Source organism: Cavia porcellus, unplaced genomic scaffold, assembly GCF_034190915.1.
Source record: "Cavia porcellus strain 051 isolate PalLab524CR breed Dunkin Hartley unplaced genomic scaffold, mCavPor4.1 scaffold_23, whole genome shotgun sequence".
NCBI lineage: Eukaryota > Metazoa > Chordata > Mammalia > Rodentia > Caviidae > Cavia > Cavia porcellus.
In genome coordinates, this window is record NW_026947506.1 from 14,965,369 (window position 1) to 15,108,419 (window position 143,051).

At 36.7% G+C, this 143,051-nt stretch overlaps 1 protein-coding gene across 1 annotated transcript; it reads right to left on the bottom strand.

Moving 5' to 3' along the window:
• Positions 1–16,639: 16,639 nt before the first annotated feature.
• On the bottom strand, positions 16,640–77,237 carry LOC100731971 (zinc finger protein 14-like). Its single transcript, XM_063233838.1, has 4 exons — positions 77,095–77,237; positions 22,156–22,282; positions 21,900–21,960; positions 16,640–21,255 (listed from the first exon to the last, which is right to left on the bottom strand). The coding sequence occupies exons 1-4, from the start codon at positions 77,095–77,097 to the stop codon at positions 19,443–19,445; spliced, it is 2,004 nt and encodes a 667-aa protein (XP_063089908.1). The 5' UTR covers positions 77,098–77,237; the 3' UTR covers positions 16,640–19,442.
• Positions 77,238–143,051: the final 65,814 nt, after the last annotated feature.

Sequence of the window (143,051 nt, forward strand, 5' to 3'; positions counted from 1 at the left end):
TGATGTTAAAACTTTCTTTGAGTTTTCACGCCCCTTTTATATAGATAAAAATGTGAGGAAGTAGTGGAAATGTAACAATTCACCATGAATGTAAAAAGACAGAAGTCTGACATGAGTTTTCGATGGGAGACCCTGCTCTGCAGACATTTATGAATATCAGAGCCTCCATATCTGCTGCTGAAAGGAAGCAGACAAGGGATATGGTACACAACAAGTTCTTGCAGACACCTGAGTTAAGAGTCAGTACTGACACTCTGGATAGACTGGTTTAGATATGGCTGGGCCTGGCACCAACCAAGATAGCATGGTGGGTTTGTAGTGACACTGCTTGTGACAGGATGCAGGAAACTCTGAACTAACATTGACTCAGACATTGGAAAAGTGAAAAGAAACATGAAAGACAAGGAGATCCTCAGAGTGTGAACCTAGGAATGGAGGCTGAATTTCCCTGTGGCTACTTCTGGATGCTTCCTATCAGACCTCATCTCAATTCCATACAATCCTCTGTTTCTGTCCCACAACATCACTTCTGCATGACCATGGTGTCATAGGGTCCTTTCAAAGCAGACAGCAGTCAGCAGAAATCACAGAAAGCTATCGATGGGGATGTAGGTTGGGTCTGAGCAATGTGACTAAGATGCACTCTTTTGTGTGAAGATAGCAGGAAGAAACTTCCTACTTTGGCCCACATGATTGGACAGTTAATGCAGCCTGACAATTGCAGATTGATTTTTGCTCCATTGCTCTCCTTTAGAGAGAAGAGTGTCAGGAGGTACAAACCCCAAACTGAAAGACTGAGCCCCAAATATGATTGTATCTAAAAGATTTCTAGACCTGGTTCTTTTCTATGATGTGCACCTTGACTCCCCTGGGAGGTATCTTGGTGCTTTGATCCTGACTTTTCAGATCTGTCTGTTTTCTTAATGGGCTCTGTGGGTTCTTTATGCAAATAAGTTGCCCAAAGCTCGAAAATTCCAGGGTCAATGTCCTAGCAAACATTCAATCTTCTAATGTTAGAAACCCTGCTGAGTGCAGGCCAGGCCAGAACACAATGGAATACAGGGAGGGCAGGCTGTTTGAAAAGTCAATATTTAGGGAATAGGCACTCCACTGTCAAGCTTTTCCCAGTATCTCAAAATTTTCATTTTAAACCTGTAAGATGAATTAATGTCCCTCCAAAAGAAACACAACTATTTCATAAAGAATAAAGTGTAGTAGTACTCTGCAAAAATATAAAGAGGAAAGCAAGCCACACATTGCATCTCACTTAAGACAATTTTCTTACATCATTCAGAATCATGAAGTTGGAAACTAAATATATAGCCAGACACAGGAGCAGACTAGATGCTATAATGGAAGCTCATGCTTCATCAAATTGGTCACTATCCAGTGATGCAATTGGACACATAAGAACTTGAGACCATAAGCTCTGAATGTTAGTAGTTTCCTTCTCACAGGTTGACTTTCTCTGCTATTCAATACAAACATTCCTGATGGAAAAGTAATGTGCAGTTGTGTGATGCTCTCAGTTACAATTGATTGGGTCAAAAAATGAAGAGGATACTTGTAAAGCCCACTTCTAAACATCTGGTTGAGTCATGCTAGTGTGACCTCAAAAAGCAAATCTGTCCCCTGCCTTTGAAACTCCTTCTCTATACACTCCAATTCCTGCTTCTCATAAATCAGATATTCTTTTCCTTGTATTTACCATATTTCTGCATTAGAAAAAATGTATGTCAATGTTTTCTTGGAAAAAGTCCTCTATCATGCCTGAAAAGGCTAACATGATATAACATCATGACAGGTTTGTCTGCATGTACATAAAAATTCATACACAGTCTCTTCTATCTAGAAATTATTTTTCTAGGTCACTTCTTCATTTGCATCATGAACACACATTTCAAATCTCATATAAAAATTACCACTTCCAGACACCTTAAATGTTAGTGAAAATCTAAAGATACCTGGCTTAATTTATCATAAATTACTGCAACCTTTTATTTTCAATGTAAGAGAATTTCTCATTCTGAGCTCTGAGAAACTGAAGGCAGAGAAGAGCTTTATTCTTAGTCATTGTTCTCTCCAGGCAACACAATTATTTCCAAATCAAGTTAGCACATTCCCATGGTGATCAAAAAAGCTGATGAACTAGAAAAGGGAAAGTTGCTATGGATCATGAAAAAAAAGTAGTTAGAAATTAACTACTACCACAAAATAGTGGCATTTTTTTCATAGGTACTGAGGTACACAAAGGAATTCTCCCAGCGATCTTAAAAGCAACACTAATGGCAGCAAAATCTGCTTGATACAAAGGAATGTGGGAATCCTGAGCATGGAGAGAACCCATCATTAAATACTGTCTGAATGTAGACCATAATGGGCCAAAGTCTCTGTGAAGTTTATTCCAATTTTACCTATGGAAGCCCTGTAAAAGGTTTCAGAACCATGTAGCAGTTGATGGGAGATTTTTTTTATAGAATAAGTGGTGATTTTACTTCAAGTCTTGAAAATGTCAGATGCTTATGTACTGCTCTGCTAGTGAATTTTTGATGAAACAAACAGTGCCTCATGTATATATCCTTACAGAAGCAAAAATCTGTCAAAGACTCAAGACTGAGTCTCAAACTGTTGCTTAATAAAAACCAAGATTGCCTCTATGAGCTCACACTTTATTGATAATCCAGGTGCAGAGGCCAGACTGCAAAAGCATCAGTGTTTCAGTCTCTGGCATGGAGTTCAGGTGGTATTAGGTCATATCATTGTGGTTCCTGGTATACCTAACTGTTTTCCTCCATGAACCCAGAATATAATGATTTTATGAATTTCAACAATCTTGTAAATCAATTTCTTTTTGTTTTTCATAAGCGTCACACTGTGTGAAAAGTAAGTGATTACATTAGGCTGCAGAAAACTTGATCAGGTCTCAAAAGAGGCACAACATTTTTTTCCAAACAAAGTATAAGTTACAACGAAACTTACAAAGTTTCTTTGAAAACTTTGATCCAAAGAAGGCCTTAATACGATGTTGTATCAAACAGTAGTTATTTGGTCAACCTCACACAACTGTAGAAAAACTGAGGCTCATTAACAGGAAGTAATTAGACACAAGGTACCATACAATTCTCACATTGTCCTGAGAGCACCTCTGACAGGAGAGTTTTTTTCCCCCCCTTTGGTCTGCATGTCATAGTGTCCTAATCTAAGGGCATCAGCATCAATCAAGAGACACTCTTATGCATTTGGATACCAACATATATGCTATACATCACTTTTGACATAGTAAAATATTTAGAACATGAGCACATTAAGGAGGGATACATACAGGCCAAAGTATCTGTCAACAGAAACTATTTTTCTATCCATGTCTGTGCATATCCACTAATATTGATACAACACTCAAGCATTTATTTTACAACATTTACTGTGATACCACCTCAGAAATCTTTTATGAGTTACAGAAATAAGCTAGATAGTTTTCTTACTTTTAACATTTCAATACAAAGACACAAGGATATAGTCAAATGAACAGCATAAAATGGCTGCCAAAACAAAGGTATGAACAGACTGTAAATATAGTAAAATCAAAATATACATACAAATAGACCATAAGTGTAGGATATAGTATGGGTTTAAAACAACTATCTCAAATATATAAGCTTGAAAAAATATAAGAAGATATTTTGTCAAAAGAACTCGAACATTTAATAAAGTATATCAATGCATTGGAAAAGATAAAAACAGTAAAAACTAAAAAGAGGTAATAGGAAAACAAATTTAAAAAGAGGAACAGGAAAACAAATTTGAAAATGATGAAAGTATTGATAGATTAATACTGGTGAAGTGGGCTCATTATGTGATACATGCTGGCCCATCAGTATTTGATCATCAGGGCCCAGCTAAACAGTTCAGTGGCACAGTGCCTGCTAGCAAGTGCAGGATACTAAATTCCATTCCAGATACAAAAACAAGAACAGGAGGGAACTTTGTGGCCTCCTGCTGCACTGGACCAGCTCAGCGGCTCTTGATCTGCCTGCAACACCTGCCCCGCTTCCTGCCTTGCTTGGTGGACTCCAGGGCTTTGGGCCTCCAGGGTTTTGGGCCTTCCAGAGCCCTCAGTTCAGGAGGCTGGGTGGCCTGGGGTGAGTGTCTCTAAACCATCCCACAAGCCCAGGGAGATTGAGATCCTCACTCTTGTCCTGGCCAGAGATTTTTGCAGCCTCCTGTTGCAGTAGACCAGCTCAGTGGGTCTTGACCCTGCCTGCACCAAATGCCCCAACTCCTGCCTTACTTGGTGAACTCTGGAGATTTTGGCAAGTCAGCACCCTAAGCTCTAGAAATTGGGCAGCCTGAGGTGAGTGTCCCTGCACTATCCCAAACCAGGGAGTTTGGGATCATTGTTCCTAACAGAAGTGAACTGGAATACCAAGAGAGTTCTAAGCAGCAAAGGCAAGGCAGGAGGCATCACAATCCCTGACTTGAAGTAATACTACAAAGCAACTGTAGTAAAAGCAACATGGTACTAGAATCAAAACAGAGCTTAAGATTAATGAAATAAATTAGAAGATACAATCATAACTATAAACACACTCAACCATCTTATCCTTGATAAAGTGTCTAAATGCATTCACTGGAAGTATGACAGTCTCTTTAATAAATGGTGCTGGAAAAACTGGCTCTCCATATGCTGAAAACTAAACTAGACCCATGCCTATCATCATGTACTAAATTAAAATCTAAATGGATCAAAGATCTGAATATTAAAACAGAAACATTAAATCTATTTTAAAACAAATTGGGTAAAAACCTTGAAGACATAGGGATAGGTATGAAATTCATGAACATCAATCAAACCACAAGGGAAACACTTCCCAGAATCCAATAACTGGGACCACCTCTTATTAAAAAGTTTCTGTATGTCAAAAGAAATCTCCAGTATCGTGCAATGAAAACCCACAAACTGGGAAAAAATCTAGGTGAAGTGTCCCTCAGACAAAGGACTTCGGTCTAAAACATATAAAGAATTTAAAAAAAAATCAGACCCCAAAATTTAAGGATCCAATCCAAAAATGGCATCTGAGATGAATACACACACTTCTCAGATGAAGAAATACAAATGAGAAATAAAAACATGAAAAAATGTTCATCATCATTAGTCATTAGAGAAAAGCAAATTAAAACAACACTGATATTTCATCTCACTCCTGAAAGAGTGGCCAGGATCAAGAAAACTACCAACAACAAATTCTTTTTAAGCTGTGGGGAAAAAGGAACTGTTCTGCACTGTTGGTGGGAGTGTAGACTGGTGCAACCATTGTGGAGGTCAGTCTGGATATTTCTCATAAAGCTGGGATTGGAAGTCCCATTTGTTCCAGCTATTCCACTCCTAGGCATATTCCCAGGAGAACTGAAAACATTCCACAGTGATATATGGGCACCCATTTTTGTAGCAGCACAATTTGTAATAGCCAGATCTTGTAAACAATCTAAGTGTCCATCAACTGAGGTATGGATAAAAAAGTTGTGGTATTTTTATACAATTGAGTACTGCTTGGCTATAAAGAAGGATCACATTGAGATATTTATAAATAAATGGGTGCAGCTTGAGTCCATACTCATAAGTGAAATAAATCAAACTCACATGTATAAATAACCAAACAGTTTCCATAGTGTAAGAAATTGTAAGAATACACAAAACTATTGGGTAATCATAGTTCCCCTTTTTATTGCATTGAAGCTTTATAATGTTTTCATTCATTAATTGGAATGGTTTATCCTAGGTTGTTTGATTTTATTATCTGTGATGGTATGAACAGTTACTTTGAAGAAAATAAAACATTATAGTAGCTAGTGCTGATTTAATATCATCTTGTTTTTAAGTCCCATCAGACTTTTGTTCTTCTGTCTCCATCAGTTTTCTTATTGGATTTTATTATACGTGATAGTATAAACAAAATGTTTTATTCACGAGGAGATAATGTAGAAACCATTGTTCATTTTCTGTGAGTTGTTTCTAAGTACCCTGTAATACTTTTATTCTCTTGAATGGTTTTACAATGTCTTGTTATGTGTAATGCTATGGTATTAGAAGGTATACTCAATAATTTCAAGGAAAGAGACACTGTGGTAACTACATTGTCCTGGGTAATCTTGTGGTAAAACACTATGTTGCCTAAATTGTTCTGTTCTGACCTGTGTTGTTATGTCCTCTTTTATCTTAATCTCCTTTTTTTATAAATAAAAAAACAAGAACAGAAATAAATATTTCAATCTCTTGGATCAGCTACCTGAATTGTAGATACAGATTTCTAATACTGTAACTGGTTAATCTAGGTTATTTTAAAGAAAATAAGAATTAAATCAGAATTATAATCTCATAATTTTAGATAATAGATAAGTACTAATAAACAAAATTAAAAATACAAAAATACAATAGGCAGATGACAGGGTAAAAATAGTCTACTGAGCAACTCAAATGGCATTCAAAAATTTTTTCTTAAAAGTGAATCTCTCAGGTTTTTAAACGTTTAACTGAAACATTTGGGATACTCATGAAGATGCCATCTGTGCATATACTGATTGCCCAGGATGAATATTTTCATTATGTGTAGTAAAAGCATACAAAGAAGAACATTATGATGAAAAATTATAGACTCATCTGGCCATAATCTGAAATAGAGTCTTGGTAATACAAAAGTGAGTAAGAAATCTCTACAGTTTACATCACCAGGTTGATGCAATCTTTATCTAAATCCAGACAACCTGTTTATAACCAAAGTCAAATACAGAGCTATGGAGAGATTAAAAGCCAGGGTAGAACATTACTTAGCAAAATTTCATCCTTTGCATTTTCCTGGCTGGTAGTATGATTCCCTTACATGAAATCCCTGAGCTCAACCTAAGCACCACACACAAAACAAAATTGTGACTATATTATAATTAAGCTGTTTGTTCATATTTTACTTTTATCAAAGAACAGTTTGTTGAGTTTTTCAATTTATCAAAGCACTAATAATACCATATTGTGTTCTAACATAAAACAAAAATTCATCTGTCATGTTAAAAAGCAAGACAAAAAGTGGAAAGAAAATGAAAATGATAAAATTTCTCTGCCTAAATGATAAGAAACAAAATGTAAAAACTGAGAAAAAAGACAATGACACATAAGGTGCCAAAGACAAGATTAACTGAAAGTTGGGTTTCTCATAGCTTTATTGTTCATTAAAACTAATTCAATATTATAAAGTTATATCACACAAGAATAGAAACTATACGTAACTCTCAAGGTTGGCACACACAACATGTACAGAGAGTATGTATTATAAAGTAATTTTCAGAGGAAATGAAAAAAATGAATGCCTAAAACTGGAGACATAGACAAAAATATCAAGAAGCAATTAAATTTCATTATGAATCGATGAAACTGGTCAAATTAGAAAAGGTCCAGTGCTGACTGTGATAAGAAACAGAAACTAAAATCCACTGGCAGTAGTAGTGTGGATAGTGGATAGTAAGATTTTAAACAACACAATCTCTATGCATCAGCATGGGAGGTTTCTGAACATTCAAGGCATTATCTCAAATCTTGCTTCCAGAGAAGCAAGTCAGAGCATATCCTTTGTGGCATCTTTAAAAATGACAGTAGTGAAGAAGCCTCCTCTCCCATAAGTGTGCAAAGGAAAATAAAATGCTATGGAGACAAACAGTGGAGTCGCTCTGATGAAACACACCTACACACAGCAGTGAAAAAATGTAGAAGTAATATTGAAAGAATTAAAATACAGGATGAACAATCTAAAACATTCCCTCTTGAGCACTACAATAAACACTTGAGACTGGAGTGCAGCTCAGTGATAGAGCATATGTAGAGGGTTTATTCATATCTACAGCCAGCAGCCAGTGCAAAAATGTACATGAAGCCATGGGGTGTATGTAATCATGATGACAAGTTGTACAATATGGAAAGAAAATTCTTCTGCAGCAGTTTCCTCAAGAACAGCACTAGTGATATTTAGGCATAAGACTTCTTTCTAAAAAGTTGGGTTCCAATTCTTCTGTGACATTGTTGAACATATTTGACTGCCATTCCTAAGATGCATCTAAATCTTCCTCATGATCTATGTCATGATTACAAGAAAAAAATTGAGACATAATTATAGGTTTTCTCATGTGCAGATTTAGCATTGATGGAAATGACTGAGAGCAGATGCAGTGGACACAGATCCTGAATGACCAGTTACAAGAATGACCAAAGACACAAGAGCTGCCACATTTCTACCTCTGCACCTCAAACATAGGCTCAATGAGTCTGTCCAAAGTACTCTCTGCTTGTTCTTGCACACTCTCCTCTTGTCCTTATCACCCGCACTACATTTCAGAGATCACTAGTGGAAAAATCTACAACAGCCTCCATTGTTTGAGGCTTTAGGATGACACCCACAAGAAGCTGAACTGCCTTGAACTGAAGCCGGTGCTGTATCTCAGCGATGTGACACACCATTCCTATAACCATCTGCAGTATGTCCACATAGAGTGGGCAGGCCAAGCAAACTCAAGAAAATTTCAGAGACTGCAGCCTCTTTTGACATGTGGAACATGTAACTAATGTTCCTGGTCATCTCTTTTCCAGAGACATATATGTCACTGCTCAGGGGGAAAAGCCTTGGAGTCACAGGACTGGACAAACATGCCTTCAGCCCTTTAATATTATAGAAATGTATGTAGTCATACATGTGCAGGCAAACTGGCATGCCAGTTTGGGAGTTAAAGTTAAAACAGAAAGATTTCCAAAACCAGCATGAATTAGAATTACAAATGGAAGTGCTTTATCTTCAGCCAGGCACATATGTGATGGTCTGTGTTCAAACTGCTCAGGCAGAGATTGGGACATTTCATAAGGATCATCATCATGAAAACAACTCAAAGCAAAGAAAACAACCAAAATTTACAATTCTCCTTTTTCCAAATACTACTCAAGTTATTCTTTGGATTCAGGTGTTTTTGGAGAGCCCAATTAAAACAGTACTCAAAACAAGAAACCATAAGTATCATGTTCTATAGAGAACTTTAAGAGGATTTGAAGGTATGAATCTTGTGACACAACAGGAGTTAGAAAGAATATGATCAACCCAAATGATGTTGAAAATGAAATGTGTTGAATGTGCAAGAATATATCCAATTGAGCAAGTATCATTTCTACACATTGGATCCTTTAAACCTGATCAACACATTTGCTTAATCTGTGTTTGGGTATATAAAGATAACATAATGCAAATTTCCTATTAAAATACTAAAACCTCATGGACTTCACTAAATAGAGCCCCCTGCAATCACTAGTTGTTCTGCATCAGTGTCCTATTGCTGAAGAGCAGTGACTCATCATTGCTGTCCTCCATCATGAACAAGTATTGTACCATACATCACTAGTGCACAAAATCAACAAAATTGAAAAGTAAAGTAAAATTTCCATTAAATATTTTTTCTGTGTTTTTCAGATAATTTATTTTACTGGGCTTAGGGCATGCTAAACAAGTTACTATCCATTAGAGATAAATCCTAGAATTCATATTTTGTAATGAGAGAGGGTCACACTCAATTTTTCAGGCCAGTTGTTGTAACACTTGTCACAGTCCCCAAGTGTCTGAGAGTAAAGTTGGGAGCTATCATACATCACAGAGTTTACTTTACCCAAGCATTTAAATCTTGGTACATAATGGTATATAAAAGCATCCCAATCTTAAATTGATACAGTGATAACATTAAAATGTACACATTAAATGAGTTACAGCACTATCAAAAATACACAACACTTAGGGCAACTTAGTAAGATCAGTTCTCAAAACTTTTTAGAAAATTTCAAAACTTAGCTCAGAGCAAACTCCAGAGTTCAGTCCCTACAATAACAAAAAACAAACTACCAAATATGCTGAAAAGGGTGTTGTGCACCTGTAGTCCCAGCTGTAAGAGGCTGAGGCAGGAAGTTTTTATGAATCTGAAGCCAGCCTGCACTACAAAGTGAGAACCTGTCTCAATAAAATAAATTAACAAATTAATCATCAAGATCATCTGGAAATATCTGATACACCGGGGATATCCCTGCCATTCTACTTCGGCTGTGGTGCCCACAATAATTTAAAAGCAAAACAAAACCAGGCAGTTTCCTCATTTCAGATTTTGCCTCAAAAAATTCCATGGACTGATCAGTAGTAGCAGAAGGCAGTTACCTATTATTAAATTCCCTTCCTTTCTTCAAGGCAGTGACCTTTGACCATGTCACAGATCAAGCAAACACACAACTCTGCATACCTATCCATGGATATTCCACACTACTTTATTTCAGGATTCTCCCATACTCCAGTACTAATTTTAAAGTCTATCACAAGCAGCATTTTTAAAATTTTATTAGAAGTAACAATTAGGCCAAGAACTATAGCCCTTAATACAGAAATACACCCTAGTTCCTTTCCACTACTATACATATCACACATATATATCCATGTAAATGCCCCAATTCAAGGTCTCTCAATGTGGGTTTAATAGGCACCACTTCTGGAAGTTGTCTCTGGCAGGTACACCTTCTCCTTCCTTTGCTAAGATTTTGATCTCCAATAAATTTTCCTTGGTGTTGTAACTCTGTGTCAGGACTCACTTAATATAATTTTGAATGGAATTGTCAGCTAAATAATTAAAATTTAAAATTTCTTTGGCATTGCACTTTATAGAACTCAGACATTCAGAGTGTTAGGCAGGTGCTGCTCCACTGGAGCACATCACCACACGTTTTTGAATTCTCAGGACATTTCTTACTATCTAATGAAACCAGAGGTCCAGCTCACAACCACTGCTTGCAATCCTATTTTCTTCTGAGCCTGGTTCTCCCTAAAGCCCCTTCTCTTCCCAGAATTGTGCAGATGCAAAAGCTGGGATGGGTTTCTTAAAAGGGCACTTAGACTGGCAGTGTAATGTTGGTCAAAAGGTCCTGAGAACTGCAAACTGGTTTTTTTCTAGCAATGTTATAAGCAGTTGAATTAAATAGAAATAGCCAATCAGAGAGGACTAGAACTCAGTGGAACCAGTGCAAAAGCCCATATATCTTGCAACTATGGAAGCAACAAACACTTTTCCTTCTGTGGGCCATATCTCAAAACAAAAGACAAAACAATCAGAACTTTACACTAGTATAAATATCCAGGATTGACATTCTCAATAGGGATCCATCACTTTGAGGGAGCCAGAAGCCACTAACTCAACTCTATATAGTAGAGGAAAGAACAAAAAAGCAGAGAAAGAAAGAAGAAAGATAGGGAGAAGAAGCAACAAGAAAAAGTCCCCTGGTCCCAATCCTGAGAATATTGACCCAGGACACATAAAAACAAAGGTGAATGAGAACAGCAAAGATGCAATATCAGACACAGCACCAGTGGACATAGATATCTTCAGGACCTCATAGATGAGTTCAAAGGTGAAATATTTAGCCAAGTAAAGCAAGATATAAGAAGATTAATAAAAGAAATACTAAGCACCCCAGAAGAAGACACAGACAGAAGGGAGGAACTCAAACAAAGGAAAGAATCATTTGATGAAGAACATAAAGAAAATACAGAATACATAAAACAGATTCAAAGAGATTATCAGGAAATTAAAAACTCTATGGAAAGATGGAAAATCTGCTTGAAAGAAACTAAGGATAGATTATCCAAACTGAAGCACAGCTTTGCAGCATGGGCTCATGAAAGGAAAGACTTTTTATAAATAGCAAGGAAACAAGCAGTAACAATACAAAGGCTAGGAGACAACAAGAGGATCTATAACTTGAGAATAAAGAAAGTGAATGAAGAAGTAGGAGTACAAACAAAGGAACTACAAAGGCTCTTCACAGAAATAAGTAAGGAAAACTTCCCACAGATAGGAAAAGGAAATGGTATTCATATGTATAAGACATATGGAACTCCAGCCACCTGCAACCAAAACAGAGCTAGACCCAGGTATATAATAATCAATATCCCAGAAATTCAGTTTAAGGACAGAATATTAAAAGCTGTTGGAGATAAAAAACAGATAACCTATAAAGTAAGGCCCATCAGAATAACATCAGACTTCTCAACAAAAATCAGTAAGTCAAGAAGATCCTGGAGTGAAAAATTCCAAGCTCTGAAATCAAATAACCTCCATCCCAGATTGATATACCCAGATAACTGTCTCTAGAAATTAATGGAGAAACAAGATGCTTCCATGACAAAGAGGAACATGGGAAATTCACAATCACCAATCCAACTCTACAGGGAATACTACATGGCATTCTAGAGAGAGAGAAAAGTACTAGGATTCCAGGAACTGTGGCAGAGAGGCCTCAATGAATGGAGCAGATATCAGTATGCAAAAGATAAGCAGAAAACTGATGGAAAAAAAAGAGCATAACATAAATGAGGCAGAGAACCTTGGTTATAATCTCTAATATAGATGGCCTTGATACACTAAATTAGAAAAAAGAACCACACATAGAATAGATCATGAGCTAGGGTCCACTGAGATGCTATTTATAGGATATATAATTAACATGAAAAAGCATATATGGAGTGAAAATCAAATATGAGAAAAAAATGCTCTATGTGACAGAGAACCAGAGAGTAATAGGGGCAAATAGACCGATATTTGTTGATAGGTTGCAAAGACAGGCTTTAATAGGTAAAGGAATACAATTAGAAATCCAGAGGAGAGAAGGTTTGGAACCATTTAGGTAAATAGCAGGTTGCCCCCCTCCCCATTGTAAAATCAAGGGTCTTGGTCAGATGCAAAATGCACAGTGTACCCTGGGGAAGTAAAAGGGGAAGGAGAGTCTTAAAAAAGATATGAGAAGATATTATTAATAGTGTATCGGGATTTAAAACCCACATTACTCGCACCACTCTGCTTAGATAGATTTTATTCTGTCCCAGTTTCTTTAATTGCATTAGATTTGAGAGCACAGACAGCTATCCAGAAAACATCAGGGCACAGCACAGTAATCATTTTTAAATTCCTATAATCTTAATCTGGAGTCCTGTATGACTTATACTGTTTGTCATGAATGATCTTAGTTAAATCTGATTTGTTTGATTGCTGTTTGGTATCGACAGTTTTTTTCAAAATTGGTATGATTGATATTATCAATTCTGAGCGTATAGGCAACTACATCAAAGATGACAAGATTCTATGATTCTGGTTTGATAACTTCCTGTATTTGAAATTTTATACTATATACAAAATTGTGTTTTTAGTAATACTGTTATGTACTGGTATATTCAATTGTACTATGTCTGATGATATAGCCAGTTCTATTGAAGATAATAAGAGACAACACAGGAACTATGGTAGATCTCCTTGTACAATGGTCTTATATTTCTTTTTCATTCCATGTGTTAATAGCAATATGTTTTGTTTTGTCTTGCTTTCTTTTTTTCTCCCTCTAATATAAAGGATAGAAATAAATGTTAAGACTCATGCATGTGTAGAATCTATAAACAGTTTATGAGAACTGATTCTATGACACATGATGAAATGAACAAATAGTTTCAAGAAAAAGAGACACTAAAGTACCCAGTGCTGATCTTGCAGTGTCATAATGTGAAACCCAGCAATAGCATTATTCTTTGATTATAGTAGTATTAGCCTGCTTGGGTTTGTTCAATCTCCACATAATTGAAGATATGGATAACTGCATATATATTTAAGTGTATAAGAGTGTTAACCATATTTCTAAGTTTTTGTTGGGTAGTTGAACCGAACTGGTTGCACGCTCATTGTTTGAATCCCCACTTTATAATATGCTCCACTTTAGTATCTTGAATAACCTTTTGTAAGAGGACAAACTGTAATCATCAACTAATGATTTTTTACTACTTATTTTTTCTTTGAAATTATGTATTATTTCTACCTGCTTTCAATTTTCTTTAGTCTTTTATAAATAAAACTTAAAAAAAAAAACAATACTCCATTCAACAGGATCACCCCAGAAACAGGAGTAGCTGTTCTCTTCACACACAATGTGACCTTCTAACAAAGAATGATCCAAAGAGATAAAGAATCTCACTACATACTTGTTAGGGTAAAAAAGAGGAAGAGATAACAATCTTAAATATATATACACCAAACTTGTGAACACTCGGCTATACAAAAAAGATAAAAAGAGAAATGAAAAATCAAATAAGCAAAAGACAATTAAAACAGATTTTAACATGTCATTAACACAAAGGGACAGATCACCTAGACAGAAAATCAGCAAAGAAATAACGGAACTGAATCCCCCATGTGAAAAACTGTACTTTGTAGAGGTATATAAGCGTTTTACTCAACAACATCAGAACTAACATTCTTCTCAGTAGCACATGGAATGTTCTTTAAAATAGAACATTTATTATCCCACAAAACAAGCTTAAGTAAATGTAAATAAAGGAAATTATCTCCTGCATATTGTTGGATCACAGTAACATAAAACTAGAAATTAATGTCAAAAGAAACTGCATAAATCCTACAAATATATGGAAACTGAATAATAAACTCCTGATCAGATAGTGGGTTATAGGAGAAATTAAAGAAGAAATGAAACAATATTTGTAGGCAAACAAAAAGGCATTATTATTGGAATCTGTGAGATATAATGAAAGCAGTCCTCAGAAGAAATTTTATTGTGGTGAACTCCCACAACAGGAAAACAGCACAAATACAAATAAATGACCTAATATTATACCTCAAACATCTAGAAAAACAAGAGCAACTCCAGACCAAAACCAAAAGTATGGAGGAAATTGTAAAGGTCAGAGCAAAGGAGAATAAGAAAACAACACAAAGAATTGATGAAACAAAAAGTTGGTTCTTTGAAAGAATAAAAACGACAGACCTCTAGCCAACCTTATTAAAAGAAATAAAGAAAAATAACTCAAATTCATGCAATAAGTAATGAAAAGTGTGAAAGCACTACTGACCTTGTGGAAATAAAGATCTTAAATATCTCTTTTAAAAACTTCTACTGTCATAGACTTGTGAAATGGACACCTAAGAAATCAGCAGGTTTGTAGAAACACATGAATTCCCAAAGTAGAGTCAAGAAGATGTAAAACTGGTAAATAAACTTAATTCAATTAATGATATTGAAAACATAATTAAATCCCTACCAACAAAGAAAAGCCTAATCCAGAGACATTCACTATGGAATTCTACAAGAAATTTGAAGAATATTTAATGTGGACAGTCCTCAAACTCTCCAATGAAACTGAAAGGAAAGTAATTCTCCCTAACTCATTTCTGGGGGGGGGGGGAACATTACTCTAACACCAAAACCTGAAAAGATCCAAACAAAAAAGAGAACTACAGGCCAATCTCCCTCAGGAATATAGATGCAAAAATTCTCAATAAAATTTTGGCAAACAGAAGGCAGCAAATCATCAAGAAGATTATATACCATGACCATGTAAGATTCATCCCAGGAATGCAGGATTGGATCAACATATACAAATCCATAAATGTAATCCACCATATCAACAGAGCCTAACATAACAACTACATGATACTTTCTACAGATGCAGAAAAAGCTTTTGATATAGCCCAAAACTTATTCATGATAAAAACCTTACAAAAATATTGAATAGATGGTCTTACCTCAATATGATAAAAGTCATTTATGACAAACCAACAGTCAGCATATTAAATGGCCATAAACTGAAAGCCTTTACCTTAAAATCAGGAGCAAGGCAAAGATGTCCATTATTACCACTCCTATTCATTACAGTGCTGGAAATACTAGCCAGAGCAATTAGATAAGAGAGAGAAATAAAAGGATTAATGATGTTGAAACAAGAAGTTAAATTATCATTATTTGTAGATGACATGTTACTCTGCATAGAAGACTCCTGAGACTCCATTGAAAGACACTTAGGTATAAGTGAATTCAAGAATGTAGCTGGATGCAAAATCAACACTCAAAACTCAATAGCATTCCTGTACACTAATAACAGAATCACTGAGAGAGAAAACAGAGAAGCCAAACCTTTTACAATAGCATCCAACAAAATGAAATACTTAGGAGCTAATGTAACAAAAGAGTCAAAAATCTATTCAGGAAAATTATAATATCCTGGCAAAAGAAATCAAACAGTACCTCAGAAAATGGAATGACATCCCTTGTTCATGGATAGGAAAAACAAACATTGGGAAAAGGTCCATTCTCCAAAAATTATTATACAGATTTAATGCAATTCCAATCAAAATACAACTAGTACACCTGAGATCTACAGAGATCACTCCTAAAATTCATCTGGAATCAGAAGCGACGTAGATTAGCAATGGCAACTCTAAGCAACAAAGACAAGGCAAGAGGCATCACAATCGCTGACTAAAAGTTTACTACAAAGCTAGTGTAATAAAATCAGTATGGTACTAGAAAAGAAACAGACTTCAAGATCACTGGAGTAGACTGGAACATAGAACTACAATGATAAACACATTTAGCCACCTTATCTTCAATAAAGGGGCCAAACATGTCCACTGGAAGAAAGATAGTCTTTTCAATAAATGCTGCATGAAAAAATTGCTCTCCATATGCTGAAAACTAAAACTAGACCCATGACTATCACTGTGTACTAAATAAAGTCAAAATGGATCAAAGATGTAAATATTAAAACAGAAACACTATATTTATTGGAAGACAAATTAGGTAGAAATCTTGAGAACATAGGGGTATGTAGTCAATTCATGAACAAGAATCAAGTTGCATGCAAAATACTTTACAGCATCATTAATTCAGATTGCACACTAATAAGTTTGCCTGTTGAAAGAAATCTCCAGCATAGGCAAAAGAAAATTCACAATTTGGGAAAAAATCTTAGTGAATGATCCCTCAGACAAAGGACTTCTGTATAGAATAAAGAATTTAAAAAATCAGATCCTCCAAATTCAATAGCCCATTCCAAAAATGGGCATATGAGATGAATACACAGTTCTCAGATGAAGAAATACAAATGGCAGATAAATACATGAAAAAATGTTCAGCATTATGGTTCATCCATTCGCACTCCAGAAAGAATTGCCAGGATTAAGAAATCTATGCACAACAGTTTTGTTTTGGAATTGTGTCTCATACATTGTTACTCTGTGATCAGTTTTGTTCTGTTTAATTTTACCTTCTTTAAAAAAAAACATCAGAGGATCAAACTTAAGAACAATGAAAAATTGTCATCATAGAAATGTATCAAAAATAAGTGAAGAACACAATATAAATAACAATTTCAGACATTTCTATTTTTAATGAGTTGATTGATATATGTGAGGAGTTAGGTTTTTCTTCATGCCAGTATTTTAGTTTCCTATGAAAAACAATGATTACCAAAGGTATTTTGGCACCAAAGCATTAGGAAATAGAATAAATGCATTAATCTCATAACATTCATTAGCAACCATGCTCCTGAGAAAAGTTCCAGAGTTGATGAACATTCCATTCAAATTGTTGTTATGGGTATTATACTGTATTTTATATATCCTGGACAGATTACTGCAGGTAATGTATTCCCGTAAAGACAAGTTATGATCATGTGGTGAAATGGGACATAGACTGGTATCTCGCTAAATTCCCCTTCTTCTGCTATAGTATATGTTGTTGTTCTGCTAGAGGCAAGATTGACAACCATGTAATGTGAGATTTATGTCATCTTGTTCTTACAAAACTCCTAAGATCTGTCATCTTTTATGGCTGTTATAAATTGCTCTGATATTTTCCATGCCCTTGATTGCCCCCAGCAATTTTCTGAAGTCCAATCCCTTAGGTGTGATATGTTGAATTCTAAAACAGTGGGATTCTGGTGATGAAAAACACTGACCAATATGGTTTATGTTTGGTATCTGGGTTTAAAAATATGCCAGTGAAGCAAACTAAGGCATTGCAATGTAAACATAAAAAAAATTATGTCAAAAATAAAACTTTATGGAAATGAATGCATTGAAATAAAAGCATGTAATATACAAACATGACACAATATACAGTGCTGTTGGTATACAAGCAGGAATTCCGCCATGTTATATGAAAAACAAAATTTGCTAATCTACAAGTTGTATGAACACAATTCAACTTTGTCAAAAACTCATGTTGACAAGTCTTTGTAAATAGATATCAATAGAAAATATAGCATCAAATTAAAAATTTCCTTTGTTATAGAGTACAGAAAACCCACACAGAAATTGAAAAGCAAAACAGTGCAAAAATCTAATAGTGAAAATGACAATAATAAGACTTTTAATGGCCTATTCCTCCCAAAATTAAGCATAAAATAAAAACAGCACAAACCCTAATGGTACTTGAAAGTAAAAAATACACTTTGATCAAACATGCTTAATTACAATATTATGGACTAACCTCAGACACTCAGGTAAAAATACCTCTTTGTGGCTACTCAGTATTTTTAAACACTGCACATAAATAATCTACATATGTGATATTTAAAATCCACATAATATATGTAGTTTGTCATATATTTATCTGGGATTTGATTTATTTGGAACACATATGAGGAAACCTTGATATAAAATGCTTTGCATTATTTCTATAGAATTTCACTAAATGAAACGTCTTTATGGAGTTTTCAAAATAGGCTTACATATATAGTTTTCTCCCAGTGATATTTTTGATTTGACATAAAACATATATAGTCGTGTACTTAACATGTGTGCACTGAATTTTCTTTCACATTGTTTATGGACATAGGATTTGTTCCCAATGAGTTTCTTAATGTCTACTTAAGATTTAGAAAGTCTCTTTCTAGATTGCTTGCATATAAATGTTTTTTACACTGTGGCTACTTTCATGTATTCGACAATAATTATGTACACTGGAAGATTTACACAATTTCACACATGAGTAGATTCTTTTCATTGTGAGCCTTTTAAGGTCTTTCACAATGACTATTTCCCACATTTGTTATGTAATAGGGTTTCTCCCCAGTGTGAATTCTTTCATGATTTTGACAACTTTTATGTGGGCTGAAGGGTTTTCAATACCGCTTACATGCAAAAGATCTTTTTCCAGTGTGAATTCTTTCATGTATTTTCAAATATTCCTGTCTGATGAAAGCTTTCCCACACTACTTACATATGTAAGTTTTCTCATCAGTATGAGATCTTTCATGAAGTTTCCAATACCTCTGTATAATGAAACCTTTCCCACATTGCTTACATACATAAAGTTTCTCATCTGTGTGTGTTCTTTCATGGAGTTTACAATAACATTGTGTCCTGAAATGTTTCCCACACTGTTTACATACATAAGGTTTCTCAGCAGTGTGAGATCTCTCATGTAGTTTACAATTTACTTGTGTCCTGAAATCTTTCCCACATTATTTACATATATAAGGTTTCTCACCAGTGTGAAATCTTTCATGCAATTTGCAATAACTCTGTGTGTTAAAACATTTCCCACATTGCTTTCATACAAAAGGATTCTCACCACTGTGAGTTCTTTCATGTCTTTTACAATAACTCTGTGTGATGAAACCTTTCCCACATTGCTTACATACAAAAGGTTTCTCACCAGTGTGAGTTCTTTCATGGCTTTTGCAATAACTCTGTGTGCTGAAACCTTTCCCACATTGCGTACATACATAAGGTTTTTCACCAGTGTGAGATCTTTCATGTAGTTTACAATTCACATGTGTAATGAAAGCTTTTCCACAATACCTACATATATAATTATTCTCACCCGTGTGAAACTTTTCATGTAATTTACAATAACTCTGTGTGCGAAAACCTTTCCCACATTGCTTACATACAAAAGGTTTCTCACCAGTGTGAGTTCTTTCATGTTTTTTACAAGAACTCTGTGTGATGAAACCTTTCCCACATTGCTTACATACATAAGGTTTCTCTGCAGTGTGAGATCTTTCATGTAGTTTACAGTAACTCTGTGTGATGAAACCTTTCCCACACTGCTTACATACATAAGGTTTCTCACCAGTGTGAGATCTTTCATGTAATTTAAAATAACTCTGTGTGCTAAAACGTTTCCCACATTGCTTACATACAAAAGGTTTCTCACCAGTGTGAGTTCTTTCATGTCTTTTACAAGAACTCTGTGTGATGAAACCTTTCCCACATTGCTTACATACATAAGGTTTCTCTGCAGTGTGAGAACTTTCATGTAGTTTACAGTATCTCTGTGTGATGAAACCTTTCCCACACTGCTTACATACATAAGGTTTCTCACCAGTGTGAGATCTTTCATGTAGTTTACAATAAATCTGTGTGATGAAACCTTTTCCACATTGATTACATACATAACGTTTCTCTGCAGTATGAGTTCTTTCATGTCTTTTACAATGCCCCTTTGTAATGAAAGGTTTCCCACACTCCTTGCATATATAAGGTTTCTCGCCAGTGTGAGTTCTTACATGTAGTTTGCAAGCACTCGGTCTACTAAAAGCTTTTCCACACTGTTTACATACATAAGATTTGTGAGTGTGAGTTCTTTCATGTCTTTTACAGTACTCCGGTCTACTGAAACATTTCTCACATGGCTTACATACATAAGGTTTCTCAGCAGTGTGAATTCTTTCATGGCTTTCACAATGGCTCTGTGTGCTGAAACGTTTCCCATAGTGCTTACATACATAAGCTGTCTCACCAGTGTGAGAACTTTCATGTAGTTCACAGTAACTCTCTGTGATGAAACCTTTCCCACATTGCTTACATACATACTTTTTCTCCTCCATTTCAATTATTTTATGTTGTTGACAAATAGTATGTGTGCTGCAAACTTCCCCACATTGCTTACATGCAGAGTGTATACACCAACTGTGATTTGTCTGAGAGATCTGAACATCACTGTGTTTACTAGAGGCATTAAAATTTTTTGGACTTGCAAACATCTTATCTCTAAGTTGTATTCTTTCACTAAGACCAGACCAGGATTTTTCACACTGATTATGTTCCCATGGTTTCTTTCCAGCCTCTGTCCTTACACGATTCTCCATGGATTGCAAACCATCACAGTGATTTCTAGTATCATTACATTTAAACAAGTTCTCTTTAAGTTCAAAATACTCATCTGGCTTTCCTCCACTGTGAGCTCTGATGGGCATGTTTAGTGAAAAAGGCCCAATTGGAAGCTTTCTACGGGAAGTATTTTCAATTGATTTTAAATCACATGGTTTAATATGGACATTAGCATCTTGAGTGCAGAGGAAGCATTCTTTATGCTGATTCCAATATTTATATTGAGGGCATTTCTCCATGTCTTCATTTCTGTAAGAGATGAAGAAGATAAAATAAAATGGCTCTCCATATCGATGATTTAATAGTGCAAATTCTTTTTTGATGTCTGTTAAGAAATTTGATAATGAATTAAAAGAAGACAAATGAGGAATATTTCAAGAAAGCTTTTCCGTAAAGAGTTGTATGTTTTTGGAAACTTTTTAGGTGGTATATTTTATACTAGAGTAATTTAATTTTATTTTGAATTACATATATATGCATAACACATGTTGATTAATTTTAACACCATTTCCTATTTATACTTCATGTTCTACTCTTATCCCACTTGTCTTTCCCACCTCTAAAATATCACTTTATCTATCACCTCTCATCTACAGCTAAACAAAACACCTAACAGCAATGTCATACATATTCATGATGTTGTTGATAAAGGAACATTTTTGTAATAATACATTAGATAGTATCATTTGCATGATTTCACATGTAATTACATTTCTTACGTTGGAATATTTTCACACTTAGTTTTCAGACTGTACATACTCAAGTTGCACATAGTTTTGGAGAGTAACTGTAAATTTAAATTAATTTGAAAATGGTGTCAATTATTTAGTTTCTGTGTTTCTCCTTGTGTGATGTCTTAAGGAGTGTACATTTTTCTTGAAAGTGCAAATTACCTTAGATTTCTGAAGTAGTTATTGCACTCTTCTTCCACTATCTGGTTATCCAAGAGTCTTCCTGAATTATAGACACAGAAGTATAAGTAGTCACTACATTACTACATAAAAATTAACACATGCCAACTAGATTCATGATATAATGTAAGCAGGTCAGATTAATTTTTCTAATTGTTTTCATTTTGTTTAATGAAACATCACTGAAGAGCAAAAAGCAATCTCCTCTGAGTGTATAAATGGGAGATTTTATTCTTACCTATAGTCACAATGTTCTGAAAGGTTTCTCCCATCACATCTCTGTAGAGCTTCTTTTGGAATCCACTCAGCAAAGTCCACTCCTCACTGGTGAAGTTCACAGTCACATCCTCAAAGGTCACTGATTCCTAGAATTTCATAGATATATATATATATATATATATATGTATATATATATATATATATATATATATATATATATTAAAAGGAAAAAGAGAAAAACACAAAACAAAACAAAGCGGTGTAAGGGTACACATAATACAGAACTACAAAAAAAAATTAAGAAATCACCTGTTAATAGATTACGTATTATCATCTTAGAAATAGTTGCTCAAATCACAGTATCAAAGAATACAAAATGGACATTCAAACAGTGAGATTGCAAACAGCTCTGTTCAATGATACAAAAACATTAATATAGTCAGCTATTTAACACCCCTAAACACACTTGCTGTTATATCCATTAGAGCTCTTTTTTTCCCCTCTCCTTTTTACAACAAAATTTACACATTTTGGGTTTTATTACTCCTTAGTTCTTATTACTTTTTCTGGGGGTAGAGAATAAAGTCAAATATGGCAAAACAAAGCTGTCAGTCAAAACCAAGGATAGACATAGCACATGATGTATAACAAAGTACAAGGTTATCAACAATGGTTATCAATGATGTCTCTTGTTTCCTTAAAAAGAAGTGTCTATCTCATTAGATATTATAAAGTTGAACAAAACAGTAGAGAACAAGACCAATAAAACTTAGGCATTGTAAACATTACAGGATTTCCAAAGGAGACAATAGTCAAACCAGAATGGGCATCTTAGTGAATCTTATTGCCTTCAAAGTAGTTGCCTATACCCTCAGACTTGATACTATCATACAGAATGGAACAGAGTTTAATCAGTCAAAACAAGATCGTGGGAATATTACAGGACTTCAAAACAAGTTAATAGGAAATCAAAAAAAGTTACTATTATATATCCTGTTAATTTTATTAATTTTTCCCCTTAATTAAAACAAACATAAGAAATAACTAAATAATTTTTTTTAAAGAATAAGGGAGAGATTGAGATAAAACAGGACATAACAATATAACAATACAGGTCAAAGTATGACTGTTTCAGCAACCTAGTGCTTGCTGATACATATATTTTTTAAAGGAACATTGAGAATAACAGCCTGGACTATGTGAACTCATCACATAAAAATTCATAACTGACAGTGAAGTGTGGTGGCAAAAGTCTCTAATCCCAGCACTCAGGATGTAGGGGCAAAGAGATTATCATGACTTCAAGATCATTGTAAGCTACAGACTGAGTTCAAGGTCAGCATGATCTATACCATAAAACTCTGACTAAAAAATGAAACAGAACAACAAGCAAAGCTGCTTCATGGTGGCTTGTGATCAAAACAAATGAACATCACTGCTGCTTGGAAAAATTTTCAGTATTAGATTCTGCACTCCAATAAAAGTTATACAACACACAACTAATCTCTAATTCAGAAAATTATGGAGAGAAAGAGGCCACCAAGAATGCCTTTCAAAATGGTCACTGCATATTCCCAACAGTAAAAATTACAACATTTTGGACACAAAATGTATAATATATTGTGCTTGATTTAAATGAGCACGATTATAATGGTAAATTTTTATAAAACTGTGATCATATTATTGTGTGAGGCTATGACAGAAATATAAGGCCTTCAAGCTCAGCCTGGTCTATCTCAAAGAGTAGGCATCAAAATTCAATATAACAATAACTGGAAATGTACAAGGTGAGATTTTTCCCCAGGAGAAGATTTTCACTGAATTCCTACTGATGCAACAAATACCTTTTAATTTTTCCTATTTTTGTTAAAAACCAGCTCTGTTACACAGGGATAATGTTGCCTAAGGACTACTCAGCTTAAAAAAGAAAAAAAAATTACTACTAATTTAAAATTGATTAGGTGAATGTAGTAGTAACAAGAAAATCAAACATATAATGTTTTAAATTGCTTTCTTTCAGCCTATATGTCTGAATCACTTTCCAAGTTCACGAGCATAGAACTCATAGTTCAGTTTCACACTAGGCAGTATTCATAGGGAAATTCCTTGTTCAGGAGCTGATTTTGCCTGCCACAACCCTGCTCTGCTTTCCCATGTTGTATGTGCTCTCCTGTGGTCTTCCATAGACAGAACACCATTCTCCACTTAATTACTGACATGTCTCAGATGTACAATTGGCACTTTTCACCTGTTGTAATACTGCTTCTAGACATTGTCCTACCTCATTCAGTATGTGAGGTTTTTGATTTTGAGGCAGGTTATTTCCTTGTAGGTAAGACTGGCCTTGAAGTTATTCTGTAGCTGAAGGTGAAATTGAACATCCAGTAATATTCCTAAATCAGCCTCCTGGGTACTAGCATTGCATTCATGTAGCACCACACTGAGCTGGAATTTTCATTTTTTAAAATAATATCTACAAACTATACATTAACAATAGTAATTATGTGAAACAAGTTGGTTTTTCTATCTTTCCATGAACACACAAAGCATATGTAGATTCCCTAGCTCAAGGAGATTCAGTTTGTGTTTAATATTCAAACCCTTTTTAAAATTTTTATTTAAAAGGAAAAAGAGAAAAAACAAAACAAAACCCTTATGCGAGTTTTTCTTTAGACAATATTTTCATCCTTCTTTCTCCAGTGAAATCATTTTGTCCATAACTCACTACGATACGCATTCTGATTGGACGACTATCTGTTTTTCTAGCTCTACACTATCTAAAACATTGTATTTCTACTAATTCTGTAATGAACTGATATATTCAATTATAATTTATCTGATAATACAGCCAATTCTATTGATGATAACCAGAGATAGCACAGTGACCATGACAGAACTCCTTGTAAAGTAGTTTTATATGTGTTTTTAGTTTTATGTGTCTATAGGAATACGTTTGGTTCTGTTCTGTTCTGTTTCTCCTTCTAATATTGAGAGGATAGAAATACATGTTAAGACTCAAGCTTGTGCAAAACCTATAAACAGTTTATTAGAATTGATCTTACAACACATGATGAAATGAACAAATACTTTGAAGGAAAAAGGGGGCACAGCAGTACCATGTGATGATTCTGGAATGTCATGATGTGAAATCCAGCAATAGTATTAAGCTTTGTTCAGAATGATTTTAATCTGCTATGTTATCTTTGTTCTCTATATAAATGAAGGTATGAATAAATGCATACATGTCTAAATTGATAGCCATATTAGTTTTGTTGGATAGTTGAACAGAACTGTTTGCAGTTTCCTTGGTTGAATTCCCATTTATATGCTCTGCTTTTGTATCTTGAACAATTATTTGTGGGATGACAATATGTAAATATTTTTTTTACATTGAAATTATGTACTATTTCTGCACATTTTCTGTTTTCTTTTGCCTTTCTTTAAATAAAAAAACATTTTGTCCAAAATGATGTTAGCTACCAGGGTGAAAATATAAGATAAAAATTCAAAAAGAATTATTTCTTTGAGGCAGTAAAAGTGCCAGACTTTCCCACTTCAAGTTCCCTCTTGCATCACTAATTGTGGAGCCTCTGTGCCTGGTGCAAGACTGCTTTGTTTCTCTAATACAGTCAAAGCCTGTAAATATTTCCTCCCATGCACTCTGCTATAACTTGTGCCTACTCCCCAAATAGTACTGATAAAAGTGTGGGGTACTCTGATTCATGGCCCCTATTCCAGTAAGAAATATTGGTAACTCCATATCCCTGGAAATTACAGATCTTTGTTTGTTTCTTTCTTTCTTTTTGATCTCTGGGCTACACTGCTGGATGGGAGACAGAGCACTATTCACAGTTTTCATTAAGAGCTGTATCTAAACTTTTTTTTTATTTAAAGAGAAAAACAAAACTAAACAAAGCAAGACAGTAAAAGGCTAGAAGCAACACAGAGTTTCAAGAGAAAAAACATACAGTAAGAGTTCACCAGTTAGTAGATCACACATTGTCAACTTACAAACAGCTGTCCAGATTACAAAATTAAAGCATACAAAGTGGAGATTAATACAGTGAGATGGCAGTGAGTTCTGTTCAATGATCCAAGAAAAACTCAGCAATATGGTTCTCTTTCCTACACATTTAAATAAATTGCAGTTATATCCTTGAGATCTCTTTCCTTCCTCTCTTTTTTACACTAACAATTGCACATTTTAGTTTCCATTACTTCCACAGTTTTTTTTAACTTTTTCTTTGAAGATGAAAAGAAAAAAGTTTGAAAAAAAGGCCAAAAAACAAAAAAAGAAAACAAGAAGGACCAAAGAAAAACCCAATGTGACGAAGCAAAACAGAGTCAGTTAGATCAGGAGGATGGACATAGCATAAAATGAAAAAAAAAAAAAAAAAGAAAAGAAAAAAGAAAAAAAAGAAAAAGGGGGATTACTAGGTGATCAACAATGGTTACCATTATGCCTCTTGTTATCCTAAAAAGAGTAGCCTATATCAGCTAGTATAAAAGAATTGAACAAAACTGTACATAAGACCAATAAAACCACATTGGAGAGCTTACAGGATTCCAAAGAAGATAATAGTCAAATAATAATGGGCATCATAGAATATCTGGTTGCCTTCCAAATGGTTGCCTATACCCTCAAACTTGATACTATTAAGCGAAACAGAATATAATAAAATCAGTCAGAACAAGATATGGAGAACACTACAGGGGTTCAAATCAGGTTAATAAGGAAACAAAATATTACTATAATCTATTGCACTATTTTTAATTTAATTTTCCCTTAGTTAAAAGATACTAAGAATTAATTTTTTAAAGAAAAAGGTTGGGAGACTGAGATAAAAAAAAAAAAGAACGTATCAATATAACAACATCCATCAGAATCGAAAAATTTAACCATCATTGTGTTTCACCCCCACATAGCTTGACATTAATAGTAGTTACCATAGTGACTCTTTTCTTGAAATATTTGAGTCTAACTTCGTATACTATAGCATCAAATGTATCAAGACACTGTGAGACTGTTCAAGAGAATGAAATTGTTGCAGAGAATTTAGAACTAGCTACCAGAAATCAAATATCAATTTCTATATTATCTCTTTGTTTATGAAAAACTTGCTTATACTATCGCATACATTAAGATATAATAAGGTAACACATGTTAGAACCAATGGAAACAAATGAACAAAAATTTGATGGGGCTTCAAAACAGGATGATATTAAATCAGCACTAGCTATCACGCTCTTATTCTCTTCAAAATAGTCATTTGTAGTATCACAGACAATAAAATAAAAATACCCAAGTTAAAAACATTCCAAGGAATGAGTGAAAACAATATATGCTTTCAAACCAGTGTGACTGGGAATCATGATTACCACGGAATTTCATGTATTCTTATCGTTTCTTACACTAGGGAAACTATTCGGTATTTATACAGGTGAGTTTGATTTATTTCACCTATAAGTATGGTCTCGAGCTGCATCCATTTATTTATAAATGTCTCAATGTGATCATTCTTTATAGTTGAGTAGTACTCCATTGTATAAAAATACCAAAACTTTTTATCCATTCCTCAGTTGATGGACACTTAGGTTGTTTCCAAGATCTGGCTTTTAAAAATTGTGCTGCTACAAACATGTATGCACATATGTCACCATGGTATGATGCTTTCAGTTCTTCTGGGAATATGCCTAGGAGTGGAATAGGGGGTCAAAAGGTGCTTCCAGTCCCAGCTCTGAGAAATCTCCAGACTGACCTCCACAATGGTTGCACCAGTCTACACTCCCACCAACAGTGCAGGAGAGTTCCTTTTTCCCCACAGCCTCTCCAGCATTTGTTATTGGTGGTTTTCTTGATCTTGGCCAGTCTTTCAGGAGTGAGATGAAATCTCAGTGTGGTTTTAATTTGCATTTCTCTAATGACTAGTGATACTGAACATATTGTCATATATTTATTTGCTTTTTGTATTTCTTCATCTGAAAATTGTTTATTCATCTCCGATGCCCATTTTTGGATGGGGTCTTTGAATTTTGGGGGTCTGAATTTTTTTAATTCTTTTTATGTTTTAGACAGAAGTCCTTTGTCTGAGGGACAGTTCACTAGGATTTTTTCCCAGTTTGTGGGTTTTCTTTTCACTATGTTAAAGATTTCTTTTGATGTACAGAAACATTTTAATAAGATGTGATCCTAGTTATTGACTCTGGGAAGTATTTCCCGTGTGGTTTGAGTCTTGTTCCTGAATTCTTTACCTACCTCTAGGTCTTCAAGGTTTTTACCCAATTTGTCTTCCAATAGATTTAGTGTTTCTGTTTTAATATTTAGATCTTTGGTCCATTTAGATTTTATTTTAGTATATGGTGACAGGCATGGGTCTAGTTTTAGTTTTCGGCATATGGAGAGCCAGTTTTTCCAACACCATTTATTAAAGAGACTGTCATTCTTCCAGTGAACCTGTTTGGTCCCTTTATCAAAGATGAGGTGGTTGAGTGTGTTTGTAGTTGGTTGTATCTTCTAATGTATTCCATTGGTCTTCGGCTCTGTTTTGATTCCAGTACCATGTTGATTTTACTACAGTTGCTTTGTAGTATAACTTCAAGTCAGAGATTGTGATGCCTCCTGCTTTGTCTTTGCTGCTTAGAATTGCCTTTGCTATTCTAGGTCTATTCTGGTTCCAGATGAATTTTAGGAGTGATTTCTCTAGATTTATAAGGTATGTTGATGGTATTTTTATTGAGATTGTATTGAATCTGTATAACAGTTTTGGGAGAATGGCCATTTTCACAATGTTTGTTCTTCCTATCCATGAGCAAGGGATGCCTTTCCATTTCCTGAGATCATCTTCAATTTCATTTTTCAATGTATTATAATTTTCCCTGTACAGGTCTTTCAGTTCTTTCATGAGAGTAATTCCTAAATATTTCATTTTCTTGGTTGCTAGTGTGAAGGGTGTGGCTTCTCTTATTTCTCTCTCTGTGATTTTGTTGTTAGTATATAAGAATGCTATTGATTTTTGAGTATTGATTTTGTATCCAGCCACATTGCTGAATTTATTTATTATATCTCGGAGTCTTTCAATGGAGTTTTGGGGGGTCTTCTATGTAGAGTATCATATCATCTGCAAATAGTGATAATTTAACTTCTTCTTTTCCTATCTTTACACCTTTTATTTTTCTTTCATGTCTAATTGCTCTGGCTAGTATTTCCAGTACTATATTAAATAGGAGCGGTGACAGGGGACATCCTTGTCTTGTGCCTGATTTTAAAGTAAAGGCCTTCAATTTTTGGCCATTTAGTATCATACTGGCTGTTGGTTTGTCATAGATGGCCTTTATAAAGTTGAGGTAAAGACCATCTATTCCAATTTTCTGGAAGGTCCTTACCATAAATGAATGTTGTACCTTAACAAAAGCTTTTTCTGCATCTATAGAAATGATCATGTGATTCTTACTTTTGACTCTATTGATATGGTCATTTATGATTACATTTATTGATTTACATATATTGAACCATCCCTGCATACCTGGAATGAATCCCACTTGGTCATGGTGTATGATCTTCTTGATGACTTGCTACATCCTGTTTGCCAATATTTTGAGGATCTTTGCATCTGTGTTCATTAGGGAGGTTTGTCTGTAGTAATATTTCCTTTCAGGAATGACTTAGAAAGGATTGCTTCCCTTTCAATTTCATTGAAGAGTTTGAGGAGTGTCGGCATTAGGTCCTCTTTGTATTTCATGTAGAATTCTGCAGTGAATCCATCTGGGCCTGGGCTCTTCTTTGTAGGTAATGACTTAATTACATTTTCGAGTTCATGAATACAAATTGGGTTATTCAGCAGTTTTACTTCTTCTTGACCTAGCTTTGGTACTTCATATGCTTATAAAAAGCTGTCTGTTTCTTCCGTGTTATCTAACCTTTGAGAGTAGAGGTTTTTGATATAGGTGTGGATGATCTTCTGTATTTCTATTGGGTCTGTAGTGATTTTACCTTTTTCATTCCTTATTGCATGAACTTGAGCTTTTTCTTTCCTTTTTTAAAATAAGGTTGGCTAGGGGCTTATCAATTTTATTTATTCTTTCATAGAACCAACTCTTTGATTCATTGATTCTTTGTATTCTTTTCTTAGTCTCTATTGCATTGATTTCTGCTCTGATTTTTATAATTTCCTCTCTTCTTTTGGCTTTGGGCTTGACTTGCTGTTCTTTTTCTAGCTGTTTGAGTTGTAGCATCAAGTTATTTATTTGTATTTGTTCTGTTTTCCTGATGTGGGAACTCAGTGCAATAAATTTCCCTCTGAGGACAGCTTTCATTGCATCCCACAGATTCCGGTAAGTTGTATTTGTGTTTTCATTTGTTTGTAGGTATTATTTAATTTCCTCTGTGACCCACTGATTACTCAAGATTGTGTTATTCAGTTTCCATGTGTTTATGGGATTTTTGAAGCATCTTTTATCATTAATTACTAATTTCATAGTGCTATGATCTGATAACATGCAGGGGATAATTTCAACTCTTTTGCATTTCTTTAAATATGTTCTATGAGTTAATATATGGTCTATTTTAGAGAATCACCCATGTACTGCTGAGAAAAATGTGTATTCTGTTGTTGGACAGAATACTCTGTATATGTCCATCAATTCCATTTGTTCACAGGTGTGATTCAGTTCTTTTATCTCTTTGCTGATTTTCTGTCCTGTTCATCTGTCCATTGGTGTCAATGATGTGTTAAAATTTCCTGTTATAATTATATTACTCCTAATTTGGTTTTTCATTTCTGATATTACTTGTTTTATATAACTGGGTGCTTTGAAATTTCGTGCATATATATTTAAGATAGTTATCTCTTCCTCTTGAAGTTTTCCCGTAACCAGTATGTAGTGACCTGCTTTGTCTCTTCTGATCATTATTGCTTTGAAGTTCACATTGTCTGCAAACAGAATAGCTACCCCCACTTTTTTTTGGGATCCTGTTGCATTAAGTATTGTTTTCCATCCTTTGACTTTCAGTCTGTGAGTATCCTTTTGGGTTAGATGGGTTTCTTGTAGACAGCAAATGGTTGGATTTTGTTTCTTGACCCATTCTACCAGTCCATTTCTTTTCATTAGTGCATTGAGACCATTTACATTAATGGTGATAAGTGTTATATATTGGTTTATTAGTGACGTTATATTTCTGCTGTTGCGTCTTTATCTTTCTCTTCTATTTAATAGTCTGCTTTATTAAGTGGTTTTTTTCTTAAGTGTATCTAGACTGTCTTTCAGTATTCTTTGCAGTATTGGCTTGGTGATCGTGAATTTCTTCAGCTGTTCTTTGTCGTGGGAGTATCTTATTTCTCCATCAATTTTGAAGGACAGTTTTGCAGGGTACATCAGTCTAGGTTGGAAATCATTTTCCTTTAGGGTCTGAAATACCTCACTCCATGCTCTTCTTGCCTTTATTTTTTGTGTTGAGAAGTCTGCTGTGATTCTGATAGGTTTTCTTTTATAGGTGATCTGTCTTTTATCTCTGACAGCTTTTAATATTCTATTCTTTTGTTCAATTTCTGGAATGGTGATTATTATATGTCTGGGTGTAGTTTTATTTTGGTTATGGCTATTTGGAGTTCTATATGCCTCATTGATCCTGATATCAATTCCAAATTCATGTTTGGGACATTTTCAGCAATTACTTCTCTAAATATACTCTTGATATCCTTTGCATTGTCTCCTTCTTTTTCATTTATCCCTATCAACCTGATGTTGTTTTTCTTTGTGTCATCTTGCAGGTGTTGTATTGTTATTTCTTGATTTCTTGTTATTTTTAAAAGATCTTTCCTTTCCTGTTCACTGGCTGCAATCTTGTCTTCGAGGTCCGAATTTCTATCTTTGCATTCATTCAGGTGGTTTTTACAACTTTCAATGTTGCTTTGATTTCCTGTATATCTCTTTGTATCTGTTTTATATATTCTGTTTGTTTCTTATATTGTTCATCCAGAGATTCTATCCTTTTGTTTAGTTCCTCCAATTTTTTACCTGTGTCTTTAGATATGTTCAGCATCTACTTCATTTCTTTTATTGTTTCTTCTTTTACCTGATATATTATTTCTAGTTTGAATTCCTTCAAATCTTCCCAGAGCTGCTTCTTTATTTCTGTTACCATTGTTTCAGGTATTTCAGGTATATGCCATGTATTTTCTTCTATGTACATGGCTCCTAGGCTTTCTTGGGGGGATAGGTTGGGTGTTTGAGATTGCATTTTGGTCTTTCATTTTGTCATTTTCCTATATTACTGTTTTCAAGTGTTGATTCAGAGTTTCCCCTGTTTGTGTTGTAAATTGACTCTTATGTCCTGGGCTGTTGGGACTCCTCTTGTAGTAGCTCCCTCCTTGGGTAGCAGGATTAAAAGAGGATTAACAGGCCCCTGGATTAAAAGAAGCTTGCCAGGCTCCTCTCAGGTAAACCTAAAGCTTCCTCAATTTGCACAGTTTCAGGGCCTGACTAGAGTTGCCTCCGCGCAGCTGGATGCGCACCTTCCAGTCCCCATCGGTGGCAGTATGGGTCCTGGGTGGGAGAGGCAGCAGCAGGGCCAACCTCCGCTCAGCTGGATTTGCACCTTTGAGTCCCCAGCAGTCGTAGTATGGGCCCCGGGCAGGAGAGGCGGCAGCAGGCCTGTATCTAAGCTTTTAAGAAGATTAGCATACTATAATTTGGTGCCATAGTTTCTATTCTTATACTGAGTATAAAATACACTCAGCAGAACTTAGATTGCCCTATAAAATCAAAATCTTGTCCACTGCATCAAAGCACCAAAGGACTTGGCAAAATACAAAGGTGAAGACACGATATTTGTCATGGTTTGTGTTGGTGACCCCTAGGTCTCATGCATTCACATTGTGCATTTGTGATTTTTTTCATTGTCTAGTGCTTGGATTGCGGGTGTGAGTGCTACACTGGCCTAGGGGAGAGCCAGGATGTAAAGTAAAGAAGGTGTGTCTCACTCTCTTTTGCCTGTTTCCTCCTTGCTATTTGTAGCCACCATGAAGTGTGGCCCAGCCATGCCACCCTGCCTTAGAACCAACTGAGTATAGACTGAAACCTCCAAAATCTGTAAGAAATAAACCTTTCCTTTTCCAACTTTGGTCATCAGGTATTTTGACAAGTAAAAAGTAACTAAAACAGTATTTAAGTCATGGCAGTGTGGATGGAGGAAAAGATGGTAGGATCTACAAACAAGAACACACTTTTCCAGGTCCTGTGCTTAGTGATATGTATCCAAAAATTCCCCAACTTCTAACAATACATTTGGATACTGCAATCAACAGTGAATGAATTCAGTAAAAAGGACCGAGTGCATTCAAACCAATCAACGTGAAAGCTCATGTGATGTTGGGAGACAACTGCAGATATAATACATAATAGCTGGTCTACTGCAGGGAGAAAAATCAGGGCACACAGCATAGTAACCTCACCCACATTAAACCTCACACATATGTCATAAATCTCAACTCAACCTTCCCATTCACTGTATGGATATGAGTGGAAAACTTCCCACACATTCCATGTTCATTGGGCCCCATTTTTGCACTATCTGTCCATTGTAAAGCTATCACCTGCATCTACAGTGTGTTTGAGACTGAACTGTTATTTTGCTCTGCAGAAACAAAGGCTAAGAGGCTGACTGCCCCGGAGTGCACCAAGCTGCAAATGTTATTTTTAGAAATTAGATTGTCCAACTGAATATATCAGAAACCCATTTGGGAATGAGACAAAAATCCCTTGTCTTGCAGGCTAATCTGTGGCTAAGACAGCATTTCTCCTGCATTTGCCATACAATAAATAAACTTTGACACTCATTACTTCAACCCTAACTTTCTAATTTTCTACCAGATGCATTTGTTTTGAGACAAGGGCAGTGGCTTTAGCTCATTTCCTTATTTCTTCACTATAGAGTGAAAAAAGGACCCACATAAAGGCATGAAAACCAACAATAGTACAGCAAGATGAACTAGTTTGTCTCCCTTGTATTTCTACCTGAGTTAGAAGGAAAATTTCAATGGCCCCAATTCATGTATCATTATTTTTCCCTCTCTTACTGAACTATATTGGTGCTACATGGCCTGTATTCCAACACTTCAAGTTCATTATAGCTTTTTACCAGAAAAGTCTTTGTAATTCTTCTGTACTTGACCATTTAATTCCTCCTTAACCTTCATAATGAGAAAGCCCAGGAATGTTTTCCTTATCAGCACTGGTTTAAGCAGGTTATTCAGATGCATGTGAAAAATTATTCTCACACATGGCCACCTCTATGGGCATGATTTAGAATCTATGTCTAAACCTTCTGACTAGTTCCAGTTGTAGAGCTGTTTGGGTGAAGTCTCAGTTCAGGAGATAGGGGACATACATTATGGATGCTTTAACTTCTATTTATCAATGAAATGTCCAGAAAATCATTATTGGGTGTTTACGGGATTATCTATTAACTTCTGAATTTTGTACTGGCATTAGCTTTTGTCCTTACTTAGCCTCATGACACTCACTCTAAATACTGCCACCTTTATGGGAGTCTCAGAATACTCCTTAGAATACTTCTCTTAACCTATGGCCTGCTCTTTTATTGAAATACATTTCAGCCATACATTTCTTAGAATTCCTGAAACCCTAACTGCACTTTTGTTGAAACAATTCTTGTGCAAGCCCTGGAGAACTCTTATCTCACCAGGAGAGAGGCTATCTAAAGTTTACCCTTGCTAGGATTACAAGCGGACCCTTCCATGTGGAGAGACAGTGGGAACAGGACTCTCATACCGATCTGGATTTATTGAAAGATTCTTCATACTTCTCTTCCTCATCATCTAGAGGTTCAGGTTGGACTAAGAAATGTTATCCAGGGACCTGTAATACTGAGACCACTTAGACAAAAACATCAGCTTTTATAACAACCCTATTATTGGGGTAACAACAGGTCCAAACCAAAGGAGATTGGTATAGGACTTCCATCCCATTAATGTAATGTCATAACTTATTCATCCTAATCCATGCTTCATTTAAATGGCTCTCTGTCATAGACACTAAAGATTTCTTCTTTTATATATCTTTTTAGAGGACACAAAATTTATTTGCCTGTGAAAATTTTCTTACTGATTTTGGACAAAAAAATTTAGCAGTCCTTCTCCTCTGTTTTCATAACAGCTCATGTCATTTTGGGTTGAGTTACAAGTAAATATCATGAGCCAAAATGGTTTTAATTTCAAGGTAGGGTAAATTTTACTCTAGAAGGATATCTGCTGTTCTTCAGCAGTCAATTCTTTAGGTGGCAGCCAAAATAAAGACACAGGAAAACACAAAGACAACTAAACAGTGTGAAAATCTATACACAGTGTGGGACATTTCATTGCAATTCAAACTTAATTTCAAAATGTGGCAGAGACACAATTTTCAGCAGCATTTAGACTCACAAAATTCCAGATGAACAACTATTACTCTCATCAAGATGCTATAACTGAAAAAAATGTGTTTTCAACAATGATATCAACTTTTTTGGACAATTCACAATACCAAAAATTTAAAAGGGATTAACGTACTTCGCTTCAAAATTTGTAGAATTTTCAGCCAAAGGATATGGGAAGATGGAGGAACAGTAAGCAGTACCATAAACATCCTCTCTGAGAGGAGCATTTCAGATGCCAGAATGTAGCATCAATTGGGAAGACAAGAAGGAAGGAATTGGGTCCCCTTGACCCAGGATGATTGTCAAGTTAAAACTGAAGCCCACACAGAGAATTAAAAAAAAAAAAAAAAACTTAAAGAGAAAAAGGCCATAACTGGCACCACACTCACCTGGCACCAGAACCACCATGCTAGAAAAGCTGTTTAAATCAGGCCATACACAGTCACAGTGAATGTGATGTTTGGCAAGTCCAAATGCATCTACAGGGAGATGTGATTACAGAGGGGAGCAACAGGCTGCAGGACTGTATTGGCTGGCACTGAGAGGGGGAGAATAAATCCTCCCCAGGAGTAGACAATTGGCCAGGGGCCATTTTATAGCTGGGAAGGGAAAGCCTGGAGCCAGAACTGAATCTGACTTCATTCAGCCACTCCTTGCTCTGAGCAGGCTGATAGAAATTGCTTAGAATGTGTCCTGCCCCTGTACACATTCCAACAGCTATCACCAAGGTTTCCCTAAAACTATCCCCAACCATATCTGCCCCTTATGTATACTGTATGTAGTGAGGGCTTCCTGCTGTTAACCAGCCAGAGAGAGATGCAGCAGCCTGCCCAACCTTTTTGCACTCCACAGGTGAGCCACAGCATTCTGGGAAAATCAACAAACAGACCTACACCAGCACATCCAATGGTCATCATGAGATATCCCTAGCCAGCATGGGCTACAAAGAGAAAATACACTTGCTTCAGGGAAATGTAGCCAAACCAGAAAGAGGATGGATTCATAAGACAGGTTCAGGTAAAAGACAAGGATGTCCACTGTCTCCACAATTAATCCAAGATAGGTCTGGAAACTTTAGCCACAGAATTTATGCAAGAAAAGCAAATAAAGAGAGTAATAATAGAAAGGCAGAAGGTAAATATTATTTGTGGATTACAGGATCATTTATACAAAAGACCCAAATTTGCCACTAAAAGAATGTTGCATTTAATCAGCAAGTTTGGAAGTGTAGATGGATATAAAATCAACAGACAAAAGTCAATAGCCTTCCTGCACATGAACAAAAAACTCACTGTGAGAGAAATTAGGAAATAACACTTTCTATTATATGACTTAAATAAATGAAACACGTAGAAATAAATCCAATGATTTGACAAGGACAAAAAGACCTCTACTTTGTAAACTATTGTATGTTGTAAAAGCAGGTTGAAAAGGATATCAGAAAATGGAAAGATATCCATTGATCTTTGGTAGGAAGAACCAATATAGTGAAAGTGGAAAAAGGTCCAAAACTTAAACAGATGTAATGCAATTTTGATCAAAATTGCAACCACATAATTCAAAGAATTAGACAAAACTATTCTTAAATTTAATTGGAGCCAAAAGACACATGGAAAAGCAAATGCATTTCTGGGAAGCAAAGGCAAGGTAGGCTGCATCAAATTGAAATTTTATTATAAAGTTACTATGACTAACAACACCAGGCACTGACAAAAATAAGACACCTGAGAATCAATGGAACAGATGACAAGATGCTGAAACAACTGCCGGCATCCTCAGTCACCTTATTTTTTTTTTTTATTTTAACATGAGTATTTTATTGAATTTCATCATTTAACAGTGCTAGGAAGAAGTGATATTTGTACATATTGCACTTAAGAAAACATTCACTAGTTAACTTTCCATTTTTTCTTTCCAAATTATTTCCTCAGATTTCTAGAAAGTAGTATCATAAATCAAAGTCTAACCTCAAGAAAAAAAAACACACTTCCATGGCACATCTTTAATCATGGCCCACTTCTATTACATTTATCACTGTTGGTGGCACTGTTCAGTGCAATTTGACCTGGATTATATATTTTTATATATTTTATTGGTATGATTTATATATGGTATTTTTTAAATGATTTAGTTTTTTTTCATACAGGACAGGTTCAAGTTGCAATCATAAACTCATTAACATATAAGCAAAACAAATTCACAAATATATGCTTTCTAGTATCTTCGAAGCTAGCCCCATCCTCTCCCAAAAATACCATTCAACTTATGAAAACTAAGTTCTCAGACACTGTTTGGAGTCTATTTAAAGACAGTTTGAAATGGACAGAAAAATGTATCTGCTTTCCGGAAAAGCAGATGGTTTCATCTAAAAACACAAACAAAAAAACCTGCCCAAGAGCACATGCCTGTAATCCCAGAATTTGGAGGCCGAGGCAGGAGAATCACTGGGTTTGAGGCCAGCCTGAAACACACTGAGTTCAAAGGTAGCCTCAGTTATATGGCAAGACCTTGACTCAAAAAAAACAAAAACAAAAACAAAAAAAACTGCCCAAGATTCTTCTGATTATGTTGCACTTTACAACATCACACTTGAAGCAGAAGCAAGGAGGCTAAGGGAGTCCTCAATTTTCTGTCTCATGGAAAATGTTTCCATGTCCCTAAACTGCCAATTTTTAAATCACCAGGGTAATCTTGGGTTGACTAATCTTTTCAGTGTTCCGAGTGGCACTGTTTATAATGCAAAATGTTCTGGCACATTTAGTTATAAAATCTCTTTAACATTTGAAAAGTAAATTGGAAGACAGAAATCTTTACTGTCAGTTGTCTCCTTATCCCCACCCTTTGGAAAGTCACTCTTGTATGAAGTCAATATGAAAATAGACCACATCACTAAATCCAGCTGGAGGGAGCTCACTCGAGGTTTTCTCAATGCTGACCCAAACATCTGAACAAACACAACTTCTCAGTCACACTCAGTCACCTTGTGTGGAATTTGTGGCATAAAAAGCAGTCCTAAGTACCATTTTGAGATTTCCTGCTAGATACTAGCATGGTTTTCTTCTCTGCCTTGCCCTCTCTTTGACACTATTTAACTTTCCCCTATTTCCAATGGAAAATTATTATAGTCTAGCTGCAAATCTAGGAAAACATTTCAAATGCTCAGCTTCAAAAGGAAAAAAAACAATCATTGTACCACTTGTGGTTTTCTGCATCATAGCAGGTCTTTATGTAGCTCAAAGGTAATAGAGACTGTTTGATAGTGCATTATGTGGCTCTTGTTGAATATTTTGCCCCAAAAAGTAAGCCAGTTTATGGGCATAATGGCAAGGAGCAGGAACTCAAATGGCACCTGGGAAGTTAAAGTACATGTGGCATAGTTTGTAAGTTATGCTCTGTACTGTATCTGGGTCCAAGCAAACTGTGTCATAGATAACATTATAATGAGTAGGAGTTACAGTACCATATTTTGAGGTCTGACTCACAAAATAAAAGTCATACCATTCGTGCCTGGTTAATGCCACATCAACAACAGTTCCTGAAGGTGGATTTTTAAACATTTGTCCAGACTTTGTAAAAAACCTGGTGTTTATTCGTTTCTTCACCACAATGAAAGTTAGCTTGATTTGAAGCTTGTTTAATTGGCTCACAAGCTGTGGTATTTCATAGTCAAGTAAGTACTGAAGCTGACCATCTCCTACTCCATCCTGAAAAAACTGCGATGGAATTTGGCTGGTAGTGTAAATTTTTAAACCAGGAATTTAAGGCAACTTCCAAACAGCGATTCAACCCATTCACAATCTCCTGTCCAGGTTCCTGGAAGATACACTGGGAGTGCCACTTAGTGAATTCCTCATTGATGCTTGCCACAAATCTCGCAATGGAGTTCTGCCGATTTATAATATCATGGAAACAATCGATACCAATGAACACTGTTCTCCGTAAATTTGTTTGCATCTTCCAGAGGGCTCCTCCCATCTTGCAGTTCATCTGCTGGGCAATCTTTGTAATAATGGTCATATAAGTTTTGTTAAACTCTAAGGTCTCTGCTAGCACACACTGGCTTGGAGTTGGGCATTTGATACACAGATTTTTTTTTATTGCATCATATCTGCATTTCTCATTGTCAGGCAGTACACAAACTACCATGGTCATTTGTGATGTAACACGTCTTTGTAATGTAGATATATAAGAGTTAGGGTCATCTACTACTTGCAAATGTCCTTGGTCCCCAGTTACGCCCATGGGATCATTGACTCTTTTTAAATTGTCCTGTAAGGTTTCTGCTTGGTGTTTGTATTTCTTGGGGTAAAGTAGCACCCACTTATTTAGTGACTTCGCTGAAAGTAACCATGTACTTCTTGATTCTCTCATCCACTCTGCTAGCTCTTGGTTAAAGTCAACTGATTTCTTATGCTGGACTACTTACTTTTACACCTCCCAAAACTCTTCCCAAGACAGACAAACAGTATCAAAACTCAGACTCCAGCATTGAAGGTCACTTTGTTCTGTGAAATTTTTGTTTACATCTCTAACAAAGTTTTCTGATTCTGTCTTCCTAACCTCAGGAGGTTCATTAATTTACTTCATTAATTTACTCAAGTCACCCATCTCCTGAGGTTTTTGGTTCACATCATCTGGTAGCCCTGTCAGGTAGCAGAGCTCAGGAACCAGCAGTATAGGTTCAGGTGATATATTCCTCTGGCCCCTTCTCCACTTCCCTTGGCTGACCGAGAGTGGCTGATTTAAGTCAGTGATAATCTGATTATATTGCTGCATGTAGTAGTCTACAAAGGTGACTTCACTGCTATCTGATCTTTTAAATGTATCTCTAGGACCCAGATCCCAGTTAACAGCAGCCACCTTGTGGGTTTCATTGTTGTATCTTTAAAAACAACTAATCCAATTAATTCTTTAGATATTTTCTCTTGGTGATATCTATCTCAAGGGACTCTTGCAAATCTCTTTTGTATCACATCAAAAACAGTTCTTGATTGGAGCAGTTTAAAGCAAGTATCAGAACACAGGGTAAGACTCTGCTCATATGGAAGGATAGAAGTCATGTAAACAGGTATGGTTTCCAACCTGCTGAAGAAGAATTTCTGTGTGTTAGCGTCGTTATAATAGTTGCGACCAATTTGTTTCAAATTCATCAGCTTCAGAATTCTTCTAAGGAAAATATTGTAATAGCATATGCAATCTGGGTGTGTAGCCTCAAGCTCTCTGGAAAAACAGACTGTAATCTTCACAATGCCACCTTCTTTGGTTCGGCTGATGAGTTCCATATTAGAATGCTGAAGCTTTCTAGGTAACAATAAAGAGTTCCCATCAAATATATGATATTCTCCAAATACTGATGCAGGTTGAAAAAGTAACTTTTCATGGAGATCTCTGTCTTTTATGAATGGCTTATAGGCAATGTTGTACTTATATGCCATCCTCGAGGTATCACTAACTTGAAAATGGTTTGCAAGCAGTTCTATCATGCTACCTTCAGAACCTGTTTTTGAGTGCCTAACATGTCTCAGTTTCTCCCTCATATTCACAAGGTCCTGAAAAATTCCAGTTGGAGTCCCCAGCCTCACAGATAATGCCTGCAAATCAGCTGCAAGTGAAAGCCCTCCTGGAGGCTGGACTCCTCCCTCTGCTTCTCTAGGCTGTTCATGTGCAGCTACGCGGCCTTCCTCCTCTCATGGTGGCTGGCATCTAGGCTGCAGCGAAGCACCCTAGGCTGAGCAGGGCTCCCTGCTGCTGCTCCAGGCGCCTCAGCTTGGGCAATGTTCTAATGGCGTGCTCAGACCCGGGCTCGAGTCCTGGCTCTGCCAGACACTGCAGTGCTAAAAACGATGACCTCCTCAGCCAGGTGACTGCTTAGGTCTTTACTGATCTCACAGTCACAGAGCTGGAGGTGCAAAACTTCTTTGTAACAGCCAAACTCCTCCAGAAAACTTTGCCCTGTATCAAGAAACAGCCACAAAAGGGGTTGGGAAAACCGAAGAATCAGTCTGGCCTCTCAGCAAGCTGCACTGCACATTTAGTGGGCGGATGCCCCAGTCACATTATCTTTGACAGTTTCTAAATATATTCACTGAAAAGAAATGTTGTTTAGTAAAAGGTGCTGGAAACCCTGACTGGGCACTTGCCAATGACTAAAATTGGATTCATATCTCACATCACACACTAACCTAAATTTGAGGTGGATTAAAGATCCAAATATTGAAACAAACATTAAATCTGCTGCAATATACAATCTGCAAAATTTTTGAGACGATTGTGTAGACAAGACTTTAAGAATAAAGCTGATTGCACAAGAACTATCACAAAGATTCAACTGGGATTTTCCTTAATAACAAGATTTTCCACATTAAGAGAAACAATCAATCTAGGTTGTCAAAAGAAGGCCTAGAATCTGGGAAAAAGTGTTTTCCAGCTATTCCTTAGACTAGGATAACTATGAGAATATACAAAGAACTCAAAAGTCAGGCCTCTCAAATTTAGCAACCCAAACCATAAGAGAGAATCTGAGATGAATACACAATTCTCAGAAATAGAAATAAAAGAGCAAACAATTACACCTGCAAAGATCTAACCTTTCAAAATGTATGGATTAAAACAACCATGAGATTCCATCTCAGCCCAGAAAAATTGGTTATTATAAAGAAGACTGTTAAGAATAAAATTTGGAAGAGCTGTGGGGTAAAAGGAATCCTTTGCCATTGTTGGTAGAACTGTAGACTAGTGCAACCCTTGTGGAAATCAGAGTAGATATTTTTAAAAATAACTAGTATTGATGGTTCCATTTGACCCAGTTATTCCTCTTCTGGGTATATATCCAGAAGAATTAATAACGTCATACATAGTGAAAGATATGCACTATTACAGCTTAATCTGTTTTGTAAGATGAAGGAAGAGTGAACAAAAATACCATATGTCCAGATGTTTGTGGTCCTGGGTGAAGACAGTATTACATGGATCTTGCACAATAAGTTGTGCTCACCTACTGATGCTGTCACATAGTACAACCAGATCCTAATGGATTCATAGATCACTTTCACGCTTGTGTCCTGGCTTGAACAAATCTTCATGTACCATTTTCTAATTGCTGCAGCCTTAAAAAGGTGGAGCACATATGAGGCACAACACACACTATGATCGCCAAACTGCATGTGTGAAACAGTATCAGGGGCATGGGTAAAGTTGCAGTGCCTGATAGGAATTCTGACTGACTATGCCTGACCAGAAGTGATGGCCAAACAAAAACACAAGGAAACGATTATTCATTTGATTGATGGGAGCAGGAGGCATATGAGTATGTCAGTCAGTAATGGAAAGATAAGAGAAATTGCACAAGTAAGAAATGAATCTTTTAAATATGGGGTGCTTAACTGTGTCCCTCCACAGATATACTAACGTTAAGCCCAACTCACAACTAAAAGATGATTTATTAAGAACAAGCTATATTAGCCAGTATGCCTCAGATAGTCACAGACAACTTCAAAGTTTTGTCCCCTCTCAGGGTCCTCAGTCAGCAATACTCCATACTTTAAGGCCATTCTGCAGCCAGCTCTCTTGTCAACATGGGTGGCTGTGGTTTATTTGAAAGGACTCCAAGGACTTTCAGATCCCAAACACATTTGAAATTTTTTGCAGATAAAACCACCAAGGAGGGAGCTTATCTCTCTTACATACTGCAAAAGGCAAACACTTGGTCCTTCCCTGCTTAACTGTACCCTACTTGCCCTTTGATTATCAATAACAACAAAGCAACCTCATAAAGGACAAGTGATTCTTAGCTCAAAAATGATCTCTTTTCCCTGACTCACACACCTACTCTATCCCTTCATCTCTCCAGGATATTTTTCATTTTCATAGATTTAGGTTACCAACCTAGAATCTGTCTACTTGAGCCACTTATTTCCTTCCCTCCCCAGAAGGTATGCTTATGACTAGCACAGCACACTGCATTGTCTGCAAGGTAACTTTGACTGAAGAGTTCCCTGAGGACCTCTCCTTTTCCCACATATCAGACACAGGCTTCTCTGCAACCAAAGACTGGCAGATTGGTTTCTCCCACATGTCCTGGTGCCAAAATTGACATACATTTTGGTCTGGATTGACATCTTTACTGACTAGTTAGAAGCTTTCCTTACAGTTCAAAGAAATATTCAGCACCCACTGATTGTCTCATAACTGATATTCTCTCCTGACTTGCTCTGCTCACCTGCATTCAATCAGATGCTGATTGAATGTTCCTGTTTGCCTTGGTCAGATCACTCAGGTTGTGCCCAGGGGCATACAATGGTTACTTCACACTCTCTGTCTGCCTCAACAATCTGAAATTTAGAAAGAACACATTGCCTCCTTAAGTTTTCATAAGGATTTGTTCCCTCCACCAAATAAATTTCCTCAGAATTTAAGCCACTCCTGCAATACCTACTATGTACAGTCCATTTGAGTTTTTGTACTCTCAGGTCTTCTGACTGGTCTGGATCTGAGCTGACAGGATTACACTATTGGAGATTATCTCCCAGGTTTATAATAGGTCCAATACAAAATTCAATGTGCTGCTAACCTACTATCTTCTGACACTTGCCTTTTCAAGATAAATTGGCTAACAAATGGACTTTGATCAAACTCTAATCAATGCAGGCAAACTAGAAGGATTTTTTAGAATCTTCTATAGCACTCCAACTGTAGTCCATGGGCAACACTCCCTGCAGTGGATTCACCATTCCAGAATAAAACCAGGTCAAGGTGAAAATTCACCTGACCTCTCCCCTTCATGGAAGGTACAAATAATCTCTCCAACATCATTCAGACTTATCAAAATTCCAGAAAACTCCTTCTTGCCCTGTTCCTTTACATCATGCCACTTCTTCCATTTTTATTTGATGAGTTTATACTGGTTTGACATACATCATCAGTATCCTACTCTCCGATCTTTGTACACCTAGATAGATGATCATCTTTTCCAGGCTACAATGTGTGATTTCTCCTCACAGGATGTCACGTTATTTTTCTCTTTTCTTTCCCTTCTATTTGATACTCTATGAGGAGGCCCATGACAAATAAGACAGCTCAGACACTCTCTTCTTACTTGACCTCTTCCTGTGGGTTCCCTTTCCCATTCTGTTAGTACTGTAACTCAGTTGCTTCTTGCCTTCAGGATGGAATCACTCCCTATGTACACAATCACATTCAACAGTATAATACCCTTACTGCCCACAGATGGCCTCAGATCTGCCTCCCTGTTGATGTCCCATGGTTTGTACACAACAGAATAGCTTATCCATACCTTACTCAACTGGTCTAACCACATTCTGGCTAAGGATTGTTAGATATGGGTCACCACATGTACAGTCACTTGTGGGACCACATCTATTTTTACTCCAGGTTTGAGCTAACAGAAATGTCACCATCACCATATACAAGCAGGGTCTCCAATTACACAGATTAGCCTTTGGGAAATGTGGCTCTCTTTTTGTCCTTGTGATTTTCACTCACTGATGCTGTTCAAAGATATAGTGCACCAGCCTGAAAAGTCTAGTTTTACAAACTTAATTTTCATGTCTCACTCTTTATAAGGACTCAAATAAAACAACAAAGAACTCAATAACCAATAACTCTGATCTGACTTTCCAAGCCCCTCTTTTATTCAGTGCAATATGTCTTCCAGGTCCTTCCCTCCACCAGTGTAATTTTATGCTAATCTTGTTAGTCTCTACTGTTTATGGTAATCACTAAACAATGTAAGAACCCTCATTAAATCAGTTGCCTCATTAGAATCAGTGAGTGTCCAAAATCTTCTCAGCCCCTCCCCAGATTGTCACTGCTTCATTGCTTAACAAACACTCTTGTTTCTTCAATGGCTCTCATTGCCTGTATGCATCCAAGGCAGGTCTGCACTCAGACTCCTACCAACTATCACTGCCTCCTTGTGCTCACTTTCAATCATTTCTCTGAGTCGCCAGTAGGAATCAAGAGATTTTTCTACTACTGGAAAAACAAACCACAGCTGCTCCTCAGATTTCTCTGACCAGAATTTATTTTCAAACACCTACAGGTGATGTGCTGTCAGGCAAATAAAACATTTGGGATAACTAATAAAGTGGATGTAAATATATTTCTAGAATTAGTAATCAACTTTGTCTACACAGTCAAGGCATCTCCCACTGTAGGACCTTAACCTCTCTGTGCTTTCCTACAAACTGCACTTGGACAAATACAGCACATATAGGCATAGGTCTGGGAAACCAGAGCTGCCTGTTAAACTGAAAGCCCAAGTTCATCAGTGCAATGTGATTTAGTTAATCTGTTTTCTTCATGACCTGAAAATCACTGCTGCAATGGAAACAGGAAAAGCAGGACTGGCAACCTCTCTCTTACCTATCATTCCTTATATGAAGATTTCTCTCAGAAACTTAAAGAGATCCCCCAAACCACTGTGAATCTACAATCACAAAATGCCTCATTAGAATCAGTGAGTATCCAAAATCAAAAAGCTTAGAACTCTTAAAGGTGGAAAAAAGTGGCTTACGTATCATTCAAGAAAAAGATGTGTTTTCACACAAACCTAGTAGACACAGTACAAGATGCAGCCCAAAGGCTTTGTAGAAAGGCTGTAGAAATCTGACAATATATGCCTGCCACTTGCACTAATGTCTGGGAATGGACCTCATGGCTCCTTTCTCATCAGGACTGTTGGTCTGTATAATCATTTTTCTTTTCTTTGAATGCTGTGTTTAAAAACACTTGTCATAATACCTACAACTTTACAACAGATAGTCACTAGCCAGCAGCTGTTTGTCTTCCCCTCCATTCAGTATGAAATGATTCTCCAATGTTCTCCTTGCACTGGGATGCCTCAGGAAGTGGCCAAGAGAATCAGCATCCATCTCTTCTTTACCTGTTTTTCCTTTATGCTTCTAATAACAAAAGGAAGGAATATGGAGGCTCCAGTTACAAGTGACTGTCTTAGTAGCCAACCTATTTGCTAGCAGAGGCACTATTCTCTTCTCAGAATGTACCTTTTTGGGAAACACAGATGATGAAAACCATGAGATGGAATACAAGCACCTGGGTATTTGAAGATACCCAAGTATTCATACAAGATGCCCCAAGGACTTTGCCCAGTGGAGGATAAAATGTTTGGAGAATTGTCCCACTGACACTTACTAAGTTTTTTGCACCTAATGGCCTTTGCCTTCTCAGAAGACTTGTAAAAAAGATCCATTTATCTTTGTTCCCTACAGGTGAATTTTTTTACTCTCTGTCTGCCTGTGCCCAAGTGTCAAATCCTATGCTTCCTTACTTTCACCCATCTTGGTGAGTGGTCACTACTTAGTGATGATTCTTACACTTGAGTGTTATCTGGGAAAAAAATTGGTTTAAATGACTGAGTTCCAAATATTCATATTAAATACATTAAGGCACTTAGGGTATATGACATTAAATTCACTCATGATGGTTTCATGGAATTAGTAGCAGTATTCTTCTTTTCTCTAATAAAAACTTTCCTATGAGTCTCCTTTGCTTTGTGACTTAATCCCACAAAATGAAAACACGGTTTCTATTTTTATTACTGTCAATAGAAGTAGGACACAAATCGTTAAGGTGATAATGTTTTGGGTTGCTGAGTATGGAATGCAGGAGGACTTAAGGGCTCACTTGGAAAAAGCACCCCACTGAAGTCAGATCATCTGTGATGTTAAAACTTTCTTTGAACACTCATGTCCCTTTTATATGGATAACAATGTGTGGAAATATTGAAACCTAAGAATTCAACACGAGTGTAAAAAGACAGAGGTCTGACATGAGTTGTGAATGTTGTGGATTGGAGACCCCACACTCCAGACATTTATGAATGTCAGAACCTCCAGGTCTCCTGCTGCTGAAGGGAAGCAGACCAGGGATATGGCACAACATAAATACACCAAGATTCTACAGGCGCCTGCATTAGAGTCAGTACATCTACTCTCACTAGACTGATATACATATGGCTCTGCATGGTACCAGTCAAGAAAGCATGGTGGGTTAGTAGTGACACTGCTTGGGACAGAATGAAGTAAACTCTGAATTAACATTGCCTCAGAAATTGGAAAAGTGAACAGAACCTCAGAATCTGTACCAAGGAAGGAAGACTATATATCCCTGTAGCTACTTCTGGGTACTTCGTATCAGACATCATTTCAATTCCATACAATCCTCTACTTCTGTCACACAACATATCTCTGCATGAGAATAGTGTCACAGAGTCCTCTCCAAGCAGGCAACAGTCAGCAAAAGTCACAGAAAGCTGTAAGTGAGGATGCAGGATGACTCTCAGCAATGTCCTAATGATGTGATCAATTATGGCAAGATAGCAGAAAGACTCTTCCTATTTTGGCCCACAGGATTGGACAGTTAATGCAGCCTGACTATTGCTGATAGATGTTTGCTCCATTGCTGTCCCTCAGAAAGAAGAGTGACAGGAGGTAAAAACACCTAACTGAAAGACTGAGGCCCAAATCTATGAGTGTAGCCAAATGATTTCTGAACCAGGTTTTTTCCCACGATGTCCACCTTCCCTCCCCTGGAGGAAGGTATCTATGTGTTTTATCCTGACTTTTCAGATCTGCACCTTCTTTCTTAATGGACTCTGTGGATTCTTTGTGCAAATGAGTTGCACAAAGCTCAGAAAATTCCAGGGTCAATGTCCTAACAAATATCCACTCCTCTAATGTGAGAAACCATGCCGAATCCAGGCCAGGCCACAATAGAATACACTTAGTGCTGCTACTGATCAGTTCATGGAATCTTTTTGAGGCAAAATCTAAAATGAGGAAACTGCCTTATTTTTCCTTCAGGAATATTTGTGTTGAATAGCAGAGAAAGTCAGCCTGTGAGGAGGAAACTAGTAGCATTCAGAGCCTACAGCCTCAAGTTCAAATTGCCTCCCTGTACTGACTCTAATGCAGGGAGGGCAGGCAATTTGAAAAGTCAATATTTGGGAATTAGGAAAGCTCCACTGTCAAGATTTTCAGTGTCACAAACTCTTTATTTTAAACCAGGAAGATGAATTCATGTCCCTCCAAATGAAACACAAGTATTTCATAAAGAATAATTTAAAGTATAGTAGTATTCTGTAAAACTGTACATATAAAAGAAAGCCACACATTGCAACTCACTTAAGACAAGTTTTGTTTTTTCTACATCATTCAGAGTCACGAAGTGCCCTGAAATTGGAATCTAAACATATGGCCAGATATTGGGGCAGACTAGGTGCTACAACTAAACCACAAGCTTTATCAAATTTTTCACTATCCAGAGATGAATTGGGACACATAAGAACTTGAGGCTGTAGGCTCTGAATGCTACTAGTTTCCTCCTCACAGGCTGACTTTCTCTGCTATTCAACACAAGTATTCCTGAAGGAAAAATAAGGCAGTTTCCTCATTTCAGATTTTGCCTCAAATGATTCAATGAACTGATCAGTAGCAGCAGAAGGCACAGTTACCTATTATTAAATTGCCCCCTTTCTTCAAGCCTGTGACCTTTGCCCACCTCACAGAACACTCAAGCACACAAGTCTGCCTACCTAAAAAAAGATACACTGCCCTACTTCTATTTGTCAGGCTTCTCCCATTCTCCAGTACTCATTTTAAAGTCTATCACAAGCACAATTATTAATTTTAATAAAGGAACAATTAGGCCAAGAACTATAGCCCTTAATACAGAAATTATTCCTTGGCTCCTTTCCACTCCTACACATATCACACTTATATGTCCATGTAAATGCCCCAATTCAAGGTGTCTCTCAATATGGGTTTAATAGGCACCACTTCTGAAAGTTGTCTCTGGCAGGTACAACTTTCTCCTTACTTTGCTAAGACTTTGATCTCCACTAAACGCTCCTCATTGTTCTAACTCTGAGGCAGAAGTCACTTAAATTGTGACTGGAATTGTCAGTTAAATAAGTAAAATTTTAATTTTAAATTTCTTTGGCATTGCTCTGTACAGAGCTCAAGAATTCACTGGGTATTAGCACGTGTTCCTCCACTGGAACACATCACAAGTTTTTGAATTCTCAGGACATTTCTTAGTATATAATATGAATTTAAAAATGAAGGGAGGTAGGAAAAATTTAGAAGATTACCACAAAGGTTATAAAGCAAAAGTTTGATGTGGAATTGTGGGAATGAGAACCAGCATCAGAGATATTAATAACTTTCATATCCTCCAGCAGTGCTGCTAACTCAATGGAATGAAACCAGAACTCTAGCTCAACATCACTGCATCCAACCCAATTTTCATCTTAGCCTGCATCTCCCCAAGACTCCTTCTATTCTCATAATGGTGTAAATGCAAGTTAGCAATGGGTTTCTCAAGAGAGCACTCAGAATGGCACTCAGATGCAGTGTAAGGTTGGGCAAATGGTCCTGAGAACTCCAAACTGGTCTTGTTCTAGCAGTTTTAGAATCAGCTCAAATAAATAGAAATATAATAGGGAGTCAGAGAGGACTTAGCCCTCAATGGAGCCAGTGCAGAAGACTAGACCCCTTGCAACTATGGAAGTAACAAACACTTTTTCTGCTCTCTGCCAGATCTCAAAACAAAAGACAAAACAAACAGAACCGCACCTTACTATAAACACCAGAGATTGACATTCTCAATAGGTATCCATCACCCTGAGGGGACAGAAGCCACTAATCCAATTCCCTACAGCAAAGGTTCTCCTCCACCTTGCAATCTTCCCTAAGGGATCACAATTTCATCAATTTTACCTGAGCAATTAACTCATAATCTTATTGATTGCTGTAATTCTCTCTGCCCCATAGCAGGCTTTTCTGCATTGAATGTTCCCACCCCACCCCACCACCAGCCTCACCTTGTGGTATTGCTGTTCTAAAATCCCTACAAAAATCGCAGTTTTCAGCTGCGCATGGTGGCTCATGCCTGTAATCCCAGCACGTGGGAAATTGGGGCAGGAGGATCTTTGTGAGTTTGAGCTCAGCCCGGGCTAGAAAGTGAACCCAAGCCCAGTCTGAACTGCATAGAAACTCTGTCTCAAAAAAAGACCAAAAAATGTTGCAGTCCTTGGAATCCACACAGGTAAAAAGTCATGAGATTCTTTCCCTTCTATTAGTAAGGGGGAAAGGGGACAAAGATGGACTCAGTACCCATCTCCCTTTAAATCAAGGATCTGGAGCTAACGTAGTGGAACCCTGGAACCATAGTTAGGGATTTTTTTTTTCCTTTGGTACCAGTGTTCAAACTCACAATGTCACACTTTTCAGAAGGCGCTGTACCTCTGAGCTATATCACAGGCTCTAAGCCACCAAAGTTAATTTGGTCCAGTTCTGACTGGACCTCTTCCAGATTCCTCCCCACTTGAGTCTTCCCATCCCAAAATGTTACCATTGTGCAGCTTGAGCGTCTCCTAGGGTCTTTCTTATACAGGCTGTAGCTTGTAGAGTTCACAGAAAGCAGCACATCCAGCTATGGTACACTCTGCAATGCGCTAGGGGAAAGCACTTTGGCGCCATGACACCGGAAGAGCACTCCCCCTTTGCCATCTCTTATTGGACAGTTTATACAGTTTTCTCCTTTTTCTCTGATTGACTTCCTTCCTATTGCCCGCCCTTTGAGCCAAACAGGAAAAGAGAAACAAGTCTTTATCTGCAAGAGTGGGGCTCATCTGGGAGACAGTAATGCTCAGTCTTCTAAAGCAGGTTCTCTTGTAAAATGTTAAAGTCATCTCACCTGCTTAATAACACTTGTATTTAAAGGATTTACCCTGAGGTGTCAGAGTTGATGCTATTTTCTTATAGGAATCAGTGGAGACTCTTGAACATGGGCCACAATTGTGTTCATAAGGTTCTGAAATAGAAGAATGAAACTCCCAACCTTCTGTATGTCAAATATGAGTTTGTGTTCTCTAAAATTAAGTTTAGGAACAACTGAGGTTAATAGTGGAATATATTCATTGAGAGAAGGAAAGATTCTATCTGAAAGATAGAGAAGGAATCTTGAGCGAATTGCTAAACACTCTCTCTTTTTTAGGGGCTTATATAGAGAAAATCATGAGGTTAAATGAGTCCAACATGGTAGAAATGGTAACTCACTAGGCAGGACAAAACTGTGGTCAACTATTAAGATTAATGGCTCAGATATGAGTGATTAAATTTGGAACAAATGCAGTGACTCTCCTAGTAAGTGGGCACAATTAGCAGCACTGGCTGTTCTTGTAGGGGTTGGGATACTGACTTCTGACTTCCTCAGGGTGATACACAACTATTTGGGCTGTTGATGCTTAAGATGTGGTGGTTTTTGATCTACCTTTTGTCTTGAGATCTGTACCATAGCAAGAAGAGCTTGTCTCTTGCAAGGCAGCAAGATGTCCGAACTTCTGCTCTGGATACTTTGAGGGCTCAACCCTGTGTTACTGCCTATATTTCTAACTAACTCACCCCCCTTTAACAGTTTCAGGGCCAATGGTCTAAAATACATGCAATGTCCTTATGTCACAAAACAACCTGAATCCACACCAGCCAAGGACACAGAACAATTGAGGGACAACTGGTTCTTTGAAAGGTAATTATTCGGGAATGACATAACTGGCTTGATTCTGAAGATTTTTGCACTATCTCTTTCCATCTGTTAATTTTCAGCTAAGAAAATGAATATTTGCCCCATAAAAGGAAAACGTAACATTAGGATTAAGCCATAGCAATATTGTCTACAAGAGAAAAATTAAAAAAAAAAAAAAAGGCAAACATTTCATCTCTTCCACCCAAGATTGTTGTTTATCCAGAGTCAAATCCCACCACATTCATTACTCAAAACAAACATATTGGACACTTGAGGATCAGCAGTGCATCCCCACTCCTTATTCACTGAACCATTTCTTTGTGATGAGCAGGAAAACATAAGAACATCCAACTACAATTTTCTCATGCCCTGTATTGATCTCACAAATTAACATACGCCCCTTTGAGGACATTACTCTTCCTAAAAAGAACATATTGCCTGGAGCCATGTGACGCTTTTGTTAACTCATTTAGCTTAACTGACGTATAGGATATTAAAAGAGCACACTCCTAGGTGTGTCTGGTGAGTTAATGTAAGTTTGGGATGACCCACTAAATCTTGTCCCTGGCTCCTTTCTCTTTGCTTCATCTATACTTCAGCTCCTGAGGCTCATAAAGTAGCTATGGATTTTTTAAATTTCTATTTGCCAAGGTGTTTCTATATTAGAAAAAGCCTAAAGCAAATTGCATACTGAAACAAGGAGACAAAATGAACCTATCTTTCTTAAATTCTATGTCTCTGGTAGTTCATCCCTGTAAGTAAGTATATAAACACATACATAAAATAACAATAAAATTCAGTTATATGTCTTTCCTAAATAACCTTGCAAATATATCAATTACTTTGATCATTTAGTTGAGTGACTGATGCCTTCTAACATATCATCAATATGAAAAGGAAGTCATGGGAAGTATGCTCTAGCACAGTGGCTAACACTTACAACTCTGTGCTTTTCAGTGCTTCAAATTTGTCAGGAGGTGACCAGCTTGCTAATAGCACACCATTGTGTGATTTCAATTTTAGGTAACTCAATTTTAATTCAATCTTTCCTTTTTTTTTTCTTTCTTCTTTTTCATTTTGGGAACATGGTCTCAGATTCTGTTAGGTGTTCCTGTATCCTACTTTGTAGATTCTTCTATACAATATGCAGGAGTAGAAAAAAACTTTGCAAAAATTTGAATGTACAATAATACTAGCAAATAGAATTATAGATTATCTAAATACAGAATGAAGAATAACCCTTGTATGTGATGATATATGAAATGTGAATTCTTCAATTTATATTTCAGTATGTACAGTGATTTTGAAGAGAATAAGACATTATTATAGCCATTGTTGAATTTCCTATTGTCTAATTTTGATGGCTTGTAATGCTTTCATTCTTCTGGTTTGATCAGGTTTATACTATTTTGTTTTATTTGAATTCATTGTGTGTGAAGATATAGACAACTATTCAAAGTAAAGAAGAGACATTGTGGTAACTACTGCTGAGCACCTATTGTTTGGTTTGACATTCTGTGACACTTGCATTATTTTCTTTTGAACAGCTTTATTCTGTTATGTTTTGTTTTGCCCTCTTTAAAATATTATATCATCAATATAATTTTATTTCTAATAACAGTCAATCTATTGAAAATTGAACAAAAATTTTTCTAAGTTCTTAGTGATAAACAGAGAGTAGTACTATATTACAGAAATTTTGGATAAAAGAAGTAAAGAGAGGAGACGTTCCATCTGACTAATTCCTAGGTCCTATTAAGAAGCAGTAACTTAAATTGTAAACTAGAGCAGCAGTTACATACATTAAACTTAAAAGAAAAATAGAGAAATAATTTTGCTGTATTTAAAATCAAGCCTTGATAAGACTGCCAGCACAAATGCAAAGAAAGAAGCTATTAATTATTTCATTATGGGTAAAAAGACATACAGATTTTTATTTTTTTATTTTTTTAAAAGGAAAAAGAGAAAAACACAAAACAAAACAAAGCTGTGTAAGGGTACACGTAATACAGAACTACAAAAAAAAAAAACATAACAGTAAGAAATCACCTGTTAGTAGATTACATATTATCATCTTGAAAATAGTTGCTCAAATCACAGTATCAAAGAATACAAGGTGGACATTCAAACAGGGAGACTGCAAACAGCTGTGTTCAATGATCCAAAAACATTGATATAGTCAGCTATTTAACACCCCTAAACACACTTGCTGTTATATCCGTTAGAGCTCTTTTTCTTTTTTTTTTTTTTTTTTCTTTTTTTTTCCCTCTCTTTTTTACAACAAAATTTACACATTTTGGATTTTATTATTCCTTAGTGCTTATTACTTTTTTTTGGGGGGGGGGGAGAAAATACAGTCAAATATGGCAAAACAAAGCTGTCAGTGAAAACCAAGGATAGACATAGCACATGGTGTAGAACAGAGTACAAGGTTATCAACAATGGTTATCAACGTTGTCTCTTGTTTCCTTAAAAAGAATTGAAAAGACATACAGATTTTTAGGCCAAGTACATTTCATTTTTACTGAACATACAAGGAAATAAGCAAAGCAGGAAAAATATGCATTTAGGACAAAATATGAAATGCAAATCTGCTAACTATATAAAATGTATCAGGGAAACAATTTTCTTAAAATAATGTTAGAGACTGAGCTGCAAAAGTTACTCTTACAGTCTCACTTCTACCATGTCTTCATAAGACAGTGCTACTAAACTGACTAGATTCATGACATGGAGATGTCCTTGAAGTGCCTCCCAAGGTCCTGCTCACTGCCTGTGCTTTCCTAACTCTATCTGCCCTTTGTCCTTGGTCCTAATGTAAGAGGACTCGTCCAGAGAATGTTTTGTCTTAACCCTTGGAGTCTTAAACTTAGTTATAGTGTTTTGACCCTCCTGGAGCCCTAAAAATCATACAATTTCTCTCTCTCTCTTTCTTTAAACTCCACTATATACTCCTTTGGAAGATTGGGGATCTAGGTCAGGACCCAATAACTGGCATCTGAACAGGGAATTAAAATATTTGGACTGGGAATTTATAGCCTGAATGAGTATGTCCACCTAGAGTGGAAATGTTTGAATATGGAGGAGGCCTTCACAGCATGAAAACTTCATCAGGGATGCCTGGAGAGAAGAGAGGGAAGAAAAAGGATGAATCCTCCCACTGTGTAAAGCCATTTTGTCTGGGAGTAAAATATGGGGCAAAAGGTTTCAGCAGAGGACCAAAGATATTTACAACTACTCCAGAGCTTGCTTAAATGCTCAGGGGCTTGTGTGCCTAAGAAAGACTTAACAATGTTAAAAGAGGTAACTAAATATAACCCGCGGTTTCCTCAAACAGGCACTATTGAAATTGTTATTTGGGAAAGAATAGGAAAAAATATTGTAAAAGTCCATATGACAGGGCAAGTCATTTCCCCTGAGACATTCTCAACTTGGAATCAGGTCTGTTCAGTTTTAAGTCCATTAAAGAGCTCACAGTCCAGACACAAAAGGAAGAAACCTCCCTGCTGAGGCATCTGCCACCAAAACAAAATCCCTATTGGAATCACCTCTGCAAGAGCTGGAGACTTTACAAAAAATGTCTTAAATGGCTCTATCCAGAAACTGACAGTTTGTGTGGGAAGAGGCAGCGGCAAAGGGAGCAAATAATACCCACCCTGCTTGCTTCCCAATTGGAATTGAAACAGTTGCTAATGATCAGGAATATTTTTTTCATAAGCCTTTTAAAATACAACTGCAAAAACTTAACATACAGGATAAGACCTTCCTTCTCCTTGCAGAGTCACTGTAATTGGAAGTGACAAACCCAGCCCAATTCCCACAGGAATTTGGGGCACCCCACCTAAAGGAACAGTTGATCTTGTGCTAGGAAAAGCTGATCTAAATTTAAAAGGAATAAGTATTGTGCCTAGTGTAATTGATGGTGATTGTAGAGATGAAATACAGGTTCTTGCATGTGCCATGGACATCTGGGTTTTTGAACCTTTGTTTTGAACCTCTGTGGCACAGCTTATTTTGTTACCTAAAGAGAAGCTTTCTTTTGTTAAGTATAGACAGCACAGGAGGGGGCAAGACCTTCAGAGCAAAACTACATAAAGAGAAATTTATTTTCACAGGAAGTGCCTAAAAACAGGGTTATGTGTTTTATAAAAATTAGTGGGAAATACCTTGAGTCTGATAGACATTGGTGCAGATGGGTCTGTAATTGCATTAGAACAAAGGCCTGCCATGTGGCTGACACAAAGGGCCCCTATATCCCTCTTAGACTGGGGACCCCACAACACATTTTACAGAGTGCCTCACCTTTGCCTTATGAGGGAACAGACCAAAAAAAGGGTTTCTTTTTACCTTATATGGCACCTATTCCAGTTAACTTGTGGGGGAGTGATTTATTTCAAAAGCGGAAATCAGTGCTGACTAGTGATTCTGATTTTAAAGCTGAACAAACAAGTTCCAATTTGGATACTGAACAAATAGATTCCTATCCTAAAATTAAGAAAATGACGATTAAAGTGGGATATCAAAAAGTCAAAGGGCTAGGAATAAACCTACAGGGAAACAAAGAGCCTGTTAAGATTACACCTAAAGATGACAGGCAAGGTATTGGACATCAACAGATTTTTTTGACAGGGCCATTGTTGCTTCTCCTCCCAAAACAAGTCTGCCTATAACAATGGAAAACTAAGGAGACTGTTGGGTAAATCAATGGACCCTTAAAAAGGAGACCCTAACTCAATTACACAACTTATTTGAAGAGGAATTACAGCAAGTACATTTACAAAGCTCAGTTAGACCTTGGAGTATTCCTGTCTTTGTTATTCCAAAAAAGTCAGGCAAATAGAGGTTGTTACAAGATTTAAGAGCTATAAATGCCTGCTTATTTCCTATAAGGGTGCTTGATTTTCCTATCAAACTAGGTGTTTATTTCTTTGGGCAGTTAAAATCCAAAGAAAGAGCTAAAAAAGTCTCATATCTAATAGTAGTAATTCAGTCAACCTCACACAACTGTAGAAAAACCTGAGGCTGATCAGCAGGGAATGACCAGACACAAGAGACTCACTAGTTCTCACATTTTCCTGGACAGCACCTCTGACTGTGAAGAACTATGAGACCTCTTTTTCATCTACATGCCATAGTGTCCTCATCTATGGGCAATCAGCATGAATCCGGAGACAGATTTTTGGATTTTGACAGCAAGGTATACGTGCTGCATCAATTTTGACATTGCAAAGTATTCAGAACATGAATCCATCAACAGGGTTGTATACAGGCCAAATTGAATGCATCATATCACTGCACTCTCAAGAGAAACCATTTTTATCCCCAGTACTATGCATTCCTATTACCTTAGATACAAAACTCAAGCATTCATTCTATAATATGTGACCCTACCTCAGAGAGCTTTCATCAGTTACAGAAATAAGATAGATTTTTTCTCTTAATTTTCCAATGAAAAGACAGAAGACTCTAGGCAAAGCTTCCTCATAGTAGAGCCCATAATGAAGGTTTGAGTAGACTTTCAACATAATAAAATCAAATGATAAATGATTGTTCTCTAGGAAATAACTGGCACTATAGAGAAAGATCAAAACACAAAGGATTGATTCAAGTCATGGAATCCCAGCCTAAGAGAGGTTAAAAAGGAGCCAAATAGGATAGAATTATAGAAAAATGCTTCAGTAAAAAGAATATTGACAGACACATTAAGGCATACAACTGAATACAATGCACAGTATGCTTCCTGAAATATTATTCAGCAAAATATTTTATCCTACCAAATGCTTCAGAAAGATACAACAAAGAACAGAATTGATATTGAAATATATTCATGTTCTATGAGTGTGCACTTCAGATTGTTTAAAGCTCTATGGATTCACTCATTAAAGAAGACCTTTTAATAATGAGTAAAGCACTGTTACCTGGGGAATCCTGGCTTGAATGAAAATTCAAGCATTCCTAGGAGAAATACTCAGTAGTGACCTACTCTCAAGCCATCACTTTAAGTTTGACCTGCATCTTTTCCCAATTTTTCTCCTGAACACAAATCTGTGTTGTTTGCTGAACATTAAACATTTTTCAAATGGGAAATCATGGGCCTAAAATTCCATTTTTGCACTAATCTAAATCACAATTAGGTCAAATTTGGTGCCAAGTACAAAGAAACTAAGCAAAGTGTAGACTGCAGGTGATATCATGTGCTGTTGTGTTTGTCATGAGTCATCATCTTGAAGGAATCAAGAAATACCACACTGACACACTATTAAACAAAATGAAGATACAGGCCTGAACAGACTCGTGATTGACATTTAGTATTCAGAAAATTACAACAGTCTTACATCACTGGTACAGAATTTGCAGGAAAAAGGAATGTTTCAAAAATAAATAACATTATTCACAATAAATTTCAAATGTACATAATCATATGTATAGCAGAAAGATTCCAGGGACAGCTTTCATAATGGCCCTAATATATATGCAATAGAAACAAATTGAGGCTGGGGATTTAGCTCAGCAGCTTAAGCGCCTGCCTTGCAAGCAGGCACTTTTGAGTTCGATTCCTGGTACCAATAAAAAGGAAAAAAAAAAAAAAGAAAGAAACAAATTAAACCTTTCTTGATACAAAAACTAATAGTTGATTTTTAATTTAGTTAAAATATCCCCATTCTGTTGGATTTGGTGACCCATACCTGTAAAAACACCATTCTGAATGGCTGAGGCAAGCAGATTCCCAAGTTCTGTACCAGTCTGGGCATCCAAGTGAAACCAAGTCTCAACAAGTAATAAAATCATTACCATTTTCTAAAGATATCATAAAACTTTGAAAGGATATCTGGGTTTCAGTAACCAATACAACATGCAGACACAAACATATACACCTCAGATCTTTTCTGCATTTTAATCTGTATTTAAATCCTATTTTCCAAGGTGATAATCACTTGAAGTGATAGATCCATAAGGGACTAATGAGATCCTAAGGTCAGAACCATCAATAATGATAAAGTGGCACTTACAATAAATAAAAACCCTTCCTGCCTTGAGAGGACATAATGAGAATGCAACAAACTAAACCATGTCTTCCAGCAAATGAAGCTGTGTGTGCTTTGATCTTGAATTTACAAGTCTTCACAGCCATCAAAACTCATTGTTTATAAAAAGTAAATAAAACACTGATATTCAATTAAGGACACCAGAAATGCACAGAAAGAGTGGCTATAAATACTCGCTTACTTAGTCCATGACATATGGTACACTTTGTATGGCCAGAGAGTCAAAATAGCAATTCCACTTGCTGTTTCAACCTGAGTAATGTAAATAGCCTGGTGAAGATGTTTTCCAACTTTCTTTCTCTCCTTCACTAAATCATACAATTACTGGTAGGACTGACTAATCAGTTAGGTTTGAATAGATTTGTACTTTTCTCCACCAAGGTCAAAATAGTTAGATGAAAGCTGTCACAAAAATAAATGTAAATAGGCAATTCAAAATTAAGTACCAAGAAACACTCAGGTATCTCTATATAATGTTGTGAAAACTTCTGCATGAAAATCTTCAGTAAATTGCAAAGAGCTTGCAATATTTCCCAAAATAAAAATACTTAAATGTCAAAATTTGTAGAATATTTTATATACTGGCTGTCATATATGGAAAGACTTGGTGACATGTCACTTATTTCCCAAATTATACTCTGCAAGCAATTCTTTTACATTTCTAACAAATGAATTATAAATTTTAGTGCTATATCCTAATATTTTTCAAAAACTAAAGAAGGGCCAAACTATTCTCTCTGCAGTAAATTGTTCGATTAGTCAAATTATGTGGCTCTGGTCATTTTAACTTTAACTTGATAAATTTTATTTCACTTGATTGAAAAATAATGGTAAAAAATCTGCATATATTTCAAAATTACAATTAAATACTTCAATATATGTCTATATACACAATGATTCCGACAATCACTGTAGTGTGTATATCTTTCATATAACACAATTAATTACCTTTGAGGTTGTGAAAACTATCTATTATATTATCAATTCCAACCATATTTGTGATGCCATAACATTTAGCACAGTCATCAGGGTACTTGTAGTTTGTTTGCATCATACAGAGAAAAATCAATAGGATTCATTAACATCTCCCTATTCAGAACCCTAAATATCAACTATCATTCAGTTTTCTCCTTTATCACATTACTTCAGATGCTAAGTATGAATGTACTCATGCCATGTTTTTTTTCTGACAGAATATTCCTCTTTATGATCTTCAGATTAGTTAAAGCTGTAATGAATGGCAGGCATGGCATCCATTTTTGAGACTATACACAATTCCAGTGTATAATACATTATCTTCTTCTTGAGCATTTAAACACTGCTATGGAGGCAAAGGCCCTATAAATGCCATATTCTGGAAATTTTCTTTGAGGTGATTTGTTTTCTGGAAGATCATCATGCAGATTCTCTTAAGATCACCATTGATGTTTAAAAGAAAGCCCCTGGGACATGCAGAATGAAACATTCCATTATTCTTTCTCCTCTTTTGTTGTCTCTGTCTCTGTCTATCTCTCTCTCTCTCTATCTCTCTCTCTTTAATGGGTGAAATGAGAGTGACAAGAGTTCTTCATGATATGCATATGTAATATTTCTTCATTGCTACAAGCAGTCCTCTAAGACTGATCTAGGTTAAACTTTTTGCTTTTACATTCTTTCAGCTATTTTGTACTTCACTGAAAATCTCACTAACAGAGCCATTACAGGGGATTTATGTTGTTTCCACAAAATGCTTATCAAAATTTATTCTTCAGTGCAAATGTAAACACAGATATCTATCCTAGATTCTGAATTTATTCCAATATAGTTACAAAAATTTCTTTTTTCTATTTTATCTCAAAACTTTTGGGGTGATGAGGTTCAAATTGGATTACTATAATGCTAGACAAGTCCTCTCATTACTTTACCTGCCCTCAGATCACATTTTTGCATGTAAACCTATTAATATAAAACAGATGACACTCTATCTAAATTGAGACATTTGTTGACAAATGTTGATGTATTATTATATTTCTTTTCCTTAGCACATGTGTTCAAACTGAGGAAATGATAAAGAAAAGCAATTTATTGTGAAGCAGAGAATTATGGCAGCCAACTTCACTGGGGGTCTCAATTGTTTCACACTGGCATCTCCCTCTCATACTTGAAAAGAAAATATTAACTGTGTGGACTCAGGGTAATCATGCTCATCAAAATTTAATCTTGTTTATATTCATGATTTCCAACAGTTCAGGAAAACACTACCTTTTTCAATCTGTCACCTGCAGAAAACTATACTTCTTTCCACTCATGTTAGGTATCATAACAGTTGCTCATTTTTCTCTTTCATTCATTTTTTCATTCAAAAAAATAAATAAAAGCCAGAAAAGTGAATGTCACATCTGACAAATGCTTTGTTTTCTTCTTGAAAATGGAACATAGTTTTCCATTTTCCTCTAGATGAACTGATTCATGCATTTGTATTAAAACCACAATGTGGCAAATATTTTTATATTTTTATATCAAAATAAAATTCCACTAAGTAGACTATAGTCAAAAAATTACACAATAACAACTGTTGGTGAAGATATGAAGAAAACACCCAAATGATTATTGATGATGTCAAGTGGGCCCTCATGTTGAAAGACACCCCAACATTTCCTGAAATTATGAGAGTTACCGGTAAAGTCTCATTCCAGTTTTTGGTGTTTCTAAATGAAATAATTGGCACTAACTAAACAATGGAGAAGGGTTATTTTGGCTTACTGTTTTATACAAAGATGGGGAACTTATATCGATCTGGTCTTCTGTCACAGAGAACTAATTCCTATAGTATCGCACAATCTTAAGAGTTAAGGTGTCCCTGCCTTTCAGATTTTCTTTCTCTCTTCCTCTCCTTCTCTTTTCTAATATTGAATAATGACACCAAAACTAAAATGTTTTTTACTTTAATTTGGGTCCCTCTTGCAAATGTTATACAAAGGAAAGGCCTAAAGACAGTGCTGCATTACATTCTCACAAAATTGCCTTAAAGAAAACAAAAGTTTCTACTGTAAACTGTACATTAGCAGTTCATAGGTCTTGAAAAGGAAGAGATTCTTTACAAGATGTCATGGTTTATTTCTGTGGCCCCAGGACTTATGAGTTTGAATTGTGCATTTGTTATTCCTTCATTGTCTAGGGCTTGGATTGACGGTGTCAGTGCTCCACCCACAAAGGGGTGGAGCCAGGATGTGATGTAATGGCAGGAAGGTGTGTTTTGCTCTTTGCTGGTTCAAGCTTGCTGTTGGCGGCTGCCATGAAAGGCAGCCAGTCATGCCCACCTGCCTTAGAGCCAACTAAGTGTGGACTAAAACCTCCAAAAACTGTAAAAAATAAACCCTTCCTTTCCTAACTTGGGCATCAGGTATTTTGTACAGGCAAAAAAGAGACCTAAAGATGAATGGAACATATTACAAGATTCAAAAAGAACTGTCAGTGTACTCAGTCACTTAATTTTTGAAAAAGGTGCCAAACAAATTCACTGCAGAGAAAGCCTCTTTACTAAATGGCACTGGGTAACCAGTCATTGCACATGTCAATGACTAAAATTGGACCCATATCTCTCATCACAAAATAAAGAAATTTGAGATGGAATAAATATCTAAATATTAAAACAGAAACATTGAATCTGCTGGAAGATAAAATTGATAGAATTCCTGAAGACAATGGTGCAGGCAAGGGTTGAAGAATAAAACTGATTGTACTAGAACTTCACAAAGTATCAGCAACTGGGATTTTATTTTACTGAACAGTGTTTTCACAGAAAGAAAAACAAGCAACCTAAGTTCTCAAAAACAACCTACAGTCTGGGAAAAAATATTTGCCAGTTCTTCTCCAGACAAAGTATAAAACTGAGAATATGCAAAGAACTCAAATGTCAGATCTCTCAAATTTAACAATCTAATACATAAGTGGGCATGTGAGATAACCACTTCTCAGAAGAAGAAATATAAAGAGCAAACAATTACAAATGGCAAACAACCTCTGGCCATTTAAAGATGTGAAATAAAACATTTATACTCCATTTTAGGTCCCCAAACTGGTTGCTATAAATAAGTCAGTTAACTGTAATTGCTAGAAGGGCTGTGGAGGGAAAGGAAACCTTCCCTGTTGTTGGAACTGTAGACTAGTGCAACCATTGTGGAAAAGAGATAAGATTTTACAAAAAAATAATGTTCATGGTTATTTCTGTTGCCCCAGGACTTTTGAGTTTGAATTGTGCATTTGTTATTCCTTCACTGTCTAGGGCTCGGATTGATGGTTTCAGTGCTCCACCCACAAAGGTGGTGGCAGCTGCCATGAAAGGAAACTTCACAGTCCATTTGACCAGTCATTCCTCCTTTGGGTATTTTTCCAAAAGAATAACATCATCCCATAGTGAAATATGTGCACCCATGCATGCAGCAGCACAATTTGCAATAGTAAAATTTTGGATACAAGCCAAATGTCCATTAACTAAGCAATGAATAAAAAGGTTGCTTTTTAACAATGCAATATTATTCAGCCATAAAACAGTAAACTGCAAATAGTTATAAATAAATGGATAAACTTGCAGAGTTTTGTAAATAAATGGATGCACTTTTTTAAGGGCAATAAAGCTTTCTCTATCCCTTTTACTGATGTGTCCTGAATGTTCTTTTTCAATGATGGAATCTTCTTGAAGATGTGCTTTGAGTTGTGGTTTCATCCTTAGAAATGCAAAAATTGACCCATTATATGTTTCTTGGTGAGCCACAAGTACAAAGTAAAAAGGCCACATCACTTGAATTTCAAAGGGGAGGTCTTCATCGTGTGAAATGCAACTTTCTGCAGCATGGGTAGCTTGTGGCCTATTCCTCAAGCATAAATTTAGTATGAGTTGTAGGGAATTGGAATCATTTTAAAGAGGAAAGTTTGAGGATCAGAAATGAAAGACTGTTCTTTGCAGCTCACAGTCGGCTAAGTGTGAATTAAAAGGTGGGAACAAATGGGATCTGAATGGCACCGTGACTTTAGTTCAGTTTTCCAGGTTGATCTACTCTGTAAGATGAAGGGAGAGTGGACAGAAAAACCATATGTCCAGGTTTTGAAACCCTGTATCAAGCACAGAATTATGTGGATCCTGCACAATAAGCAATGCCATGGGCCTGTGATGTCAGATAATACAACCAGACTCTAATGGATTCATGGATGCATTTCAGGCCTTGGTTATAACATGTGTCCTTGCTTAAACAGATCTTCATGCACAATTTTCTAATTGTTGCAGGCTTAAAATGATGGGCCACATCTGAGACATAGCACTGACCATGGCCAGCAAAGTGCACGTGTTAAATATTGTACGGGATAAAAGTAAAGATGCAGTACCTGACAGGAATCTGGATTGAAATGTCAGACTAGAGATGGGGGTGAAACAAAACACAAGGAAGTGATTACTCATTTAATTGATGAAAGCAGAATGCATATGAATCCATCAATCATGAAAAGATTGTCCAGGATGAGGAAAAAAAAATCATCCTTTATTTCTGGGGTGCTTAACTGACACCTTCCACACATATAGCAAAGATAAGCTGAACCCACTGCCTAAAGATGTGTTATTAGGACAAGATTTTCTTGGCCACTATGGCTAAGGTATTCACAGAGAATTCAAGGGTTTGTCCCCTCTCAGGGGTCCTCAATCAGCAATGCTTCATACGTTAAGGGCATTCTCCAGACACCTCTGATGTCAACATAGGTGGCTGTGTTTCATTGTAGAGGACACCAAGTACTTTCAGATCCCAAATTTATTGGAAGTGTCTTTTCAGCTAAAACCATGAAGGAGGCAGCTAATCTCTCCTACAACACTGTGAAAGGCAAACACTTTGCCCTTCCTGACTTCACTCTAGCCTACTCATCCTCTGATCATCAACAATACCAAAAGAACCCCCCTACGGGACAGGTGGTTTCTAGCTTAAGAAAGGTCCCTCTCTACTGCTTCACAGGCCTACTCTATGCCATCATCTCTGCAAGATAATTTTTATTATCACAAAAACATGTTACAAACTTAGAGTCTGTCTAGGTGAGACACTTATTTCCTTCCCTTCCTGGAAGACCCCTTTATGACTGCTTTGTCTGCCAGGTAACTATGACTCAGAGTTTCCTGAGGCTACCTCGTTTTCCCACACACCAGCACAATGTTTCTCACTTAACCAGGACTGGTAGGTTGACTTCTTCCAAATGTCCCATTGCAAAAGTTAAGATAACTTTTGCTCAGTTTTGACATATTCACTGAGTGTTTAGAGGTGTTTCTATGAGTTCAAAGAAAGTTTCAGCACTCACTGATTATCTCCTAACTGATACTCACCAGACTTGGTCTCCCCACATTTATTCAATCAGATACTGTCCTTGCTTGCATTAATCAGATTACTCAGGAAGCATCAAGGCCATTTGGTATACAAAGGAAACTTCACAGTCCATATCTGCCCCAATCATCTGGAAAGTTAGAAAGAACTAATACCCTCCTTAAGGCTTCAAAAGAACTGGTCCCCTTTCCCCAACAGTCTTCCTTGGAATTCAAATCACTCCTATAAGACAACTGAGTACAACCCATTTGAACTTATGTACTCTGCAGCTTTAGGATTGTGCCAGATCTGAGCCCAGAAGTCCACGGCATTGGAGATTATCTTCCAGGTTTACAATAGGTCCAAAAAGAAATGCAATGTGATACTAACCTTCACCTGCCTTCTGACACTTGCCTAACCAGGATAACCTGGCTAATAAAATGATTTTTATTAAACTCTTAATCTCCACAGGCAAACTGGAAGGGACACTTCAGAGTCCTCTATAGCATTTCAATGGTGATCCATGTGCAATACTCCTTGTAGTGGATTCACTATTCCAGAATACAACTGCGTCCAGCTGAAAACTCACCTGACCTCTCCCCTCCATGGAAGATGCAAGTAATCTCCTCAACATCCTTCAGGCTGATCAAAATTCCAGAAAGCCGCCCAGTGCCCTGTGTCAGTACATCATGCCATTTTATCTATTTTTAATCAGTTTATGCTGATTTTTTAAAATTTCTTTTAGTTTTATATTTTATGCTGATTTGACCTTGTATCTCCATCAGTCTCCTAATCTCCACTCTTTGTATAACTAGATAGATGATCACCTTTTCCATATTACAATGTGTGATTTCTCTGCATAGAAAGTAACACTATTTGTCTGCTTTCTTTCCGTTGTCCTTTTTGATACTTTATGTGGAGGCCCATGACAAATAAGGCAGAGCAGACACTGTTCTTCCAAGACCTTTTCCTATGGGTTCTCCTTTACATTCTGTTAGCACAGTAACTGTTGCTTTTTGCCTGCAGGATGGAATGTACACAAACCCTATGTACACAATCACATTCACTAGTATCGTCTCCCTGTTGCCCACAAATGCCCTCAGACCAATCTCCCCACATATGTTCAAGTGTTTGTACACAACAGAACAGCTTTCCCACTGCTCACTCAACTGGTCAAATCATATTCTGAAGGAAGATTGTTGCCTCTGGGACTCCACATCAGCTAGCACTTGTGGCACCACATCCATTTTGCCCCAGGTCTAAGCCAGTAGAAATCTTACCATCACTGGGATCCCTATTTATACAAACTAGCCTTTGGGAGGCATGTCTCTCCTTTTTGCCTTGTAGTTTCTTCTCACTGATCATATTGAAAGGGGTAATGTACCAGCCTTAACATTTTGGCTTTTGCAAGCTGTTAGTCTCAATTGGTCAAGTTAATCACTAAATGATTTTAAAACTCTCAGTCAATTCCTTTTCTTCTCAGCCTCTCCACACAGTGACAGTGCTTCATATTTTAACCTAGTCTCTTGTTTCTGAAATTTCTGTCATTTCCCCTGTGCAGATATGAATCCAGAGAAGGCCTGCTCTCAGACTCCTATGCTCTCTCACTGCCTCCATGTGCTCACTTTCAATCATTTCACAGAGCAGCTAGTAGATATCAAGCAGTTTTTAACCCACTGGTAAAACCAAACCATAGCTGATCCTCAGATTCGGTTAAACAGAAGACATTTTCAACAAGTTAGAGGTGCTGTACTGTCAGGCAAATTAAATATTTAGCAGATTACATTTAAACAACATTTTGGAACTCATAATCAATTTTATCCCCCTAGTCAAGGGATCTTCTTCCTCTGTGGCATCTTTAGCTCTCTTTGCCTTCTCTTCAACTGGACTGTGATGGGAAAAGAGGCATAAGATACAACAAATATAGGCATAGGCCTGAGAAACCAGAGCTGTCTGTTATAGTGAAGTCCCAGATACAGCAGTGCAATGCGATTTAGTTGGTCTCTTTCCTTCTGGCTTGACAATCACTGTTACAATAAGAACAGGAATAGCCGGATTGGCAAACTCTCTCTCACCCACCATTCCTTATTTAAAGATTTATCTCAAAACCTTAAAGACATACCCAAAACCACTGTGAATGTACAATCCCAAATTGATTGTTGTGAATCAGTGACTCTTCACAACCAAAGCAGCTTAGACCTCTTAATGGCTGAAAAACATAACCTACATATCATCTAAGAAAAAGCTACTGCTTTTACATAAACCAATTAGGCATGACACAAGATGAAATCAAAAGGCTTAGTAAAGTGGCCTCAGAAAAAAGACAATATATGTCTGAATCTTGGACTAATGTCTGGGGATGGATCATGGCTTTTTCCTCAGGACTGTTTGGCTGTATAATCATCCTCTTCTCTGGCTGCTGTATTTTCAGAGGTCTCTCACAATTCATACACCACATCAGACAATCACTAACTGACTTATGTTTTCCTTCGCTCCCACCAGTATGAAACATTTCCTCAAGGTCCTGCTTCCCACTGGGATGCCCACTCAGCCCATTAGCCATGCAGGAAGCAGTCATGAGGAACAGCATCTGTCTCTCCTTTACTACTTCTTTCTTCATTTGTTTATAATAACAAAAAGACAGAAATATATACAAAATAACAAAAGGGTGCCATTTGGAAGTGACTATCTCAATAGCCAACCTATATGCCAGCATAGAGACTGCTCTCATTTCAGAACCAGTGCTCTCAGCAAACACAGAAGGATGAAAAACATGATATGGAAGGCAAGCAACTAGATATCTGAAGACACCAAAGCACTTATGCAAAATGCCTCAAGGATGTTGCCCACTGAGGGATGAAACATCCAGAGAACTTTGCCCACTAACATATACTGAGTGCTTTCCACCTAATGGCCCTTGCCTTCTTTGAAGCTCTGTAAAAAAGCTCATAAATCTTTGTTCCCTGCAGTTGGCAATTTTTACCCTCTGCCTATGTGAAGGAGTTAAATTATATGCTTCCTTGCTTTCACACAACCTGTTGAGTGGTCACTGATTTGTGTGGATTCTTACACTTTGAAGATTGTGTGATAAAAAAAAAATGGGTTTAAGTGCCTAAGTTACAAATGGTCATGTTAAATACACCACATTACATGGTGAACTTAGCCATTAAACAATGGAGCATGTACTGTGCTCTGGTTATCTGTAATCCACTCTGGTTTCAGTAGCCACATTGCCACTCACTCATGATGCTTCCAAAAAACTAGGGATCAATATTCTTGTTTTCTCTAACAAAAATGTTCCTAACATTCTCCTTTAATATTTGACCAAATCACACATTACTGTGAAAACACAAACTCTGCTTTTATTACTGGCAGTAGGAGTAGGACAGAAATAATGTGAAAATATTTTGGGTTGTTGAATATGTAATGCAAGAGGAGTTCACTGCACACTTGGCCAAAGCACCCTAGTCAAGATAGATCACCAATGATGTTAAAGCTTCCTTTGAATTCTCACATCACTTTCATGGCTTTTCAGATCTCCCCATGTTTTCTTAAAGACTCAGTGGGCTGTCACTGAAAATGGGTCACAGATATGTTCAAAAGATTACAGCGTTAATGTCCTAGCAAAGAATCAGTCTTCTAATGTTTGAAAATATCTTGAGTCATGGTCAGGCCAGGACACAATTTAATAGAAGGTGGGCCAACAGATTAAAGCATTAATATTTGGGAGTGAAGCAAGCTGTCAAGATTTTCACACTACCTGAAACTTCATTTTAAGCCAAGATGAATATGTTTCTCCTACAGAAACATAATTGTTTCATAAAGAAAAAGTTAGAATTCAAGTATAGTAGTATACTGTAAAAGAGAAATGATGGCAGGAATCAAATATTGAACCTCCCGTGAGAACAGTTTGCTACTTCATTCAGTCATAAAACGACCTGAAATCTGATGCTAAACACATAGCCAGGGATGTGGGCCAAACTACATGATAAAATGGAGCCCCATGCTTGATCTGCTTGCTTACTATCCAGCAATGCCACGGGGACACATAAAGACTTGAGACTATAAGCTCTGCATGCCTAGTAATTTCGTCCACACACATTGAAATTCTCTGCCATTAAACACAAATGTTTCTGAGAGAAAAATAATGTGGAGTCATGTGATACTCTAATTTACAACTGGTTGGGTCAAAAAGTATATAGGATTGTAGTGAGACCACAATGACTCCATTTTGTCCCAGACACAACTGGTCAACAATATTTTGGGGAAAAGTGCAGGCCCTGAAACATTGCCCCCACTCACAGGTAAAAACACCAGGTCCTGTAACATCAAGAAACAAATGAGTTTTATAATCTAAGAAAACACAATATAAGTTTTATTGTTCTTTATCTTAAAAGCTGTTTGCATAGGCTGGCTGGGCAGCAGCCACTTTGCTGAACCTTAGTGTGTGTGACCCTTTGTTTTCCCTTTTCTTGCAGAACCCCAATATCTGATGCCTGAAAGGGGACTCAACAGCAGAGATATCTGCTTACACTGTGTTCCTGGGGTGGGATCCAGCCCCTTACAAGTAACTTCATACTCTTCAGAAAATCCATTGGTAAGTCATGGGGAATCCCCTGTCTGAAGTGCAGCAGAAACATTAGGCAAAACTAATTTTTTGTCCTTAGAAGGTGAACTATGTGCTCCCTGAGTGTAATTTAGCACAACTTTTGTGAAAAATTCATGATTATTGTCCTTTATATTGTGAGGGAGGAACACTCATTGTGGAGGATTGGAAAAAGCTAGGCAAACTGTTGCATGTGGAGCCTGGAGTTCCCATCTCTGTCCTGCACACCTGGCATCTCTGCCAGGATGCTTCTGCCACCTTTGGCTAGGGAACAGAAGAACACCACATGGCTGACTTCCAGGTCCTCTCAGGTGTGTGCTTCTGCTGACTCTCCTTTAATTGGGTAAAACTCTAATTTCCTTTCCACCCTCAACAGCTAGCTCCTCTATTCAAAGCTTTAATGTGTCACACAGATCCCATGATGTGATCTCTGACTCTGCTTCTGGCAGGCCCTTCAGAGCACTGCTCACACACTTACCACAGTTTTGATGTATTGAGTCCCAAAGGACTGACCTCTTGCCTTACTTAGTTTTCATTTAGCCCCTTTGCCCACTAGGGTTCTTGTTGCCATTCAGAGCATCAAGGTATTTATTGGTGAATAGTTACTCTTGCCCCATTAATCTGGGAGTACTTTACTTCTCATTATCAATGCTACTACTTCTCTTATATCTTGAGGACTTACACATGCTCACACACATGCACTCCTTTGAACTGATCTCACTGATGTCATTTTACCACTTACTAAAGTGGACTTCTCATTTATGCTGAACCCTACTGTTTCTCTTTTAGTCTCCTTGACTATGTTGGTTCCATTTTGTTTTAAAACACCCCAAGATCCAGGCTTGCAGGGGCCAGTGACTTTGCTGATCTGGAGAAGTGGGGGTGCTTCTGTGTTATCGCCAACAGATCCTATGTGGATTCTTGTTGATTGCATTTGACCTGCAAGGAATGAGATGGCACATTTTGCCCATCCCCGAATCAAGCCTCACTGCCTTGAAAGCAACCTAGGATGACAAATGCTGACCCAGTGACCTGGGGTGACATTAAGGTGCTAATCCATTCTGTACAAGACTTGCTCCATGCACCTGAAAATGAGCCTAATACTGAAAAGCTTTTTATGGTGGTATTTGCCAAATTGACAATGAACTCTTTATTGCTTATTTTTATTTTATTGCTATGTGCTTTGCAACCCACCATGGGTAACCTAGAGTCCTATAACCTCCAGGAAAAATTGGAATACAATATTTGGATTGAATTGGCAAAAATAGCTAATGTTTCTCATTTCTGTCTTGCTCAAAAGACAGAAACAAAATACATTCTTGGGTCTTGTCTGATTCTGGTAGGCAAGGAACCTGCCTAAATATACCATTTTATCCACTATTCCATAAACAATTATAACATATGCTGACTATCCAAATCGGGGCACTCTCACCCTTCAAATCCCTGATAATACTGTTAAAATGTTCATTCCATATGTAGCAACTTCAAATGCTTTATGTGCTCATATTGAAAATTGTACTACTCAATGCCTTTGCCTTCCTAGCAGCACTTGTAATTGTTCCTGTTATGAGCCCATATTGTATGGACATGAGCATGTTCCTCTTCTTGCTGGATGTTTTATGCAATGAAATTGCTCAAACATGCTGTTTTAGTTTGTCTGATGAAAGAAAATCCTTCAGTGGGAAACTTCATGTTTTACAAGAACTTACCAAACAGATATATTTGTCCCAAGGGCTAAATACTGGATTGTGGAATTTCCTTAAGGGTGGTTACCAGATATCAATTGCTTAAAATAATGTTTCATTATGCTGTTACTGTCCTTATCTGAATAATTAGTATTGGGATGCCTACTACAATGCATGTCATCCCTAAGAAAAATATTTATACCTAAAATGCTGGCTTATAATGTGGTAAGAAAGCCTAAACTGAAAAAAGAAGAGAGAAGATGTAGAGAGTCTACACTGACTCCATTTTGTCACAGACATAAATGATTGGCAATGTTTTGGAAAGAGTACAGGCCTTGAAACATTTGCCCCCACCTCAAGATAAAAACATGAGGGCCTGTAAGAACAAGAAGCAAACAAGTTATAAAATGTAAGCATGTGCAATTTGAGTTTCTTTGTTAATTATCTCAAAATCTGCTTGTGAAGCAGCAAACAGGTTCTGGAATCCAGTCCTGGTCCTTGATTGCACACTGGCTTAATTCCAGTGCAAGAGGAATCCTTAAAGCTTAGCTCTCAGGCAGTAAGACCATGCCCTGTGTCTCAAACCACCAAAGAACACATGGAGTGCCTGTAGGCACAACTGACCCACACCCTGTGAGGGCCAAGTGGCAAGCAGTTGCCAGCAGTCTGCTCCATGAGCCAAAAGTGGGCCAGGTGATTCCCACTGCACTCTGGAAGCTTTGAAACATTACTCAAAACCCAGAAATAGGCACAACTCCAGCTGGAACTGAGGAATGCCATGTCCCACTGGAACCTTGGCCCAGGTCTCTGTGAGCTTCCTGCGTTACTCCCACCAGACATGCAGAACACATGCTGCCATCAGACCTTGGCCAGTCCAGTTGCCCACTTCCTACACAAGTCCTATAAGTAATGAGAAACACCACACTTCTCTTGGCCTGTACCAGCAGATACCACAACCGAAGACATCTACTGGCCCCTCAGGGACACACTCTACCTCCTGGACCTAATACTGCTCTTGATCTTTGGCTTCCACCATTTCCCCCAGAACATTGGACTACATCGGATTAACTGTGTTAGCTTGAAGAGATTCAGTAACTGCCTCAGGCAAACAGATCTCAGGGGGCTCTATTCAGTGTGGTGACTGTGCCCCTAAAATAAAGGTGTACAGTGGGTAAACAGGACACAGTGGGTAAACAGTGGGTAAAGCTCCCTCCAATGAAATGTAAGACCTTGGTTAGTCTGCATACATTTGAAAAGTATAATTAAATAAATAATTAAAATATAATATATGTCTACATAGGCATTTTCCCAAACTCTCTCATGTGCATATCTTTCACATAATAAAGATACCTTTGAGGATGTGAAAACACTTAAATCTATTATCTAACCAATTTCAATCCTATGTGCAGTGCTATAGCATTTAGCAGAGTTACCAGTGTATCTCCAGATACTCTTTAGTATGTATAAGAGAACAATCTTCAGTTTTCATTAACATCTCCCTTTTTGCACACCCCACAGATGCACTATCTTTAAATTTTCTATTTTACCAGATTTTTTGCAGGTGGTAAGTATGAATATGACCATGCAGTAATTTTTCTGCACAGAATATTTCAATTTATGATTTACAGGTTAGTTTAAACTGTAATGAATGGCATGCATGGTATCCATTTGTGAGACTATACATTATTCCAGTGCAATAAATGACCCTTTTTTTGTATACTGAAAAACTGTTATGGTACTAAACATCCTCTATATGCTGAATTTTGCACATTTTGTTACAAGGGAGATTGTTGTCTCAAAGAATATCATACAGATTCTGTTAAGGACATTAACATATTGATGTTTTAGAGGAAGGTCTCTGGAATAGACTCTATAATGATAAATTCGATTCTTGTTTTTCCCTTTCTTGTCTCTGTCTCTCTCTCTATTAGGTGAAATGAGGGTAACAAGAGTTCCTCATGTTGTGCATATGCAGTATTATTTCCTTTTAGCAGGACGTCCTCTGGAACTTATCTATATGAATATGTTCTTCCTTTTACATTCTAACAGCTATTTTGCATGGTAATTGAAAGCTCACTGACAGAAGTAGCATTACATGAGCAGGCAATCTGGCATGGCAAGGCAGTTTACCCAAACTCAAAAAGGTTTCCAAAACCAACATAAATTAGAACTACAAATGGAAGTGCTACATCTTCAGCCAGATTCATTGTTGGTGATTTGGGTTCAAACTGCTCAGGCTTATGTCTGGGCATTAAAGATGTCTACCCTATCCCCTTGTCGTGTCATGCAAGCCACACAGTGTGAACAGAGTGGAGGATCTCATAAGGATCATCAGCCTAAAAACAACTCAAAGCCAAAAATAAACCCAAATACATAAGTGTTCCTTTATCAAAATACTACATGTTATTGTCCTGATTCAGTTATTTTGGAGGAACTCATTAATAAAGCACTCAAAACAGAAACAGTAATTTAAGTATCATGTTCTATAGAGGATTTAAGAGGCCTTGAAGGTGTGGATCCAGTGACATTAGTGGAGTTAGAAAGAATATCATGATCAAATAAAAGGAAATTGAAAATGAAATGTGTTGACAGGGCACAGAATATATCTAATTGAGCAAATATTACTTGTACACATTAAATCCTTTGAACATGCTCAACACATTTGCTTAATCCATGTTTGGGGATCTATATCTATATCTATATCTATCTATCTACCTATCTATCTATCTATCTATATATATATATATGTATATATAAAACAATAAAAATTTCACATGAAATACTAAAATCTCATGAATTTCACTGAATATGTTCCACTGTAATCACCAGTTGTTCAGCACCAGTGTTCTGTTGCAGAAGAGCAGTGATTCATCATTGCTGTCCTCTGTCATGAGCAAGTACTTCACCCTACATCACTAGTGCACAAAAGCAATAAAATTTAAAAAGAAAGTAAGATTCCTATTAGATAATTTTTGTGTATTTTGCAGAAAATTTTTACTGCTGTTAAACAAGCTACTGTCTACTGGAAATAATCCCTAGAACTCATATTTTGTATTGAAAGATGGTCATTCTTAATTTTTCAGGTCAGTTGTAACTTTTATCAAAGTCCCGAAGTGCCTGAGAGTAAAGGTGTGAATTATTGTACATCAGTGATGTTTATTTTACCCAAGCATTCAAATCTTGGTACATCGTGGTTTAAAAAAATATTTCAAACTTAACTGGCTTAGTGACACCTATGTATTATGCTTGCATTAAAAGAGTTACAAATACTGGTAAAAATTCACACCACAGAGGGCAATGTAGTAAGACCTGATCTCAAAGAATTTTAGAGAATTAAAAACTTAGACAAAATTCCAGAGTTCAGTCCCCAAACAAAAAAATATATAAAAAACCAAATATGCTGAACACAGTGATGTATACATGTAGTCCCAGCTCTATGGAGGCTGAAGAAAAAGATGGTTATGAATTTGAAGCCAGCCTACACTCCAAAGGAGATCCAAACTCAAAAATGATTCCATAAACTGACCAGTGGTAGCAGAAGGCATAGTTCCTTATTATTAAATTTCCTTCCTTTCTTCAAGCCTGTGACATTTGCCTAGCTCACAGAACCAGCAAGCACACAAATGTGCCTTCATGCTTACCCTAAGAACAATCTGAGTTTCAGAACTCTTTTCTTGCTAAACAAAATCTCTTTATACGTAAACACTGATATGCAGCACCTGTTTCATTTCAGGCTTCTACCCTACTCCAGGACTCCTTTGAAAGAATAACTCAAGCACTGCTTTTGTATTTAAAGAAAAATAACAATCAGGTAAAGAATTATAGCCCTTAGTACAGAGAAGACACCAGGGCTCCATTCTGCTTGCAGATATATCACATATATATGTCCATGTAAATGTCCCAATACAAGAAGTCTCTCAATGAAGATTTAATAAGCCGCCTCTTTAGGAAGTTGTCTATGGCAGCTATACTATCCCTTTCTGTGTTAAGACTTTAACACCCACTACATTTTCCTTAGTGTTCTAACTTTGTGGCAGAACTCACTTAACCTAATTGTAAGTAGAATTGTCAGTTACAGAATAAAAATTTGAAATTACCATGGCATTGCTCTATATGGAACTCAGGAGTTTACTGAGTGTTTGGCCGGTGTCCCTCTGCAGTGGCACATCACCACATATTTTTTTAATCTCAGGTCCACTTTTAATACTTAACACGGCTTTAGAAATACAGGAAAATAGTAGAAATTTAGAAGATTATGACAAATATTAAAAAGCAAAATTTGAGGAAGAGTTGTGTGTATGAGACCCTGCATCACAGATATTTACAACCCTCAGACGCTCCGGCTGTGTGGGAGACTGGAATTAAACCAGAGATCTAGCTCACTACTACAGCATTCACCTGCAAATTGCATCTGAGCTTGGATCTCACCAAGACCCTTCCTATTCCCAGAATGCTGCAGATGCAAATGTAGCAGTGGTTTTCTCAAGGTGGCACTCGGGCAATGGGTGTCATCGTCGGTAAAAGGTCCTGAGAACTCAAAACTGGTCTTGCTCTAGTAATGGTATAGGCAGCTGAAAAAAAATACAAACATTATGCGCAGTCAGAGAGTCAGGCCCTCAATGGAACCAGTATAGAAGATCAGATATGCTGCCACTATGGAGGTAACAAAAATTTCCCACTGTGGACCAAATCTCAAAACAAAAGTTAAAACAAGCAGAACCTCACCCTGTATAAACACCAGGGATTGATATTCTCAATAGTTATCCATCACCTTGAGATAGACGAAAGCCACTAATCCATCTCCCTACAGCAAAGGGACTGCTCCCCCTTGCCACCTTCTCTAGTGGATCTCAATTTCATCAATTAATTGAGCAATTAACTCATAATCTTATTGACTGACTGTAATTCTGTCTCACCTGAGGCCTCTCTGTATTGCGAGTTCCCATTCCTCCCACTCCCACCTCACCTTGTGGTTTTGCTATTCTAAAATCCCTACAAAAGTCAAAGTACTCAGAATCAGGACATCTAGTAAGTCCTTCTACAGGCAAGGGGAAAAAGGAAAAGATACAGATTCAATACCCATCTTACATTTCATCAGGATCTGCAGTTAACAGCAGGAACCCCAGAAACCACAGTTACAGGTTTTTTTTCTCCTGTGCTACTGGGCTTCAAACTCAGGATTGTTTGCTTTTTCAGTCAGGCTTTGTGCTATATCCCAAGCTCTAACCTACCACAGTTAGTTTCGACCAATTCTAACTAGACCTTTTCCAGATTCTGCCCCACTTAGTCTTTCTGTCCCAAAATGTTACCATTGCGCAGCTTGAGTGTCTCCTAGGGTCTTTCTTATACAGGCAGTAGCTTGTAGAAGTCACAGAAAGCACGACATCCAATAAAGCTCCTCTCCACAGTGTGCTAGCGGTAAGCACTTTGGCGCCATGACACCGGAAGAGCCTTCCCCCCTTGCTGTCTCTGATTGGACCATTGAGACAGTTTCCTCCATTTTCATTGATTGACGCATACTCTGAGCGCTCTCTAAGCCAACCAGAAAACAGAAACAAATCTTTACCTTTAAGAGCGGAACCCGGGTGCAAGATTGTAAGGCAGGGACTTCTGGACCAGGTTCTCTTATAAAATGTTAATCTCATCTCACTTGCCTACTAACACTTGCATTTAAAGACTTTACCCTAAGGTCTCAGAGGTGACACTATTTTCTAAGAGGACTCAGTGGAGATTCTTTTTGAACATTTCTAAACACAAAAATGCGTTTAGAAGATTCTGATACCGGGGACTGAAACTCACAACTGATAGAGTTTTCGGAACGAGGAAACAGAAAAAAGAATATAAAGAAACAGTGGCCTTTAAGGACGAGGAGGTTCACCTCACAACCAAAGACAGCTGGGTCTCTTCTGATCGGGACGTGCGGTATAGGAAATATATATATATATATACACACACATATATATAAAACCTTTGACCCGGGTTTGCACTTAGGGTGGGCATTGGTGACATGTCAGCAGCTGATTGGAACTATTTTCCTGCTGCTGGTAGAAGGAAAAGGAGGTTGTCATAGGGGAAGAGGGAAGAGACCTCAAGGTAAACATCCCATGGTCCCAACCCCCACTGTGGTAATATTGAATCTAGGGCAAAATCCTTTCACTAATCTACCATATGTCAAATATGAGTTCATATTCTCTAAAATGGAAGAATAAATTTTAGGAACAATAGAGGTTAATAGTGATATATATTTATAGAGAAAAAGCAAGCCTCTGTATAAGAGATAGAGAAGGGGTCCTGAGCGGAATGCCAAAAACTGTCTTTTCTAGACACTTTTCTTTTTTGATACTGGTAATCAAACTCACAACCTCACACTTGTCAAATAAATGCTTATAACACTGAGCTAAATTCCCAGCACCTGTAGGGACTTTCATAGAATTAACTCATGAGATTAAATAGGTCCAAAGTAGTGAAAAATGAGAAATCACAAGTTGAGCATAAGGCAGAACAAAACTGTGGTCAAACAATAACATTAATGGCTCAGGTAAATGAGGAAAAATGGGGAAGTGTGTAACATAGTAAGTGGACATACTTAACAGCAGTGACTCTTCTGTATGGGTCAGGGTACTGACCCCTGTCTTCCCCAGAGTCACAGAGAGCTACTTACATTGTTGATCCTTAGGATGTGGTTGTGTTTTATTAGCGTTTTAACTTGAGGTCTGCCCCACAGTGGGAGGGGATTGTCTCTTCCAAGGCTGCAACTTATCTGAATTTCTGTTCTTTTTCCATTCAGGGATCATCTTGGTTTCACTACCTGTTATATTTCTAACTGACTCTGCTTCTTGTAAAAGTTCCAGAACCAATAGTCTAGTAAAGAAACAATTCCCTTACATCAGAAACAACCAGACTACAGGCCAGCCCAGGGACACCTGGTTGTTTGATAGGTCAGTATTTGGCAATGACATACCTGGATTTGATCTGAAGATTTTCACAGTATTTCTTCCGTCTATTAATTTTCAGCTAAGAAAATGAGTATCTGCCCTATAAAAGGAAAACAAAACATTAGGAATAAATCAAAAAAACATTCTGCAAAAGAGCAAAAATGGAAAAAGCCAACATTTCAACTCTTCCACACAAGTTTGCTGCTCATTCAAGGTCAAACCCCACCTGAAACATTTTGGAACATAAGCATACTGCCAAGCCTGAGGGTCAGAAGTGCAGCCCCACTACTCATCCACTGAACCATTTCCTTGTGGTGAGCAGGAAAACATAAGCACTTCCCACTGTAATTTTTCTGTCCTCACAAATTGAAATTTTGCCTCTTTCAAGACATTACTCTTCCTAGAAAGAACATATTGGCTGGAGCCATGTAATATATTTGTTAACTCAATTAGCTTATGAGATATTAAAAGAGCACAGCTCTAGGTGTGTCTGGTGAGTTACTGTGAGTTTGGTATAACACACTAAATCTGGTCTGTGGATCGTTTCTCTTTGGCTCCTTCTATAATTGTGCACCTGAGCGTCATAATTTGGTTACCAGTGTTGTGTTTTTACTTCTATTTGTCAAGATGTTTCTACACTGGAAATAGACAAAACCAAACTACAACCTCAAACAAGGAGACAAAAAGAACCTACATTTCTTAAATTCTGTGTCTCAAGTAGTTCATTCCTGTAGCTAATTAACTAAGTACATAAACAAATACATAAAAACCTAATAAAATTCAGTTAGGTGTCTCTCCTAAATAATCTTCCAAATGCATCAATTACTTTGATACTATATTTGAATGACTGATGCCTTTTAATGTATCACATATATAAGAAGGAAGGTGTGCTCTACCAAAGTGGTTACAATTCATAATTATGTGCTTGTTACTGCTGACAGGTTGTGATGATTTGACCAGGCTTCTTCTAGCATGCATTTCTGTAATTCCAGTTTTAGGCAACCTAACTTTATTTAAGTTCAAATATTTGTAATTATTTCAATCTTTCTTTTTTCTTATTTCTTTTGATATTTGGGACATGGACACAGACACCATTAGCTTTCCCTGTATTCCAATTTGTAGATTCTTCTGCACAATATTCAGGAATAGAAAATTATGTTAAAACATTCATATATACAATCATAGTTCTACATAGAGTTATAGAAGATGGTCTCTATACACAATGAATTAACCTTTGAATGTGAATATTTATGACATAATATCAATTCTTCATATTATCTTTAGTATGGACAGTGATTTTGAAGAAACAAGTCATTATGGTAGCTCCTGTTGATTTTCCTGTTGTGTAGCCTTGAAGGCCAGTAATGGCATGATTTTTCTGTTTTGATCAATTTTATACTATTTTGTTTTGGTTGTATTAATTTTCTGTGCAGATATACACAACAATTTCAAAAATGAGACATTATTATAGCCACGGTTTGTCTCCTGTTGTCTTGCTTTGAATTCCTGCATCATATGCATTGTTTTATTATGATCTGCTTTGTTCTCTTTTATTATGTTTTGTTTTGCTCTCTTTAAATCAAAAAATATCTTCAATATAATTGTATTTCTAATATCAGTGATTCCATTGGAGAAATGGACAAAAGTTCTTCTAAATTTCTAGTGATAAACAGAGGATAATACTGTATTACAGAAATTTTGGATAAAAGAAGCAAAGAGAGGAGTCATTCCTTCTGGCTACTTCCTTGGCCCCATTAAGAATTAACTATTTAAAATGTAACTTGGAGCAACAGGCACATACATCAAACTTACAAGAAGAATTGAGAAATACTTCTGCTGTATTCAAAACCAAGGCTTGATAAAACTGCCAGCATAAATGCAAAGAAAGTGGCCTTTGAGCCATTGTGAAAAAAGAACTACTTATTTTTAGGCCAAATACATCTCATTTCTAATGAGCACACAAGGAAATGTTCAGTTCAAGCAGATCCAGCACAAAATATGAAGTACATATATGCTAGCTTTACACAATGTATGGAAGAAACAACTTGCTTATCAAAGATTGAGAAAAATGTAAGATTGCAAATCTACAAAAGATAGAGATTTTAAATATATGTGTGTGTGTAGACACACATACACAGACACACACCCAGTCTTATACACACCAAAAATACAATGATTTAAACTTGCTTCAGTTGGAGAAGTATCATTGAGTAAGGATGGAATACCTAGAGCAAGCCAGAACAATCAGTTTTATCAAAAATAAAAACCTTCAGCACAAAAATGAACACAAAATATAAGCAAACTATTTAGGAATGCTCACACATGAAAATAACATGCAAGATTAAGGAAGACAGGCAAATGAAAAACAGCAATGAAATTTAACTTTCTATTTATAGAGTTGCAACTCAGATCATATGTTCATCAAATTAGAAAATGTCCAGTGTTTGTAGCCTATAAGTACATATTATCAAACACTCCTAACAGAGGTGAAAGGTGGGAATTAAGAATAGCATGGTGGGTGCAGTACCATACACCTGTAATATGAGCTGTTTAGAATGCTGGGGCATGAGGCTCACATGTCACAGTACAGTCTGAGCAAAATAGTAACACCTTGTTTTGAAAAAAAGATGGAAACATGTTTTTCAAGTCTTCAATAGCATACAAACTCTGTAGACCTGTAAAGTACCACAAGATGTGTATAATATTTTCTCAAATCCTCTACACCACCCAAAACAAGATTTCTGCAAACTTTACTTGAGTGTGAGAACTGGAAAAGGCTGCTTTCCCATTGCTGGGGAAAAAATATGTATTAGGTGTTTTGATGACAAGTAGTGATCCTGGTAAGAGTGAGGTGTGCACACAGTAGTGCACATACAGAGGTAAATGATACTATGTGAGCTGAGATGAGCTCATGAATACTTCAATTTGGGATTAATTTGAGATTCAATTTGAGATTCAATTAATTTGAGATTCAATTTGAGATTAAAAATTTGAAATGATTTCTGAGTAAAACTCATGTATAGTCCTCTCAATACTCTATGTTCAGTAGGGAACATGATAAAAATGTACATGAAGCAGTGTCCTATAATCTGACAATGAGGCAAGATATTCTAAGCACAATGAAAATTCACATGCAACACTGTTCCTAGTGACATGGAGAATATATTTTCTTTGGATAAAGGTATCTTATCTGTTGTGTGATACTGAGCACCATACATAACATAACCAGCACACAAGATGCGATAAAAAACCAGGTCAAGAGGCCCAATTGATAGTATCAAGAAGGTGATGAGGAAAATTTTTTTAAAAAGCTAAGTCTAATATTTCTACAATGGCTGGAAAGTGAGTATACCTGGATTCAAACTCCTCATTCCCACAGCAACCACTTTAGTTGGGGCATACATTGAAATTTGGGTTTCATAAAGGGTTGCAATTGAACCTAAATCTCAGACTCAAGAAAGTATAGGCAATCTTATACGTAAAAGTATCTTAACCTTAAGTGTAATCCAGAGATGACTCATGAAAGTGTAGATGATCTTATGCTCAGAAGATTCAAGGGGAAGGCTCAGATAGGAGGTACCATTAATCCCAATTCTTCTGTTTATCCCATCGAGCAACACGTAAAATTAGCTATCTTAAATTTGTGATCTCCAACAAGATGCCAGGAAAATTCACTCATAATCTGACACGACAGCAAAAAATGCTGAAACAATTCTTATGTTTTGTAAGACTATGACTAGACACTGAAGTCCACTGACTTAGCAAAGTTTTTTAGACATCTAAAATGTATGTATGAATAGGTTTTTGAAAGGAGACAACTAAGCAACTCATGATATGCTTATCAGCTGAATCATAAGGTGTGAGAATCTATCATCTTGTCTAGCACCTTCTCCTTTCTAGCTCCTCACAATCTAGGCTACCATACATTATCAAGGTAAAAGTGGTTCATGGAATAATGCTAAGAATGGACACAGGTTGCAAAGTGTGCAGAAATTTCAAAGCAGTTCCTTAAACTGAAGGCTCATTCTTTATTCTTTGTGCTTTTCGGTATAGGCCATTGGCATTGTTCTCACTGAAGATGCCAACAGGGATGGGTTCTCTTCAGTCTATGGTAAACCCAGGAAGTACATAAGGAGATTCCAGATACTACAGTCTATAAGCATCATATAACACATTGGAAAGCTTTGTGCACAACACTTTACTGTACTGTCTTGGATAGTAGGCTCTCATTGCTGGGACAAAACACATGATGTGCAAAATTAAAGATGGAGAGGGTCCTTTCGCTCAGAATTTGTGGAAATTTCAGTCCATAATCAATTGTCTCTAATGCAGGGTGGATTTGTACAGGAAAAACCACTCAAAGTGACAGAAGACAGCAAAACTAATAAGAGAAATCTGTGGGGTGGGGGATTCCAACTTGATTTCCTCCCTATATGATAATCATGCCAGCCCTTCAAAAGGCAAATGCAGCATTCACACAATGTCCATGCCCTCCTGTTGTGCAGGATAAGGATGCATACAAACTAAGGAACCCAGCTCCCTGAATCACTTAGTTAAATTTCTAAACTTCCCAAGTTGACACAATGTATCAACAATTAACAAAATTCTCCAGCAGAATATTGTAGGCCAGAATTTTAATACATACACATGAGTTATCACAGTGTTGACAATTTCAGCCCTCAGTCCTAGTACTGTACACTACTGCAAGAGCAAATGACTCTTCAAATCAGGGGCTGCTGTTTTTCAGCATGAGTCACCATCCTAATGTTCTTAAGGGTTGATGCACTAAGTCATCCGATTAAAATAATAAATGTGCTGCCTCCAATTAGCTTATGATGAGTAGGAATGGTTTTTCCTGTTACTGAGGAAATTAAGATCATCTGATAGTTCAACACTGGTCATCATCTGTTCAAAACAAAAGGGGAAGGAAATACATTTCAAAAACTGTAACCTACAAATTACTAATCACAAATTTATAAACACTTACCTAATACAGAAGAATACAACGGTGTCTTTCAGGCTTGCCTTCACGCATTCTCAATGAACATGAATTTACCAATTTCTTCACATGCAACTCAATAGGGAGATTGAATTTTTGCACTCTGAGTATAAGAGTGAGTATAAAACCCTCATCCTATCTTGGCTTGGTGATCAACAAATTTGGTCTCATCAGTCAGGCAGAGGTAAGAGCCTCTCAGTTTCAGTCTGAGCCTGGCAACATAGTGAGACCCAATGTTAAGGTTTAAAATACCAAAAGTGAATGTATCAGTTTCAGTCCACAGTACAACAAATACTCAGGTTTTCAAACAAAGAGAACAAGAAATCGACAGGGGCTTCCATAATGTCTCCCATTTTCTTCTAAATAGTTATGCATATCTTCACACACAATGAATTCAAATGAAGCAAAATGCTATAAAACTGATTAAAACAGAAGAATGAAATGATTATAGGACTTCAAAACCAGACAGTAGGAAAAAGTTAACAATGCATACTGTGATGTCTCTTGTTCTTTTTAAAATAACTGTCCATACCTTCAGACATATGAAAATCAAGGAATAGAAAACAGATTAAACAAATCACAAGAAAAAATAAAATGATTATAGGACTTCAAAACAAGATGACCACAATCAGCAATGGCTATCACAAGGCCTCATTTTCTTCAAAAAGGATATTCATACCATCACATATAATAAATTCAGTTCTTTCAAAGAATTTAGGAGAAATTCTGGGCACCAGTCAACCAATACATGTAGATTTATCTTTTCTGAATTAGATGGAAAAACAAAACAAATAGTAAACAGGGAAACATGAAGCAAAGGGAAAATTATAAAAAAAGAAAAAGAAAACACCAGAGAACCCAAAGCAATAACAATATAGGCTTTCAAAACAAGGTGGTAGGTACTTAACAAAGGTGGTTAAATTTACCAAGTTATCTTCAAAAGTGTTACTCAGATCACTAGAAATAGATGACAAATTTGGTCTATTCCTATGAATGACACCTGTTTAGTTCCAAGAATTGATAGATCTACTAGTACAAACATCTTAGCAATCTTATGTGCATGTTTTCAAATTTATATCTTCTTTGTTCCCCCTTCATTCATTTGCCTTTTCTCTGAATTACATTTCCCCCTTGAGCAGGTTCTTACACTTTTGCAAAATTTATTGAGATCTTTTTCTTTAGTGGGAAACGGAAAACAATGTTTAGAAATATTACAGAATTTCATACATACACAAATCACTAGTTGATGAACTACATATTGTTATTTTATAAGTAGAAGTTCAGTTTATGAAATCAAAGCATAAATGTGTACAGAACAACAAACAATGACAGTATAAGCTATTCTGTTAGAAGAATGAACAAAAACTGTTTATTATGGTTATCGATCTTTCATACTTAAACATACATACAGTTACATCCTTTAAAGTACTTTCTTCCCCTTTTATTATTACAGTATCTATTATATAATTTGTATCTTACTTCTCTATCAGCTTTTTGTTACTCTTTTTATACTAGACATACGATATATTTACAAATGTGAGTCTGATTTATTTCACTTATATGGGTACTCTCAAGTTGCCTCCATTTACATATAAAAGCCTCAAGATCATCCTTTTTATAGCTGAGTAACACTGCATTGTAGAAAAATAACAAATCCTTTTCATCCATTCTGCAGTGATGCCCATTTTGGGAGAGGATCTTTAAATCTTAGGACTGGATGTTTTTTAATTCTTTGTGTTCTGGATATAAGATGTTTGTCTGAGATAATGCTGGCTAAAATTCTTTCCCATTCTGTGTGATTTCTTTTCATTTTGTTTGTTTTTTTGTTTGTTTGTTTGTTTAAGGAGAAAAAGGAAAAAAAACAGAAAAAGGGTACAAGTAATACAAAATTTAAAAAATAAACAGTAAGAAATCACAAGTTACTAGATTACATATTCTCATCTTAGAAATAGTTGTTCAAGTTACAAAATTAAAGCATATAAAGTGGACTTTCATCAAAAAGCACTCAGTAATATGGTTATCTATCTTATACACTTAAACATATATGCAGTTATAACCTTTAGAGCATTTTCTTTTCTTCTGTACAATGACAATTACACATTTTGGGTTTTATTACTCCCACAGTTCTTTTCACTTTTTTTGAAGAGAGTAAAACCAAGTGTGACATATTAGAACAGAGTCAGTCAAGTCAAAAGAATGTACATAATAGATAATGTAAAAACAAAATATAAGGTGATCAACAATGGTTACTGTACTGCCTCTTGCTATTTTAAGAAAAATTGGCAGTTATAATAAAATTGAAGTGAACAGTAAAGAATAAAACCAAAGCATTGGAGACATTATAGGGTTTTAAAAGAAAATAATAGACAACCAGAATGGGCGTCATAATGATTCTTATTGCCTTCACAGTTAGGCCTGTACTTTCAAACTTGGTACTATCAAGCAAAGCAGAATAGAGGAAAATCAGTCAAAAAGAAATGGTGAGGGCAATACAGGATTTCAAATCAAGTTAATAGGAAATCAAAGTAGGTTACTATAATGTATACTGCTATTTTTAAATTTATTTTTCCCTTAATTAAAAAGATAAAAATAAAAAAAGTAAATAATTGAAAAAAGGAGATTGAGATAAAAGAGGGCATAACAACAGAACAGTGCAGGTCAAATCATAACAATTTAAGCAAAACAGTATTTCACCACAAGATATCCTGACATAAAAAGTGTTACCATAGTGTCTCTTTCCTTGAAATCTTGAGTATAACTTCTTATACTGTAGCACCAAACATGTCACGACACTATAAAACCATTCAAGAGAATGACATTATTACAGGGTATTTAGAACCAATTGACAGAAAATGAACAACGGTTTCTATATAAACTCCTTGTCTATAAAAGTTTTTGCTTATATTATCATATATAATAAAATTCAGTAAGATACAACATTTTAAGACCAATGGACACAGAAGAATACAAGTGTGATAGGACTTCAAAACAAGATGATACTAAATCAGCATTAGCTATTATGATGTCTTGTTTTCTGCAAAATTGCTGTTCCTACCTTCCAAGCTTCTCTGCCTCATTTCTGTTGAGCTCTTTTTCTGTCGTTTGTTGTCAGTTTGTCATTCTTCATTTCGTTTTCTGCTCCATTCATTGTGGCCTCTCTGCCACTATTTCTGGAATCTTGGTATTTTCTTTTTTTTGACTATCTTGCAGTATTCTTTGTAGAGTTGAACGAGTGGTTGCAAATTCCCCTATTCCTTTTTATCAATCTTGTGCAGGATATATCAATCTTGGCTGGAGGTTATTATCTTTCAAAGCTTGAATTCTTTCCCCCCACGCTCTTCATGATTTTATGGTTTGTGCTGAGAAATCTGCTGTAATTCTGATGGGTGTTCCCTTGTAAATGATCTGTTTCTTTTCTCTGATGGCTTTTAATATTCTATTCTTATGTTGTATTTCTGGAAATTTGATTATTATATGCCTGGGTGTAGCTCTGTTTGGGTTGTAGGTGGCTGGGATCCTGTATGCCTCATATATCTGAGTATCTTTACCATTTGCCAAATTAGGGAAATTCTCTTGGATTATTTCTGTGAATAGCTTTTGTAGTCCATTTGTTTGTGTCCCCACTTCTTATGTTCTTAATTCTTAAGTTATAGATCCTCTTATCATCTTCTAGTTTTTGTAATGTTGCTGTTTGTTTTTTTGTTATTTTTAAGAAGCTTTTCATTTCATGCTCCTATATTACAAATCTTCCCTCCAGTTCAGATAATCTGCCCTTAGTTTCTTTCAAGCTGTTATGCCAGTTTTCAATAGAGTTTTTAGTTTCCTGATAATCTCTTTGAACATGCTTCATGTATTTTGTTTTCTCTATCTTCTTTATCAAACAATTCTCCCCTTTTTTTCTGTTCTTCCATTCTACCATCTGTTTTTTCTTGGGCAGTGCTTAGCATTTCTCTAGCTATTCTGCTTATGCCTTGCTTCAGGTCATTAATAACTTCATTCCTGAACTCATCTATGAGGCTCTGAAGATAGCGCTTTATGTCTATTGGTGCAGGGTCTGCTATTGCATGTTTCTCAGGATTGGGGGCCGAGGAGCCTTTCTTGTTGCTCCCTCTTCCCATATTCTTTGTTCCTTATATTTAAGCTTGTATAGGAGGCCCAGCTTCCTGCCCTGTGGGTCACAGTCTGTTTGAATTGTGCTGGCTAGGTGTTCCCGCCCACTGCAGTGTACTAGGGAGACACAGACCTGGGCAGCCTCTCCTGGGCCTGCCCCTCCTGGTCAACCTACCCTAAGACTTCACCTCTAGGGTGCACCTTCAGGGGCTGGGGCCTGAGTTGGGCTAGCCTATTGGGTCTCTGCCATTGGCATCTCACCGGCCAGGCACTCCCTACCAATCCCTCTTGAGAGGAGGATATGTGACTGAAGTCACTGCAGCTTGTCATTCCAGGAAGTCTGCCCGGTCCGAGTATGTCCTCCGCTGAAGCCTCCTTCTCTGTGGAAGGGTCCAATTCGCTCACTCACTGCAGGTCGATGCAGGGTACCCGGCCAGTCCTCCTCCCAACTCCTTTCAATGCTTCCCACTCTCTGAGCTTTCGTGCCTCTCTCCGCAATTCAGAGAGGCATGAGTTTGGACAGAATTAAGGTCAATCAATACACTTATGAGGTAAATGCTCAGGTAAAATTGATTAAATTGGGACCCAATAGGGATGGTATAAAGGAGGAACAGGGCTTGGGTTGTAGGGAGTTAGAATAATGGCTTCTTCTGGCTTCCTCAAAGTGATAGATATCTATATAGGATATCCATCCCTGATGTTTATACTCAGGGTCTGATTCTGTGTGTTTTCTCTTTTGCCTTGAGACATGGCCCACAGAGGGAAGTGTTTGCTATCCCTATAGTTGCAAGGTATCTAGTCTTCTGCACTGGCTCCTTTAGGGCCTAACCCTCTTTGACTGTCTATAATATTTCTATTTAACTCAGCTCCCTTCAACATTGCTAGAGCAATGCCAGGTCTGAGTTCTCAGGTCATTTGACCAACTGTGACATGGCCAGCCTGAATGCCTTCTTGAGAAATCAACTGTTAGCTTTGAATCTGCATCATTCTGGGCAAAGCAAGGGCCTTGAATTATCCAGACTCAGATACAAACCGTAGTTAATGTAGTGGGGGTAATCTTGGTCCCTGGTTTCATTACTGTCAGCTGCACAGCAGGAGGATCTGAAGGTTATAAGTATCTGTGCATGTAGAGTCTCTTAACTACAGCTCTTCTCTTCACACTTTCATTTTTCAGTATTTGTAATGATCTTCTAAATTTTCACAACTTTCCCACATTTCAAAACCCATACTTGGTAATAAGAAAGCTCCTGAGAATTCAAAAACATGTGTTGATGTACCCCAATGGAAGAGCACCTGCCAAACATGCAGTGAAGTCCTGAGCTCCATGCAGACCAATGCCAAAAAAATTAAAAATTTATTTATATGATAGCTCCACTCACATTTTGGCAATTTCAGTGAGTTCTTCCACAGTTATAATGCCCAGGAAATGGTAGTGGGTGTTAACATCCTCACAAGTGAAGAAATTGTACCTGCCAAAGACAATTTCCAGATAGGGCTGCCTATTAAACCCACATTGAGAGACAGCTTGAATTGGGGAATTTACATGAACATATATGTGTGATATGTGTATAGGTGGAAAGGAGCCAGGGCATCCTGTCTGTAGTAAAGACTACAGTTCCTGGCCTAATTGTTCATATTTTTAAATACAAACAGCTTCTTGAGTTAGACTTTCAAAGGAGTATTGACAAAGAGAAGAAGCCTAAATTAGAAATTTTGCAGCACATTAATGTTTAGGAGTAAGGGTTTTTTTTTTAGCCAATAGTAGTGTCTAAACTATAGAAGATTCCTGAAACTGAGATTGTTCATCACATAAGCATGAAGGAAGACTTTGTGCTTGCTTGCTCTCTGAATTGGGAAAATGTCACAGGGTTGAATAAAAGATGGGAATTAAATAACAAGTAACTATGCCTTTTGCTACCACTCATCAGTTCATCTAATGATTTCAAAGATAAAATCTGAAATTAGGAAAAGTTCCGAATTTGTTTTAAGCTTAAAATTAGTGTGGACATCATAGTTGTAGTTGAATGATGGGGGCATCCCCAGTGTATCAAAGATTTCCAGATGTTCTTGTTGATTTTTAATTTATTTATTAATTTCTTGAAGCAGGTTCTCAAATTGTAGTGCAAGCTGGCCTTGAACTCATGGCAAAACTCTTGCTTTAGCCCCCTTAGTGCTGGGACCACAGGTGTCCATCACCACACTCAGCATGCTTAGATTGTGTGTCTGTTTTTATTTGTGTGCACGAGTGAGTGTGTGTGTGTTTGTGTGTGTGTGTGTGCATGTGTGTGTGTGTGTGTGTGTGTGTGTGTTTGTATAGGGACTGAAATATGTAATTTTGCTATCAGCTAAGTTTTAATTTTCTTAAAATTTTTGAGATCTAGTAAGTTTCCCTCCATGATGTGAATTTTGATAGTGTGTGATTCATTTTATGTGGAGATAATACACATGTGTCACTATGCCAATTTTAAATTGGCATGATTTTATACACATTTCAAAACTTGGGTATATTAGACACCAGTATAGATTGGAAGTACACTTTTTTACTCTCAGGCAATTTGAGAACTGTGACTGGAAGTATTACACTGTGCTAAAGAAATTAGTAAGAACTTGTTTAAAAACTAAATATGAATTCAGAGATTTATCTTGAATTGACAGTGATTTGTTTAACATCCCTTAGGCCCTGTAAAAATATTTTCTGAAAAATACAGAAAAAATTGTAAAGGATAGCTTCAATAATAAATGTTGCAATGGAAATCTTACTTTTCTATTGTATTGCTTTCATGCATTATAAATGCTTTGTACAGTACTTACACATGATGGAGGACAGCAGTCATGAATCACTGCTCTGTCAGCAGCAGGACATTGATGCTGAACAACTCGTGATTACAGTGGGCTATATTCAATGAAATCCATGGGATTTTAGTATTTTATTACGAAGTTTAGCTTATATTAGATATATTTCTCCAGATACAAATTAAACAAATTGTTGAGATGCTTAACATTCAAAGGTTTGCTTCACTAGGTATAAATCTATGCTCTTTTAACACATTCCATTTAAAACTACCTCTGGGTTTATCATGATTTTTTTCTAACTCCAGTAGTGCACTATATTCATATCTTAAAATCCTCTTAAAGTCTCTATTGGATATTATACCTGTGGTATAGCTTCTTGTTTTGAGTGTGGTATTAATCAGGTTCTCCAAAAACAACTGAAGCAAGAGAATAACATGAGTAGTCTTCGAAAAAGTGAACACTATGTGTCTTGCACTGTTTTCTTTGTTTTGAGTTGTTTTCACGATGATGATCCTTATGAGATGCCCCACTCTGTTGACACTCTCTGGCTTGCATGACCCTACCAAGGGGGTAGGGCAGAGATTTTCAATGATTGAACATGAGCACAACCAGTTTGAACACAAAGCACCAACCATGTGCCTGGCTGAAGATAAAGCACTTCCATTTGTAGTTCTAATTTATGCTGGTTTTTGAAAACTTTCTGTTTTAAATTTGGATAACCTGCCTTGCCATGCCAGTTTGCCTGCTCATGGATGCCCGCTTTTATTTTTATAACATTAATGGGCTGTAGGAATACCTGCAGTCCTGTGATTTCCAAGGCTCTTTCCCCTTGACAGTGACATACTCTCTCTGGGGAAAGAGATGAGCAGAAACCTACGTTTTCCATGAGTAAAAAAGACTCTAATCCCTGAAATTCTCCTGAGTTCTCTAGACCTTCCCATTCTATGTGGGTATACTGCAGATTGCCATGAGAATGACCTATGACACAACTGAGATTCAGCACCATATATTTTCCCAAACACAAATTAAGCAAATTGTTGAGCATGTTTTAAATGTGTTCAAGGCACATTTGAGCATATCTGTGGCTCCTGTGGGTGTCATTATAAAGCATATAACAGTGCAGATTGTTCTGGCTTTTCACACTAATGAATCTGAAATGTGTCACAGCTGTTAAGGACAAGGAGAGGGTGTGCAAGCACAAGTAGAGAGTACTTTTGACAGACTCATTGAGCCTGGGTTTGAGATTCGGAGGAAAAATTTGGCTGCTTTTGGGTTCTGTTTTAATTTGGCTGCTTTTGCAATCTTGTACAAGTCATTCAGGATCTATGTCCACAGCCTTTGCTGTCAGTCATTTTGAGCCATATTAATTCTGCACATGAGAAAACCTAAGAATGTGTCTAATCTTTTTTCTTGTAATCCTGGCATAGATCATGAGAAACATTTAGAAGCATCTTGCAAGTGCAGGTGAAAGATGTTGAGCAGTCACAAAACAAATGGGACAGACCTTTTTAGAAGGAAATCTTGACCTAAATATTAGTACTGTTGTGCTTGAGGATCCTGTGATGGAAGAATTTTCTTTCCATATTGTACCACTTATCATCATGATTAGAATATACCCCATGGCTTCATGTACATGTTGTATGCTGGTGGTAGACTATAAATATAAGTAACTCTGCATGTGCTCTATCACAGAACTATACTCCAAGTTCATACATGGATATTTTTCTGCTTAATTGGGAATGTTCTAGATTGTTCACCCTGTATTTTAATTCTTTCAATATTATTTTCTACATTTTTTTACACTGCTGCATGTAGGTGTAACTTCTGACAGGGACTCGACTGTTTGTTTCCATACCACTTTACTTGCCTTTGCAAAGTTTTGGGATAGTGGGCTTTTCCACGACTATGACTGTTATAGGTGCCATAAAGAACATGCTCCTACTTGCTTCTCTGGAAGCAAGATTTGAGAACATGCCATGACCACAGTAGCACCACCAATGGGCTCTAGTTCCTGGTTCTTATAATGATCAACACTATACCTTTTCAAATTTGACAAGTTTCATGGATTCATAATGAAATTTAATTGCTTCCTTTTAATTTTTCTCTATTTTATGCTTCCCCTTTTTATGCTTTCATTTTTTCCATTTCCTTTGCAAATTACTGTTTAATAGAAATTTAATTTTTCTGTATATTTTGTGTGTACTGACACTGGGTTAAAAATGTTTGAGAGGCATTTACCGTTTCCATGTTAGTTGGGCATAATGTAGCTTCATTATATTGACTTAGCTTCAACGCATAATAAAGGGTTAGTTTTTGTATTATTTTTCTCTCTCTCAAAGATGTCCCTCATGTCTGCTGCTTGTCACTCTCATTTCATCCATTAAAGAGAGAGACAGAGAGAGAGAGAGACAGAGAGAGAAAGAAAAAGAGAAGAGAAAGAAATATAGAATTTATCATTCAAGAGTGTGTCCCAGTAACCTTCTCCTAATCCTCAATGTTGATCTCCTTAAGAAAATATGCATGATGATCTTATAGAGAACAAATCACCTCACAAGAAAATGTGCAGAATATGGCATTTAGAGGGCCTTTTCCACCATAACATTGTTTAAGTGCTCAAGAAGATTATCATTTATTATATACTGGAATAGTGTATAGTCTCAAAAATGGATACCTTGCCTGCCATTCATTACAGCTTGAACTAATCTGAAGATCATAAAGAGGAATAGTCTGTCAGAAAAAAATACAGCATGAGTACATTCATACATAGTATCTGCAGTAATGTGATATAAGTAGAAAATTTCATGATAGTTGGTGTTGGGGGTTGTGAGTAGGGAAATGTTAAAAAAATTATTGATTTTTGTCTATACAGTGCAAACAGAATATAGAAATACATTGATGACTGTGCTAAATGTTATGGCATCACAAATAGGGTAGAAATTGACAAGATAATAGATAGTTTTCACATCCCCAAAGGTAATTAATTGTGTTATATGAAAGATATACACACTAGAGAGATTGTGGGAATCATTGCCCATGTAGATTTACATTCAAACATCTAATTGTACTTTGAAATATATGCAGTTTTATTTACCATTATTTTTCAATCAAGTGAAGTAAAATTTAGCAAGTTAAATTAAATGACCATAGCCAGATAATTTGACTAATTGAACACTTTACTGCAGAGAGAATAGTTTGGCCCTTCATCAGTTTCTGTAAAATATTAGGATATAGTACTAAAATTTACAATTTATTTATTAGAAATGTAGAAGAATTGCTTTCAGAGTATAATTTGAGAAATAAGTGCCGTGTCATCAGGGCTTTCCATACATGTCAGCCAGTATATAAAATATTCTACAAATTTTGAGGTTTAAGTATTTTCATTTGCGAAGTATTGCAAGCTCTTTTCAATTTACTGAACATCTTCATAGAGAAGTTTTCACAATATTATATAGAGATATCTGAGGGTCTCTTGGCACTTTACTTTTGAATTGCCTGTTTACATTTATTTTTGTGACAGCTTTCATCTAACTATTTTGACCATGGTGGAGAAAAGTAGCAAACCATTCAAACTTAACTGATTACTCCTAGCAATAATTATATGATTTAGTGAAGGAGAGAAATTTGATAAACATCTTCACCAGGCTATTTACATTACTCAGGTTGAAACAGCAAGTGGAACTGCTATTTTGACTCTCTCGCCATCCTGAGTGTACCAGTATGTCATGGACTAAGTAAGCAAATAATTATAGCCACTCTTTCTGTGCATTTCTGGTGTTCTTAATTGAATATCAGTGTTTTATTCACTTATTACAAACAGAGAGTTTTGAGGGTTGTGAAGACTTATAAATTCAAGGTCAAGACACACACAACTTCATTGGACTGGAAGACATGGTTTAGATTGGTGCATTCTCATTATGTCCTCTAAAGGCATGAAGGTTTTTATTTATTGTAAGTGCCATCATATCGTTATTGAGGATTTTGACCTTATGATCTCATTAGTCCTTTCTGTCTCTATTACTTCAGATGATTATCACCTTGGAACCTAGGGTTTAAATAGAGATTAAAATGCAGAAAAGATCCCAGGTGTATATTTTGTTTCTGTGTGTTGTATTGGTTACTGAAATCCAGATATCCTTTCAGAGTTTTATGATATCTTTACAAAATGGTAATGATTTTATTACATGTTGAGACTTAGTTTCACTCTGATGCACAGACTGTTACAGATCTTGGGAATCTGCTTGCCTCAGCCATTCAGAATGGTGTTATTACAGGTATGGGTCACCAAATTCAACAGAATGGGGATATTTTAACTAAATTAAAAATCAACTTTTAGTTTTCATATCAAGAAAGGTTTAATTTGTTTCTATTGCATATATGATAGGGCATTCTGAAAGCTGTCCCTGGAATCTTTCTGCTGTATATATGATTATGTACATTTGAAATTATTATGAATCATGTAATTTATTTTTGAAACATTCCTTTTTCCTGCAAATTCGGTATCAGTGATGTAAGACTGCTGTAATTTTCTGAATACTAACAATGTCAATCATGAGTCTGCTCAGGGCTGTATCTTCATTTTGATTAATAGTGTGTCAGTATGGTATTCCTTGATTCCTTCAAAATAATGACTCATGACAAACACAACAGCACATGATTTCACTTGCAGTCTACATTTTGCTTAGTTTATTTGTACTTGGTACCAAATTTGACCTACTTGTAATTAATTCTGATTGGTGCAAAAATGAAATTTTAGGCCCACAATTTCCCATTTGAACAATGTTTAATGCTCAGCAAACAACACAGATTTGTGTTCAGGAGAAAAATTGGGAAAATATGCAGGCCAACCTTAAGAGAGTAGGTCACTACCGGCTTGAAAGTAGGTCACTACTGAGAATTTCTCCTAGGAATGCTTGAATGAAACCTCCAGGATTCACCAGCTAACAACACTTTATTCATTATCAAAAGATCTTCTTTAATGAGTCAATCCATAGAGCTATAAACACTCTGAAGTGCACACTCATGGAACATGAATATACTGAAATATTAATTCTGTTCATTGCATCTTTCTTAAGCTTTTGGTAGAATAAAATATTTTGTAGAATAATATTTCAGGAAGCATACTGTGCATTGTATTCAGTTGTATGACTTAATGTGTCTCAATATTCTTTTCACTGAAGCATTTTCCTGTAATTCTACCCCCTGTGGCTCCTTTTTAAGCTTTCTTAGGCTGGGATTTCATGACTTGAATCAACCCTTTGGAGTTTGATCTTTCTCTATAGTGCCAGTTATTTCCTAGAGAACAATCATTTATCATTTGATTTTATTATGCGGACAGTCTATTCAAACCTTCATTATCGGCTCTACTACCAGGAAGCTTTGCCTATAGTCTTCTGTCTTTGCATTGAAAAATTAATAGTAAAAAAAATGTATCTTATTTCTGTAACTGATGAAAGCTTTCTGAAGTAGGGTCCCAGTAGATATTATAGAATGAGTGCTTGAGTGTTATATCAAAGGAAATAGGAATGTACAGGACTGGGGTGAAAAATGGTTTCTCTTGAAAGTGCAGTGATATAATACATTCTATTTGGCCTGTATAAAACCCTGCTTGATGTATTCATGTTCTGAATATTTTGCAATGTCAAAATTAATGCATCACATATACAGTGCTGTCCAAATCCAAAAAGCTGTCTTTTGATTCATGCTGATGTCCATAGATGAGGACATTATGGCATGTAGATGAAAAACAGTTCTCATAGTTCTTCATAGTCAAAGGTGCTATCCAGGATAATGTGAGGTATAGTAAGTCTCCTATGTCTGCCCATTCCCTGTGAATCAGCCTCAGGTTTTTTTACAGTTGTGTGAGGTTGACTGAATTACTACTCTTAGGTATGAGATATTTTTAGGTCTTTCTTTGGATTTTAACTGTCCAAAGAAATAAACACCTAGTTGGGAAAATCAATCACCCCTATAGGAACTAAGCGGGCATTTATAGCTCTTAAATCTTGTAAAAACCTCTATTTGCCTGACTTCTTTGAAATAACAAAGACAGGAATATTCAAGGGCTAACTGAGCTTTCTAAATGTATTTGCTGTAATGCCTCTTCAAATAATTTGTGTAACTGAGTTAGTGTCTCCTTTTTAAGGGTACATTGATCTACTCAACAGTCTCCTTAATTTTCCATTGTAAAGGTAGCCATGTTTTGGGGGGAGAAGCATCAATGGCCCTGTCAAAAAACCTGTTGATATCCAATACCTTGACTCTTATCTTTAGGTGTAATCTTAACAGGCTCTTTGTTTCCCTGTAGGGTTTTTATCCTAGCCCTTTGACTTTTTGATATCCCACTTTAATCATCATTTTCTTACTTTTAGGATACGAATCTATTTGTTCATTTTCCAAATTGGAACTTGTTTTTTCAGCTTTAAAATCAGAATCACTAGTCAGCACTGATTTCCACTTTTGTAATAAATCACTCCCTCACAAATTAACTGGAATAGGTGCCACATAAGGTAAAAAAACCCAAAAAAACAAAAAAAAAAACCACTTTTATTGGTCTGGTCCATCATAAGGCAACAGTGAGGCACTCTGTAAAACAATGTGTTGTGGGGTCCCCAGTCCGATGAAGGATGTAGGGGCCCATTGTGTCACATGGCAGGTCTCTGTTCTAATGCAATTACAGACACATCTGCATCAGTGTTTATCAGACTCGCAAGGTATTTCTCAATAATTTTTATAAAACACATAGGCATGTTTTTAGTCACTTCCGGTGTAAAATAAATTTCTCTTTTTGTAGTTTTGCTCTGAGGGTCTTGCTCCCTCCTGAGCTGTCTATACTTAACAAAAGAAAGCTTCTCTTTAGGTAACAAAATAAGCTGTGCCACAGTCTCTCTGTTCAAAACCCCAGATGTCCATGGCACATGCAAGAACCTGTATTTCATCACTACAATCACCATCAATTACACTAGGCACAATACTTACCCCTTTTAAATTTAGATCAGCCTTTCCTAGCACAAGACCAACTGTTCCTTTAGGTGGGGTGCCCCAAATTCCTGTGGGAATTGGGATGGGTTTGTCACTTCCAAATACAGTGACTCTGGAAGGAGGAGGAAGGTTTAATCCTGTATTTTAAGTTTTTAGCAGTTGTATTTTAAAAGGCTTATGAATAAAATATTCCTGATCGTTAGCAACTGTTTCAATTCCAATGGGGAAGCAAGCAGAGAGGGTATTATTTACTCCCTTTGCAGCTGCCTCTTTGCACACTACCTGTCAGTTTTGTAAGGGCTCCTGATCCTGCAGAGGTGAAACCTCTGGGATTTTGTTTTGGTGACAGATGACTCAGCATTGAGCTCTCTTCCTTCTGTGTCTGAATCAGGGTCTGTGAACTGTGAGCTCTTTAACCAGACTTAAAACTGAACACATCTGATTCCAAGTTGAGAATGTCTCAGGAGAAATGATTTGCCCTGCCATATGGACTTTTAAAATATTTTTTCCTACTCTTCCCCAAAAAACAATCTCTATAATGCCTGTTTGAGGAAACCATGGGTTATATTTAGTTAGCTCTTTTAAAATTGTTGTTAAGTCTTTCTTTGGCACACGAGCCCCTGAGCATTTAAGTAGGCTCTGGAGCAGTTGTAAATACCTTTGGTCCTCTGCTGAAATCTTTTGCCCCATATTTTACTCCCAGACAAAATGGCTTTTCACAGTGGGAGAACTCATCCTTTTTCTTCCCTCTCTTCTCTCTAGGCATCTCTGATGAACTTTTTGTCTTATGAAAGCCTCCTCCATATCCAAACATTTCCACTTTAGGTGTGCTTACTCATTCAGGCTATAAGTTCCCAGTCCAAAGATTTTAAGTCCCTGTTCAGGTGCCAGTAATTGGATCCTGAGCTAGATCCCCAATATCCCAAAAGAATATAGAGTGCAGTTAGAGAGAGAGAGAGAGAGAGAGAGAGAGAGAGAGAGAGAGAGAGAGAGAGAAATTGTATGAGTTTTAGGCTTCAGGAGGGTCAAAACTCTTTAATTAAGTTCGAGACTCCAAGGGTTAAGACAAAACATTCTCTGGATCAGTCCACTTAGGTTAGGACCAAGGACAAAGGGAAGATAGACTGAGGAAAGCACAGGCAATGAGCAGGACCTTGGGAGGCACTTCAAGGACATCTCTAAGTTATGAATCAAGTCAATTTAGAAGCACTGTCTTATCATGAAGACATGGTAGAAGTGAGACTGTAAGAATAACTTTTGCAGCTCAGTCTCTACCTTGTTATTTTAAGAAAGTTGTTTCCCTGGTACATTTTATATAGTTACAAGATTTGCATTTCATATTCTGTCCTACATTTTCCTGCATTGATTATTTCATGTATGTTCAGTAAATCTGAAATGTATTTGGTCTAAAAATCAGTAGTTCTTTTTACCCATAATGAAATTAATATCCTCTTTCTTTGCATTTGTACTGGCAGTCTTATCAAGGCTTGATTTTAAATACATCAAAAATATTTCTCAATTTTCCTTTTAAGTTTAATGTATGTGCCTGCTGCTCCAGTTTACAATTTTAATTACTGATTCTTAATAGGACCCAGGAATTAATCAGATGGAATGTCTCCTCTCTTTACTTCTTTTATCCAAAATTTCTGTAATATAGTATTACCCTCTGAATTTTTTGTCCAATTTTCAATGGACTTACTGTTATTAGAAATAAAATTATATTGATGATATAATATTTTAAAGAGGGTAAAACAAAACACAATAAAACAGAATAAAGCAGTTCAAAAGAAAACAATGCAAGTGCCACAGAATTTCAAACCAAACAACAGGTGCTCAGCAGTGGTTACCATAATATCTCTTTTTTACTTTGAATAGTTGTCTGTATCATCACACACAATGAATTCAAATAAAATAAAATAGTATAAACCTAATCAAACCAAAAGAATGAAAGCACTACAGGCCATCAAAATTAGACAATAGGAAATTCAACAATGGCTACCATAATGTCTTGTTCTCTTCAAAATCACTGTGCATATTGAAGGTATAAATTGAAGAATTCACATTATTTCATATATCATCACATGCAAGGGTAATTATTCATTCTATATTTAGATAATCTACAATTCTATTTGCTAGTATTATTGTACATTTCATATTTTTGCAAAAATTTTTCTACTCCTGCATATTTTGTAGAAGAATCTACAAAGTAGGATACAGGAACACCTAACAGTGTCTGAGTCCATGTTCCAAAAATAAAAAGGGATGTAAGAAAAAAAAAAAGGAAAGATTGAAATAATTAAAAATGTTTGAACTGAATTAAAATTGAGTTACCAAAAATTGAAATTACACAATGGTGTGCTGTTAGCAAGCTGGTCACCTCACGACAAATTTGAAGCAGTGACAAGCACAGAGTTATAAATGGTATGAACTGTGCTAGCGCATATGTCCCATGACTTCCTTTTCATATTGATGATATGGTAGAAGGCACCAGTCACTCAACTAAATGATCAAAGTAACTGATGTATTTGGAAGGTTATTTAGGAGAGACGCATAACTGAATTTTATTTGGTTTTTTTATGTATGTATTTATATACTTAGTTAAGTTAGAGGGATGAACTACCAGAGACATAGAATTTAAGAAAAATAGGTTCATTTTGTCTTCTTGTTTCAGGATGCAATTTGCTTTAAGCTTTTTCCAATATAGAAACACCTTGGCAAATAGAAATTTAAAAAATCAATAACTACTTTTTAAGCCTCAGGAGCTGAAGTATAAATGGAGCCAAAGAGAAAGGACCCAGGGAAAAGATTTAGTGGGTCATACCAAACTCACATTAACTCACCAGACATGTCTAGGAGTGTGCTCTTTTAATATCCTATACATCACTTAAGCTAAATGAGTTAACAAAAGCATCACATGGCTGCAGGCAATATGTTCTTTTTAGGAAGATTAATGTCCTGAAAGGGGCAAATTTTAATTTGTGAGGAGATCACTACAGGGCATGAGAAAATTATAGTATGAGGTCCTTATGTTTTCCTATTGATCACAAAGAAATGGTTTAGTTGACGAGCAGTGGGGCTGCACTGCTGATCATCAAATGTCCCATATGCTTTTTTTCAGTAATGAATGCAGTGAGCTTTCACCACAGATAAACAGCAATCTTGTGTGGAAGAGGTGAAATGTTTGCCTTTTTTTTTTTTCATTGTTTCTGCTGTAGACAATACTGCTATGGTTTTATCCTAATGTTATGTTTTCCTTTTATGGGCCAAATATTCACTTTCTTAGCTGAAAATTAACAGATGGAAAGAGATAGTGCAAAAATCCTCAGAATCAACCCAGTTATGTCTTTACCAAATAATTACCTTTCAAAGAACCAGTAGTTCCTCTGTTGTACTGTGTCCTGGGCTGGTCTGGATTCAGGTTGTTTTTGACATAAGGAGATTGCATCTTTACTAGACTATTGGCCCTGAAACTGTTAAGGGGGCTGAGTTAGTTAGAAATATAGACAGTAACACAGGGCTGAGCCCTCAAAGTATTCAGAGCAGAAGTACGGACATCTTGCTGCCTTGCAAGAGACAAGCTCTTCTTGCTATGGTCTAGATATCAAGACAAAAGGCAGAGCAAATACCATCACATCCTAAGCATCAACAGCACAAATAGTTGTCTATCACCCGAGGAAGTCAGAAGTCAGTATCCCAATCCCTACAAGAAGAGCCAGTGCTGCTAAGTGTGCCCACTTACTAGGAGAGTTACTCCATTTGTTCCAAATTTAATCATTCGTATCTGAGCCATTATTCTTACTAGTTGACCACAATTTTGTCCTGCTTAGTGAATATCCATTTACATCACCTTGGACCCATTTAACCTCATGGTTTTTCTCTATATAAGCCCCTAAAAAAGAGTGTTTAGCAATCCACTCAAGATTCCTTCTCTATCTTTCAGATAGAATTTTTCTTTCTCTTAGTGAATATATTCCACTATTAACCTCTATTGTTCCTAAACTTAATTTTAGAGAACACAAAATCATACTTGACATACGAAAGGTTGGGAGTTTCATTCCCCTATTTCAGAACCTTATGAGCACAATTGTGGCCCATGTTCAAAAAGAGTCTCCACTGATTCCTATAAAAAAAATAGCATCAACTCTGAGACTTCAGTGTAAAGCCTTTAAATGCAAGTGTTATTAGGCAGGTGAGATGACTTTAACATTTTACAAGAGAGCCTGGTTTAGAAGCCTCAGCATTACAGCCTCAGAGCTGAGCCCCACTCTTGCAGGTAAAGATTTGTTTCTTTTTTCCTGTTTGGCTCAAAGGGCGGGCAATCGGAAGGAAGTCAATCAATGAAAAAGGAGGAAACTGTATAAACTGTCCAATCAGAGGTGGCAAAGGGGGAGTGCTCTTCTGGTGTCATGGCGCCAAAGTGCTTTCCCCTAGCACCTTGCAGAGTGTACCCTAGCTGGATGCGCCACTTTCTGTGAACTCTACAAGGCCCTAGGAGACCCTCAAGCTTCACAATGGTAACGTTTTGGGATGGGAAGACTCAAGTGGGGAGGAATCTGGAAGAGATCCAGTCAGAACTGGATCAAATTAACTTTGTGGCTTAGAGCCTGTGATATAGCTCAGAGGCACAGCGCCCTCCTGAAAAGTGTGACATTCTGAGTTTTAACTCTGGTACCAAAGGGAAAAAAATCCCTAACTGTGGTTCCTCCATGTTAGCTCCAAATCCTTGATGTACAGTGAGATGTGTATTGAGTACATCTTTGTACCCTTTTCCCCTTGCTCATAGAAGGGAAAAAAACTCATGACTTACTACCTGTCTGGATTCCAAGAACTGCGACTTTTTTGGTCTTTTTTTTTTTTTTTTTTTTGAGACAGGGTTTCTGTGCAGTTTAGGCTGGGCTTGGATTCACTTTGTAGCCCAGGCTGGTCTCAAACTCACAAAGATCCTCCTGCCTCAGCTTCCCAAGGGTTACAGGCATGAGCCACCATGCGCAGCTGAGAACTGCGATTTTTGTAGGGATTTTAGAACAGCAAAACCACAAGATGAGGCTGGTGGTGGATGGGGTGGGAACATTCAATGCAGAGAAGCCTGATGTGGGACAGACAGAATTACAGCAATCAATAAGATTATGAGTTAATTGCTCAGGTAAAATTGATGAAATTGAGATCCCATAGGGAAGGTTGCAAGGTAGAAGAGAGCCTTTGCTGTAGGGTATTGGATTAGTGGCTTCTGTGTACGTCAGGGTGATGGATACCTATTGAAAATATCAATCTTGTTCTTTATAGTAGGGTGTGGTTCTGTTTGTTTTGTCTTTTGTTTTGAGATTTGGCAGAGAGCAGAAAAAGTGTTACTTCTACAGTTGCAAGGTATCTGGTCTTCTGCACTAGCTCAATTGAGGACTTAGTCCTCTCTGACTCCCTATAATATCACTGTTTAATTCAGCTGATTGTAACATGGCTAGAACACGGTAAGTTTGGAGTTCTCAGGACAATTTGCCCTACTTTACACTACATCTGAGTGCCAGTCTGATTGCCCTCTTGAGAAACCCATTGCTGCCTTTGCATTTGCACCATTATGGGAATAGAAGGAGTCTTGGGGAGATGCAAGCTAAAATGAAATTTGAGTTGGATGCAGTGATGTTGAGGTAGATCTCTGGTTTCATTCCAGTTAGCAGCACTGCTGGAGGATATGAAGGTTATTAATATCTCTGATGCAGATTCTCATTTCCACAATCCCACATGAAACTTTTGCTTTATAACCTTTGTGGTAATCTAAATTTCCACTGACCTCCCTTCATTTCTGAACTCATACTATATACTAAGAAATGTCCTGAGAATTTAAAAATGTGGTGATATGCTCCAGTAGAAGAACATGTGCTAATACCCAGTGAATTCCTGAGCTCTGTGCAGAGCAACGCCAAAGAAATTTAAAATTTTAATTATTTTAACTGACATTTCCATTCACAATTAAAGTGACTTCTGAAACAGAGTTAGAACATTGAGGAGCATTTAGTAGAGATCAAAGTCTTAGCAAAGAAATGAGAAAGTTGTACCTGCCAGGGACAACTTTCAGAGGCAGTGCCTATTGAACCCACATTTAGAGACACCTTGAACTGGGGCATTTACGTGGACATATGTGTGTGACATGTGTAGGAGTAGAAAGAACCAGGGCATAATTTCTGTATTAAGAGCTATAGTTCTTGGCCTAATTGTTACTTTTATTAAAATTAAAAATGCTGCTTGTGATAGACTTTAAAATTAGTACTGAAGTAAGAGAGAAGCCTGAAATAGAAGTAGTACAGTGTATCCATTGTTAGGTAGGCAGACTTCTGTGCGTGAGTGTTCTGTGACATGGGCAAAGGTCACAGACTTGAAGAAATGAGGGGAATTTAATAATAGGTACCTCTGCCTTCTGCTTCACTGATCAGTTCATTGTATCTTTTTGAGGCAAAATCTGAATGAGGAAACTGCCTTATTTTTCCTTCAGGAATATTTGTGTTGAATAGCAGAGAAAGTCAGCCTGTGAGGAGGAAACTAGTAGCATTCAGAGCCTGCAGTCTCAAGTTCTTATGTGTCCCATGCAGAGGTGATGTTGTGTGACAGAAGCAGAGGATTTTAAGGAATTGAGACGAGGTCTGATAGAAAGCACACAGAAGTAGCCACAGGGAAAAACAGCCTCCCTTCCTAGGTTCAGACTCTGAGGTTCCTCTGGTCTTTCATTCTTCTGTTCACTTTTCCCATTTCTGAGTCAGTGTTAATTTAAACTTTTCTGCATCCTGTCCCAAGCAGTGTCACTACCAACCCACTGTGCTGTCTTGGATCATACCAGGTCAGCCATATCTATGTCAGTCTGGAGAGAGTAGCTGTAGTGATTCTTAACTCAGGTATCTGTAGGTAATTGATGTATTTGTGTTGCACCATATCCCTTGTCTGTTTTCTTTCAGCAGCAGCAGACCTGGAAGTTCTGACATTCATATATGTCTGCAGTGCAGGATTTCCCATCCACAAGTCATGTCAGACCTCTGTCTTGTTACACTCATGTTGAATTGCCAAGTATCCAAAATTTCCTCACATTGCTATCCATATAAAAGGGGCATGAGACTTCAAAGAAAGTTTTAACATCACAGGTGATCTGACTTCTGTGGGGTTTAGCAGTTAAGTCCTCCTGCATTCCATACTCAGCAATCCAAAACATTGTCACCTAATTGATTTGTGTCCTAGTTCTACTGACAGTAATAAAAACAGAGATTGTGTTTTCATAATGATGTGGGATTAGGTCACAAAGCAAAGGAGAATCATCAGAAAAATTTTATTAGAGAAAAGATGCTACTCCCTAATTCCATGGAACCATCATGAATGAGTTTAATGTCATCTACCCCCAAGTGACTCAGTGTATTTAAAATGAACATTTGCAACTCAGGCACTTAAATCCATGTTTATTATTTTTTTTTACCAGATAATGTTCAAAGTGTAAAGATCAACACAAAGCAATGATCACTCAACAGGGTGTGTGAAAGTAAGAAAACATATGGTTTGACAATTGAGCACAGCAGACAGAGAGTAAAAAATGGCAACTGCAGGGAACAAAGATGAATGGAATTTTTACAGGGCTTCAAAGAAGGTAAGGGCCATGAGGTGGAAAGAGCTTAGTAAATGTCAGTGGGCTAAATTTTCTAGATATTTTACCCCTCAGTGGGCAAAGTCCTTGAGTCATCTTTTGTGAGTGCTTGGGTGTTTTCAGATACACTGATGTTGCATTCCAGCTCATAGTTTTCATCATCCTGTGTTTCACCATAATGCATGTTCTGAGATGAGAACAGTGCCTTTGCTGGCAAATAGGCTGGTTATTCAGATAGTCACTTCCAAATGGATCCCCATATACCTGCCTTTTTGTTATTATAAATAAAAAAGGAAAAATAAGTATAAGAGAGATGGATGCTGATACTCATGGCCACTTTCTGAGAGTACATGGGCTGAGTGGGCATCCCAATGGGAAGGAGAGCCTTGGAGAATAATTTCACACAGGATGATGGGGAAGAGAAAGAGCTGCTGCCTAGTGACTGTCTGTTGTGGTGTTTTATGAATAGTGACAGATGTCTGGAAACACAGCAGCCAGAGAAGAGAAGGAGGATTATACAGACCAACTGCTGAGGAAGGAGCCATTAGGTCCATCCCCAGACATTAGTGCAGGAGGCAGGCACATATTTTCTAATTTCTGATGCCTTTCCACAAAGCTTTTCAGTAGCATCTTGTACTATGCCCAATTGGTTTGTGTAAAAAAAACATCATTTTCTTGAATGATGTGTAAACCACGTTTTTCACCACTAAGTGGTCTAAGATTTTTTCATTTGGGACAGCCTATGCCTATATGTGTTGTGTCATATAACTGTGCAGATGTCCAAGTCAAGTTGCTGGAAAGGCACAAAGAGCTGAAGATGGCACAGAGGAAGAAGATGCCTTGAGTGTGTAGAAAAAACTGATTATGAATTCCAACAAGATATTTAAATCTCCTTTATTAATTATACCACATGTTTGATTTGCCTGACAATACAGCACCAGTAGTGGTTGGAAGAGCCTTCTGGTCTGAGAAAACTGAGGAACAGCTATGATTTTTTTTCCATGGGGAAAAAAATCTCTTGCTGTCTACCAGCTTCTCAGAGATTGAAAATGAGCACAAGGAGGAAGTGAGAGTGGATAGGAGTCTGAATGCAGACTTTCCTTGATGAATATCTGCATATGGACAATAATAGCCATTGCCTAAACCAGAGTGTTTATTAAGCAATGAAGCAGAGACTATCTGGGGAGGGGCTGAGAAGAAAAATAGTTGATTTAATAAGGATTTTTAAGTTGCTCAGTGATTAACTTGACCAGTGGAGACTGACAAGATTAGCATAAAATTGCACTGGTGCAGGGAAGGTGTCCAAACAGACAGCTGGAAGGCACTTTGCACTGAATAAAAGGGGGACTTGAAAAGTTAGATCAGAGTTATTGGTTATTTGGCTATAGGAGTCTTATTTGAATCTTATAAGGAGTGAGACATGACAAGTAATTTTGTAAAACTAGACTTTTCAGGCTGGAGAATTATATCATTGAACAACATTAGTGAGTAGAAATCACAAGGATAAAAATAAAGCCACATTTGCCAAAGGGTAGTTAGTATGTATAAATGAAGACCCAGCTTGTATGTGTGAAATTTCTGCTTGCTCACATCTGGGGCAAAATAGTTGTGGTCCCACAGGTGATTGCATATGTGGAGAACCAGGTCCAATGGGCTTTAGCCAGAATGTTGTTAGACTGTTGCTTAAGGTTTTGGTAACCTGTTCTGTTGTTTACAAATTTCTGGATATTGGCAGGGAGACTGGTCTGATACCATCTGTGGGGAACAGGGATTGCACAGATGAATGTGATTGTGTGCATAGGAAGTGATTCCATCCTGGAGGCAAGAAGCAATTGAGTTGTGGTACTAACAGAAGAGGAAGAAAAACTCACAGGAAGAGGCCTAGTAAGAGTTGAGAGTGCCTGGGCTCTGTCTAATTTGTCATGGGCCTCCACATAGAGTATCAAACAGGGGAAGAAGGAAAGACAAAAATAATGTGACTTCATGTGAGGAGAAATCACTCATTGTAACTTGGAAAAGGCAATCATCCATCTGGATTTAAAGAGTGGAGAGTAGGAGACTGATGGGGAAAGCAGGTCAAACCAGCATAAACTCATCAAACAAAAATAAATGAAATAGCACAATGTTCAGGGACAGGGCAAGAAGGTGTTTTCTGGAATTTTGGTCAGTCTGAAATGTATTGGGGAGATTAAATGTATCTTTCACAAAGCGGGAGAGGTCAGGTGAATTTTAAGCTGAACACAGTTTTACTCTGGTACGGTGATTCCACTGCAGGGAATGTTGAATATTCACCATTACTGGAGTGCTATAGAAGACTCTGAAAAGTCCCTTCTAGTTTGCCTGCAGGGATCAGGAGTTTAATCAAAGTCAGTTTGTTAGCCAGGTTATCATGGTAATGCAAGTGTTAGAAGACAGGAGAGGATTAACAGCACATTGCATTTCTTTGTGGATCTTATATAAACCTAGGAGATAATTTCGAATAGCACAGACCTTGGCTCTGAAACATGGTTCAATCAAAAGACCTGAGAGTACAAAAGCTCAAATAGATTGTACCAAGATGATCTTGCCAGAATGGCTTGAGTTCTGAGGAAATTTATTGGTCAGAGGGAACAAATCCTTTTGACAACTTAAGGAGATAGTAAGCTCTTTCTACCTTTCAGATGATTGAGGCAGATAGGGAGGGTGAAGTATCCATTGTATACCAAGTAACTTGGACACATCCTGAGTAATCTGTCTAAAGCAAGCAGGCCAGTCAGGACCTGATTGAGTGCAGGTGAGGAGAGCATGTCAGGAAAGTATATCAGTTAGGAGAAAATTTGTGAGTGCTGAATATTTCTTTGAACTATAAGGAAAAGCCTCTAATAAGTCAGTAAAGATGTCAATCCAGAGCAAAAGCTTTGTCAAATTTGGTGCTGGTGCTTGTGGGTGAAATCAATCTGCTAATCTTGGGTTGGGAAAAGCCTTGTGCCAGAATTGTGGCAAAAGAAGAGGGACTCAGGGAAGTCTGAGTCACAGTTACCTTGGAGACAAAGCATTGAACTGTAATAGTCATAAGGGGGGAGGTCTTGCAGGAAGGGAAGCAAATGTCAGTCAAGTGGACAGACCTAAGATTGCAACCCATTTTATGAATAATGAAATGTCTCATGGAGAGATAAAGAGATAGAGTAGGTGTGTGAGGCAGGGAAGAGGGATCTTCTGTAAGCTAGGAATCACTTATACTTTGTGAGTTTGTTTTCCTATTGCTGATGATCAGAGGGCAAGTAGGCTAGAGTAAAGCACAGATGAGCAAAGTGTTAGCTTTTTGTAGTGTGGTACGAGAGATTAGCTGCCCTTGGTGGTATTATCTGCAAAGGATTTCTAATGCCTATGGGATCTGAAAGTCCTGGTGTTCTTTCCAATAAACCACAGCCACCCATGTTGACAGGAGAGCTGGCTGGAGAATGGGCTTAAACTATGGAGTATTGCTGATTGAGGACCCTGAGAGTTTGAAGTTGGCTTGAATACCTGAGGCATACTGGCCAGTATAGTTTCTTGCTAATAAATAATCTTTCAATTGTGAGTTGAGCTTAACATTAGTATATCTGTGGAGGGACTCAGTTAAGCACCCCAGCATTAAAGAATGAATTTATTTGTCCTGGGTAATTTCTCTTATCTTTTCATTATTAACTGATCTACTCATATGCCTTCTGCTTGCGTCAATTAAAGGAATATTCATTTCCTTGTTTTTTTGTTTGGCCATCATCTCCAGTCAGACTGTCAGTCAGAGTTCCTGCCAGGCACTGCAACTTTACTGGTGTCCCTGATATTATTTCACACGTGCGGTTTGGTGGTCATAGTATGTGCTGTGCCTCACATGTGGGCCATGTTTTAGAGCTTCAGCTGTTAGAAAATGGTACATGAAGATCTGGTCAAGCCAGAACACATGTTATAACCAAAGCCTGAAAGTGATCCCTGAATCCATTAGGGTCTGGTTGTTCCATTTGACACCATTGGTATGTGGCACAACTTTCTGTGCAAGATCCCTGTAATACTATGTCTTCACATAGGGCCACAAAAACTTGCACACTGGTATTTCTATCCACTCTTCCTTCATCTTACAAAACATTATGCTGTAATAGTGCAGCAAAGTCATGTTGCCCTTCAGATCCCCTGTCTTTCTACCTTCTAACTCATACTTATCCCTATGTGGGCTGCAAAGAACCATCCTCCATTTCTGATTCCTAAATCCTCAACTTCAAAATGGTCACAGTTTTCCACACACAAACACACCTTCCAACAGATTCCCATCATTGAAAAAGAACATTGAGGACATATCAGTAAAAAGGATATGAGAAAGCTTTATTTCACTTATAACTGTGGACCAGAGTTGCAAGCACTTATTTATAAGAATTTATAGTGCACTGTTTTATTGTTTAGTAATACTCCATTTTTAGAAAACAATCTTATTTATCCATTCCTTAATTGATGGACATTTGGCTTGTCTTCAAATTCTGCGATTTCAAATTGTGCTGCTGCAAGCATAGGTGCACACATTTCACTATGAATGATGTTATTAATTATTCTGGAACATGTTCAGAAGAGGAATAACTGGGTCAAATGGAACCATTGATACTAGTTTTTTAAAAAAATTTCCACTCTGATTTCGACAAAGGTTGCACTAATCTACAGTTCTACCAACAATGAAGAAAGATTCCTATTACCCCACAGCTCGACCAACTTTTATACTTAACCGATTTCTTTATAATAACCAATTTTCTGGCTGAGATGGAATCTCACAGTTGTTTTAATTCACATATTTTGAAAGGCTAAAGATTCTTTGTCAATTGTAAATGTTTGCTCTTTGTATTTCTTCTTCTAAGAATTGTTTTTCATCTCAGAGTCTCTCTTAGGTTTTGGATTGCTAAACTTGAGAGGCCTGACTTTTGAGTTCTCTGTATATTCTTAGTAATCCTTTGTCTAAGGAACAGCTGGAAAACATTTTTTCCCAGACTCTAGGTCTTCTTTTGACAACCTAGATTGATTGTTTCTCTTACTGTGTAAAATCTTGTTAGTAAATAAAATCCTAGTTGTTGAATCTTTGTGATAGTTCTTGTGCAATGAGCTTTATTCTTAAAGTCTTGTTTACAAGATTGTCTTCAAGAATTTTACTGATTGTATATTTGAGCAGATGCAATGTTTCTGTTTTAATATTTAGCTCTTTAACCCACCTCAAATTTAGGTTAGTGTGTGATGTGAGATATGAATCCAATTTTAGTCCTTGGCATGTCCCGAGTCAGGGATTCCAGCACCTTTTACTAAAGAATATTTGTTTGCAGTGAATATATTTTGAAACTTCGTCAAAGATAAGGTGACTGAGGATGCTGGCAGTGGTTTCAACATCTTGTCATCTGTTCCCTTGATCCTTGGGTGTCTTATTTTTGTCAGTGCTCTGCTGTTGTTAATCACAGTATCTTTATAATATAATTTCAATTTGATGCTCCCTACCTTGACTTTGCTCCCCAGAAATGCATTTGCTTTTCCACATGTCTTTTGGCTCCAAGTAAATTTAAGAATAGTTTTGTCTAATTCTTTGAAGTATGTGCTTGAAATTTTGATCAAAATTGCATTAGGTCTGTTTAAGTTTTGGACCTCTGGCCACTTTCACTATATTGGTTCTTCCTACCAAAGATCAAGGGATATCTTTCCATTTTCTGATATCTTTTTCTACTTCCTTTTACAAAGCACAATAGTTTTCAAAGTAGAGATCTTTCTCTCTTGTCAATTCTTTGGATTTATTTTATGTGTTTCATTTATTTCAGTCATATAATAAAAAGTGTTATTTCCTATTTTCTCTCTCAGTGAGTTTTTTGTTCATGTGCAGGAAGGTTATTGACTTTTGAGTGTTGATTTTATATCCACCTACACTTCCAAACTTGCTGATTAAATGCAACATTCTTTTAGTGGCAAATTTGGGTCTTCTGTATAAATGATCCTGTAATCCACAAATAATATTTACCTTCTGCCTTTCCTATTATTACTCTCTTTATTTGCTTTTCTTGCCTAATTTCTCTGGCTAAGGTTTCCAGAACTACCTTGGATTAAGTGTGGAGACAGTGGACATCCTTGTTTTGTACCTAAATCTGTCGTATGAATTCATCCTCTTTCCCATCTTGGGCACTCATAAGTTACATCATTTTCTTAAGTTACTCTATTTATTATTTTTGTCTGTCTCTACCCCAGAATCACTAAACATGGTTTTCATTGTGCCTACAATTTCTTCAGGTATCTGAGAAATTATTTCTGATTTTTTAAACCTATTTCAGTTGCTTTGTTGTTACACTTCAGAGAGTCAAGGTAGGTGGCATTCAGATTATCTCAGGTCTTTGGCCCACGAATTTACCTTTGGTGAGCTCAGTGCCTGAGGTATCATCTCATTAATGTTTTCTCATTTTTGTTTTTCATTTTTAAAGTTGATTTCCTGAGTTGATGCTTGTAAATTGCCTATAGTGAATTATTTATAGCTAATATTGAAACTACTTATGCAATGAGAATGTGTCTTCCATGTGTAGCTTGTTTGGAGATTTTAAGTTCATGGTAACATTCTCCCTCTTCAATTTTGGAATAATGAGAAGTTGTTACCAGTTTATCCTGTGCCAAATTTCTTTGGCACTGTTGTACAGTGCCTTCCAGGAATCCCAGTCAATTTCAGTCTTGAAACATCATGAACAATAGTCACTTAAAACAGCTATGCCACCCCTGACTAAACAACCACCACCAGCCACAACATTACCATCAAACACATCCTGGAAATTGAGTAACTGAAGTAATCACCACTCTATCACCTTTAATGCCATGAAAATGATTTGTTGTTTTATAACAAAATATAAAGCAAAGCAAAAAATGATATGCTGTGCATATATCCTTAATATGCCAATTTTATCCCAAGGGATTGTCATTTAATAGGAGTAAGAGAAATAGAGTTATAGAATATGAGGAAGTTATTATAAGTAAAGCTAGAGGACTAAAGAATATCTTGCTAAATTTGCGAAACTGGTTCAGAAGACAGAAAGGGAAGAGAAAAGAAAGGAATGAAAGGACAAACAGAACAACAACCACAAAAAGACAGAAAACCACTTTACACTCATATAAAAATAAAATTTTAAAAAATGGAGGAGAACAAGTATAAATCCACTTCCACATTTGTCTCTGCTGTCTTAGGTAATGTGTGGAGACAGAGTCAAGATCTTTGTTGATTCATGACAACAAACCAACAGTAACTTTATGACTCAGTACTGGATAATCTCAGCAAGGCTACATCTTTATTTCCCTTGTAGTTTAGGTTGTATTCTGGAGGAAGGTACCAAGAACAGAGCTACTCAGGCTGGAGCAGTCAGGACCCTTCTCTGGTATGAAGAGAGCCCCCTAGATGCACCAAGGGGGCTGAGAGCCCCCTAGATGCACCAAGCAGTTGTTTTAAGTTCTGAAGTTACTTGGGCCTTCTGCAAAATGCCTCCTGGCCAGTTGTTCTCTTGTGCAATATGATTGAGGCCTCAGCACTCAGCCCCACACAATGCACTCCTCCACTTTCAATGTTCCTCTCCACTGTTGCATTGCTCTTTGGAGGCTTGTGGAATTCCAGCAGTCCCCAAGTATAACCAAACCTGAACCACTCCTGTGTGCTGCATCCCAATTGAGGGAGACAGTTTTGTTGGCTACCTCCTTTGTTGAAGTTTCTCTTTGTGGGACCCCACTCTCACTGGGGTCCATTTCTCACTTCACATCCTTCCTGGGTGGAAGAGACCCACTTTCCTCTTCTTGCCTTCCTTGTATTGCTGTGTTCCAGTGTCTGGATCAAAACTCTCAGAGCTTCTTTCTCTATTGCTTGCCACACTGCCCTCTTCTTGGGAATCTCAATCAGCAACTTTAGGAGAGCTCTTTTGCACTTCTCTTGATAATCTTTTAAAACTGGTGTGTACTGTATTTTACACACGCAGTATTTTCTGTGCATATTACTAAATCTAATTCAATCACAGGGCAACCGTGGGTACCAAAATGGCTACTTTTGGACAGTGCGGTGCAAGCAGTCTCTAGTAACTGCCAATGCAAAAGGCAGATCATCAGGACACAAGTGTATGGGATCCATTTTTACACTTCAAAATACCCATGTGGTGTTTCCTCAGATGTTAATCTGAGGAAACCTGAAAAATAAAAAGAGATATTGTTGGCAATAAGTCTCAGCTTGTGAGCAATTTCTAAGCTTGTAAAATTTCACTGTGGCATCAACAATGCTGAAAGAAGTAGAAGGAAAGGAAACTTTCCATTAGAATGTTTAGGATGCCAAGAAATTTGGAAGAAGAATTACTAGGCTATTAAGGAAGAAATGAAATAATGTTGCAAATGACAGCTTTCCAGAAGGAACTGTGTATTAGGTGCTAAATGATGCTCTCTTTCAAGTTAAAGTAAATATCCACAAGGAAATAGACACATTTATGTTACTTGAGGAACCTTTTAAAGAGACATTGGTGCATGTCTCACATTATCATTACAGAGTTGGTTAGTGTGTAGAAATTTTAAAGCAATGATATGCTTTGTGTGGTAGCTCTTTCATAAGAGTGTTAGCAATATGTTTTTAATTAGTCTCAAGCCTGTTTCAAATGTCCTATTGTTTCAGAGATAGTTTTGTACTTTAGCAGATTCACAAGTGCTTTCTCTATTATGCAGTATATGTCATCCATTTTGTAATTCAATAGTAGTAAGCCTCAGTTTTAACATAGTTTCCTTCTTACACAATAGAATCTGTGCCAAAAGATTGATTTTTGTTTTTATCTTTGCACTTGAATAGCCTTGGTACTGTCTTTTAATGTTATACCTTTGCAGTTATGATTACATAGAAATGCTATGCCTTTAAGAAATTTCTCTGTGTTTATCTCCACTACATTTGCATTATTGAAATAACTGCCTGGTTGTCTTTATGTAGTTATGTACTGCTTATTTGAATTGTATTCTGCTCAATACACTTTTTCCTTTAAGATTCATCATTTCCTCTTCTCATGTATTATTTCTCATTAACGTACATTTGATTAGTATCCTGTGGTAAATGTCAAAATCCAATCCTTCCTATTTTTCATTGTTTAGAGGTAAGAGATTTTGTCCCTTTCACCTCAATAGTCATGTCATTAGTTTGTATCATTTTCTGTGCAACAAGTGATATGACTTTCAGTGCATGAGAATCAACAGTGGAGAGAGTGAATGCATACATTTCAAATTTTAAAAGAGTAACTAGACACTGTCTTCATTCAGGAGCCAACGTGTTTGTTATGTGATCCCTGTGCTTTGTCTGTTTAGGAAGTTTCATTTAAGATTCTTTTCTTTAGTAACCTTTGAGAAATAATGAATAGAATTTGAATTTTAGAAAGTAATATTTATACTAAAATTCAAATAATCAGATGAGGCTTTTCTTTGCTGTTTTTTGTAATTAATATTAAGATAAGTTTCTACTGCTGAGACATGCTTATTTTAGATGACCAGCATTTGCAAATGTGTAGTATCTTTCCTAGATGTTTACATTTACTACACAATAGGAAGCTTGATGTTTTGCATGAGTAACAAAATTTCAGATATTAAAAATGTAAATTAATGCATTCTAAATTACCAACATAAGGCAGACTCTTATACAATGAATTTTTTTTTGTCTTTTTCCTTTTTATCGGTACCAGGGATCGAACTTTATACAACACATTTTATAAATGTACTCAAATGTCATTCCTACAATATTTGCACTAGGCCTGAGGATTTAGCTCAGCAGCATAAGTGCCTGCCTTGCAAGCATGCAGTTGTGAGTTTGATCCCTGTTACCAATATAAAAAAAAAAACCTGTAGAATATGTACACTGTGATATTTATTATCCATGTTCATCCATTCCTATTGGCAGTGACTCCAAAACTGCACTTCTGTATTAATAAAATACAGCTAGTTGCTAAATATTGGCTTCAGCATTTCATATCCTCTATCTCCTTAGGGAATATTAAGAAATTTATTTGAAAACAGGTGTTTTGAAAAACACTGCAGTTCTAGCAACTTGTGCAGTTATATACAGCTAGGTTGTCATTTGAAGTGCCCCACCAGCCTAAGTTCTCTCTTGTGCATCTTCATTGCATTTTAGATCCCAGCAACCACCAGAGCCACACTTACTTAGAAATACTGTACCCGACCTCAGTTGATTTTCTTAGGGTTTTTATCTTTCTTGTGGCATCTCCAGCCAGTACTCCTTGTGCTACACCTGCTGAAGTTCATCTTCACACTGCTAATGAGGGCATTGTGTGGAATAAGTACATGCCACACACATTATGTACCTACTGTATAGTTTCTGTACCTCAGAAATTATGTTCAGTGTCATAATGAAACACTTTAACCTGCTGTGCTCCTACGACTGTGTCACATATCTGGCATAAACTAATTACATTTTCTCCACCTTTTCATACAGTCAACCCCTTTCCATGGTTATGGATTCAGCCCACTGTCTTTACCTATGCATTCCCTGTGTTAAAATCTGTAGCCTTGCCCTTGCAATGATGATTGTATTATAGCTTTATATTGCCATATAGTTGTTCTATGAAAGTCTCATGCAGTCACAGATGGGGATTTTGGTAGGTGATTGAATCTTGGATATCATGGATACATGATGTTTGATTATCCCATAGCTGTGTATAATTTTAAGAGGTAACACCTGGTGAAAGAGGTGAGTCACTGTAGGTATAATGTATATAAGTTTATGTATATCTCTCCTCCTCCTCATTTGATGACATTTTGCTTCCGTTTGCCATGCCATTCACAAGTATCTTGTTTTCCATTCCCTTCTACCAAGACACCCTGCTTTGGATTCAGCAAGCTATGGACTGAAAATTCTTTATTTCTATTTTGAAGAGAATAAAATCAAATGAGATGAAACAAAACAGAGTCAATCGAAACAAAAGAATGAACACAGAACATGACTTAAAAACAAAATATAAGGTGATCTATAAAGCTACTGTAATGCCTCAATTTTTAATTTTTTATAAATTTTATTTCAAGAAGAAAAACAAAACAGTAAAAGGATACAAGTAATACAGAATTTCAAAAAAATTAATAGTAAGAAATAACCAGTTAATAGATTACATATTGTCATCTTACAAATAGTTGTTCACATTATAGGATTAAAGCATACAAAGTAGACATTCAAACAGACTGCAAACAGTTGTGTTCAATGATCCAACAAAAACTTAGAAATATGGTCATCCATCTTACACACCTAAACACACTTGTAGTTCTATCCTTTAGAGCACTTTTTCTCTTTTTTTACAATAACATTTACACATTTTGGGTTTTATTACTCCCATAGTTCTTATTACTTTTTTTGGAAGAGAATAAAACCAAATAAGACAAAACAAAGGATGGACATAGTACATGATGTAAAACAGAATACAAGGTAATCAACAATGGTTACCATAATGCCTCTTGGTACCATAAAAAGAATTGCCTATGTCATTAGGTATAATAAAATTGAACAGTGCAGAACAAGACCAATAAAACCTAAACATTGGAGACATTACAGGATTTCAAAAGAAGATAATAGTCAAGCCAGAATGGGCATCATAGTGAATCTTATTGCTTCAAACCAGTTGCCTATACCCTTAAACTTGATACTATCAAACAGAATAGAATAGAGTAAAATCAGCCAAAACAAGATGGTGAGAGCAATACAGGGCTTCAAATCAAGTTAATAGGAAATCAAAAAAGTTACTACAATATATCCTGCTAATTTTTTTGATTTGTTACCTTAATTAAAAAAAATAAATAATTTTTTTTAAAAAGGGAGATTGAGATAAAAGAGGACAAAACAACATAACAATAAATGTCAAAGCTTAACAATTTCAGCAACCTAGTGATTCACCAAAAGATAATCTGAGATAATAGCAGTTACCATAGTGTCTCTTTCCTTGAAATATTTCAGTATAACTTCTTATACTATAGCATCAAACATATCAAGACAGTGTGAAACTATTCAAGAGGATGAAAGTATTACTGGGTATTTAGAACCAGCTAACAGAAAATGAACATTGGTTTCTATATTATATCTTTGCCTATAACAATTTTTGTTGATACTATCACCTATAATAAAATCCTGTAAGATACAACATGACATGTCTATGATGGAGAGCCATTTGAATTAAACTTGTATTACTGTGAATAAGTTATAACATTACATTAATGAGTTGGAAGTCCTGTACCAATCTCCTTTGGTTTGGATTTGTTGTTACCCCAATAATAGGATCATTATAAAAGCTGATGTTTTGCCTAAGTCGTATCAGTATTACAGGCCCCTGAATAACATTTCTTAGTCCATTGTGAACCTCTTGATGAGGAGGATACAAAGTATGTAGGATCTTTTAATGAATCCAGATCAGAATGACAGTCCTGTTCCCACTGTCTCTCCATATCGAAGGGTCCACTTATAATTCTAGCAAGAGAAACATTAGATAGCCTCTGTCCTGGCGAGAACAAGAGTTCCCCAGAGCTTGCACAAGAATTGTCTCCACAAAAGTGCAGTGGGCATTTCAGCAATTCTAAGAAATGCGTGGTTGAAATGTACTTCTTCAACACAAGAACAGGCCCTAGGTTTACAGAAGTGTTCTAAAGAGTATCCTGAGACTCCCATGAAGGTGTTAGTGGTTAGAGTGAGTGTCATGGGAGTAAGTAAGGACAAAAGCTAATGCCAGTACAAAATTCAGTAGTTAATAGATAATCCCGCAGACACACAAATAATTATTTTCTAGACCTCCAATTGATAAATAGAAGTTAAAGCATCCATAATATGGTATGTCCCCTATCTCCTGAGCTGAGAATTTACCCTAACAGCTCTACAATTGGAACTAGCCAGATTGCTGAGACATGGATTCTAAAACCTTGCCCATAAAGGTGGCCATGTGTGAAAATATTTTTTCATGTGCATCTGAAAATCCTGCTTAAACCACTGCTGATAAGAAAAACATTCCTGGTGGACTTTCTTATTAGGAGGGTTAAGGAGGAACTAAATGATCAAGTACAGAAGAGTTACAAAACCTTCTCTGACGAAAAGACTATTATTAACTTGGAGTGCTGGAATATAGGCCATGTATCACTAATAGTCTGATAAGAGAGGGAAGAGTAATGCTACACGAATCAGTGCCATTCACATTTTCCTTTTAACTCAGGTAGTAATCCAACGGACACAGAAACTAGTTCATCTTGCTGTACTGTTGTTGGTTCTCCAGCCTTTCTCTGGGTCCTTTGTTGTCTGTATAGTGATGATATAAGGAAATGAGCCAAAACCACTGCCCTTGTCCCAAAACAAGTGCATCTGGTAGAGAGTCAGATGGTTAGGATTGAAGTAATTATATGACAAATGCAATACAAATGTTGTCTTAGCAATAGACTGGCCTGCAAGACAAGGGATCTTTGTCTCATTGCCACATGGATTTCTGATATATTCATTTGTGTAATCGAGTTTCTAAAAATAACACTCACAGGTTGGGCACTCCAGGGTAGTCAGCCTCTTAGCCTTTGTTTCTGCAGAGCAAAAACAATCAGTTCAGTCTCAAACACACTGTAGATGCATGTGATAGTTTTACAATGGACAGATAGTGCAACAAATGTGCCACAATTAACATGTAGTGTTCCATTCCTTACGACCAGTGAATGGTTCCAGATAAATTTTAGGCATGATTTCTCTAGGTCTGTGAAGGATGCAATTGGTATTTTGATTGGAATTGCATTAAATAATTTTTTGAGAATAGATATTTCACAATGTTTGTTTTTTCTATCCATGAACAAGGGATGTCTTTCCATTTTCCGAGGTCTTCTTAAATTTCTTTTTTCAGGGTATTATAATTTTCCTGAATACATATTTACTTCTTTCATTATATTAATTCCTAAGTATTTCATTTTGTTGACTGCTATTTGTAAAGGATGTGGCATCTCTTATTTCTCTCTTTGATTTTATTGTTAGTGTATAGGAATGTTATTGATTTTTGAGTGTTAATGTTGTATCTAGCTACATTACTGAAATTATTTATTATACTAGGAGTCTTTTAGTGTGGTTTTAGAAGTCTTTATGTAGAGTATCAAGTTATCTACAAATAATGATAATTTTACTTCCTCTTTTCTTATCATTAATTCTCTTATTTCTCTCTCTTGTCTAATTGCTCTGGCTAGTATTTTCAACACTATATAGAATAGGAGTGATGTTAATGAACATCCTTGACTTGTTCCGGATTTTAGGGTAAAGGCTACAGTTTATGGCCATTTACTGTGATGCTGGCTGTTAGGTTGTCATAGATGGCATTTATCATATTGAGGTAAAGACCATTTATTCCATATTTTTGTAAGGCTTTTATCATGAGTAAGTGTTGGACCTTATCAAAAGCTTTTTCTGCATCTGTAGACATTATCATGTAGGTTTTTTTTGGCTCCAATTATATGGTGGATTACATTTATTGATTTAAATACATTGAACCAACCCTGCATTCCTGGGATGAATCTCACTTGGTCATGATATATAATCTTCTTGTTGGTTTGCTGCATTCTGTTTTCCAAAATTTTATTGAGAATTTTTACACCTATGTTCATTAGGGAGATTGGCCTGTTCTTTTCTTTTTTTGCTTGGATCTTTCTCAGGTTTTGGTATTAATGTTGTTTATTTGTGTTCTTGATCTTTTCCTGATGTGAGGGTTCACCACAATATATTTTCCTCCGAGGACTGCTTTCATTGTGTCCCACAGATTCCAATAAGATGTATTTGTATTTCCATTTGCTTGCAAATATAGATTAATTTCTTCTTTAATTTCCTGTGTCACCCACTCATTGCTCAGATTCCATGTGTTTGAGGGATTTTTTCAGTTTCTTTTGACATGAATTTCTAGTTTTATGGCACTATGATCCAATAATATGGATGGAATTATTTCATTTCTTTTACATTTACTTAAGCATTTTTTGTGGGCTAGTATATGGTCCATTTTAGAGAACCTTCCCTATGCTACTGAGAAGAATGTATATTCTGATGTTGTTGGGTGAAACACTCTGTATACCTCTACTAAGTCTATTTGTTCACAGGTGTGATTAGCTTCTGTTATTTATTTGCTGATTTTCTGTGTAGTTGATCTGTCCCTTTGTGTCAATGGTATGTTAAACTCTGTTATAATTTTGATTTTTCATTTCTGTTAATATTTGTTTTGTATAGCTTGGTTCTCCCAAATTTGGTACATATATATTTAAGATTATTCTCTTCCTCTTTTTACCCTAATTAATATGTAGTGGCCTTCTTTATCTCTTTGGATCATTCTTGGTTTGAAGTTCATATTGTCTGCAAACAGAATAGCTACTCCTGTGTTTTGGAGGGATTCTGTTATGGAGTAGTGTTTTACATCCTTGGACTTTCAGTCTATGACCTTATTTTGTTGTAGATGGATTTCCTGTATGCAGCATATAGTTGGATGTTGTTTCCTGATCCATTCTGCCAGTCTGTTTCTTTTAATTGGTGAATTGAGGCCATTTACATTAATCGTTATAACTGATACAGATTTTTTTTTTTTACTTTTCACAGGTTATCTTTCTGCTGTTGATTGTGTACAATTTCACTCTGTTTAATTGTTTGTCTTACTTAGTGCTTTCCCATGTGTGTGTACAATGTCTTTGAGTATTCTTTGCAGGGTTGGTTTGGTGGTCATGAAATTCTTTAGCTGTTGTTTGTCATGGAAGTATCTTATTTCTCCATCCATTTTGCAAGACAGTTTTGCAAAGTACATCATTCAGGTTGGAAATCATTTTCTTTTAGGATCTGAAATACTTTACTCCATGCTCTTCTTTACTTCACTGTTTGCATTGAGCAGTCTGTTGTGATTCTGATAGGGTTTCCACTGTGTGTGATCTGCCTCTTCTCTCTAGCAGTTTTTAACCTGTTCTTACATTGGATTTATGGGATGTTGATTGCTATTTGTATGGGCATAGTTTTATTTTGTTTGTGGTTATTTGGAGTTCTATATGCTTCATTGATCTGTATGTCAGTTTCCATTCTCATGTTTGGGAAATTTTCAGCTATTGCTTCTATAAATAGCCTCTTGATATCATTTGTGTTGTCACCTTCATTTCTGTTTATAACTACCAGGCTTATGTTGTTGTTGTTGTTGTTTGCATCATCTTGCAGTTGTTGAGTTATTATTACCATTGTTCTTGTTATTTTTAAAAGATTTTTCTTTTCCTGTTCACTATCTGCAATCATGTCTTTGAGGTTTGAAAATTCTATCTTTATTTTTGCTCAGGTGGTTTTGCCAGTTTTCAATGGAATATTTGATTTCCTATATATCTCCTTGAATCTGCTTCATGCATTCTGCTTGCTTCTTGTATTCTTTATTCAGTTTCCATCTTTTTACATTGTTTCTCTAACTTTTTAACTATGTCTTCTTTAGATGTGTTCAGCATTTCTTTCTTCTTCTTTTACCTTTCTGATTTCAGTTCTTTTATAGCTTCCCAGTGTTGTTTCTCTACTTCAGTTGACATCGTTTTAAGCATTTCAGGTGTGTGGGCTATATTTTCTTCTGTGTCCATGTCTCCTAGGTTTGCTTGGATTGGGCTGGAAGTTTGAGACTGCACTTTGCTCTTTCATTTTGTCATTTTCCTATATTTCTGGTTTTTGAGTGTTATGTGAAGAGTTCCCCCACGTGATGAGAATCACTGGCCCACTTTAACTCCCAGAGCAGACAGTAGGCAACAACTAGTATCTTGGAATTTACTGGGCTTGGGTGAATTAGGCCTGCAAGGACTCCTCTGTGACCTCCTGTGAATACAGATGTGAGGTGTGGTCTCACCACCTGTGAGTGATGTCCAAGGATTCTGAGTGTGTTGAGTTTCAACCAGTTCATGCACTGGGCTCGAGACTCAATTTGGGTCCCTGCCAGCTGTGTGGATTTCACTACAACCACATAGGCCCCCTTGGACTTCCTGAGTGTCCTTGGATGTTTTCACTCATGGAGCATGTTCTTATCATCCCAGAGCAAAGTTCCAAGGTTTTCCTGTGTGCTGGGTTTCAACCTGTGCAAACTCTGGGTCCAGGATTGAATTTTGGCCAGTTGTAGCTGCTTGGACTTTGCTGGCTGTGGCCCAGTTAGGCCCCCTTGGAACTCCCAAGCTTTCCTGGGTGATTTAAGATGCATGGCCTGGTCTTACCACCTGGTAGTGAAGTTCTAAGAATTCCCTCTGCGCTGGGTTTCAACCCACACATGCTCTGGGCCCAGGACTCAATTTGCGCCCCTGCCAGCGGCTTGAGTTTGCTGGAAGTGGCCCTGTTAGACCCTCTTGAACCTCCTCCTGCTCATCTCATCCTTGGGTGACTTTAGTTACAGAGCATAGAATTACCACCTGGGAGCAAAGTTTCAGTGCTTTCCTGTGTGCTGAGTTTCAAGTTGTGCATGCTTTGGCCTGAGCATGCTCTGGGCCCAGGACTCAATTTGGGGCCAGCTGCTTGAAGTTCTCTAGGCATAATTCAGTTAGGCTTCCTTGGACCTCTCTTGTTTCCTTGGGTGATTTCAGATGTGGAGTATGGTCTTAGCACCTGTGAGCAGTGTTCCAAGGCTTCCCTCTGTGCTGGGTTTCAGCCCATGCATGCTCTGTGTCTCCCATCCTCTAGTGTTTAATGTATGTATGTTTAATGTATGGTGGAAAGCAAATGCTCTCAAACATGTTTTGAGCAAGGTGCATGCATGCGTCCCAGGTGATCTCCTGTTCCTATTTTTTATAATACATTTAACATGAAAATATTTTGAGGTGTTTTTTACTTGGTTCTGTATTATAAAAGCTGCTTAAAGTCTGATAAGATTGTGTTGTTACAATTCTGTGAGGAAAAAATAAGTAAACAATGCATTAGATACCCATAATGCAATCAACAGTATAGCTTTCCCAAGTCTTAATTATGAATAGACACATAAATTGTCTAACTGAGCATTCAGCATGGATCCATGTTTCTTCCTTTGTAAATATCCTCATCCTGTGCAAGACAAAGGCACAGAGAATTTGTGAGTACTATCCTTGGCCCTAGGGAGGGAGGGTGGCCTATATACAATCTAAGAGAGAAAAAAAGGCTTGCTCTTCCTCACTTTTTGCTCTGACTACACTTTTACTCTGGAAGTTGTCTTGAAATATTCTTGTGTCATGCCACACTACCTTCAAGCCTGTTGATTATGGACTGAAACCTCTACAGACAGTGGGCTAAACAAACCTTCCTTCATTTTCCATGCCATGTGTTTTATCCCAAAATGAAAGAAAAGCAAAATTAGCCAAGATACCATCTATGCAAAATGAACAGTCAATATTAAGTGGTGAAAAATTGAAAGCTTTCTCTTTATAACCAAGAATAAAATGAGGATATCCACTATCAAAGTTGCTATTCCGTACAGAATCTGGAAACATTAGCTAGAGCAATTAAACAAAAATAAAATTAATAAGCTAGAAAAATAGAAAATTAAATTAATATTTGCAGGTGGTTCTGTACATAGGTGATCACAAAACTATTACCAAAAGAATCCACATTTACTAACCAGGTTTATCTGTTTATCTGCATACCTGGCCAATACTCAAAAATCCATATCATTCCTATACAAAACTGAAAACTCACAGGGACAGAAATTGGGGAAACCACATCCTCACTATAGCTCCCACCCAAAAATGAAGTACTTGGAACTGAATCTGAAAAGGAAAGTAAATGATCTCTCGATTTGAACTACAGCAATCTGAAAAATAAGTTTGAACAAGATATGGGGAAATGCAAAGATAACCTTTGCATTTTCATAGGAAGAACTAATTTGGTAAAAATTGGTATAGCCCAAAAATTGTTATACACTTTTAGGTAATCTCAAAGGCAAGACCATTAGAACACCTCACAGAGCCAGACAATACAAACATTCCTCAAGTTCTTGAGAATCAGAAGAGACCTTAACACACAAAAAACCATGCTGGGCAACAAAAGTAAAGAAAGGGGCATCAGATTACCACATTTAGAAGTTTACAGTAGATAAAAGCAGGAAAATACCATCAAAGCAGCAAACATGAGGCTAATAAAAAGAAGCAAAAACTATTTTAAACACACTAAGCTTCTTTTCTTTGATGAAGTTAATAATGGTACCTACTAGAAGAAAGAAATCTTCTTTAATAGATCAGTAAAACCTGGCTTTCCACACATCAAAGACTAAAATAAAACCCATGTTGATCTCTATGGACTGAACCAAAGTTATAATTGGTCAATGATCTAAATGTTAAGGCAAAAACACCCAATCTGTTGGAAGAGAGAATATGTAGAATCATTAAAGATATATTTGTAGACAAACACTTCAAGACAACTAGCCTTAAGTATATGGAAACTACAAAGAATATACACTTGGGATCTTGTGTTAATGAAAAGCTTCTGTACAGCAAATCAAGTCACCAACAGAATGAAAAGATATTCTGGAGTGGGAAAAAGTCCTAGCCAGTTAACATGCAGCTGAAAAAGTAATATATAACACACAAAAGAATCAATAAAATTTAGATGCCCCAACTTTAATGATTCAACCAAAAATGGGCATCTGCAATGAGTAGACACTTCTGAAAAGAAACACAAATACAATTTAAAATGTGAAAAAATGTTCAGTGTCTGATCATTAACCAGATGCAATTAAAACACTAATATTTCATCTACAGAAAATGGAGCTATTATCAGCTCATCAACCAATAAGTGTTATTGGTACTGTGACAAAAATAGAACCTTTATCAAATATTGGTGGAAGTGTAAACTAGGGCAGGGATTTTGGAAATCTACATGAAGATTCCTTAGAGATCTAGGATTAAAGGTCTTTTTTTAACAAAGCTATTTTCTTTCTGAGTACCTATTGTGGCAAATTAAAAACAACATACTACATAAGTATATCAGCACGTTTTGTAATAGTGAAATCTGGGAAACAACCCAGAAGTCCATTACCAAGGTATGGATAAATTTGATTATTTTATGGCCAATACTACTTGGCCATAAAAAAGGAAAACCTTGAGACTTTTACAGGTAAATGGATGCACCTTGAAACCATATTCTTAATTAAAACAAATCAGACAGTTAAGTGTTAATTTCAAGCTGTTCTTCTACTATGAGAAATTGAAAGTGTCAGGAAATACCTACATATATTATTGATATTGTGAAATAGGAAAAATGTGCAAATTAAATTGGAGGGTTATGAAAGAGAAAGAATAAATGAGAAAAATGGAAACATCTGTGTATATAATGAGAAGTGTTGAATAAAAGAGAAAGAAAGAGGAAAAAAGAGGAACTCAAATATATGATATGCAAGAAAACATTACCTATAATGAATTGTTGTATCTCAGCATAACTAATGCCATCTGAGCCTTGCATTTATCTAGTGCCTGTATTTGACCCAGGCTTTAAGTCCCATGAGAAAAGGAAAATAAGTTGTACCCATCAGAAAACAGTTAACCTGCTCAGCTAAAGGAGCAGAATACAGGTGTCAATCAAATGTTAATGTGAGATTCTAGCTAAATTGTTTATAACGAATATTTTTTGTGTGTTTCTGTGTTTAAAAGCTTTGTAATTTGCCAGTTGAGGACCACTTAATGACACTTTGAAATAGGTCCATGTGGGTGGTCAGTGAGCACAGCTAATTAAGTACCTAACATCAGTTTGGTTGCTTGCATTCCTATATTCTTTATGAAGACATTTCAGAGTGTGATCACTGCATGTCACTAAATTTAATCAATAATCTTACTTTACTAAAAGAAAGACCTGAAAATAAAATCATTCAAAATTTATACATTGTAGAAAAACCAATATGAAGGTAGATTCTCTTATTTTGAAAACACATATTGAGTTATTACTAAATGCTTGAAGAAGCAAAGAGAAAAGAATATTTAATAGGTCCTAGAGAAAAGGAATACAAATTTTACAGTAATTACATGCACATTAAAAGTTATATGGTAACACAATTCAATACAAAAACATTCTTACAGTAATCCTGGGAAATGAGTTTAAAATGCAAGTAAGCAAATTTGGTAGAACACTAAGTAATTATGATGGGGAAAGCATCTCACTAAGGCATATCCTTTTCAGATTATCTGATATTTAGACAAAAATCAGAATTTGAAAAGCAGTCAGGAAAAAATAAAAACTTACATATAAATGTCAATGAAACAGAAATACAGCAGACTGCTTACCAAAAACCATAAAGTCCAGAAGACCTTAGTGTGAGTTATTTCAAGGCAAAATAGCAAAAAGCTTCCAACCCAGGTTTCCTTTTCAATAAAACAACCTTTAAATGGAGGAATAAGGTATTTTCATGAAAAAGTTCAGCTCACAAGATATGTGAGTGCTAAAAATCCTGCAGAGAAAATAAGCATATTTTTGATAGAAACAATAAATCAAATAGAACAAAAACACACACAGGTTACTAGTAAGTCAACATGTATACAGCAATAAAAATCATGAAAAGCATTTCCAAAGTGCAAACCAACAGATAAATAATTCAATGATAGTAGATAGCAAAATATCTTAGTAGTATCACTCAATGTGAACAGCCGGAACCCTCCACTTAAAAGACTGAAAGTTACAGATGGAACTAAAAGAAAAAACAGAATTAAGAAATCTGTTGCATTCAAAACCTCAGCTAATTCAAAAAGATATTCATAGAATAAAAATTTAAAAATGGAAATCATTTAATGCATCATGTTATGGTTCATGTCCAGATGTCTTCTCTGAGCCTCAGTCATCATAGGTTGGACCTTTTCAGAGGTGGGTGGCTTTAGATTGATTGAGGGTAGGATTGATTCATGGTAGGTCCAAGGATACTAGGAGTAAGGCAGTGTTACCTGTGGTATGTAGCTTAATGAGTTGAAAGGGATAAAAAGGAGTTGCAGTCTTTATTTGATTGCTTTTGTTGTCTTTGTCAGACCTGAAAGGACTGAGACCTTCATGATGCCTTCTAATAGGCAACTGGAATCCAGAATTCCATCCACAAATAAAAATTGATGACCATGAAGAAATTTAGGAGTGGACTAGCAGTCTTCCTGACAATGAATGATTCAGGGTTATACACACACCTATGCTAATCATCCTGGGAGGTTTGGCCTCAAAGATTCCATTCAGGTTCTTTGGGAGTATCACCACAAACAGAAACACTACTATATGTATTCTCCTTACAATACTCACTAATGTCACTCTAATTTCAGCCTGTCTGTACTAAGAATGCAATTCAGTGTTTGCCATAATCTCAGTCACTGAGTGTTTCTTCACATGCCATTAATTATCTTTAGATGCAAACATGAGATAATAGAGAGCATCCCTCTTGAGAGGGTACTAAGCTCTATCTAGAACCTTTTTCCACTGAGCCCATATGGTGATCTTGATTCCAGACATTGCCCTGGTGCTACAGGGAGCTCCCAGTATCTGCCACACTGACAACTTCAGACAGCTTCTATCCCCTTTCTGGCCACTAACACTGTCTTGTGCCTTAAAGATTCTCCCACTTACTGGCACCCTCCACTGCCACAATGGCACTAGACACTTAACCATTTGTGTGCCTGACTGATTCCCTCTCTGCTACCAGCTATTATCTAGTTCTGATTCTCCCCTCACCCCTTTGGGACACAGAAAAGCCCCATTTCTCCATTCCTTTAAATCTAACTCTAGTCATAGACACTTCCTTGGGAGACAACCTTCCATTGGCATTTGATAAACTGAGGTTTCAAAAGTTTGCTTATTTACCCATTTTACTTTTTGGCCTTGGGCACAAATGAAGATGCCCACTAAATGCCCTTGAGCTGTAATTATTTTACCAAAATATATGTGACAGTCACCTCTTTCTGTTCCTGATGAGGAGCCTTCTTCCATTTACCCCATACTCCCCTTTAGCCAGTCTCAAAATATCAAAAACGTATTCATCTCTAACCCAGTCTGAACCAATACCTCTAATGTTTTCTGTGTAAAACTACATGACCAGGGTACAAACTGGGAAATGGATTAGTGTACCCAGAAAAATGGTACCTCTGATCTCTACATTCTTAGGGACAGTTATTGCTAAGGGACTACAATGTGTTCCAAGTTACCCTACATTCAGATATTCTTTATACTCTTAATTTTCCAACTTTGTTCACCTCATCTGACCCCTCCAAAATCCTTCTTTCCCTGCTCTACACCAACTTCATGAGATGTGGACTTCTCTCTGACAACACATCTAACGGATGTGACACTGTCCTGGAATACCTGGAAACTTCTGATGCTGAAGTAGCTCCTCATGCTCTGAATACTCCTGCTGTTGCAGCCCTCTGTCCTCCTTTATGCACACCTGATGCTACACCTGCTTTTCCAGCCACCAAGAGCTTCCTGTGGCATCTGCAGCCACTCTCTCCTCTCCTGTAATGTCTCCTGCCAATCTGGTGCCTGCTTTCCCCATTTGGCTGGCATTATTCTTTTGAATGTAATCCTGCAGGATAACCTACACCTGCTAAACTTAGCCCTGTACCACAGTAAATCAGACATGGGTTGCAGTTTGGCTCCAAATTCTTGCCCCCTGCCCTTTAGGGCTCACTTCTGAAATTACTACATACAAAGGAAATTTTGAGAGTTCTCCTTACTTTTTTTGACAGATCTCTCTGAAAGAAACAGTATATGAACTCCTCCTCAGATTCCACCCAATACATACAAGAGTTTGAACACCTAACGATCATATAATCTAATTCGGAGTGTTTTAAATGACACCATTTGTTCTACTCTTTAGAAGAGCAGAAATGAATAATCTTGATTCAATCTAATTTGGATCAATGAAACCTTCTTCATGCCAATTTTCCTGCAGCTGACCCTTGGGAAAACCCAAAGTCAAACTATCAGTCAGAATCTCATGTCATAGCCATCCAAAATTACGTGCTTACTTAGAAAAAATACTTCACAATGTGACTGATAAGGAAGATAATTTTAATAAACTAAATGAAACCACATAAAACAAAGATAACCACACAGCTCAGTTTATAACTGGCTTGGCCACTGCCCTTAGACAATACACAATTTTATATAAAGAAAAATAAGAGGGACAACTTAACACTTATCATAAAATGGCAGCTCCTTTGCTGTCTCTGGGTAATGGCCCCAGGACTCTCCTGTTTCAACCAGGTTCCAGAGCTTCTTGGCTTGGGCCCTGTTGTAGTCAGGGTTAGGGAAGAGAACAATTAAAATCAGAACACAAAATTTGTAATAGTATTTTATGACAGTCATCCAGAGGTAATACAAGAAAGTGCAGGAAATCTATCCACAACATTAATGACATAAAATATTTGTCCAAGGGCCTTAATCCCACAGTAAGGCCCTACATAGTTCCAGATGAAGACCCTGAAATCATTACAGTGCCTCGTACAAGACCAAATGGAGGTCTAAAGCCCAGAAGAAAGACTTGTTGCAGTCTGTTTTATCTATCCTTCTGGGAAGGCCCAGACCTTAGGGGTGGAAGCTCAAAGTGTATGCCTGGAGAATGAAGGAGCTGTGATGGTAGGTTGAGGGTTCTATGCTGGAGTCAAGAAGTCACATTCAAAACAAGGACAAGGACTATCCTAAAATGAACCATAGCCATCCTCAGCAACATAGAAGTCACAAGCTCCCCTGAAAATAAGTACAGTTGAGTACATGCCAGGAAACCAGTTTGACAAGTTCATCCTGGAGATTAAGCAGCACACATCTTCCCCTCTGGAGCCAGGAGGCAATGCTGGACATGGATCAAACAGCAACAGTTAGGAGAATCACCAATGCCTCAACACCTCAACACCTCTCCTCCTCCACGTCTCTATTTATGCTGGCAACCATCCTCAGGTGGAACATTTATGCTTAGTATCATGGAGCTGCAGTTCTGCTGGCATTAAGGGTCACCACCAGTTTTTAAACTGTAACATTCCCTAAAGACTAAATAGGCCCCAAATCTATGAAGGTCCTTGAAACATTTCAAATAATAAACTCCAGGTGACTCTTAGTGAAGAGGATAAGTTTATCTCATTCTCAATCTATATAGGTCCTTCTCATTTCACTTTGCTTCCTTTCTAGGACCAACCGCCCATGTCCCCATTACTGTTGTGGATTTTGATGTTAAGGATTCATAACCCTTAAAAACTCACTTAATGTGTGTGCCATTTATGTCAACACATTTTTCCTACACTTGTTTATACTCATGCCTAATGATCTTTTTCTGCTTTTGGGTGAGACATCTTACCCAAGTTGGCAGGTACTCTGACCATTACTAGGACAAAACCATCCCTAATACCACCCAAATTTCTGCTTCCCTCCCCACCCTTGGAAATGCCATCATTTCTCCTAATCTCAACTCCAGACTCTGACATACTCCCTTCCTAACCCTGGCTTCATTTCAACAACCACTTAATATCTCTCTCAAGCCCAGTTGCTGCCATCCTGCTCAAAAGCAGTACGCCATTTCTGATCCTGGTCTATGATACTATAGGCTGTTATTTCTTCCTTACTCCATCATGGTCTTTTAATTCCTGTCAACTGCTCTTTTAACATTGCAATTCTCCCAGTATGAAAGGTAAGATGGCTCTTACAGGCTAATATAAAATATCCACACTACCAGATTATCTTTCCTATACCTGCTATGGTGCCAAATCTCTATACCCCATTATTTTCTATCCCCTGATCTACCAATTATTATTTTATTTCACATTTGAAAAGTGGTATTTTACTATTCCTTTTCATTCTTTCTTACAGCTTCTCTTTACCTTCACCTGAACAGATATAGACATTCACCAGCCCTAGCAGTTTCCCTGGACTTCTCAGGGCTTCTGAAACAGCCTCACACTGCTTCAGTCAGGGCCAAGCTGTGATTTACTTCACTTTCATCTTCTTTGTTCTCACCTTATACATTGTCTACATGGTCACCTTTTCTGTAGACTTTCCTACTAGTCATTCTGTAAGGACACTCTCTTACTACATCAGAATCTAAATTCCAAAGGATATCAAATCTCTTTTCCTAAAGCCTAAATCTGCCAGTCACTTATTTGTGCACCATTCTCCACAAATATACAGGAAAGAAACATCTGAACTTTTGGACTTTTCTTACAAATTCCAGCTGTAACATGACAGATCTGTTCCTCTCCTTTATCTACACAATAGGATACTTTTTCTTGTGGGTTCCCTGATGTACCCTTCTCACTAAAGCCTTATATTAGGAAGGCGGGTACTGCTGAGTCCTTAGGTCATGAGACCTTTCCTTTGAGGTCTTAAAGAAGCCCTAAAGTCAGCCCCTTACTTGCATTTTCCAGATAACACTGAACCCTTCATTCTCCATAGACCCTAATACAGAGGATATGCAGTAGAAGTTCTGTCACAGGGTCTAAGCCTTTACTGTGTCATATTCCAGTCCAACCTGCTTGACCCCAGTCTTAGGCTGGCTACTGTTCACACATGTTGCTGCTGCTGTGGCAGCCCTAACATTCTTATTTATGGAAGATCACTCTATTTGTTCTTTTCAATCTTTATTATCCCTATAGTCTAGGGGGACTCCTTTCTTCACCCTAGTTCTTACATTTTCACACCTTTCTTCAGTTTCTTCAGCTGTGTGAGCTTTTCATACAAACTCCCACAGTTAACACTGGCCTGCACCCTGCCTTTAAATTCACCACTCAACTCATAATTCACCTCCAATTAAAGGACCAGAGCCACATAATAATATGTCCCTTATCCACTTAGCGTCATCTCAATTTCCATACCTCTCTACCTTCATCCTTTCAAACTTTGATCATATCTCATTCATCAATGCAAGTTCATAAAGAATACTGCCAACCCCCTTGCCAGCAAAGTATTTACTGTGGTTTCCAAAAACTCTATCATAGAAACTGCAGCTCTTCTTCATCCACCACTTCTCATCAGGCTGACCTAAACATTGTGACCCACCACTTCACCCTAATCAAGAGCTTATCATTTGAGAAATATACAGATTCAAGATGTGCATTTGATATACTGTATAATCATACTGCCATTTGGGCACAAAGGAGATTTCTCAATTCCTGAGGATCACTAATAATTACTATCCCTTTCATTAAAGTCCTTGTTCAGACTGCCCAATTGCTAACAAGCGCCTGAGTGCTTTCCTGCAGGAAACATCAGACACCTTCTCCACATCTGCTGGACATGCCTTGGCAAAACATACCTCTAAAGAGGTAGCGAACCCTCACTTCCCTGACCCAACGGGAAAATATTTTATCCTTTCTGTAATAACCAAAGTCTACTAACTTTCTGCATGCCAGTAATATCAACACTTTTCCACTAAAGCTAGATGATCCTTAAGTCACAGAATGTTCCTTCTCCTAACATCATAGGCACAAGCCACTGTCTCATTCTTTTTCTTTTATTTTAGTAGGGGAAAGAAACAAAAAATAGAAGAAAAAAGGAAACAAAAGATACAAATAATCAACAGTAACAAAAAACCACAACACAATAACAAAACCAGGTGGTAAGTTCTTTAAAATGTTAATATTTTGTAAATTTATCTTCAAAAGAGTTACTCAGAGTACTGTATGTATACGTGCAAAACTGATAATACTATAAGCATTACCTCTTGTTCCAAGAACAGAATTAGTAGGATAATCATCTTAGCTATCTTATAAGTGTATGTTTTCAAATTTATATCTTTTGTCTTTTTCCTTGCCTTCTTTTGTTTATTTCCTTATTCAAGTTGTTTCCTCTTTGACCAGTTTCTTACACATTCAGAATATTTTTTTGAAAATTTTGGATCTTACTTACTCTGACTATCTTACATTAGGGACACAATACACTATTTACAAATGTGAATTTGATTTATTTCACTTATGTGCATTTTCTCATCACATCCATTTACCTGTAAAAGCATCAATGTGATTCTTCTTTATACCTGATTAGTACTCCATTGTATACAAATACCACATGATTTTTATTCATTCCTCAGTTGATGGCTTTTTGGCTTGTTTCCAAGATTTGACTGTTACATATTGTGCTGTTATAAACATGGGTGCATATATATCTCTGTGCTATGAGGTTTTCAGTTCTTCTGGGAACATACCCAGAAGGAGTATAATTGGGTCAATTCAGACTCCAATCCCAGATTTTGAGGAACTTTCACACTGATTTCCACAGTGGCTGCACCAGTCTACACTCCAACCAACAATGCATAAGTGTTCTTTTGTCCCCATGACATTCCCAGCATTTTCTTTGGTTGTTTTCTTAATCCTGGCCATTCTTTCTGTATTGAGATGGAATCTCAGTGTTGTTTTATTTGTATTTCTCAAATTACCAATGATGTTGAATATTTCTTCATGTATTTATTTGCTCTTTGTATTTCTTCAGGAGACCAGTGTGTATTCAGATATGAAATGCCCATTTTTGGATGTTGGTTTGAACACGAGGGGCCTGATGATTTTTCAACAATTTTTATATGTTCCAAATAGAAGTGTTTAGTCTGATGGACAGTTGGCCAAGGTATTTTATCAATGTGTGGGTTTTCTTTTCACTCAGTTGGAGATTTCTTTTGGCATGTGAAAACTTTTTCATATGATGAGATCCCAGTTGTTAATTTTGGGAAGATTTTGTGGTTCGTTATAATTTTGCTCATGAATTCTCTGCCTACCAATATGTCTTCAGGTTTCTGTCTACTTTGTCTTCCAGAGATTAGTGTTTCTGTTTCAATATTTAGATCTCTGACCCATTTTGACTTTAGTTTATTGCATGATGATAGGCATGGTTCTAGTTTCCATTTGTGACGTGCAGAAAGCAGATTTTCTAGCACTGCTTAATAAAGAGGCTCTCTTTCTTCCAATGAAAATATTTGGACCTTTGTCAAATATAAGTTCTGGTTATATCACGTAACTATACCATTTATCTTTAGGTATATTTTCATTTCAATACCATGCTGATTTTATCCCAGTACCCTTGCAGTATGTCTTGAAGTCAGTGATTGCGATGCCCCTTGCCTTGTATTTGTTGCCCAGAATGAGCTTTTTTTGCATGTCTCTTCTAGACCCAGATGAAATTTTGGAATGATTTCTATAGATCTATCATGTATGCTAATGGCATTCTGATAGGAATTGCATTAAATCTATATAAAAATTTAGGGACATACCATTTTCACAATGTTTTATTCTCCACGTACAAGGAATATCTTTCTATTTTCTAAAATCCTGTTCGATTTCTTTTTTCAGAGTACTGCAAGTTTTACTGTAGAGATCTATTACTTCCTTTGTTAGATGGATTCCTAAGTATTTTTCCTGGATGATATTGTGAAGGGTGTGATTCCTTTCTCTGTGAGTTTGTTGTTTGTGTACAGTAGTACTATTGATTTTTTAGCGTTGGCTTTGTATCCAGGTATATTACTGAATTTGATTATTATATCTAGAAGTCTTTCAGTGGAGTTTTGGGGGTTTCCTATGTAAAGTATCATGACAACTGCAAATAATGGTCATTTAGCTTCTTAATTAAGTGTCCGTATTCCTTTTATTTCTCTCTTTTCTAATTGCTCTCACTAATGTTTTCAGCACTATTGTGAATAAGGGTGTTGATAATGGACAGTTTTGTCTTCTTCCTGATTTCAGTTTGAAAACTTTCAGTTTTTGAACATTTAATATGATGCCTACCATTGTTTTGTCATAGATAGCTTTAATCACAATTAGGTAAAAACGTGCTATTCCAGTGTCACTTTGGGTTCTTATGATGAGTGAGTGACTTTATCCAAAGTTTTTTGCATCTATTGATATGATCATATGATTCTTATCTTTTGCTCTGTTGATAAGATTTATTATGTTTATTGATTTGTGTATGTTGATCCATTGACTCTATCAAAAGTTTTTTTGCAAATGTTGAGATTGCCATCTGATTCTTATATTTGGGTCTATTGATAAGGTGTATTACATTTATTGATTTGTTTATGTTGAGCCATTCCTGTATTTCCAGGAAGAATCCCACGTTGTCATGGGATAACTTGCTGCATTCTGTTTGCCAGTATTTTATTGATGATTTTTGCATCTATGTTCATTAGGGAAACTGGCTTGTAGTTGTCTTTTTGATTGAGTCTTTCTCTGGTTTTGGTATCAGGTAATACTTGCTCCCAAAAATGATTTAGGGAGAATTGATTCCATTTCAATTTCAGGGAAGATTTTGTGGAGTCTTGGTGTTAAGTCTTCATTAAATTTTTGTAGACTTCAGCTGTGAATGCATCAGGACCTGGACTTCTCTTTATTTGATAAGATTCTAACTATATTTTCAATTCTATCAACTGAAATTGGGTTATTCAGCAGTTTTACATCTTGATCCAGATTTGGTAATTGATATATTCCTAGGAATCTGTCCATTTCTTTTGTGTTATCAAATCTATGAGATTTGTGAGTTTTGAAATAAGTATTGATGATCTTATGCATTTACACAATTTCTCTAATAATTTCACTATTTTCATTACTTATTGCTTGAACTTGTGTTCTTTTTTTAAGGATGCCTAGGCACTTATCAATTTTCTGTATTCTTTCAAGGAACCAACACTTGATCCATTAAATCTGTGTATTGTTTTCTTAGTCTCAATTACATTAATATGTGCTCTGATCTTTAGAGTTTCCTTCCTTGTCCAGACTTTAAATTTAGCTTGCTCTTCGTTTTCTACATGTTTGCATCAGGTGTAGCATCAGGTTATTTATTCGTGTTTGTTCTGTTCTCCTGACATGGGAAATAACCACCACAAGCAGTTTCCCTCTGAGGGCTAATTTGGTTTCATCCCACAAGTTTGAGTAAGTTGTATTTGTGATTTAGTTATCTTGAATATATTTCTCAATGTCTTCTTTAATTTCACCTGGCAGCCATTGACTGCCAAGGAAGGTATTTGAGTGAATTTTGCCCTAAATGAGACACTGTAGTGGTGGGAGGCTCTGGGAGGTGAAAGGTCACGTTCCCCGCCCCTAGGCTTGAAATGAATTCCAATGGGCTACCTGTGCATCAGTAAAGCCCCTTAGGCTCCACCCCAAACCTAAGATACATGTATGCCCCTCCACCACGTGTCCGGCAGAGAGAATGCCAGACCCCGGAGGTCATGGAGTCTCTCTCCACATTCTTAAAGTAAAGGCCACTTTTATTTCATATTTCTTATCTTTTTAGCCACGCACAGTACTAAAATTCTATCAGTATTATGTAATTTCCATGTGTTGATGGTGCATTTGCAGTTTCTTTTGTCATTAATTTTGTGATTCATGGCAGTATGATCAGATAATATGCAAGAGATGATTTTGACTATTTTCCATTTACTTAATCATTTTCCATGTGAGTACATGATCTCTCTGAGAGAATATGCTGTGTGAAGCTGAGAAAACTGTATATTATGATAATGTTCAGTGGAACAAGCGGTACACCTTTATTAAGTCCATTTGTTCACAGTTTGATTCCATTCTGCTATTTCTTTGCTGATTTTTGTCTGGTTTATCACTTTGTGTCAGTGGGATGTCAAGTTCTATTATGATTGTGTTATTGCTTATTTGATTTTGCTTTTCTATTAATATTTGTTTTATATAGATGGATGCTCCCATATTTGGTGCATTTACATTTCATTTGTTATCTCATCCTCTTGAAATTTTCCCTTCAACAGGAATTAGAGACCTTCTCTATCTCTTTTAATCATGCTTGATTTTAAGTTTACAATGTGTTTAAACGGATTAGCTACCCCTGATTTTTTAAAGTTTCTGCTACATGAGGCATTTTTTTTCATCATTTGACTATCAGTCTATGAATATCTTTTTGGGTTAGATTGGTTTCTGCTATATAGTAGAGATGGTTGTTGTTTTTGATCCATTCTGCTCTTCCGTTATTTTAATTTTGAATTAAGTACATTTACATTCATCATCATTAGTGATATACGATGGCTTATTTTTGTCATGTAAACTTTCTGCTTTAGTACTGTAGATTTCTGCTCTGTTTAGTTGATTATCTTTCATTGTGGCTTTTCCTGTTTGTGTTCTTGAACTAATAGTTACTTTAATGTCTACCTTGAATGTCTTTTACTATTGTTCATATGGTTGGTTTTCTTGTCATAAAGTTTTTCTGTTGTTCTTTGTCATGGGAATATCTTATTTCTACACTGATTTTGAAGGATGATATTACAAGGCATATCAATCTCTGTTTGAATTCATTTTTATTGAAGATTTGAAATACATCACTCTATGATAATCTTGACTTGATTTTTTGTGTTGAATAATGTGCTGTGATATGGTTGGGCTCTCCTATATCAGTGATTTGTTTCTTCTATGATCATCTTGATTTGATTTTTTGTGTTCAAGAGTGTGCTGTGATATGGTTGGGCTCTCCTTTATCAGTGATTTATTTCTTTTCTCTTCTCTAAAAGCTTTCAATATTCTGCTTTGATGTAGAATTTCTGGAATGTTGATTATTATATGTTTGGGTGAAAATTTATTTTGGTTTCCTATTTTTGGAAAATTTTCGGGAGGACTGTGGAGTTCTAAGCAAGCAAGCAGTTGCCACCAGTTCCAGAGACCCAGCAGCCTGACATAAGTGGCCTGCACACTTTACCCCAAGTCCAGCTAGTTTGGGACCCTCTCTGGGCCTCATCCAGGGAACCTCATGGCTTCTGGGTGCACTGGAGTAGCATGGCAGGTCCTGGGAGAGGTATCAGCCTTCCCCCTCCCGGCTGTGCTTGGCCTACTGTAGAGTCCTAAGCAAGCAGGTGAGCACCATCAGTTCCAAATGCTGGGCTTGAGCAGGCCTGCTCCATACCCAGTGATGCTCTATCAACCCAAGGATCTGAGTGCCAGAGTCCCAGGTGCTGAGGGCATAGAAGAGGATATCCAACAGACCCTGAAGAAGCCTTAGAATAACACTTGAAACACTTGAAAAACAGAAATATAGGAAAATGACAAAACAAAAGACCAAATTACAATCTCAAACCTTCAGCCCATCCAAACAATTCTTAGGAGCAATGTATATAGAAGAAAATATATGCCATACACCTCAAATGTCAGACGTAATAGCAACTGAAATAAAGAAGCAACTCTGGGAAGCTTTAAAGAAATTCAAACTAGAAATAATCTCCCAGGTAAAAGAAGAAATGATAATAGAAATGAACGAGATGCTGAACATATCTAAAGAAGACACAGTTAAAAAATTGGAGGAACTAAACAAAAAGATAGAATCCTTGGTTGAACAATATAAGAAAAACAGAATATATAAAGCTGGGATTGGAAGTCCCACTTGTTCCAGCTATTCCACTTCTAGGCATATTCCCAGAAGAACTGAAAGCATCATGTACCCATGTTTATAGCAGCACAGTTTGTAACTGCCAAATCTTGGAAACTGAAGTGTCAATCAGTTGAGGAATGGATAAAAAAAGTTGTGGTATTTTTATACAATGAAGTACTACTCAGCTATAAAGAGGGATCACATTGAGATATTTATAAATAAATGGATGCAGCTTGAGACCATACTCATAAGAGAAATATATCAAACTCACATGTATGAATACTGAATAGTTTCCCTATTGTAAGAAATGATTCAAGTATAAAAATATATGTGGTAATCATAATTCCCCATTATGTCACTTTGAAGCTTTATAAAGTTTTCACTCATTAATTGGAATGGCTTTATTCTGGGCTGTTTGATATTATTGCCTGTGATGTTATGAACAGCTATTTTGAAGAAAGCAAGACATCATACTAGCTAGTGCTGATTTAATATCATCTTGTTTTGAAGTCCCACCAAGCTGTTGTTCTGTCTCCATTGGTTTTATCATGTTGTGTCTTACTGGATTATATTATATGTGATAGTATAAACAAAAATTATAGGCAAAGAGATAATATAGAAACCATTGTTCATTTTCTGTTTGCTGGTTGTGATTACCCTGTAGTACTTTCATCCTCTTGAATGGTTTCACACTGCCTTGATATGTTTGAAGTCATAGTATATGAATTTTTACTCAAATATTTCTAGGAAAGATGCACAATGGTAGCTACTATTAAGTCGGGTAATCTTCTGGTGAAACACTAGGTTGCTGAAATTGTTATGCTTTGACCTGTATTGTTGTGTTGTTATGTCCTCTTTTATCTCAATCCCCCACTTTTTTTTATAAAAAATTATTTTTTATCATTTTTTTAATTAAGGGAAAAATTTAAAAAATTAGCAGGATATAATATAGTAGATTTTTTGATTTCCTATTAACTTGATTTGAGGCCCCGTATTGCTCTCACCATCTTGTTTTGTCTGATTTTACTCTGTTCTGTTCTGTTTGATGGTATCAAGTTTGAGGGTATAAGCATCTACTTTGAAGGCAATAAGATTCACTATGATGCCCATTCTGGTTTGACTGTTAACTTCTTTTGAAGTCCTGTAATGTCTCCAATGTTTAGGTTTTATTGGTCTTGTTCTGTACTGTTTGTTCAATTTTATTATACCTAATGATATAGGCAATTATTTTTAAGTTAGCAAGAGGCATTTTTTTAACCATCTTTTTTTACCTTGTATTCTGTTTTACATCATGTGCTATGTCCATCCTTTGTTTTGACTGACTGCTTTGTTTTGTCACATTTGGTTTTATTCTCTTCCAAAAAAAGTAATAAGAACTATGGTAGTAATAAAACCCAAAATGTGTAAATGTTGTAAAAAAGAGAGGGATAGAAAGTGCTCTAAAGGACACAACTGCAAGTGTGTTTAGGTGTGTAAGATGGATGACCATATTTCTAAGTTTTTGTTGGATCATTTAACACAACTGTTTTCAGTCTGTTTGAATGTTCACTTTGTATGCTTTAATCCTATAATGTGAACAACTATTTCTAAGATGACAATATGTAATCTATTAACTAGTTATTTCTTACAATTTATTTTTTTGAAATTCTGTATTACTTGTACCCTTATACTGTTTTGTTTTTTTTCCTTTAAATAAAGAAAATGAAAATTTTCAGCCATTACATCTATCAATAGTCTCTTGTGCTAAAAATAGCAACTTTTTTTGTTGGCACCATTTTTTCATAGACAGCTATCAATCTTACACTGTTTTCTTTGCATAGACTTGCAACGGTTGTTTTGTTATTTCCTGAGTCCTTGTTGTTTTAAATCTTTCCTTCTCTGTTCATTGGCTGCAATCTTGTCTTCAAGGTCTCAAAATCTGTCTTCACTTGCATTGCTGTGGTTTTGGCAGCGTTTAATGGAATTTGTAAATTCCTGGATAGCTGTTTGAGTCTGTTTTATCTATACTGATTCTTTCATATAGTGTTCATTCATGGTTTCCTTCATTTAGCAGTGCTACTCTATTTTTTATAGTAGGTCTTCTTTAGAGATGTTCAATATTTCTTATATTCTATTTAACAATTCATGTTTTACATGGGAGATTATTTCTGATCTGATTTTCCTTAAATATTCATGGAGTTGAAAAACGTCTTCTTTAAAGTATCACTGCTTAATGCTGTCTTGGCCATTGGACCACACCTCTGAATTTTCTGAGGTCACTTCTTTTTCCTAAACCAATTGCTTGATTCAGCCCTGTTTGCTCAAAAATTTTCTCTTAAAACGGCTGCCTATAATCTCCATTTTCCTGTTCCAAATTAGCCATAAGAAACTGCCCAGTTTCCTCTCTGTATATAAAAATCAAGCAATAAAATATCAAGCCTGATTGTACAGCCCTCTACAAAAAAAAAAAAAAAAAAAAAAAAAAAAAAGGAATTCAGGATGTCATTAGCAAGCAAATTGGATGACCATACAGAAATGTATGTCTGGACTAGCAATCTCTTATAGTTGGCACTTATATACCTATGGATGTTTTCTCCCCTTCTTGAACTTTTTCTTTAACAAAAATGTAATGGCATTTTTAATGAAAAATGTTTTTTGATCTGTCTAAAATTGACATTAAGAATCTCTGCAAATAAGACTCCTACTGATACTGTTTTGTACATTTCTGCCACATAGAATATTATTTTTGATTGTTTTGCCTGCAGTCTATATATTTCTTTTTGAGTTTGAGTTTTGCCCAGCATATTGTTGAATGCTATTTTTTGCTGCATGCTGCCAGCCTATTACTTTTGATTGGTGAGTTGAGATCATTTACATGGATGGTTGTAACTGAGATTAATGGACTCATCTTTTTCATACTATTATATGCTGCTGGTTCCTTTGTCTTTCCCTTCTTTCCCTTGTTTTTCCTACTTGCTCTGCCTGCTGGATTCTTCTGCATTGTTATCTCTTTATAAAATAACTTTCAGTACATGGTATCCCTCCTGGTTTTTTTGTCATGAATTACATCAGTTGGTTTTTGTCATGAACGTGTATCTCCATTAAACCTGATAGATTGCTTTGCAGGATACTTCAATCTGGGTTGGAATTTATTTTCTTTCAGGACTTGGAATATGTCACTGCAAGCTCCCCATAACTTAAGGTTTTATGTTGAGAAGACTACTATAGTTCTGATGGGCTTCATTGATAGATGATTTATTTCTTCCCTCCACAATTTTAATTTACAGATATTGTTCTAAATTTCTTTAATCTTAATTATCGTATGGCTTCATGTATACTTATTTTGACAGACTAAATTGAGATCTACATGCTTAATTTTATGTGGAATTCTTTATCCATACTTGGGAAATTTTCTCCCTTTACTTCTATGAACAGTGTTTCTTCATGTCATTTGTTCTCCCTTCCAGTTTTTCATTGTCTCAAGTCAATATGTTATTTTGTTTCCAGCTATTGGATCTTTTTCATGATCCCTCCTTATTTTGAAAAGATCTTGCTTTGCATGTTTTCTAGCTGTAGTTTTTTCTTCTAGGTCTTCTATTCTGTTTTCACTTTCATTGAGGAGATTTTGCAACTTTGAATGGAACTTTTTTCTTTCCTGACTATATCTTTGTATGTGTCTCATGGATTCCATTTATTCCTATATTCTATTTTCTTGATTTCCACTGTTTTTCCACGCTGGTCAATATTTTTTAACCTATGTCTACTGTATCCTTCATGAGTTTTTTAACCTATGTCTACTGTATCCTTTCAATGTGGTTATCTTTTTTATTTAACCTGATCTGATCTCCTTTGTAGTATTCTGCATGTATTTTTCAACTTCCAAGACAAACATTTCATAAATTTCTAATGGATGACTTCCAGTTTCTTCTACTTCATTCTCACTTGGGCATTTCCTTCTGTGCCAGAATGCTCAGGTTGGGTTTTGCTTCTGTATCATGCCACTTTGTAATATTTAACTTTATTTTATTTTTACCTGTGTTGATTTCTATATATTACTTAAACTAGATCATTTCCTCACTAATATTGAATCCTCCTTAGGAAATGTGTGTCATTGAGATTTGTCTTCCATGTTTAGAAAATTCATGGATTTTGTGCCTGTCCAGAGATCCTACTTTTCTAATTTCTTAAGGATGCAATGTTGCCATCAATTTGACTCACCTCAGATTTTGGGTATTGGATAGCTGTGATGTATATAAACACAGATGATCACAGTATTTTTACAGAAAGGAGAACAACTGATTACAAGTATGACATGCTGGCTAAAGTATACAATTTGCAATAACATTAGGCTCATGTGCATTGTAGAAATTTTCAAATTGTGGTAAATCTTGACTTGGTATCATGAACCATAAAGGCAAGATCTATGAGAAAGGCAATTCTACAAGAATCCCAACACAAACTGGGAACTTGTATGGAATGAGTTTCCTTTGAGTATAGTGATTATACAGTCTGTGTGGGAAGATTTAAGAGATATACAGTGAAAAACAGAAAAAGAGATGAAAATAAATGTCATAGAAAATCTGTAGGACATGGGA

Coding starts and splice junctions, on each gene's coding strand:
- LOC100731971 (XM_063233838.1), bottom strand. Junction 21,961..22,155: donor TCAGAACATTGTGACTATAG/GTAAGAATAAAA, acceptor TCTATAATTCAG/GAAGACTCTTGGATAACCAG. Junction 21,256..21,899: donor AACTACTTCAGAAATCTAAG/GTAATTTGCACT, acceptor CATCTCTTACAG/AAATGAAGACATGGAGAAAT.